Consider the following 144,179-nt stretch of genomic DNA (forward strand, 5'->3'; position numbering starts at 1 on the left):
GGCACGCAGGTTTCCTTACGATATTTTCTTCATCTTTAAATCAAGTCATCTTTAAATCTTATAATGGGTACAAGTAGTTGAAGTATGCCTACTTGTTTAAAAACTGATCTACTTTTGTGGCCTTACCAATCAAAATTTACGCACCGAGTTAATATATCTCATACCTGTAGTTTTAAAGTATGACTTTATGTTTTAAAGTATGAAGTTTTTAAATGTATAAATCCTGCTCGTTATTCTTAGTAGCGACGACGTAGCGTAATTTTTTACAAGACCAAATTATACTGTACGAGGATTTACGTCTGCAAGAGGATGCCTGATGCTGAATAATAATACTTTGTTGGGAACTCAAAGTTCAAGCAGTGGTTTTGCTTTATTGCCACGTGTAGCACGAGTGGCACACGTAATCCCAGCTCACATACGATGTTGTAAAAGTGAACGAGCGCTTCGTATCTTGAGCTACTTTAATAAATTTGTATCTTACCTTAAACTTTTTAAATTAACATACTTGATGTGTAAGTTAGCGGTTAGAGGTACGTGCAAGCTGCTCTATTAGCTGTACTCCTTTTTAGGGATCCGTACCTCAAAAGGAAAAACGGAACCCTTATAGGATCACTTTGTTGTCTGTCTGTCTGTCTGCCCGTCCGTCCGTCGTGTCTGTCAAGAAACCTATAGGGTACTTCCCGTTGACCTAGAATCATGAAATTTGGCAGGTAGGTAGGTCTTATAGTACAAGTACAGGAATAAATCTGAAAACCGTGAATTTGTGGTTACATCATTAAAAAAAATATTAAAATGTGTTTCAATTTTCAAAGTAAGATAACTATACCAAGTGAGGTATCATATGAAAAGGCTTTACCTGTACATTCTAAAACAGATTTTTATTTATTGTTATGCCTAATAATTTTTAATTTATCGTGCAAAATGTTGGAAAAAATATCCGAGTATGGAACCCGCAGTGCGCGAGTCCGACTCGCACTTGGCCGGTTTTTTTTTTTTTGAAAAATTACTTGTTCATATTCTAATGTTTCTTAAATTCTGCGGGGATTTTGTTTTTCCGTGTGGCATTATAACATTTTTTTCGTGAAGTGTATGGCGGAAACCCGTTCGTTTAGGGATAGGGTTTTTCTACAACAAATATAAAGAAGTAAAACTTACTTCGAACTATTTCTATAGTTGACATCATAAAGAGCAGGAAAATGTCTTCATTTATTACCAAGTGTAACATGAAAAACATGACTTAGGTACACGAGGGGTAAGTTACGATGTTGTAAAAGTAAATGAGATCCTCATATCTGCAAGGACTATTCAAGTTTTTTGTTACCTACTTAATTAATATTAGGTACATTTTAGTGCGGTGAAGATAAAAAGTACCATTGCGATAGACTGTAATAGATTATAAAGGCGAAAGTTTGTATATGCGTGTGTGTATGTGTGTGTGTGTGTGTGTTTGTGTGTGTGTGTGTGTGTGTGTGTGTATGTTTGTTACTCCTTCACGCAAAAACTACTTGACGGATTTGGCTGAAATTTGGAATGGAGATAGATAATATCCAGGATTAGCACATAGGCTACTTTTTATCCCGGAAAATCAAAGATTTCCCACAGGATTTCAAAAAACCTAAATCCACGCGGACGAAGTCGCGGGCATCAGCTAGTATTCTATATGGCTATCGGTTGACGATCATGATGATGGGAAGAGGGAACTTTTAGAACTGTGTTTTAGATGAATAAACATCATCTAAACCTGCGCGACCAAAGCGACTACTGAGCGGGAACGTCAATTGCGCCTATTGGCATCCCACGATATTTAATGGCACCATGCACATTACGCGGCTACAACAGTCGCATAGGTGTGCACTTTTCAGTGCACGTAATATAGATACGCGTCGTGGACTGCACTCCCGCGTATCTACTCATGTGCTCCCACACGTTCATGACGCGCAGATGTGGCCGTAGCTTTATCTGTAGGATGCGCTTTAATTTAATAGAAACTTTAGAAAACATGTCATATAAAGGCTACCTTGTGTTGCAATAAACGAATATTTTACTGGCAACTTGAAATGCAATAAATGGTCTTATTTTATTGCCGTGTGTAACAAGTGGGACTCGCAATCTGGAGTCCTAGGTATACGACGCGATGTTATAAAAAATCAACGAGTAGGTACTTCATATGTTTAGGGACTCTTGTAACTTGTATTTATTGCTAGGTAATTTATAGATAGGATTTAGCTCATGTCCGCCACTTCATCGATAAATAATTAATCGATATTTATATCGATCGACTTGTATTTATTGCTACGTAATTTGTAGATAGGCTATATTATTGGACTTTAGCTGATGTCCGCTACTTCATCCGTGCGGATATTAAATATCAATTTTTCGAAATAAAGTGTAGCCTATGCCCCTCGACCATCCATTGATCTGTTGCTAAAATCCATTGCGATCCATTGAGAGTCGTTTAAATGTATATCTTTAAATAGGTACTTACGTACCTACCCAAAAAGACTTCCAAAAGGAAGGATAATGATTTTGGCAGTCTATGTATGTATGTATATAGGTTTGTGAATTTTTGTAGCAAGCTATTATATGTCAAAAGGTGCTTCAAACCTGCGCCAATAACTATCTATGTAGTATGTGTCGGTACATGTATATTGTATAATGCGTCACACACACACACATACAACAACAACTTATGAAATACAACTGTAATACATGAGCCTTGCTTATCTGGAGTTTCATAATATCTTTGCAAAGGGCTTAAAATTAAATGAGAATCGATGTGTTCAGTAAAACTTCGTATCATGTTATGGCTTACCTACTCACTCATACCTTGGCACGTGAGTTTCTACAGGTACCTACCTACGATCTACTTTAGGAATTTATAATGTTAGTTACTAGGTAGTTAGGTACCTACTACTATTATAAATTCTATGTGTTGTGTGCGTTATAATGGGAGTTCTGAAATAACGCAATTTGCCCTTCGTTAGAGCGCTATGTAGAGTGGAGCATTGTGTTGCATATTGAACAAGTTGCGTTGAATATACGAGTAATATCTAGCTGCCTCGTAAATATAAAGTTTAGTTTGTTCATATCTTTACTAGATATGGCGCTGGTGTATGACCTACATTCTGTACCTAGTGATGCATCTTTTAATCTATTAGATATACTGTAAACCAATATTATATACCCTAATAGATTAAAAACTTATCAAGCATAAATTAAAACACTTTTTTTTGTGATGTAACCACAAATTCACGATTTTCGGATTTTTTCCTTTACTTGTGCTTTGCTATAAATAAAGCCTTTATTGCTGAATAAATTTACAATAATTAACTTAAGTCTCGCACTTTGGTTATTTTGCAATCAGCGCGTCCTCCGACGCATAGGCCTGTGCTTTGCTATAAGACCTACTAATCTGCCTGATTTTAGGTCAACGGGAGTACTCTATAGCTTTTCTTGGCAGACACGACAGACGGTCATACAGACAGACAGAGATAGACAACAAAGTGATCCTACGGATGGGCGGACGGACAGATGAACAGATGGACAGACAGACAGACGGAATCTTAAAAAAATTATAAAACATTGTAATTAGATCAAAAATAAATAAAATCATTACAGGTTGGTAGGTATGCTTCTTTACTAGTGAAATGTTTTAAAATATAAGTTCTGAAACCGTGTTAGCCTTAGGGCGTACAAAATAAAAGCGAACATTTACGGTGGACGGGCACAAGCAGTGCAGTTGAGCGGCTTTACAGTCAGTCCACGCGAGCAGCTAATCACTTGTTACAGCACAAAGCCTCCCCTCAGGCTGTTTCATTCTATTGATGTTCAATTTTGACACACCACCATCTATTTAGAGGTTAAAGACCGATAAAATTAATTGAAATAATATTTGAATAAGTAAAAAGCAAGGATAATATTAGTAATGAAGAGTTTTTCTTTATTAATCATAAAGAAAAACTATACAGGTACAATACCATAGAAATATCTATATAAAGCATACCTTACATATTATACAACTAAACTCGTTAAATTAATTATTTAACATTGATTGAGTTATCTTTTCATAAATAAATAACGGTGAATGAAAACATCGGGAGGAACCTCCATAATGTTCTCAATATAATGAAGTTTGCCAATCTCCACTTGGCCAGTGCGGTAGATTATAACAAGGAAATCCGTAGGAGAACCAGACAAAGCCCAAGTTTTAGTCCACAGATTAGCAAACGTAATCTCAATCAGTCTAGCGATTTTTACCGTTAGTACGCGCAAACAAACACCATTTTTTGAAAAATAAGCCTGTTGACTAAAAATAAAAACTGTTTGCACGGTAAACGGTCAAAAGCGACACAGTTGAGCGACTATCAAAGTCAGTCTACGTGAGGAGTTAATCATTGATTAAAAAAGAATGCCTGTCCTCGGGCTATTTGCAGGCATGGCAGTTTTATTGAGACACATCGTTTGCCGCCCGCGAGTTCAGGTTAGTCCCGTTTTTAGAGAGGCTAGGGACCTACAATTTTTATTTCTGCTGGACATTTTTCAAACTGTGTAACAGATTTCTGTAGTGCACAACTCTTAAAACAACTGAATTACTTAGTTATTTTTTTTAATCTCTAGAATAAAGATTTCTATCAAACTAACTGACATGTCCCCGTTTTATTCGAGTGGAATTTCTGGCAAGGAAGAAGTACGAAGAAGAAAATTGAGATGACCGATGAATAGTGTCACTGAGATTAAGCCTTGCCGAGTGCCCAACGTCATAATAATAAATAGTAATCACACATCACTTAATTGTCTGTTAATCTGTGATAGCGCCTAACATCAGAATAAATATTAGTCAGACACAGAGGAGTAAACAATTAAAGTGTCTCTTAAAAGAAACACACCTGCATTGTATTGCTATTGTGTCGCCAGTGTGCGTTAAAACAAAAGCTTATAAGAGTGGCACAAAGTTCTAGTAGAGTTTGAAAGGTCCCGACGGCACTTTGGCTAAGTTCTGCAGTGCGATTGTATATTGAAAGTTCAATACGTGATCTGCATCGCGCCGAGGCAACGAACCCCTCGTGAAAGATTTAATGAATGCTCTTTGTTACCGCCACAATGGCGGCAACTAATTCTAAAGCACAATGTGTGCAAACAATCCAACTTTTATGAAAATAATAACAACTGAGCTTCCATATTGCGGCCTATTAAGCGTTCCTAGAATATAAAGCATATCGAACATAGGGTCGACGTCATACCGTTTATTTAACTTGCCATACCAGCTTTATAAGTTAATATTTAGGTACCTAGCTCTATGTTACAGTTAGAGGGGACAATGGAATATTCGCTTATTATCTACACAGAGGCTTATTTTCATAGCTAGATTAAAAATGACACTCAGTGAGGATTTCAGACAGAAGTGAAATCTTCAAACTATGTATATAAAATAAGAGTGTTTTCTTGGATTTTCAAATTAAAGTTGCAGTATCAATCAACAATTTCAATATTTGTAAATAATCGATGAACCTAACATCAGTTTAGTTTTTACATCTATCAGCACTCCGAGCACTACGCTACTTTGAAGTTTTTACTCATCCCAAAAACGCCCAACAAGCCTAAAGAAGTCACTCTAAAAATCCGTAAAGAGTTGTATGGGCACCTGACAGGTGATTTGTATCAATCATTTGGGCAACAATACGATATGATATACGTTGCGCAGACAATGAGGGGTTTGAAAAAATTATACTAACCGCAACTAAATAATTATATTTAATTACAGATCTAACATTTAAAAAGATACGCAGTACGTTATGAGATAATATGTAGAAGCTCAAAATGAATTATGTTTGCACGTACATTTAAAATTAATTAATTTTAAAATAAACCTCATGAACAAGCTCAGTTCATAATACTCGTACCTACTCGTATGTGCAAAAGTCTTACGAAGCTGTAACAGACAGATTGAAAGCTGTGTTTGACCTGATTTCGTATCTACGTTTTATATTACGTCGACTTATCTTTTTTCATTTCAATAATGCATGCAGAACTGGTGCATTGAAATTTGCATTTCTCGATGAGTTCATAAATTACTTATTTATTTAGTTTTTTGGTGCTTTGAACTTCTATTTGACTAGGCACAATGGCTTAGTGCGGATTGGCAGACTTCACATACCTTTGAGATCATTATTGTAAACTCTCAGGCAGGTTTCCTCACGCGATGTTTTTAATATAATTATTATTTCCGAATATAAGGCGGGGGCGCATTTATTTTGTGTTCTACCCAAATCTAACCTAAGATTTTAGCCGTACCAATAGGTATAATATATGTTATAATAATTTATGTCATAGACCAATTAGTATTTAAGAGAATCAAATACTATATTCCCCTTACGAAATACGAATATTCAAAATCTATTTAGAATGTGATATACGTACTTAATAAATAACACGATAAAAAGTCAGCTTTGCTCACACATGAATGAGGAAAAGGGGAGCGAGCGATTTGCCGTCAGTATTCTAATGCCTCGATATCTCTCTATTGAGCATATTTTTCGATTTGTTTGGGCGTTGGGCGCGTCAGTGATTTATGTATAAAACGGTTTTGCCATACACAACGTATGAGAAAAGATATATTCGGTCATAGAGCTCTGTCGTTACTCATACTGCGTACATCGTTCACATGTCGTTTATTCTGATGGGTTCCAAAACCTAACACTGGAAAAACATGTTTTTGCTGTTTTTTGTCAGTTCTACTCTAAAATCTGCAGTGGATGCTTAATATATTCACTTTGAACATGTATTAATCACAAGGATGATAAATAATTCCATATATTATATCAAATTGAAGTAGGTGAATATCCCATGTATCCACTTACCTAGGACTTTAATTATGTTGTATAATTTGTCAAACATTTGTGCACAGATGGTTAGGGTAAAAAGTTATAGTATCTTATATACCAATACTAATAAACTTCATGACGATCATCCCTAAAATACAGTAAACATTTACAACTCAGTAACCAGCAGCCCTAGATCCTATTTTCTAAGAATGAATAGGTATCTAAATCTTGGATACCAACGGCGGCGGTTCGAGAATGATTGCATCGCATCGGGACAAAATAGATTTTGTGCTATTCGTCTTTGAACTGGAGAATAAATTAATGTCTGAACTAATTTTAATATAAGGCATATAGGTTAAACATTTTATGCTGGCATATAGCTAAAAAGAGTAGGTAGTAGGTAAGTAAAGTCTAAGGTTCTTATCTTAAACCTAAACACTCGACGAATATAGCATGTCGGAAGATACAAAGAGGCTCGTTACATGTGAAATATCTGCATATTAAAGCGCACACCGGTGCTCTTGATTCGTTTAAGTGGCCTGCATGATGTACCCAGCCCCGCCTGAAAGCCTGAACGAGGCTCAAAGGGAGCTGGAATAAGCTGAATGTAGTCTTTTAGAATATTAAAACAAACCATTATGATTACTAGTTACTACCGAAGAGAATTATTTTTTTGCATGATGTAATTTCGTCAGTCGCGTAGGTCTGTACGCCTATCGCGTTAATATAGTACGTAAATCCATGGTTGCGCGTTATTTTCTAACCCCCTACCCAAAAAGAGGGGTGTTATAAGTTTGACGTGTGTATCTGTGTATTTGTGTGTTTGTGTATCTGCCTGTGGCACCGTAGCTCGTAAGTCGCTGGTCGACGCTATAGTAGACATAATAGGCGAATCATTGCGACTCGGCTCGACGGGCCTAGTGGACGCCAGCCTTAAAGTTTTCCCGGCATTCGCGATTTTCGTCCTCTCTGGGCTGGGATTTGGATGCAAGAGTGGTTTTCAAAAATACTGTTAAAACTTGTATCTGCCTAGATACGAAATACTAGTGAATGCTAGCTTCAAAATATTCAACAACATGATAGTCGTAACAATAGCGAGGTTGATCCCCAACCCTGTGTAGGTATTGTTGTCATCACTTTTGTTTGGGAAAGGTTTGGTTTTAGTACAAAGACAAATTTTTGACAACGTTTTTAATGCTTTCATTTCGTAGATCCGTCTATGGCCGAATTTTGTTTACTGAGGTAAATACATATTATGCATAGGTAGTTTACTTTTCAAATAGGTACGTCTTTTGAGAATATCTGCTATTCCAGATAGGTATTCTGCTTAGCATACAATAAACTAATTACAAATTTCTATTGTCTAAATTCGGAAAATTAGAAATTGCACAGTAGGTACCTACTGTATTTTTATAGAAGATATACCTAATAGCTTTATAAGTTATTCATTTTACCTAGTTGTATCGACTGGTTATTTGCCTGATTATAAATAGAGATTTAGATTGTATGACTAGATTTTTATATGATTAACAAAAAAAGTTATGTTATTAATAAAATTCATAATAATTATTTACTATCCCCTCTTTATTTTTTATAAAGTTTTATGCCACATTCAGATCTTATTTATTATTCAGATAATAATTATAACCTTAAGCAAATACATTTTGCATATACATATATATAATATTGCGTATAATCTGATAAAACATTAATCACAGCGTATATAAATTGTATTACCTAGTTTAAACAATTTGCTATGCATGACGCTAATGAACTATAGGTATGCATACAGTGTTACGAATTAACGATATTGTTTGCGTATACATTTTACGTTATTTTAGCAGAACGTTACTGATAAAAAGCTTTACCATATTATATACCTACCACCATATATAAAAGATCTGTTTTGAACAAAGCGTACGAGTAGATTCAACACCAATGGTTTTGAGACATTTGTTTATATATTTTATTTATTTAAACAACTTTATTGTAACAAAATTAGAAAGACAGAATATATGATACACTTAATTAAACAAAGGGCGATCTTATCACTAGAGTGATCTCTCCCACGTAACCCATACTTACTTACGAACCTACAGAACTGTAAGACGGGGAGTCGCCATGCAGCTATATATATATGTATACAATTAGGTATAGATATATTCGTATCTTTTCAAAAATTTACACCCATTTTAAAAATGAATTTTTTGTAGTAAAAATATCTACTGCAAATCCAGAGCCGTGCACACTCGAAGTTAGTTGGTAGGTACTTTTGAAGAATTCAATTTTGTTCAATTTTTCAAGCTATACGAAATATTCATGAATTCATACGGACATTGTAAGAATGATTGTACCAACGGAATTACCTTTACTGTTTTCATAGTGTAACGACCCTAGATTTTACACCAAAGTGTTAAAAAAAAAAAAATTATATAAAAATAGTATTAAAATTTTTGCTTCAATTTTATCAAAATGAGGTCATTGAATACTTGTAGAAATGTACTTACGCATACGAACATAAAATTAATTTCTTTAGACGTTTCAATCTTAATGTGGGCCGTCCGCATTTTCGAAAAGAGGCAAACACCGTTTGGCATGTCGGTGATGCAGCGGCGCGATCGACTGCGGTCGAATTGCGTCGCGAACGATGTGTGCGCGGGCGTTGGCGCTCGAGAGTCGAAATCAAAACGTGAACGACGTAACTCGCACGGCGGGACCGCGTGCGTTTGCATCGGCGGCGGTGTTTGTGTGGACGTCGTAACGCACGGAGATAATCAATTTGTTTAACTTCTGTACTGGGCGATACATAAAGTTTATATTAAAGAATACTGAACACGGACCAAGTTGGTGCTTGGAGAGAAACACTCTAAGCAAATATTCTAATAGAAGGGACCACTTTAATTACACAGATACATTTGTTATATAGAGGCGATACCTCCTAAGATCTAAAAGCGATTTATGTTTGAACTGTTGACGACAGGCTGCTCAGGCGGGGAGAACCGCGTGTCCTCCGGATGTTCGGTGATCCTTGCTTGAGATGGCTTCCGACGGTATTATCTGACATATAACAGAGCGCGTTGGAAGAAACTTATGCGGGGAGGACCCTAGTGCCTTTGATGCTTTGTGAATCCTAACTGAGGAGAGCCCTAGTGTCTTAGGCGCTTTGTGAATCCTTTGCTGAGATGATTCTAATGTGCTTTAATAACAGACTGACCACAGAAGGCAGGTAATGCTGCTGTTCTGTTTGTATTCCGACATTTGTTGGAATGTTTAACCGCCTTGTGGTGGTTACCCAATATTAATAACATACCCATACAAAATTACGCTAATGCATATATACTGAAGGTAGGGTTAAGGCCTGTGGATATTCCCGCAGTGAGTCTGACCCATCCTTGAAACCTATTACAGGTCTGTAGTGGGAGGGCACCACTATAAAAATGCTATTTCAGCTTCGGCTGCAACGTGGGATCATAAGTGGCACGCACCACTTCCTAAAGTATGCTTGCATACGCTGCGCTGTTTATTTGGATGATGACGTGTGTGGGGGGGGGGGAGCTACTGTTCATTGGTATTTTATGTGCCATATTGATCTCTTGATTTATCAAGGGTCCCACTATGACGATGGGATACCAAGGGAAGGCAGAAGCTCACCGTACGTGGCGTGGTGGAGCTACGTACCATCATTCACTCTAAACCCCTTTTACGCCAACTGGAGCGAATGATACCGCACACAACTTCTTCCTTTACGAAGGAAGAAGCACACTCACACACACACGTCTAATAAGTAGGACTCTATATGAAGTGTTGTCTTGTAAGAGCAGTCTCATGATCCTTTCATATTTTAATGCGTTCCTATGCGGAACACATATTTTAATTCTCGAACTAGCATTTGTCTTATCAGACCAAATACTAAATAAGTATTCATACACAAACACACATTTTCAATACTCAAACTCAGTTAGCACTGGCAATAGTCTTGCCGGATCGAACGCTTGGGAGACGTTATACGCAAACACACATTTTCAATACTTGAACTCCGTAAAGTCGTTTAAGTCTGATGAACTCATTATTTCCGCCGCTCTAAAAGTTCTTGGTTTATTATGGACACAACATCACAAGGGGTCTTACCGCTATTCGATACACGTGCCACTTTAAAGAAATTGTTTTAAAATGTAATCTTTAGAAAGATCCGAAGGAAAAATAGGGTAGAGTTTTTTAGGACCCCGTTAGTTCAGTTACAATAGCATTTCCAAGCTTTACATTGTCAAGTGTATTAGACTACAGGCCCATGTTCAAAAATGGATGGGTCATATGAACCACCAGGTGACGTATACAGGACGATATAAGAGCATAAAATAATAAGATTCAGCACTATGCCGTCACTTGTAAGCTGTCCAACAGAGTACTGGTGAGAATTCAAAAGTGCAGGTAGAGTGAGTACATTTTGGTCATATATTTTTGTACGGCATTTTTACCATCGATAGATCCATGAAAAATAATAAGAAAGCGCGCAGTGCCGTAAAAAAATGGTGCGCCACAAAGTCAGTAAATTTTTTGATTTTCTGACAATTTCCGGGGTAAATTTGGTCATTTAATTCTGTACGGCACTAGTTTCATACTGTTTCAATACAGCCTCTAATCCATTATTCCGCAACGCCGTACAAAAATCATGCGACAAGGAGAAAAAATTGAGGGTAGCAACCCCCTTTCTTTCCGTGGTCCGGGGGGTGATTTGAAACAACATAAAATTAATTTATTTTGAAAGTGTTTTATGCATAGATAATATTTTTTTACATGCCGTACATTTTCGTTGGTCCAAAGGTTTGTAGGGGATGTGGATATTATATACACACCCGTTCACTTCAGTTAGACGGCATAGTGATTTTATCATATTATCAATTGTTCTCTTCAAAAATATGTTAATGCCGTACAGTATCAGATGGCCATAAAGTACTACACCCTTAAAATGGTAGCGTCATTTTCATCAGCCTAAAAGATATGGTCTGCATTAAAATGTACGGCATATTTTTTTCCTAATTTATTTATCTTAATACTATTTAAAACAAGGGAAAAGCGTAGAAAATTGCTATATTTTATTAATCTATGAATATTTAAACTTTTGCAATAATTTGAAAAATTTCAGTTTTTGTATTTCTCTATAATTTTTTTTAGAACAGTTTTTTTTTGAACGGCAATACTATACAACAATAGTATTTTACACTATCATGTTAAAAAAAAAGTTGCCGTACAGAGTCAAATGATTTTACAGCTTTAAAAATCAAGTATACCATGAAATTAAGATAATTATTGGTACACATTCAAATGAACACTACTTTTTTGACGGCATTATTTTTAATAGTACTTTTGAGTGCTAGATAATGTTTTGGAATCAAAGCCGTACTTTTTCAAATCACCCCCCGGACCACGGAAAGAGAGGGGGTTGCTACCCTCAATTTTTTCCCCTTGTCGCATGATTTTTGTACGGCGTTGCGGAATAATGGATTAGAGGCTGTATTGAAACAGTATGAAACTAGTGCCGTACAGAATTAAATGACCAAATTTACCCCGGAAAAGGTCAGAAAATCAAACAATTTACTGACTTTGTGGCGCACCATTTTTTTACGGCACTGCGCGCTTTCTTATTATTTTTCATGGATCTATCGATGGTAAAAATGCCGTACAAAAATATATGACCAAAATGTACTCACTCTACCTGCACTTTTGAATTCTCACCAGCACTCTGTTGGACAGCTTACAAGTGACGGCATAGTGCTGAATCTTATTATTTTATGCTCTTATATCGTCCTGTATACGTCACCTGGTGGTTCATATGACCCATCCATTTTTCAACATGGGCCTGTAGTCTATATTTTTTACGTTTAAATAGGTAGTAGTGTTAAAATTGCATTTCTTCATGAAAAAAGAAATTGCCAAAGCTTCCCGCCAGTGTAAAGCTTTCTTTCTCTTATTGTACAAAGAATTATAGAACTTAATACCCGACCACACTGCACCAAAGCCATACATTAACCAAGTTTGCAATAAAGTCACAACATTACACATAGGTAACAGTAACAAATAGGTATAATAGCTAGTTCGCCTTCTGTTTTTCTTTTAAAACTACGATTTATATATTGCACATTTTCTGCTTTTGAAATTTTATTTTATTTTTTAAATTCACACGAAAACCGTAAAGTTACAGATTAAAGAGTCTTAACATGCGCCCGATTGAATTTATTTAATTTAGTTTTTAACCCTTGACCCAAACAGAGGGGTGTTATAAGTTTGACGTGTGTATCTGTGTATCTGTTTGTGGCATTGTAGCTCCTAAACGAATGAACCGATTTTAATTAATTTTTTTTTGTTTTAAAGGTGGCTTGATCGAGAGTTTTCTTAGCTATAATCGAAGAAAATCGGTTCAGCCGTTTGAAAGTTATCAGCTCTTTTCTAGTTTTCTTATAAAGGTTTTTGTGTCGGGGGTTTTTTAAATTTTGAGTTATAAATAACCATTAACTTCCAAAAGTCCCTGACCCAATACCAATTTCCGCGTAAAACTTAAGCAACCAAATGATCCAATCAAAAACTAAAGCTGCAAATCATGTGTTACAGCATAGCGGAAACTCGTTCGTAGTTCACTTTTCGGCTAAATAATGTTCACAATTCGAAACTTTTGCTTCGGTCAAACGCGCATCTGTCTGTAACAGTTCTGGTTGCATGCGGTTAGCTTTTTGCCCGTGCTCCTGCATTTTACTTACCTAATAAAGATACAATTTCAAAGCCCATTTCACTGACTAGGGCAATTATAACTAACTAATCATATTTGAGAAAAGAGGAGATCAGTAGAAAAACCGAAGTTGCCGAATTAGCGCTTTAGACGATGACGATGACAATTGGTAGGAGGACAATTATGGTGCAATCATTTTCACCTACATACGGAAATAATTGCTGTTTATTGTATAAGTGATAACATTACTTACAATAAATTTAGATTTTGCGCGTTTTAATTTACAGTAATAGTATTAGTAATACATATTACGATTTCACCATTCAATAATTACCATAAATAAAACCTATCAAACAAGAAAATAGGCTTACGTCGCATTAAGCTGTGAAATAAATGCCGTTAGCACCTGTAATTTATCACTGTCGCTTGTTTTTTAGAAAAAATATGTGAATTTACGAATATTGGAAGGGCAAAGAACACGAACGTAAAATATAGGCACATAATATTATTATCTGTGTATTTCTTAATGTTATGCCCTTAATGTAAATATTTCCGGCAGATATTAGATCTACCGATCTCTACATTTTTTTAATAAGTTCGCATCACGTAAAACTACTATAATATTACCACCGGACTCGAAGCTTTAATCAAAGTTGGCAAAAATTGTTTAGAAATACGAATTGCCATCTATGGTGAGTGGTGACTACCCACAAGTGGTAATTATGAAAAAGTCGAAAAATACACATTAGCAACGTATTTTCGAACAATATGTGTGACGTCTAAGCAAGCATTAGTCGCGTCTGCCGCGCCGAAGAAATGCTTAAGAAGTCATCAAAGGACCTGATGTTGTCTCTCTTTGATCGTTCATTTTGGCATCAATATGACTTCTAACTTGACTTACTAACCGATTCAACAAAGCCTAGCTCAAACTCTTGGACCTAGAAAGCTGAAAATTTGTTCAGTTTCCCTTTATAATGAGGGCTTAACAAGCACCTTTCTGCTAATAGGTGTCACCGACAGTCCTCTGTGCAGGGCCTGCATGGAGGTCGATGAAACAGCAGCGCACGTGCTCCTAGAGTGCATGGGCGTGGCAGAACAACGAGACTACCATTTGGGATCCCCAAACTCTCTTCAAGAAGCCCTCGGCAAGCTGGGCGGTCAACTCGGCTTCTGGAGCGAGCTTGGATGGCTGAAGTGAAGAATTCAGCGGGGAGAAGTTACGCACGCACAACAGACGGGAACAGTGCGGAAACCAGCCCAGAAAGAAGAAAGAATGCAGACAAGGAATCAAGAATTCCTATGGAATAAAGAGAATTTACATCTTAGATGAGCGAATCGGTGGCGGTCACTAGTTAAATAGTTTGTAATAAATTTACCTGACTAAATACAAAGATAATGAGTATGTGCGTTGTCCGATATAATGATCGAAACCCTAGAATTGATTTGAACCGGGCTTCCATTTCAGCGTATCAAAGTTGGTCCGGTCAAAGCAAATATTTCTCTCTATTCGTCCGCAAGCGCGCTAGAGCCCGGCCGACTGACTCAATTAATTAAAGGGCCGTCTAATTAATCAGCCGAGCCCAATCGACAATCGACATGACACACTAGACGATGGGCGATCTATTGGGAACCTATTATCGTCGATTATGCGCGCAATTTGGTGATTATTATCTAGACTGACCACGCGATATGAACACGTTGAATTATATGCAATCTTCTATTATATAAAGAACTAGCTGATGCCCGCAGCTTCGCCTGCGTGGATTGGTCAGATCCCCTGCAGCATCAGGATTGAGGAGTTGGACTCCAAATTTTTTATGAAACAATGTCGCGAAGTTCCTCTATCGATTAAAAAAGAAATGACGCAAATCGGTTCAGAAATTTCGGAGATTTCGGTGTACATAGGTAGAAAAACACAAGTCCCTTTTTGAAAGTCGGTTAAAAAAGTAGCCTATGTTACTCCCTGGTCAATTCTCTATTTGTCTGTGAAAACCCCGTCAAAATCGGTCCAGCCGTTCCAAAGATTAGCCTTTTCAAACAGACAGACAGACAGACAGACAGACAGACAGACAAAAATTTTAAAAACGTGTGATTCAGTGTTGGTATCGTTCAAATAACCATATGAGCTTAATATGGTTATTTGAACACATTTGACACTCCAATTTTATTTATTAAGTATAGATAGATTCCTTTATTTCATGATAACTTAGCCCGACTGCTTGGCTAAATCAATTAGTGGACTGGACTGTCTTTGCCGGTAGGGAGGTAACTAGACACGTCTGAAGCTACCTGCTAGATCTGACCATGGATTTCAGTTGAAATGTTTTGCATTGATTCGGCTGCCTCAGGTGGATGTCCGCATCAGCCTTAATTGATACTTATAAATTTTCAGATTGCCTCTTCTGGGAATCGAACACCAGGCAGGGTTTCAAAATTGAAATTTTTGAAATTAAAAAATTGATAGAGAGGAGAGTTACGAAGCACCTTGCCGATGAACTTCTTAGTTGAAATGCAGGGTGAACGAAATAATAAGACATGATTTGCTCTTATTCTTATTTGACTCCCCGGCCCCGTCAAGCCACACATACCCGTTTACACATACCGTAAAATCATTAGTAGGTACCCGAATGCAAGACAGAACCCTCATTTCATAATGAGGCAAGTTCGTCATGACGATTTTGATAATTTACCAAAATATCGCTTATTGGGGTAAAAATAAAAACGCTTGATTTCGTACACCCAAGGCTGCTTCTACAAAAGCGCAATACAAAAAATTGTATTACTTTACTCTGCTCTGATGGAAAAAGTTCAACGAACTAAGCCCTGAAAATATCGCAACCCTCGTTGTGAAAAGTCATCAACTTATATAGGCCATATTAGGCGCTGGAAACTATTATTTATATAAAGTTCAGCCCAGCCAAAAAGTTGTGGGTGTAGTTTAGCATAGAAGGGAAGTGGGAACACCTAGGCGAAGTATAACTCGCAGTTGCAAACATTTATTGGACGGAACGGACGGCGACGCGAACTAGTTTTGCACAGCTTACACAGAAGTACCTACTTGTTTGTTACGTCGCAACGCTGGCCGGGCCATTTTCAATGACATTTCGGAGTAAATAACATAAAAATTTCTATGAAACAAGGATGTATTCCACCGTTTGAGTAGCCATTTTACTGTAAAAATGTCATAGTAACTAGGTTCGTTATCTAAAATATTTTTTTTGGTAAAATCTGAAGCAGAGTTAAAGCGCCATTGTAAAGGCTCGCCGTGACGGTGCGGCACGACTAAAACTGCACTGCACAGTGAAGTTCATCACACTGAAAGCGCATGTACTTGTAGTACAAGGAAGGAACTAGTACGAATGACGGGGATTAATCAGCTTATAATACAAGGAACTGGTATGAAGTATGCCCCATTGAAGCGAAAAGCGGAGAAGTCGCACAACTACCACGGAATCGAGGCTTATATACGCTCCCATTGACGTTTGAAAGTTTTCATACATTCCTTATATCTACATTCGTGTTTTAGGAGTCACGCAGTTAGTGTTATATTTTCACGCTTAACTGATGCAATCTAATTCAACTAAAAGTATCTAAGAACCTACTTGAGGAATAAGCAGTGCTCATACAGGCTTTTAAACGCTTATAAGTACTGATAAATAAATTTCCTATGTAACTCCTTGTTTTGAAATAAGTAAATAAAAATATCCAATGAGCCGTGAACAACGAACGCCGGTACAGTGTCAAAATTGTGAGCATCTGCTAGTTTTATATACTTACAAGTGTTTATGTAAACCCCCGACTTTATTACGGAAAAGGGTCCGGTATCGTTGGTGCTTCAAAAAAAGCAGGGACTTTTATAAACATGGGCCCTGGCCATAAACTGTTTCCGCCATCGCACCGTAAACATTTCCTATGTACATAAAAGTATATCACAACTTAAGTGTTCATAAATTTCGTTTGTGTGTCCGCCGAACGGAACAGATTTTTTCAATAGCTCGGTTCACAAGTAAACTGACTAAAGGCGCAATTACAGATGGTGAGATTTAGAAACCTATGGATTTGGGGCTAGCAGTAGCGATCGAGAAGTAATGAACGATGTCAATAGAAGGTCATTTACGACCTATAGGAATAGGATAGGAATGTCGTATAAGGACAAATTCGAGACGCAGGAACCTGAAGGCTTCCAAACAGTAATATAAGTCGCCGGACGTATCTATGTACAAACTTAAGTTATTCGAGTATCTGATTGTGGACTAATAAATAAAATTAGTGAAAAATATGCCTGTAAGGTCTCTGTTTATTTAACTGTAAAATACTAGAGAAGCCTGTACCTGTAAAACTTTCAGGTGACCACAATATATTCGATCCTTGTTGCAGAATTTCAGGCGATGGCTGCTCAACAGTGTAAAATTTAGAGTTTTATGTTTCACATTCTTTTTAGACCCATTGCTTGATGATCGCGGTAAATTATGTCGGTTGGTGTTACCAGAGTGAATTGTGGTGTTACTAAAAAAAGGTGTTTACACAATGTTTAAATACTTTTTGTCACTCTTTTACAATAAGAAAGATACGATAAGAAAAATACAACAACATAGATATTTAAACAGTCTCACGTAAATGAATTAGAATAGTAGGTAGATATGTATTTAGAGATCCGAGCCATCCCATAGATTCCAGGATTGCAGTGTATACCTACAGAATGCAAAATTCTGAATTTTCCATTCCACTCTAGAGACCTTAGAGGCTGTGCGATCGATGCCAAATCACCAAGTTAAAACCAACGTATATCTATTAGTTTAGTTACTCGTAACATGTAACGCAAACAAAGAGGAAACGTGGAAACAAAGATAGAGTGCAAGAACTACAATAAACAGAAATAAAACGTAGGTAAAACTTCACAATACTCTGTAGAACATAAAGTCGTGGTCATTTGTTAGTTCATAATAATAACTCGGAATAAAGCCACTGAATATAAGTTTTCGTAACACAAATAATAACAAGCTCTCAAAGTCGCTCAAGCAGACGGTTACAAAGTTGCACTGAATTTCGTGACAAAGCGACACTAAGTTGAATGTTATTGGACAGTCTGCTGCGATTGTCTTCACCGCAAGGTGTTCTGAAATTGTTGGAGGGAATAACTGAATTGTTTAATTTTAATTCATACCTACTAAGTGCTTCTTTATTTTAAATCATATTTGGATGGAACTTATGACGCAGTTCGGAGCACTATGGTAACGGCGAACAACAGCTGTAGCAGTGTTGCTGTCTATACGCTGTCGATTCGTTGCTCCGTTGCCACGTGATTGAAGAACAAACCAATAAACAAACAAACACTTACGCATTTATAATATCATGATAATGTATAATAGTAATAATGTTTTTGGTTTGGTGATACTGAACAGGATCAACACAACGAAACAACTGGGTCTCATCTAACCGTTAAATTATAGTTAATCCATATACATGTAGAGATAAGCGTAAATAGCGAATTGAACGGCAAACTGATAGATTCGCAGCGCGCTGTGGCGTGCTCCCTAACGAGTTTGATTCCTCGGCACGGAGCAGTAACGCGATTTTGATGAGCTCGCTACTCGCTCCTCGCTGCCGATGCACGAGCATGAGATTTGCAATCATCGATATTCATTCCATCGGAAACCTGATTATATAAAAGTAAGAACAACTTAAGTAGACAGTCTCGATTAAGAGTGCCTTTACACTGAAAATGAGAGTAGTAGAGATGTGCTAAGCTATCACATCATCTCTCGAAAATTGGATTAATCGATTGAACATATCTTTGCTCCACTCCGTTTCAGTTGACAGGCACCCTAAAGCCCAATATCCACCACAGCGCAGATGGGTGGAGAATGAGATGTGTATACCAATGATATTTTTTTAACCCCCGGCCCAAAAAGAGGGGGTGTTATAAGTTTAACGTGTGTATCTGTGTATCTGTCTGTGGCATTGTAGCTCCTAAACTAATGAACCGATTTTAATTTAGTTTTTTTTGTTTGAAAGGTAGCTTGATCGAAAGTATTCTTAGCTATAATCCAAAAAAATCGGTTCAGCCGTTTAAAAGTTATCAGCTCTTTTCTAGTTACTGTAACCTTCACTTGTCGGGGATGTTATAAATTTTTCACGTCATTTATCAATAATCTTATTTGAACGCTGAACACATTTTTCTACACCCCGCTTAAGTCTTCCGACGCTGGAATCCCGGATTGCTACGCAAATACGGAATAGCGTTGCGGGTTTCTGGATATAAGAATATTTCCACGCTCCAAAATTAATTAATGTCACTTATTTGTACATTTCGGAAGGTATAAATTTAATTTCCACTACGTTGAAATGAGTATTTTAATCAAGCTCTCATATCAGCATAATTTATTTTGTGCTCTAAATGGAATGATAATAAATCACGGAACATCATTTAATCATATTACATTTTCAGCAACAATGTCGTTGAAATAAAGTTCATGATAGGTTGAGGCGAACTGTAGGAACCGTATGCGCCGAAGTTTATAATTTTTAGGGTTCCGTACATCAAAAACAAAAATGAAAAACGGAACCCTTATACGATCACTTTGTTGTCTATCTGTCTGTCTGCCTGTCTGTCTATATGTCTGTCCGTCCGTATGTCCGTCCATCTGAAAATATTCAAATGATGTCAGCATAATAAGTAGAATGAATAGGAAGCGGCGATATGACAAAATACATTTTTGTTGGTGACGTAATATGTCAAATATGGCCTTGTCATCCAGATTTCATCACATGTGCGTTTTCCTCTATTGTAGCCAGCTAGCCACTTTTAGATGCGGCTCTTGCTGTAGTGTGCGATCAGCTAATGAATTAATTCAGAAAAAAAATTACTATCATGTGTTTTTTTCTGCTAATTCATGGAATGAATCCATTCTAAACTACACAATAGCTTGGTATAATATGTAGTATCAACGGTTGCAAATTACTAAAGTCATCAATTACCTGCCTCTTGGCAGCTGCACATTTTTGCCTCGGGCCACCTTGGCACTACTCCAGGGTCGTGCATTTCACAGATATCATACCTCATAACTTAGTACTCTGCTGTACAAACAAATTCCTTAGGCAGAAAAGAATTAAATAATCACACTCACTAACTGGACCAAACTCGTATTTGAAATCTAAATAGAACAAAATCTCATGAAATAGTTATATTATTATTTCCATTTTAATTTAGTCCTTATCCATTCACATGTATAATATAACTTTATTAGGTTGACTTAATAATATTAGGTATAAATATGAAAGTTTTCCGAATATAGGCTACTTTTATCCCGGAAAATCAATGAGTTCGCGTGGGGTATTTAAAATTCATCGATTTTCCGGGATACAATAATTGCAAAGTCGTGTATTATCTATAAAACGTGACAAAATTTCCCCTTCTACTAAGCCTAAAGCTTGTTATTCACATACTCATAGTTCAAAACTTGAAACCGTTGAATTTAAACGCAACTACTGTGTCTCTCTTTATACTGCGGTATCACTATATCAATGTGTATCGGTGGGTACATAATGTATATTGAAATCGATATTGCTTGTCATAATATTAGACTTATCTATCTAGCTACGAACGAAAATGGCGACAATTTTGCAAATTATATCATAATAATGATGTAATTAATCCCATGAGGTTTTAGCTTAGCTATTATTGGTCTCGCCCCGTGGTTTCATTGTTTTGAAAACATGTGATTGTTTGTTGTAAACATTGAAATTAATTACTGTCACTAACTAGAACCTTTTGTAATCTTATCATTTTAGCTCGGTTTACCTTGGATTTACCTTTTTATTACTCTTTACTCAGCTTGCCTGGCATGAATGACGAAAGATCAATAAAAAACATAGTTATTAATTTACCTATTGGTTCTGGTTATAAGATGGGCCCACCTAAAGGTTATAGTTACCATCTCAATCCTTTTGGAATTTGGATATTTTGCACTTGCCCGATTTTTAACCTCCAATGATAAAAGAGGGTCTGTGTATGGTACCGTTAATGGATTTTTTATTCGAAGGCAAGATTAACAAGATAGTTTTGGCTATCTATGTTTGATGAAAATCTGTTGAGCTGTTTGCAGAAAAAAAACAACATAGGTACAATCGAATTGAGAACCTCCTCCTTTTTTTGAAGTCGGTTACTAAAATATATTATTACGATTGTTCCTACAGTAGGGATATTAGTCATACGAATGGATATTAATTTTATTTCTACTTAGGTACAAGTAATCAACTCGAAAGGCAGATACCACACTTTTTAAATTCAATGACACAATATCCACACAACCAGCGATTTTAACAAATAGGTTTATGTTTCGAAAATCTAGTTGTAAATGCCTATGGGCATAGGTTGCTTCACAGTTGGCAACTCTGCATTGTTAGCTCGAGGCTTTGGCATGTCTCCAGGACCAGGCTTCACCTATCTACTGGACTATTATCTCTTAATACTTCATATTCTCACATAAATATTGATGAATTTAAATAATAAGCACAGATCTGAGTGTAAAAATAAATTGAATAAAATGCTTAAGTATGTAAGTAGGTATCTATTTGTTTCCACTAAATAAATAAAAATCGAATTCACGATGCAATTATTTTATAATTTATAATCTCAAAAATTACAAATCAGTAAATAAACATTTTTTTAAAACCTTGTTTAAAAAAAGCTTGTTCCAGTTTCGTACGGGTGCGCTTATCTATTCTAAACTGAATGATACTCCTTATACTTAGGTACAATATAGAATACTGTATGAACCTGAATCTAACTGGTGAAACAGGTTTAGGACTGGTTTAAACTATTAAAAAGTTGTAAGTTATTTAAGACAGATATTTTATAAAAACAGGTTTGGTTTTACAGTATTTAGAGTAGGTATGTATGTAATCACTTAGAGAGATACTTGCATAGTTTATAAGTACAGATTTATTTCGTAAACACAACGTTAGCCAAAAAAATATTCTGAAAAATAGAAATTCTATATTTGCAGTACCAGGGCGATGCGATGGAGGCTTTGAAGATGGATTGATCGAGGGCTTTTACCGTCACGACAACTCGTCCTCGTGTGCTAACACGGCCGATACTTCAACTGTTCCATTTTTCATACTCTCCTGTTCTATATACTGCGTGTGTGTTATTGTATAATAGATAGATTTGACGATTCAAAAGTATTTGGACAAAAACTTTTGATGTTTCGTGAGTGATATCCATTATAAAAGTAACTAATAACCAACTATTCGATCGCGACGCGCAGTTGGATTCGCGCCGCGTTGCTTGGTGGCTGGCTTTTCCTGCATGTTTATCAGTGGGAAGGCGGGGGCGGTGCATGTCGCATGCTGCACTTGCACTATACATATTCTACTCGTAGGCTAGATTGTATGTTAGTAAAGTACTGCCGTCAGCAATTTATGATAAAAAAAAACTATAAGTACATATTTGTTTGGTTTAGCTGGTTATAGCAAATTAAGCTTTTTGGTTCCTTGTACGAGTGAATCTAGACGGCTAATAGTTATATTTATAAAAAAACAACAATCAACGGTATCTGTGGCGCTCCCTCATTCCTAGGAAACTCTTTACTTGTGGATCACAGGCACTAATGGGATTAGCGGTCGATTTATTTCGTTAAAACAATAAATAATATCTAATTAATATTGTATGAAGTGATTAGTCGTGGACAGTGCGACGCTTGTGTCCCCATTTAGTCACAAATATATTGACCTACTGTAAGTGTAAAACATTTTGCATAGAAAAGATAATTCAGTTATGTTCTAGGTAGGTCCTACTATTGGACAAACTGATTTCAAAATATTATGTTTTAGGAAAAGTTGTAATTGCACTGTAAAAGTTGTGATTTCGTAGCACAACTTTTAAGAGTAAAAGTTTAAAGAATGCGAGGGATATGCTTAAATTAAAGTTTGATGCAAGCAGATGATTGGTAAAGTTGGTCGACATTCCCCTTTGAGTTTTGGAACGAGATAGGCCACAAACCCTCGTTACCTATGTAGATAGATAAAGTTACAAACTTACCTATCCAAAACCATTTGATGTAGAAAGGTATTAGTAGGGACTATAAAATATAAAGGTCAAAGAGATTCTAGATAGGTACTCTAATCTATTAGTAGAATTAAATGGGAAAAGGTCCCTGATCTCCTTTTTATTGAATATAAATAAAAATAAATAAAATGGATGTATGAACTTAGAACTATCGAAAAATAAAGAACGGCTTCCATAAAACTCTACTTTTCCTGCTTTCACATAATACTGTATAAATTAAATTTTACAGCTTGAAAATAAAAAACCGCAACTTTAACGTGAAGCAGCGGTATTGGCTTGCAAATGTAAATACCTTACCTTACGCCAAGAGAAGCTCTTTGAGTCAAGATATTGGAATTCTAATCGATAGGTAGCATTTTATATATTCTTGCTTTTTGGATGAGTAGGGTAAAATTGGGAGTTGTAGCTCACGTCTCTAGATAAAGCGCGGCGCGTCTAGCGGTGTAGCTGCACCGCGCCGCGCATCGTATAGACGTGAGCTACAACTTCCAATTTCACGATCGATGTTAAATATAATCAGTAACAAGAGAATGATCAGGTTGTCACAAACTCCTCGAAGATGATTCAATGGTGATATTATTCTTGGATAGCCTACTTATCGCTATTGACATCTCATTTTAGCATTATTTGGATTTATATAAGTAATCGTTTATTTTAAATCGTTCAACAAATTACTTTTAATGTGTCAATTTCAGATAAATCCTAATGACTCAGCTTTATAAGGTTATTTATGAAAATCAGACGGTTTTAGTTACACATTAATCAGCTGATGGTATCAAGTCAACATACTTATTATTTATTCTTAATACGCGTGCGGAAACTTTAAGACCTTTATAATAAATGTTGGATTTCTTTGAGATCGTTGATATCAGAATACCATCGTATTCCTTATAGTTTAATATATGTACATCATGCAGCCCACACAAATTCCATTTTACAATAACAACGTCAACTAAATCATTAACTTTTAATATCATTTTTATTTGTTTATAATTATGATGATTACTTTGAGTTTTTGAAAAGGAATGACTTCCTTAGACCATGTACATGAATAAACTAAAGTCGTATTAATCAACAACTAATAAAAATATTGACTATACTTTGCTAGTCATACTTATATTACTAATCAACCCTTAACAAAAGGAAAGTAAATAAAAACTACTAGATATATATATTTTTTTTTTTAGAAAATTTTATTATCGAGACACCATTTTCTTAAAACAAGCACGTTTTTTAATGCACATATTGAAGGATGGTATAAACAACTAAACACATCACTATTCGTTTCGTATTGTTCATACAAACTTAATAAGCTAGGGCAAGATTTATCTTCCAAATTATAAACACTATCGCAACCAAACATTTTCGATATCCACTGCACTTTTTCTACACCTTTAGCATAAACACGTTTATTATTTAAATAATTATTCATGTTTACATAATCTTTGTAGTTTAAGTATGAAATAAAACCTTCTTTCCAATGTATTCCTCTGTTTTTTTCTATCCAACAAACTTGTTTTCTTTCCGTTTTCGTTAAATTATAAAATGGGTATGGTGGCTTGATTAAATAAGTCTGGATATGGTTATTACACAATATAGCTATTTCTTTTACTATAAACTCATTGGAATCCGTCTTGAATCCTTGTACATCAATGATGACACTCATGACAACTTGCGAACAATATTACTTAAGGGTTTATATTCAAAGAGGCGATCGTTTATTATAAGACAATATGCTGATGTTTTATCCGGGATATCTTGCGAACTTTCAATTTCCAAACGTACGTCTACAGGTCCTGTCTTTAAATTCTCGTTTTGTCTTGAACAGTCAATTACAAACAGTGGTGCCTTTTCTTTAAATGTGATCAGATCAAACAACGGGTCAACAGGAAGATTATAATAAGACTGACGAAATTGAGTGTACATTTCGTATAATATACTGTATTTATTTTCATCAAATTTCAAATTAAGTGAATCGTATGGGTAATACTGTGAATTTAAAAACAGTGTTACATTTGTTAATTTGCAATGATCAAATATAGAACTATCATTAGTCTTACTGTTTTTCCTATTAGTTTGTAGACCAAAAATAACATATCGAGGCTTTTCAAGTTGAGAAGTAGTTTTAATTGACCACGAATGTTTTGTAGTTTTAGGAAGTAAAGGATATTCATATAAATCCCAATTTCTGAATGCTATTTGAATAGGTTTGTCTTTTTCTAAATACTTAAGTAGTGAGAGTCTTTCACGATCCGAAACTTTTATATGCGGCACACGCCACTGAATTGTTCGTACTTCTATATCTATATTATCATCCTTGTGAATTGTTACACTATTTAAATTACTATTACTTCTATTCAGAATAAGTTCATGTTTACAGTTTATAATAATTTTATTATAATCCTCAGCAAATCCCATTATTTTATTCAATGGTATAACAGCATTAAAATGTCCCTCTGTCATTTTAAAACCATCCATTTGCCAACCCCACAATGCTGCGACTTTGCTATCCCCCTCATTCATCGATATGTATGATTTTAATGTTGTGGTTATTCCAGGGTTTCTTACGCGATCTATTTCAATACCGTTCATTTCATACCTTATGTCTTGAAATAGAAACATAACAGGGTTATTAGTAAAATTTACAGGTTTCTTTATTTCTTTCCCCGATTGATCTTTTCCAGTCACTGTGGCAAAGCCTTCAACATAAATTGAACTATTACATGGTAATATGTATATGTCTTGCTGATGTATTGGAATGCGAATTTCATCATTTTCTTTAAAGCTGTTATTGTATGGATTGTACGTGTGGATCTCATAACTTTCGATAGAATTATCGAATACTGGGGTGTTATTAATATTTAGAATATTCATACTTTGAATCCGAGTGATCGGAGAAAATCTTTGTTTCTTTTTGTTACAATATTACGATTTGCTTTAATACGTGTACGCGCTTTAGTAGCAGGCAAATGATTGATTCTTTTCACCTCATATCCAAGTGTTTTATTAAACACTATCATTTTGCTCTACGTAAATGAAGTCTCAGTTGGATATTTTCTTCTCTAAAATCAATATTGTTACCGTTTTCGTCAATGATTTTAACAGTTATGGATGATATATTACTCTTATTAACAGGAAGATAAATAATATTTTTTGGAATTTCTATATATCGATATCCTGGAGGAACGTTAGGAATAAATTCATGAATAATATGTGATGCAAACCCATTATTAAATGATCCGAATATAAGATCACATTCGATCCTGATGACAGACAAGGGAAGAATGTTAACTGGATTAACAGACTCATGCCATTTATTTGCTTCAAGTTTTACATTTGGGAAACCAAGTAAGCGTCCTAAACTGTTTTCTACGTCAAAATGTACAGTTTTGGAACAAAAAAGCGAGCATGTTAAAGTATTATTATTTGGTTTTATTTCAATTTCACAGTTGTCTAACTTACTCGCAAGATATTCTCTTATGTCATATAAATCATAAGTACCATATGGAATTTTTAAATATTTACATTCATCACCATATGCAAATATGTTATTGCTATGATTTATGTTTGGTATTGAGTTCAGAGCAGAAAAATATAATAAACCGCATTCATATTCACCATCGAGAATAAGAGGAGGTTGAAAAAATGATTCCAACACAGATTTGTGCCCGGTAATAGTGATTGTTACAGACATGATCGTAAACTAAATATTTACTGATTTCACTGAACTATTTATACATTTTATTTTGTGTATTCCAAAAACTTCTTAAAAACTTTATACATAGATGACCGCAGTTATAAGGATGACTACCTTGAAAATTTTTGTAATTATAACTCATACCAGTTCCTAAATATTGAATTAACTCTTTAGGTGGTTTTAAATTTCCATAGCTGTCAAAGTATTGAATTTCATTATGTACTTTTGCATAGGCTACCCAATGAGAGCCAGGATTATTGGAGCTATCCAAATTAACTATACCACATTCTTTTCGAAAAGGATGTTTTGGCATCTCATCTCTCATAAACACCCCTCGAAAGTAAGGAATGTCTTGCGAATGGTTGATGATGTCGATATTGGTGAGCGCTCGTTTGGGTAGCCTTTCTCTTAGTTTTTTTCATTTGAAATGTAAATTCCTAAACTACCTCTATGCGGTTTGATATGTAAACCTTTGCCTATATGGAGGGTTTCCATTTTTTCATGATGCCTCTTTAATTCTGTAAAACGTTTTTTAGCGTCTTTCAAATCATTTATAACTTTAGCGATTCCTGCAGCACCACCAGCTAAGCTACCCGCAGCAGATAATCCGGCAAAAATAGGTATCAAAGGAAGTACTCCACCAGTTTTTGGAATTGGTATAATTCGAGGAAGTTTTATTGACGAGTCTTTAGTCAATTCTTTAGCCGCTGCTATGGCTAATTCTATAGCCATTTTCTTACATTTGGGTTTCATTTTTTGCACATGCTTTTTTGCATGAGCAACAACATGTTTAAAGTGTTTTTTCAAACCAGTGCCTGAAGCGAATTTTTTTGGCGACACTGTTTTAGAATTGTTGGCTTTACTAGTCAGTCCCGACCCGGTATACAATTTAGCTATCATAGCTTTATTAACTAAATTTGCTGCTATCTTTTCTCCCAAAGTTGCATCAGATGCTAAAGCACGTTGCTTAGCCCTTTTCATCAATATTTTATCAGCCTTATGACGATCACTTAATGAAGTTGACAAGTCGTATGCAATATCGTGTTGTTTACAATATTCATCCAATTTATTTACACCTTGATCTCCCCGTGCAAGCCTTTTATACAATTTTGTACCAGCACCACAGTAATTATATCCAGGTAGATGAAGTTCAAATGGTAAATGATTTATAAACCAATTGAGAATACTGCTCTCTTTCATTACTTTTATTACAATGAATGTAAAATAACTATACTATCACTTAAATAACAATAAATAAATTGGAAACTGGTTAGTTTAAAATATTCGTTCTATCTATCCAACTATTTTCACTCGATGGAAATCCTAACCACTTTACAAATATCTTGTTTCCTTTTCTTTTTAAAACTTTTTCAATAAGATAGACATTAGGATTTTCTGTTTTTTGAAGTTCTTCTGCATAAAATGAGCCCAAAATTGGCTGATGTTTAGCATCTTCTATAAGGTAAGTAACAGGATTCGTTTTCTGTACTTTTTTAATACGGAATATTTCGGTGGACCAATTAGGAGTGTAACCTTTTTCAAAAACACCTTTATACTTACTAATCCGCACAAAATCTCCAACTTTTAAATTTCTCTTCTTAAGGATTTTTAACTGTTTTCCTACATTAAATCTTTGAAGTATAAGTTTCTTATTATTTTCATTAACTGCGTTAGGGGATAAACCGATCGTTCTATGTTTAGAGGTGTTATAATTTTCAACTATTTCTTCTAGCACACCTTTAGTCCAAGTGTAGTTTCCTTGGAAACTGAATTGTTTATACATTTTATTTTTTAAAGTTCTTATAAGTCTTTCAACTATAGAAGCTTTTTTAGTGGAATATGTAGAATAATGATTGATGTTAAACTTTTTGACTATCTTTTTAAAATTTTCGTTGTAAAACTCAGTTCCAAAATCTGTTTGAAGGTTTTTTGGAATACGTCCTTTCTTTAATATAGATTCAAACGCTTTAGAGACCTGATCTTTATTTTTAAACTTTAGTGGAAATGCCCAAGCATATTTTGAGAATGTATCAATTACAACTAAAATATATTTATAACCTGAATTTTGTTTCGAAAGAGATTTCATATCAATCAAGTCAGCTTGCCATAAATCGTCTATATCTCTCATGACAACATGTCGACGAGGGAAGTTTACTCTTGCATTTTTATGTATTTCATTTACGACGCTGTTTTTGCTCATGTTTTACTTTACTAGCCTCGGTGATTTCGATCAAATTACTTACTTTAATATTTATTTCTGTAATAAACTGATTAATTGATGATATTTTTTTTGAAAGATTCTCTGCCAAAACATCAACGTATTCTTTTGTAACACAATCGTTAGAATCTACCGGCTGCGCAAGATTTTTTACTCTTTTATGCTGAGCATCCAAATTATTGTTTGTACACTTCAAAGCGCATTCTAATAACACTCCTTTCATTCTTCGCATCTTATTAACATGATGTCCAAACTTATCAACTTTCATGTTCAACCTGCTTATCAATACTGAACACGCTCCATAAATGTGCTTTCTTTTATTCTTTTATTATACCCGCTTCTTTTAACTCTTCAATAATCGAAAGAATTTCATTATCATGATTAGTGTTGCCAGCGTCTCTGGACGCAATAATCAATCTTAATCTTTCAATTAACTCATTAGGATCATCCCAATAGATGAGATCAGTATCAGTTTTGTATTTCTTTAAAACTGGTAGCCTACCACCGTACTTTAATTTGTTTGTTTCACACATATCCTTTTCATAAAATAATGGTTTGATGATTTGAGAATATTTTTTTCCTTTGTCACCTTTAATTTGATTAGCAGGATTGTAATCCCTTTTATGAGCACTAGTACTAATTAAGATATCTTTATATGTGATTTTATCACTTTCAGTTACTTTATTCAAGTTTGGTTTATTTCTTAATAAAAGTTCTATTAAACCAGCAGTTAGTTCATAACTTTTATCATCAATAGTAATAAAAGTTAATTTGTTTGAAGACATATCATCTACAGTTGAAAATTTGACGGGGGTATTTCCTATCATCAATTTTTTGTTAATGCGACGTATACCAAATGGTATAGATACATTGCTTTGCTCGCCAAACAGATCATTGTCTGCCAGTGTTTCGGAAATGTTGACTTCATCATTTAGAAATTCCAAAGGTTCAGACATTTCCTCTTGTTTTTTCGGATTTTCTTCAAAGTTATTATCGTTGTGAGTAATTTCAATATCACCATCTTGTTTTGAGTTTATATTTGGAATTTCAGGCGATTGATTATTTTCAACACTTGCGTTGTTACAATTAGTTTCGTGATAAGATTTGTTTGTAGCATATTTATTTAGTGTAACAATTGCTTTCAAAGGATCAGACAGTGGTTTAAATATTTTTTTCCGCCTCAGTTCTAACTCTTCATCTTCATCACGTAATCTTTTTACTTTACTTTTAATAGCCTTTACTGATTTAATTAACTCTTTTTTCAAACTTGTTTCCATTTCTTTTTTTAATTATTTTACACAACCATTGAACTATGTAGTAAAAATTAAAATGAAACTAATTTTAAATTACAATCTGTTTAAATAATTTCATTCAAAATTTTACAAAAACGTCGAAAGATTTTCTATATCTACCGTTATTTAATTCACAATCTTTGTTAATTATTAAACATGTGTATGGATCTTTCCATATATCTGAACATAATTTTTTGAAGTCTGACCAAGTCATGTCAGAATTGACATGTTCGTTATAGATGTGTTTCAAATTTATATCATCTTGTTTAAAAATTATTAAAAAATTTACGTTATCTCGAATTAATTGTTTTGGTATCTTAGAATATGTTTGAGTCAAATAAAAACAGTCGATGTTCTTATGTCTACCCATTGAAAAATAATCTCGGATATTTACTTGGTTCTCGCAAGTAACATCATCAAAAATAAATACAGAATTTTTCAAGGCTTCAGTAGGAGGAATAACCTCTTTATCATCTTTGAAGGTAAAGAGCTTAACAGCTGGAACCATGCTTAAAACTTTATTCAAAAAACAATATTTTGGTTGAAATGTTGTTTTAGAATATAGGTAAACATTTTGAAACTTGAGACCATTTTGATGTAGTAATAAGCTTAACATTGTGTTTGTTTTGCCACAATTTGACGGTCCACATATTATACAGCGAATCGTATCGGGCAATAGCAAACTATGCCTTTTTTGGATTGATGACGCTTCTATATTTAAATTGTTAATTTCCAATGTTACTGGTTGTTTGATCAACTTCATTGTGTTTTCTGTTAAAAAAGATAAAATCCTGTTATAAAGTCTTCACATTATATTCTATATAATTTTATAACTAAAATGTAACATAATGTTAATAACCAATTTAAAGAAATGACACCATACACGTGTAAACTCGGAATGCGTTGCTGTGTCACTAAAGATTTGTTTTCACTTTGCTCAAATTACCCATTTGAGAATACAAGATTATATAAGATTTTACTATCGATGCATGTTCATTCCTGTTACAGCTCTCGGGAAAAACTTGGAATGTGATGCTGTGTCACTAAAGCATTATGTTTTCGTTTTGCTCAAATTACATCGTTTTAGATCGCAAGACAGTATTAGATTAATTATTATTTATTAAAGCTTCATTCCTGCTACAGCTCCCGAAGAAAACAGTAGCCGCGCTCATAATTTTATCATAATAAATATCGAGTATTTTACTTGGTAAGTTATTATAATTATTTTATAACAATGTGCTGACTTTTAATAAAGCATGTATTTTTTTTACCGTTATTTATTAATTATTTTTCTTTTTGTTTCAGAATTATGTCGACTCCTATCTTACCCAACGAAAATCTAACAAATCCTTTTTACTACGCACAAGATGTAAACGGGTTCGCGGAAACTGAATTTCAGAGACTTTGCGAGGATTTAGCTCAAAAACAAGCAGCAGAGCCAGTTCAAGCATCTAGTAAGGAGATGAAAAAAAAGAAAAAATGCAGTTTATCACTATTGAAGCCTGTTTCACCCCCGACTTCTACATCAACATCCTATGTTATTCGCAAAGCAACTGGAAGACGGCTTCATTTAATAAAAATAAATATTTATGGACTAAATGGAGGAGAACAAGATGAAAATATAAATGGTGATACTCCTAGTGTTAGTGCACAGTATGTAGTCAAGGATAATTACGATGAAGTTATGGATGCTACAGAAAATTTGATAGGTAAAATAATGTCAAAAATTACTCACTCCATATAAATGTGAACTATTGTTGAAATGTAATTTGCTTATTTTTAAATATCATCATATTTTTTGTTTATAAAAATAGTGTTTTTTAGAGTAAGGAGCTGTAGCATGAATTCATTATTTATGAAATAAACGTAGTTAAAAGAATAAAATTGTTTTTTTAAATTTTAAACTATTAATTGAAAACATTATGATTGTACTAAGTACCTACCTAATAATATTAACGTATTCCATGTAAATATTAGGTAGTACAATCAAGTTTTTTCAAATATTTCAAGGGTTCGATTCCCTTCAATGTAAAGGTTTTTTTTAATTTTGCTTAATGTTTGCTTACTGCATTTTCATTTCTTGACCAAGGTGATAAGGATATAATGTTGAAATTGAAGGTCTATATAAACAAACGTAAAGGTCAGTAAGCAAACATTATCACCTGCTATGATATCACTATAACTCAAGTTATTGATCTCGATAAATATAAAAATAAAAAACTAAAAGGTAAAATAATAAAATGACAGTGATGATGAGTAGTAAATATTTATTTCAATATTTGCATGCATACATGAACAATCAAAATTGCACAGTAATGAATAACATAAAATCTTGTACAAATTAACAACTAAAAAATTGTACTGTAGTGCCCCCACGGCAACGTTTTAAATTGCTTCTTTAAAATTTGTCTTTTATCATCTTCACTATTTAAAACTAACTTATTAATTTTTTGGGTATATACATTATGATTTTTAGATCTAATAACACACATATTCTTTCTGACTGATTGATTGTAGTATAACACATTTTTGTATTTATCTATATCCAACCTTTTGGTAACAGATGTTGTCACTCCTTTTGCCTTTTTAATAGACATTTTTTGTGATTCAATACAATACAATTTTGCTCGTAAGCCAACAAATTCAACAATAACATCTCCACCCATCTCATCTTTAAAAAACCCCGGAATTTTCATATTTGCTTGAGGGATATTGTAAACATTTTTATCGCTAAAATTGCTGGTATCGAAAAACTTAATATTCTTTTTCATGTCTGAATAAAAATCATCAGTATATATGCGATATAGTAAGCTATCAGTATCAGTATAACAAAGTTCAATATTTTCTTTATATAATGGTTTCATTATAGAATAGTGAAAGTTATATAAATGTGTTTTAGCTAACTCTAAAACAGTAAACCCCACATAAATTGGTCTATCCAAAATTAATTTCGTTTGTTCTAATTGGATTGCAACCAAATTATCTGTAAATATCGACAAACATTTAAAGTTAGGCGCACTTACATACTTTTCTGCTCCAATAATCCTGTTGGTCTTATTATTCTTATCTGTCCATGTATTAACAAGTTTTACATTTACTTGTTTTCTTTTATTTTCTATGGTTTTACCAAAAATAGCATTATTTTGTTTTTTGAAAAAGTCTTTTTCAAATTCAGACTCTGCTTTTTGCCTCAAAGAGGTATTCAATTCAATATATGGTTTCAAAAATTCTTTTTGTTCAAATGATAGAATTCTATGAATTTTTAACAATTTTAGACCGTTTTTAAGACATTCTTTTAAATGGATGTAGTGAATAACATAGGAACATTTGTCGTATAAATTTGCAATAAGCTTGGCATTTCTATGACCAAAAGGTGTGAATTTTTCAGCAGCAAATGGTAAATCTGAGTGAGCGTCATGTATTTCAGATGGATAACTAAGATCTACTTCAAGTATATAACCAATGTTACTATCAACAGTAATAGAATCAATTTCAAAAGTCTCAATTTGGTCTTTGTTCAAAAATTTAAAATTACTTGTAGGAAGTTTCATCATCATTGCATAACCATACAGGTTCACACAGTCTAAATATACCAAAAAGCTACTTGATTTGTTGATATCATAGTCAGACATATATTTATTGTTAGCTTTAGCATACCTTAAAGAACACTGAGCTAGACCACCTCGTATACCTTTTTCAATCATTTGATACATCTCCACATCAGTTATAAGGTCTAATTTTACATTGGTATGCAAAAGCATTGCATCCCAACTTAAAGAAGGTGAAGAAACATAATAGCACGGATCTAAGCAATAGGTTGCTAAGCTAATTTTTCTGAATTTTTCAAAACTATCTGCTAGTAATAGTACATCACATTTTAAATATAAATCTGTATATTCGCCTAAATTTTTTATTTTAAAAGTTTTCCAAACTTTCAATGCATGTTTATAATCTTCTTCCGAAATAAGTTCTGAAGTAAGTTTATTAAAAAAATGTTTTCGTTTTGGTAACTCAGTTTCATCGTAACGTTTTAAAGAGTCTATATAATCATAGCAGTACACACCCTTTCTGCAAATCAAATCAAATAAATACTGATCACTGTAATACCTACGCAAGTTTACGAAGTCATCTTGATGTAAAGATCTAGCTAATTTATCTAAGCTACAACTGAGAAAATTAAAAGAATCGATGAATTTCAGCTGAGCAGCAGTTTTTGAATCAATTGATATAAATTTTGTGAAAGATATGTATTTTTCTTTATTTTTTGGAATAATATTTATACGACCATTAATACTCGCTAACTCTTTAATAAAAAGATGGCAATCGTAATTACTTAAATTATGAAATATAATAGGTATAAAAGGACATTTCTTTGCACTCAAGTTGCAAATGTTGTGAGCCGCGCCTCTATATTCCCCTGTAAAATGATCGTGATCTGCTACAATTTTATCTGTGGATGTAAATTTTTGTTTACATATACAGCAAACTTTTGCATTATGAAAACATTTCTTTTCAGTTTCAGTAAGTAGTTTCATGGGATTATTTTCTAACAAAATTGCATGTAATCGTTTGACATCATTTGAAATTGTTTCTACAAATTTTTGAGCACAGTTAGCTCCTATGTATGAAACCAGTTCATTAAGTTCAGGTTTAGATTCACAACAAATATAGTACGCGAAAGATGTGGCTTCATGAACCTGTATGGTTTCAGTATGCCCAGATTTACTTTTATCAGAATATTCTCTTAATAAACTTTCAAAATCACCATAAATCACAATTGGTATTCTTTGAGTTCTTTCATAATTATCAAAATATAATTTACTATTTTTCTCTGGAAGAACAGTTTTAATTCTAGCACAATTATGTTTGCATAATTTTTCTTCTGAATTGAAATAAATGAAGCACTCCTCACATAAAAAAATTTTAGACTTATTTTTAGTAAGTTGACTATGAACCAACCGTTCAAAGTTTCTTATCAAACAAAAATGTCTTTTATTGTTTTTAGTAATGTAAAGCAAATTAACATGAACAAGTTTACGCTTGCTGGTTTTGTACAGAGGTCCGTTAATATCACCATTTTTTTCTAAACTGTATATATTAACACTTATGTCAGAATTATTTTTTTCAAATAATGTGATATCCTCAAAAGATGGTGGAAACGACATACCATCTGTTTTTAAAACTTTTGAATAATGAGGATATGAAGATACTCTATTACAGTTTTTATCGGTGGGATACATATGTGCTAATATACTCCACAGAAAACACTTATCATCACTATTTTTAATATTTACACAAGATCTAGTTTTCAGAATTTTTATTGGTAGTGGAATATAGGAGCCTGTCCTTAAAGGATTATATTTATTAATGTTTACTTCTAAATTATTCAAAGAGTCAAAAGACCAGCCTGATTCTGAATGTTCAAACTCTGATAATTTGTTAAGCAGGCTTTTTACACACTCTAAATATATATTTTTTATGTTTGTGGATTGAAAAATTTGTACATATTTAGTATTAAACGACTTCAAAGATTTTTCATTATTTTTTGGCAAAGTAAAAGTCGCAAATAGTTCAAAATTTATTTTAAGAGCATTATGTTTCTCAAGACTTCTTTTTACTAAATTACATATCGTATTTACAACTTCAGATAAAAATTGCTCAGGTAACAAAAATTTTTTTGATGGACATACACGATAGCTTAGTATTCTGTTCTTAAAAGCAGTTCCAATTATTTGAACATTATCGAATTCTGTGCGAAGTAAACAATTAGACTTATGTATATAACTTTTCTTATGTGAAAAGTATTTTGGCACTGTTATATTACAAATATCACAAAAAGTCATTATGAGATTATACTAAGTAGTTATTATTTGAAGTTAGTAAAATGCAGTTAAAATTTTCATGCTGGGTATAGTGTAGGTTTAACCCCTTTAAAATCTTCCTTAGCAGCAGCGACCAAGCGATTCGTTGCCTGCCAAATTTCTGAGTTGGTATCCATACATGACTTATAAGTAAAAAGGGCGTGACGCCATCGATTACCCGGGCTTATCTTTGATGCTTCAGCAGCGTTATAGATGCGGAGTTCTAAGTAATAATCGCCTTCCGTTATTAATTTCTCTGGTTTTCGCTGGGTAGAATACCCTGATGCTATTTTTTTGGTGATAAAATTTTTAAGTGGTTCAAGCTTTTGCACCACTTCTTCTTCGTACTGAAAAGACAAAAATAATATTTTTAGTTATTAAAAAATATTAACTCAGTTAATAAAATGTTTATTAATAAATAGGTTTCCATCAATAAATTCAACAACCCAGAGTTGAGTTGCGAAACCTCCCCTAAAGCTAACAATTTATTTGATCCAGCTCAAGAATCGAACTTGAGACCTTAGGCTCCATATTCAAACGTGCTAAGCTAATATTAACTAATAATTAAATAATTAAATATAATGAAGTAAAAAAACCATTAATATCTTCTTAAAGGGTTTAGTTGATGCTTATATTCAGTCAGAATTCTAATATTTCTTGAAAACAATTGTAATAATATTATATTTACAGTAAAAATAAAGTGTAATAACTCACCTCAGACTCCCATGAAGGACGTGCAGCCTTGACAGGCTTTTTTTGAAGCGCTTTCTTACGCTTTACAGGTGGTTCCGGTTCAGATTCTGAATCTGACTGCCGCTTTTTCGATTTCTTCAATTTATTGAGTGATTTACTCTTTGAAGTTGAATTTGAAGTTATAGGTAATTCGTCATCCGAATTAAAAGGATTATTACTAAAGTTCGAAGCCCTGTTATAGAAAAATCATTTTTTTAATGTTGTTACATCATACTATTAACTAGTTCTGAAACAATTAAAGATTTTTTGGTGAAATGAAATTTAAACATGTATGTACTTAATGTAACTTTTTAAAATACTATTAGGTAAGAAGTTAATATTAAAAAAAATATTATTTCTCTGTAGATGCAACAACTCTTTCATTAAAATATGTAAAAAATAAAAAAATAAAAAAATACATACATACTGAAGCTAAACAACTGCTTTTTGAATTTAAAAAATGATTTTTTAAGTGAATTAAGTAAACGTTTGCTCGTTGAAGTGCTCACAAAAGAAATGCGTAGTGAAAACAGTGCTTACAGAATTTAGGTTCTTCTAATATATCAATAAAGTCAAAAGTTCATAGTATTTGCATAGAATAATGACTCTTAAACATAAAAGTAAGTAGAATGACATTCAAAGATCTCATTATTACACACATACATAAGATGCCGCATGCATGTTTAGGATTCCCTATTAGGAAGCAAACTGCAAATATGCAATCCTGCAATACGAGTCATTAGACACCGAAAAAGAATCACTTTTAGTTAACACATGATGTATCCCGACTATACCTACTTTGATATTATTTTTTAACACTCATGGCGTCTGTTCTGTATTTCTACATTAGATAAGTATGCATATTATGCACTATGTAGGTAATGTTTACAGCAATTGAAATAGTGTAATGCCAAAATACAATATAATATTTCATTAGTTACTTACCAAAAGCGGATCGATTAATAATAATTTTATAAAAATTATCGCCCATTTAGAGAATAAAAAGTACTTATACTTACTTATATGAAATATGATTTTATCGGCAAAAATAGTTAGGTAGAAAAGTGTTAATGTAAGTATTTTATGGAATAGTAGGTCTATCAACCGAACTCGATCTACTCTATGAGTCATGATAGCATAGTGATTAAGACGTCCGCTGCCTCCGGTTATAAGTCGGGCAGGGGTTCGATCCCGGGCATGCACCTCTGACTCGGACACTTGCTTTAGTGGGATACCATAACACTAGAATGAATGAATGAATTGGATGAACCTTAATACTACAACACTTGAATTTTAACCTTCTATTATAAGAGTGTGGTTAGTAATTATTATTGATACTTATATACCGACATACTTACCTGTTCCGGCATAGCATGCTTTCCATCCTAAACTGACACACCACTTACCATGTTTTGAATACTTGAATAAATGAATGAATGAATGATTGAACGATCGTCTTTGAACCATTATACCGCAACACTTGAATTTTCGGTAAGGGAGTGTGGTTACTAATTATACTTATATTAATAAACTGACAAACGTACCTGTTCCGGTTTAGTATGCTTCCATCTTAAACTGACACACCACTTACCATGAGTTGAATACTTGAATAAATGAATGAATGAATGATTGAATGATTGATCGATTGTCTTTGAACCTTTATACCGCAACACTTGAATGTTCGGTAAGGGAGTGTGGTCACTAATTATACTTATATTAATAAACTGACAAACGTACCTGTTCTGGTTTAGTATGCTTCCATCTTAAACTGACACACCACTTACCATGAGTTGAATACTTGAATAAATGAATAAATGAATGATTGAATAATTGAACGATCGTGTTTGAACCTTTATACCGCAACACTTGAATTTTTACTTTACGATAAAGGAGTGTGGTTACTAATTATTTATATTAATAAACTGACATACCTGTTCCGCTTTAACTTGCTCCCATCATAAACTGAACCTCCGCTTAACATAAATTTGAGATGAGTGCTACATTAATTGCATTAGGTAGGTTCTTGAGGGTTCCAGTACAAAATATAAATTATTCTAAATAATCTAATCGATGCTTAAGAATAGAATTTGTATAAAATATTCCAACTCAGTATCGTAAGTAGTTGCATCAGTTGAGAATGTGCTAAATCAACCATTGAATCATCTTTCTACATGAGTTAGTAACAATAACCTGATCATTCTCTTGTAACTGATATCTATTGTGAAAATATTGTGTGTTCTAGCTTAAGTCTTATAGATCCGGCGCGCGCTGGCGCGCCGCGTCATCTAGAGACTTGAGCTAGAACACACAATATTACCCTACTTGGATGTCTCGAAAGTCTGCTTTAAAAAGCTTTACAAACGCATTTTACTGTAAAACATTCCGGATTTGAGTTCCTATAGAAATTTTTAAAAGCCAAATCACCAAATCCTGAAGAATTGATTAAGAATGATTGTGAAACCAGGCACAACACATTTGCTATTGACCCGATTCGACGCCTGTTGACTCAAACCAATAATTTCGTACAGATCATATTCCTTATAGTTAGTTGATGGACCGCGATACTTACTAGATATATAGTGTATAGACAAATGTTAAATACCTAAATACATGTAAAGGAAAAAGCAATACCTAGTTAAAAGTTGCTGATTTAGCGATAACTTGATTAATTATATTTGAACGTCTGCTAATAGGCAAACTTAAGTTCGCTTACTCGGTAACTTAGCTCGCTAACTTATTTAACTATTGGCTGTGAAAATAGTCATTAAGGTTGTTTCAGACATGCCGCAACCACATCACAGTAGCAAAAATGTCGCCGGGCATAAAATTGTATGAAAACTTGAATGCTAGGTACATTCACATACATGTACGACAATTTGCGTTGCGTTCAACGGCTGTCGCAAAATCGTATCACTATAATTACATATATCGGCGTATGTATATTTTGAATACCCGGCTGAGTTTGCTGTGGGCTCTTCTCAGACTTGGGCGCGTTTGGAACCCTCGTAGCTTTAGTTTTAAGTTGTGTGATAAATTATTACGACTATATCATCTTTCAAATCTAACAAATCGGACAAACAAAAGGTGTACAATAGTACCTATTTTGAATGATTTTGTTTTTTTTTTTTTTTTTTGATTTTTGACGACATCGCCGTTACAAACGCAACCAATAGCGGCACTCGCACGCACGCCACCTGTAATTTATTTGTATACTTTGTGAATATAAGTTAGTCAGAGAAAGGCGGTTTCAATACTCTAGTACCATTAAATGACGATCGAAGATCACCTCGCGACTAAAACAGTTTTTTTGTGGCTAAGACTTCAGGTATTGTTACCATTCATAAATTCATGTACAATTCAGATTGCCTGGCGACATTTTAGCGGCTGCGAAGCAGTTGTGGTGGGGTCCATCTGAATAGACTTTTTTTTTTATAAAGAATATTAGCCATGTGAATCATGACTAACATTCCCCTTTCCCCTCCAACTAAGCGTAAAGCTTGTGCTAGGAGTGGGTACGACAATAGTGCAACGGGTGGGGTTTGAACCGCCGACCTTTTGGATTTCAGTCCGCTCCTATAACCGTTGAGCTATTGAGGCTTTTACTTTAAAATGAATTCTATAGAATATTAGTTCCTAACGTGGCCTATTATGAGGCGTGAAAGGAAATCTGACGTGTCAAACGCAATTATAAGGCCCGAAGAGCGCTTTAATTAGTTTACGACAGCCGGAGCGTAGCTTTACATCCCTCCTATAATATAATATAAGATCTATCCACTCATAGGGTCCTCCCCACAGTGTAAAGTATGGTAAGTGGGTATATTATATCTAGCAAAATTGTCTAAGGGTGTGGTCTAATTAGTTGTATAGTTTGATGTTAACGCTGAGATCTATATCTAGAACTCAATTTCTTGACACAATTAAAACGAGACCGATGTATGTCATCAAACGGTTGTTTGCTTGTTAGGTATATAACAAGCGTATTGATGATTTAGCACCTAATTAATACTTATTCGATTGTGGTTACGCTACGCACGCCTGTACTTTGACTTTAAAGTGCGATTAGCATTACCTTCCTTTCTCCCATTATATAATTTTATCCATCCCTATCATGCCTCCCTTTATACGCAATATGTGCCTATTCAATAATTTAACTTTTCTTGAATGAAGGTTGTTTTCTCCGCCACTAAGAAGCCTTATTAAGCAAACTTATTCGCGTGATATTAAAGTTTTAACACCGAAAAAGTTTTAAATATGTGTTTATGGCTTTATTATGAGTAGGTTTATAGCTTTCTGTGTTTTCTATATTATTGTGTCGATAAGGTTATCCGCATGTTTATCATTAAAACTCGTGTCTGACTCGCACTTGGCCGGTTTTTTTGTGAGATATAACCCTAAATTCACGGTGTTCGATTTTTTCCTTTACTAGTGCTATAAGACCTACTTATCTGCCAAACATGATTCTAGATCAACGGGAAGTACCCAGGAAGTAAGTAGGTTTTCTTGACAAACACAAAAGACGGAAAGACGGACAGACGGGCAGACAGACAGACAGACAACAAAGTGATCCTATAAGGCATCCGTTTTTCCTTTTGAGGTACGGAATCTTAAAAATGAAAATGTGTTCAAGAAAAATTTAATTTACTAAATCACATATAGATGGCGCGGTTCGTTATTAACTTGCAGTGTTCTAAATTAAAGTGTTAGGTATACCTCGTATGATGGTACGGACTACGGAACCCTTCGCGAGTGAGTCCGATTCGCACTTGACCGGTTTGTTAGTATCTAGAGATTTTATCAACATCTAAACAAACTTCCTGTCACGTACACGCTAAAACCACGTAAAACCTTATAAACTAACTCATCGCAAGAACATCCTAATCTTCTTGGCAGGCGTTTCCAAGTCACAGGCAATCAGGACGAGCTTTGCTAATTACTTAAAGCAGATGCACCCGGCGCGCGACTTGCACAAGAGACCTTAAGTTTAAGGAAGTAGTTCGCACATTATATTTTTATACCTATTAGAAAATGGGCTATTGAGCTTGTTGGACTAATAATAATTTGAAAAGAAAAGTTCTAAGTTAATTTATTTATTTCAATATTCAAGAACACTTACAGTTTACTTCGGACTATGCCCATATTATATTTTGAATCGCAAATTATTTATAGGACAAACCAATAGACCGGATAATTTCATAATCATAAAATAATTATAGAAATCTTCTGTCAATAAGCCTTTCCTAAATTGATTTCTCACCTTTGAGTAAAATGTGGTTACCTTACCATTTAATAGCAATTTACCATTTATTAGCAATCTCAGGTTATGATGAGGAAGTATGCTAATTTCTAGTATTTATAATATCTTTATAATGCCACCCTTATAATTTGAGATATAATATATTTCATCATCATATTTTATACTATTTAATAGACCAACTTAAAGAGGATGCATAAAACGGTCGCGGTGAGCAAAAGCAATAAAAAATTAATGTCGTGTGTATAATCTGGGATAAGCCCCTAATTTCACGGCCGGGATTTGCACGTTTGACCGTTTCCCGGTGAAATATTACTAAGGTAAATAATATGAACAATTAAAATAGCTACCTGACCCTTTATTCTACGTTAATGGTCAGCTCATTTTTAATCAGATTCTCGAATGAATAATGTTTGTTTGATTTTATTTGATTGATATCCAGGGCATATTCATTATGTTAAAGTGAAAATCTGATCAATATCTTTGAAGGTATAGGACGGGACTTTTCAACGAACAGCAACTAATTACTAGTAATAATAATAATAATAAATCGATGCAATAAGTTTAGTATACAGTATGAAATAATAATAATATTTTGGTTCAACCAATTACAGTGACTTTGATATAAGTTTAGTTTCTTTTAAACTATAATTATTAAAAACGTAATAACCATTGAAATTTTGAAATAAATGTAGAGATCGTTTGTAATAAAACTAATTCTACTAAATGGTTTTACCGAGCATTTTTTCAAAACCTAAGTAGGTAGATCTTCTTTGAGAAACACCACAGCGTATAACAGATACAAAAGGAATTTCTATTTTCCTTGCCGCTAAGACAACAGTGGAAATAAAACCGCGCTGTTATTTATAGCAAGTACAATGCTAGACGCGTAGATATTGCTACCTCGTTTAGCTTTTCTCGTGAAAGCATTTGCGTGAGTTATTTGATTTCAATTTCTTGAAAGCTAGTCAACCTCATTTCGTATAAATAAAGCATTTTGACCTTTAGCTTTCTTTTCAGTAGTTATATTAACTTATATTCGCATGGATTTAGGTTTTTGAAAATTCCACGGGAACTCTATGACTTTTCGGGATAAAAATTAACATATGCCACTCTCCAGTGCAAAAAATCACGTCGAAGCGGTGCTCCGTTGCAGCCTGATTGAAGCACAAACCAGCAAAAAACACACTTTCCCTTTATAATATGGGTATAAACTAGCATGGGTAGTGCAGATGATTCACCGCAGATCAATGAAGTGAAAACTTGTGGGTATACGTCTATTTTTCCTCAGGTGATTTAAAAAGTGAGAATATTCCTTTGATCTTTCAATGGAGGCTAATCCACTTCGCAGGAGACAGTATAGTGTTTGCAAATACAGGGGTTTCTCTATCCCCTCACTCACAGTCAGATCGGGTCCAATGGTTTGGCAATATGACACAACCGGAGAGAGCTTTAAGGGCTTTCCGAGGCATGGGAATTTTCAAATTCTCCAAAGAAGCTGAAATCAAGCTGGGACCTCCTCCTCCTTGCAGCCGAATACGATAACTACTAGAACAATTAGGCAGTAGTGAGTAAACAAATCGCTGCACGTAAAACGCATGAAGGGCAAAATACAAATAATAACGTAACAGTAACAAGTGAATTTCAAAATAATATAATTAAAACGTCTATAGCGCCGGTGGATAAACATCATACAATATATTCATTGATTTTGGAAGCGCCACCAAATTAGGGGTATATATACTTTGGACTACGACTATGCTACGCCGTAGAAGCTTACAAGCTAAGCTAAAGCTTAAGCTATAACTTAAGTACCTAGGTATATTTTTACGAATACGGTTGTGCTACGTCGTAGTAGCTTATAATATAAAGAAGTAAAAGCTAAAATGAATAGGTATATTTTTTCGAATATAACTATGCTACGTCGTAGAAGCTACCATAAGTAGGTAGGTATATTTTTACGAATACAGTTGTGCTACGAGTAGAAGCTTAATATATTTTACGACTACGACTGTGCTACGTCGTAGAAGGTAACGTTTGGGGGTATATTTTTACGACTCCGACTGTGCTAAGTCGTAGAAGCTAATATAAGTAGAACAGTGATATATTTTACAACTACTACTTTGCTACGTCATAGAAGCTTAAGTAGGTACATTGTAAAAAGATAGTCTGCTATCCATCGTACGTTAGTTCATTTGTTACCTTCCCACAGACTAGTAGATAATGACTAACATAAGGATAGCTTGCATTCCAGAGAAAGACATATTCCAACCCGTGATAGCAAAAAGTTCCTAAACAGCATTTGTAAGGTAGATCTTTTTATAAAGTGCCTACCTTCTATGCGGACAAACCGCGTTTGAAATCGCCAGCAAAAGTTTGCTATTTTACAACATTGAGATTGTAGTCAAGTAAAAATGATCGAATTTTTATTCTAATAAGCAGTTAAATGCAAACCTTTTATCTCTCCCAGCAATCATGACCTCTGGAACATTCTATTTAATTAGCCCGTAAAAAGAAAGTAGGTACGTAAAAAGATCACTAAAGTTGGTAGGTACCTAAGTTGTCTTTATTACGAGTAGGAAACGATTTTTCTCACCCAGGATTTTTTTCGGAGAGACATTGTGCAAGAGTCAACATAAAAAAAAAATCTACTTAAAACTAATTTTATTATTTACTGGCATTTAATTTCTTTACATTTCCAGTTTTCAGGGTCTTGCTGATTTTTAACTGTTACAAATTACAGGTTATACCTACGTTTACAATGGCTTCGAAATTATTATCCAGACCAAAATGTGTAGACATTTTGTGTACGCAAGTAGCAAGTAAGTAAATAGGTATCTACTCAAGTTATTACAAACATTTTCCAATAGTTCTAAATTAGGTACAACGCACTCTTTTTTAAAAGCAAATTAGGTACGTTTAAAATAAATTAAGAAATTAAAAATGTTTTATTGTTAACATTTTTCTCCGGAATATAAAATAGCGAGTAAAATGAAACTAACTTATCTGTTAATTAAGGAACGAAAAGTCCCAGTGTTTGATAAAGTAATAAGCATTAGTAGGAGTGTCGTCTTTTAATTTCAGCCCCATTTGCCGGCTGATTTCTTTTTATTCGGTAATTACATTTAAAATGTCCCGAAGGCGGCCATTAGGAAAGTTTAGAAGTGAAAAGGAATAAAACGTTTAAAGAAGGAAATCGTTTTGTTCTAAGGATAATTGAGGATTTATATTTCCTCTATAGGACCGAGTTTCGAAACGTGTTGGAAAATAACATACATAAATAAATAAAATATACATTCAAAAATCTTCTTTCCTATTTCTTTCTTTTCTAGTTTTTAATTTATTTCCTTGTTTCTAATTAAAAGGTATTTCTAATTAATTAATTAAAAAATAGGTCTGCTATTTTGAGTAAAAATATAACACACTCAAGCCAAGAGCTCGAATGATACAAACACCATGCTACTAGTCAGTCTGTGTCGCCGTATTGCAACAAGATCGCCTCGAATGGTACAAACAAACAGTACAAGTCAGTCTCCAGCTTTACACTTAAATATGACGTTACGATAAATCCACAATAATAAACAATTTTTTTTTTAAAGAAATTAATATAGAACAGGTATGAAACAAAAGTTATACTGTCTCCTGTCTTGATGTTGGTTAACAAAATAAGTAGGCGACGTTGCACACACAAACTTTCCGAGGCATCCAACCATATTCGTTAAGAAAATAAGCTTCAAAAGTTTAAAACCTATAAGACGCTCCCCGTCGCTACACACATTTTCCGCAGACAGGTCGTATTTACTTTGTGGCTTGAGGTGTTCTTCGGCAAATTTACGAGGGCATTTTCGCATAAGAGAATGGCAAAATTGCATACAGATAATGTACCTAAGTGAAAATCTTTCTTAAATTTCTCGTACCTCACTTGATTTTTTTAACAAGTCTCAATAAGCGATTGCTTTAGTGGGCGGGTTGGGGGCGGTATGATAACAATCATAATCACCAGTTGTAGGTTTATATCCCACACATAGGTTAGATACTAATCCCACGTTGTAATTCTACGAGAATAAGCTTTGAGTGCGCTTAGAAGAAACATTGAACACAATGAGAAGGGGGAAAATAAGTTTCTTTTTGATCTTACCCACTCAATCTTGGTAATTATTCTTTTTATTGATATACCTGGATATTTGAATCTGATATTAGCTTTCGAGATAATCGCGAACTTAGGTACATAGTTTACATAATACGGGTCGTATACAGAACCTCCTCTGAAGTCGGTTTAAGTAGATAAACTATAAATAGCTGGAGACTATAACCACATAACCTAATGCTATTAGGATCACACATGTGATCCCAACATTGTTAGATATCGATAATTTGAGGTCATTCGGATCGGACGCGACCGGCCTGGGAGTGCCAACAGCGGTGGCCTCAATTCCTGAGGGTCATCGGAAAGTTATAATACCCAACATTTCTGTACCCTTGATGTCTTTTTAAGTGCGGACCCACTTAACCCTAACACGGACTCAGCGATTGATTCGCCTATGCTTCGCACTAAAGGAAATTGGAAAATGTCTAGATACAATTCTTCTGTTACTGAAATGTTTTCACTTGTTTGCGTGGTTTATATACCTATACTAGATTAATCATGAAAAAAATAATACTATAGGTAAATTTTAGGTAAAAAATATTCCATATCGGCACATAATACAGAATCATGAGTGGTTCTAATTCCCTTGATGAGTAATTTGAATGGTAGTGGGAGGTTTATTAAATACAGAACCAAATTATTAAAACAATTAACTTACTGTGGGAGTGAGCGGAAAGAGCACAAAAATGTAAATTCAGCGAAGAAATTAGGATTCATCAATACGTACGTCTACTCGTATTTCCAGGACCTACTGAAAAACGCATCATTTTTGGTTCGTGCCAAAATAGAAAAAAAACTAGAAGTGTACTTATTTAGTTTTTTTTTTAACTTATCGGTCCTCCCGGAGACTCGTCTTGGTTGCAATAAAAATCCACACCAAGCCACTGCACTGTTATGTATTCTGGAGATCAAGTTAAGATTTTTAATATCATATCTGTTGATCAAACCTTGAATAACATCCGCTCTCTTTTTGAGATTGGCTGAATTCGGTCGTGAAAAATTTGAATCTCTGCTAACTACTCTACTTACCTAGGTATAAAATATCTAATTTCCGCGGGGAACATTGAGAAAAGTATTTTCACCCAAATAAGCAGCAATGTAGTGTTTATTGTCCTGAAATTGTGGCCTCAGAAACATCTTGCCTCTTGTTACAACAAAGCGAGTAGATTGCACAGTTCGGTGAAGTGGTTTCCCTAAACGGCCATCAATAAACTGCGAACTTCAATTTACTGCTAGACTTTGACTCTCCAATTACGAGTCAGCTCTCGACGCTCTTCAACTCTCCGCCCGAAGTCACAATCTGAACCAAGTAGGAAGGTAAATGCACAACAAAATAGGGACTCTACTTACATGTACCTAATGTAATCTTTAGGATTGTAATTAGTTTGTTTTTATAGCAACTTGTTTATACGCAAAAATTACTAAAATCATTTACAGCTGTACCTAGACAGAATTAGGCGCATACTGCACGAAGTTCTGTGATCAAAACGATAGAAATAATAAATCGACATTTGTAGTAAACTTGGCACGTTATATTCTGTGTAAGTATGTAAATATTTGTAATCGGTTGCAAATTTGTAATTCGCTTTGTTAGAAAATAACTAGATGAACCTATCTAATTAAGGTTACAAGCACGAATATAAATGAAACTTAATAGCTATAGGTACCTAAGTTTAGAAAAGTACCTAATCAATTAAGCAATCTATACTTACCTCTGTAATACTTATAAAAGCGAAATATCACTCACTGACTGACTAATCACGAAATCTCAGGGACTTTTAAAGCCTACAAACTTGAAATTTGAAAACCTTCTAGAACGTAGGTGTCCGCTAAGAAACGGTTTTGGGAAAATTGGAAGGTTGTATGAAAGTCCTATTTTTGAAGTAAGCGGTTTCAAAATCGGCAAAAATCCCTAACCACAAGGCAAATTAGAAATTGTACAAAGACGTGGTAAAGATTTCGAGGTTGAGGTCTCTCTTCTTTTTGCACTAACTTGTCGGCGCTATGTGCGTTTTGAGTAGTTAAATATCACTCGCTTACGGCGAAGGAAAACATCGTGAGGCAACCTGTATGACTGAGAGTTCTCCATAATGTTCTCGAATGCGTGTGAAGCCTCTTAATCCACACTGGGCCAGCGTGGTAGACTATGGCCTAAACTTTTCTTGGTCTGAGAAGAGACCCGTAGGTAGGTACTCGGTGTTGTCCATCGATGGGTTGATCATGATGATAACGCGGACGAAGTCGCGGGCATCTGCTAGTAATTACCTATTAAAAAGAAATAGGTAAATAGATAAATGGTTTTGCAAAGGTTTTGTTTTTGTGTGTGTTAGTAAGTGTATATGTATTAGGTAGGCACATGTATTTGTGTGTGTGATGAAATGTTTCGTTTAAGCCATAAGTAGATAAAAGCCATATTATATGACTGAATAGTAAATACTTCAGTAAATAGGTAATCTGGGTATGGCTTTAGACAAAGGCAACAACCGAAATGGAAATTAGTTGTCCAGTAGTAAATAGTAGAGAAAGACAGTTTAATAATCTCAGAAAGCAGTTTAAAGCTCATTTTCATGTGATAGTGCAGTCGACAAACAAACCGAGCGACTGAACAACTAAGTGGAAAGTAATCAAAGGAGAAACTCTTTCCTGCTCTTTTAGTTTAATGGTCGAAATAGCAAATTAACTTTCCAATATTTTACTGAGCATTAGCTGATCCACCTGGATTTGCTCGGGTATTTGAACTTTATAGAAAAAACCTAAACGTGCATTTGACCCAGAGGTTTGAGCAAGTTTATACTTGTACCTAGTTAAATATTTGTTTTTAGGAAATAATTAGATTTAAGTAAAATAAACGGTCTCCTTAATTTTTTTCATATATTATGTTATATGGAGCTAGATCGACGTAGGATCCATATTGATAGTAGATCTTATCAATCCGAATAATAATCCTAATTCTCACTAATGAAATTCTCACTTGATTTGATCTTTCATATCCATCCATCAGCCTGCATGCGGAACATATCGCGATTTTTAAGATTGCGCCTACAATAAAGGTCCTCTGCCTTCATTATGCATTCTTTTCTCGCCAAGCTGAAGTTCTGAAGGAATCAGGAAACTTCTACAGGCCCTAACTCTTTACCCGTATGTGAAGGCCACGTACCGTGTTGTCGGCATCGATGTATATGGATTAGCCTTTCCCATACAATTCCGTCCGCAAAAATACGCTTGAATCGTCATCGTCATTGACAAAGTCAATAGACTTTTGCAAATTCTATTGCCTTTTTGAGCGCGTTTTTTATCTTCGAAGGGCCTATCCATATACATCGATGGTTGTCGGTGTATGTACTGTTGCGAGGAGAAAAGTTATTAGAGCCAAGTGACTCTTCTGTGACAAGTGAAGCTCAAGTGATTAGAACATAATAAAATATATTCCTGTCGTAGTAGGTAGGTATGCGGACTTATTCTAGGTATGTGGATTTTGTCGATTGAGCTCGGTTGACAAATGCGATAGTCCCTTAATTAATTGGAGCAGTCGACCGGAGGTTCGGATACGGGTGCCTAACGGTAATCGAATGTAAGGAAATATTTGCTTAATGATACCTCTAATAGGTTTGGCCGTTTCCGAATTGGTAAAATGGGTGGGCTACAACATAATACTATGTTAACACTTAACACTTGCGACTTCCCCTGCATGGAGTTAGGTTTTATTAAACTTCCGTGGGAACCCTTTGATCTTACGGGATAAAAAGTAGTTAGACCCGTCTTTAAAGTTCCTCATGTAAACTTTTTAAGATCGGTTTCAGTGGTAGAGCCGAGGAAAAAATCTCAAGAACTCACTTTCATTTACCTGCCTATACCATGAGTAGAATATGACTACCTCAGTCTCCACGTAAGTATTTCTATTTAATTTGTCTAACTTCGCGTATATTATTATAACACATATACCTATATAAGGCCTTAGATTAGAAAGGTCCAAAAGTCGTTTGTGAGAATGGGTATTATCTTTTACAACCAAATTCGTCATCAATTTTGGACTTGCCTTTACAGAAGTTTAAAAAATCTATTAAAATTATGCTCCTGAAAAAAGCATACACCTAAAACAATCAAAGATTGCGTAAATGATAAAAGAGCGTGGATTTGACCTGCAGCTCGCTCCAGCAATGCGCGGGACTTTAATTATATTACATAATACATGCATAATGTTGTAAATCAAATCTTTGAAAAGAGTCACGGCCGAGTTACTTGCAGGTACGTTTAAGATGCGAGGTAATTTTAAAATAGACTCGGCGGTAGGGGAATACCTACAAACAACATCAAAGTTAGTGTCGCTTTAGTGTAATATTTGACGAAACTTTGGGAGCCCACGTCTCAAGTTTTAGCGACTTCCCAAGCTTATTAATACTCGTATTTGTATTACGAAACTTCAGTTTTGCTTCAAAGCGGTTATCAGTGTGGAATTTGTAATAGATAAGTATGTTATTTAGTTCACATAAACAAATCTATATCTAACAACTTTTCGAAGTCATCAAAGTTATGTAAGTAGGTAGAACCGTATCTAAGTAACCTAGGACCCAGCTATTACGAACTAAGTGGCTTGGGATTTAATTCTAAGCAACATAGTTTAAACTTGTTTTGGGCGCACCTATATAAAAACCACTCCTGTAATGTTTTTAGTAAGTCTCGTACTAGGTTTAGCACCAGTAGGTACTTATAGGTATTTAAAGTTTAAAACAATAATAATAATAATAATAATAATAATCTTTATTGTTTCCCCATAAAAAATTACAACAAGAAATTAGGTTAAGCCACTGATGCCTAAAATAAGTTGTACACTTGTGTTATAGGCATCAGGGCTCTCCCCTTACAGAATTGAAAATTATGTTATGTGTATTAGGTGAAGTTTAATATATACCTACATATATACATACTAGATGACCTCTCTCGGAAATAGACTAATATAGTACTTATAATGTATGTCTGCTATCTGTGTGTGTATGTGTGTATATGAGAGAGGGTGTGTAAGATACAATAGTGTGAAAAGTTTCGAGGGTATTTAGATGAAATCTATAACTTCAGTTTGTATAAGTTATTTAAAAGTGGTAAGTAAATTTTCGGTGTCTTCATAAGATAATTTATGTAAGTATGAAATTAGTGTTTTTTTGCAATTAGTTCTATTTAGTGGGTAGATATGTGTCAATGCATTAACTTTATTATATATATGAGGCCCCTGGAAGCAGTAAAATTTTTCAATGAAAGCTGTTTTTAATTTATGTGGTATGCTTGCTACTTTATGTATTCTACGATTGTTTAGATGAGAAGCGTCATACGTTAGTTCACTATGCTGTTTCAATAATATACTCAATATGAACAACTTTCTTACTGAAAGAACTTCACAATCTTTATAAAGCAAAAATGTTGGGTACCGAAACGGGCGAAAAGTGGACACCTTTAAAATTGTGCGTTGACCAACTTCAGCTTTCATTAAGATTGTTTTAGACGCTCCTCCCCAAGACGATATACAGTATGTAATTACAGATTGGCACAAGGCTAAATATATAGATTTTAATATTTTAGGTTCAACTACATGCCTAAGATTTTTGAAAATGTAGATCATTTTATTCAGTCTACTCCTTAGTATATTGATATGTTGCTTAAAATTTAAGTGACAGTCTAGGGTCACACCCAAATATTTTATATGCTGAACTTTTTCCAATGTTGGACAACTGCAAGGGAAAATATTAGAATGAGAGCATGAGTGAGCTACTATATGGAGATTATCGGGGAAGTTAACAGTTTGACGTATTGAAAAGGTGATATATTTGGTTTTATTAATGTTTAGGGACAGAATGTTATCATGAAGCCATTTAGTAACAGTGTCAAAACCCTCTTGCGCTGCCTCAAACACCTCCTTCCAAGAGTCCGCAGCAAAGACAAGTGCAGTGTCATCCGCATACGAAACAATTTGCCCCTGTCTCAGTTGCAAGCGAGTAAGGTAATCAATGTAGATAAGAAAAAGAGTAGGTCCCAATATGCTGCCTTGAGGCACCCCATGCGTAACCATCAGGTCAGTACTTGTGTAGGACTCCACTCTAACACATTGTACTCTATCTGCTAGGTAATCTTTAAATAGTTTCAGCTGAAGACCTCTGATACCGATGCATTCAATCTTATCAAGTAAGACTGGGATGGATACGGTATCAAAGGCCTTAGCCAAGTCTAAAAAGATACATATGCATTTTTTACCCTGATCGAGACTGTTAGCTATATAGTTTGTTAAGGTATGTACTGCATCATCCGTTGATTTACCGTGTCTAAAGCCAAATTGATTTTGAGATAAGAGATTATTATTTTCTAAAAATTGCACCAATCTTGTATTTATTATTTTTTCCAAAATTTTAGATAATGATGGCAAAATAGAGATTGGTCGATAGTTGCTAATGTTATTTTTGTCCGCATTTTTAAAAATTGGTCGAACCTCAGACTTTTTTAGGGCTTTTGGAAAAATGCCTTTCTGCAGGCAGCAATTGAAGATGTGAGTTATTGTAGGAATTAAATGATTCTTACAATTTTTAAGTAACTTATTATTGATTTCATCCCATCCTACTGTACATTCATTTTTTAGATTTTTAATAATATTATTTATTTCCGCTTCGTCCGTATCTAGTAGCACAAAAGATTTTAATTTATTTCGGGATGCTCGATCCAATCTGGATGCATTATCACTCACACAGTCAAAACCTTCAGCTAATTTTCTACCAACGTTAATAAAATAGTGATTAATATGTTCAACCGATAACTGTGGGGAGTCTTTAAGCGTTAGTAATTCTTTATTATACCCTGTTTGCTTTGGGGAATTTATCATATTTTTAAGGACATTCCATAGCTTTTTATTGTCATTTTTGGCCATATTCACCTGTTCTTTCTCATAATTTCTTTTAATTTTTTTCAAAAGAGAATTACAGAAATTTCTGTAACGTTTATAAATAAGACTTATTTTTTCGTTTTCTGGAGAGCACTTGGCTTTCTTGTGCAGTTTATCTCTATGTCTTATGCATCTAAGAAGTCCAGGTGTAATCCATGGTTTGATAATTTTTTTCCGCCTTGACAATGTGACTATTTGAGTATTGTTATTAATAGCAGTGCTCAATGTATTTATTAGGTGATTTAAAGCAGAATTTGGGTCCGGATCGTTTAACAGTGGAGTTAAATCACTATTTAATATGTCTGAATATAATTTTTCTGTATTAATTTTTTTAATATGGGTGATGGCATACTGAGTAATAGGCTGTTTTATTTGCATATTTAAAATTACAGGCTTATGATCAGTTATTTGTGTTTGTGGAACTAATGCTGTGGAAGGATTTTTTGTTTTTAGCAACACATGGTCAATACATGATCCACTAACATCTCTCGTTACAAAACTATGAGCAGGTAATAAGCCATGAAATGCAGTAAGGTTGAGATATTTTTCTGAATTAGAGTCCATTCTATCTGCAATGAGATCTATATTAATATCCCCTATAATCACAATGTTATTGCAATTTGAATATTTTTGAAGTAAGCTATCCAAAGAGGCTAAAAAGTTGTCAATATTTTTGTATGATGGAGAACGGTAGATCGCGATTACAACCATGTTTCGAAGTTTTATCACTAGACAGTTTCCATCTTGAAATGAGGGTAGTTCAGTTATAACGTCATGTTGTTCTTTAATATATATTACTATGCCATCATTTTGGTTTTTGTGGTTATTTGATGACATTGAATTGTAGCCAGTAATAGGCGGCAGAGACACTGTGTTCCCGAGCCAACACTCCGTAAGAATTATTAAATCTAGTTCTATATTAAGTCTGGACATTAAGACCTCAAAACCATTAAAATTGCAATTTATGCTACGTATATTTTGTGTGATCATTGTGAAAGTCGAATTTCTTTTAAAATTAATATACCTATAACATTCTTCAACATCACAAATTATGCTCTTTGATACAGACACATTGTCTAGGTCATTTAGTATTTCATTGAGGCTATTTAGCATTAAACGAAAAATAAATGTATTGCCTCAGTAAATTTTGTCGTCTTATGACTTTGTAGAAAACAATTGTAAGGTTTGGCCAAGATGAGTAAAAATTATGGAAAGATGTATGGTAAAATTTGTGATAAAAATTGTAAAATGTAATAAAATGCACGATCTTGTATAATAGTGTAAATAAGTGTACAAGTGTAGAATGTATATTATTTAAGGTTAAATTAATTATAATATATAAGTAGCACTTTTTAAGTCTTAAATCTAGTCATTCTTTCTTTCTAAGTTTTTCGAGGTCCGCTTCCGAACTGATTTTAATCTGCGGGGATTTTTCATCTTTACGTAGATATACAATTCCTCTCGACGTCCAGCAAAAAGTGTAGTTATAATTTTTTTGAAAATTTCTCGCCAAGTAGAAAAGCTTCTGAGTATTGTGTGTCAGAGTTTCGGAAATGAAAATAGGTTTTTTTGATCCAGTGTAGTTTAGATGAGACGTATTTAGTTTCTCATTCTTGGATTTTGATTTGTTAAAAGTCTTGACTTTACTTATTATTCTTTCCTTGAGGATGGCACTGGAAAATTCAGCTATTATAGGGTTTGAGCCATCTTTTGCGTTTATCCTATACACTTCTCGAATATCCGAGACACTCAGGTCCATATTTAATGCCCTACTAAGACATTGAACACTCTCCAAAATATTTTCTTTGGTTTCTCCGCTTTTTTTCGGGATATTTCGTATTTCTAATCCTGTAGCCCTAGATTTTCCCTCCAAGTTTTCAATTTTTTCTTCCAGTTGATGAATAATTTGTTTGTCTTGTTTTCTCTCTGATTCAATGGTGTTAATGCGGGATAAAAACTCATCATACTTGCTTGACATAGTGTCGACACTTTTCTTTAGGTCCTCATTTTGCTCCCTTAAATTGTTAATTGAGCTTTTTAATTCCTGAAAGAGCTTCGCTTGCTGCCGTGAAAAAGAACTAAACATTTCGCTTATGTAAGACATAGTATCTAAGTCAACTCCGTCCATTTTCCTTTTTTTGCGCTCGGTAATATTATACAATCCAAGCGTAGGCAAGTTAGGTGCTGAGTCGCCATGTTGTAACTTCGCACCTATAACAGTGCGTTCAAAAGTCATTTTCGGCTGCGCCTGCGCTTCGTCTGTGGGGGTCTGCGGCAGGGGAGAGGTGGGAGTTGAGCTGAATTCGTCCGACATTATAATAGCGAGCCTTCAGTTACCAGGAGTTTATAAAAACATGTAAATACGTCTTGTCAATATTGGATGCCTTCAGAACAGGTGCAGAGATCTCATTTAAATGGTCAATATCGAGAGATTTCATATAATGAGTGTGTCCGTCCAGTATATGTTGAGCTCAGTTTGTTAGTGTGAAGCGGTAATTGTAGAAATACCTATGTCTCTTTTGTTCCTGTTTTTCTTTAATGACCATTGGAACGTTGTCTCTCTTCAAGCATGCATAGGTAATATTTAGGTAGTGATGATAATACTTGACTCACGTGTTTGTGTGCGCTTGTGAGGACAAAGATCGAATGCGATGCACTTTATGCACTCCTAATATTTCACCACTATTATTTTTGATATAAAATGTTAAATAATTTTTAGATTTAAGCGCGACGCAGAGAACGCGTCTATACACTTCCGTGGTCCGGAGGGGAGAGGACACTGCTGTAAATACTCTTCGGGCACTGTAGCTCTCTCGCCGCGCCGTTTCCATTAAACTTTATAGTCTCGATTCAATTACATTCATTGAATGCAAATCTCCAGAGAATGTTCCCAAATCCCGATGGAATTGATTAACCTTTTACACTTCAGTTTGATATTTCAACGTAGCGTCGTCGGTCCAATCTTTATTAAGATTTTAGACGCTATTTATTACAGTAGGTGTTATTACCTGACTATATTCGGTCGTAAGGAGCATAGGTAGGTATATTATTAAAATAAAACACGACATTTATTTTTTAAATCATTTATTAAAATAAGTGATGTATTAGTTTCTCGTAAAGAACACATTTTAATAGCAGTCATTTGAAAAATTATTGTTAAGTATAATTTATTAAAATGAATAGAAACATAAAGGGGTTTCTTCAGCGGATGAAATTTCTAAACATCAGTATTTTGCCATGCAAGGAAAAAAAAATAGCAATATGAAACTTAATTTTATTATGGTATCTAATAAATGAATACAACCTATATATTATTTAATGAAAATATATTCAGAGCCCTCTAAACAGATCCATAAAAAATTCCAATTTCAAAAATGCGGATTTTTCATAACCATTACTTGAACTAGAAAGATGGAACAGAATTGCTATAGAAAATTTTAAGGCCATTTTCTACGTAACACACCACTTCACATCCATCAAAAACGTCGGAAGTGTAGACATAAAACTCTAACACTATAAAGCTTTGTTTAAAAAACGGAAAAATATAATATTTATACTTAATAATATAATACATAATTATAAAAAACATTATTAATTTACACTTCATTCAATTATTCATTTCATAATTTTACAATATAGTCTATTTACCGTCGGAATAAAAGTTTTTACAAGTCGGAAAGTTTAAGTACCAACATCTATTACATAGTTCTTGTATAACTTCAGACCATATCCGTCGCGAATAAATTTATGCGTATCAAAATATATTCCAAATAAAATGTAATAGCAGTTTGGGTGCGGTTGCTGTGCAGTTGACTAAATCGTTTAGGCGCGCACAACGCCAAAAACGCAAAACGCCAAATATCGTGAAACGGCAAGTACCTACGCATAATACGCGAAATGCTAAATTGCTGTAAAAACAAATAAAAAAAATAAAACCATATAAAGTTTAAACTGTAAAAATATAATAAGGATCTCTTAAATGGGTGGTACCTACTGACCCTTAAAATTTTAGAAGTCGAAATAATAAGAATGCCTTGTATAAATTACGAATTTTTGGGTTTGGTACTTTCCAAGCATTAGAATTTTGGAATTTTGCGTTTTTAGCGGTATGGTTGTTTGGTATTTTGTCTAAATAAGTAATCTTTCATTTAGGCATCACAAAATTAACTTTAGCATTGTGCGTTGTGCGTCTAAACGGACAAACTAGAAAACTAGGTATAGGCATATCCAACTGCCAACCGTTTATTGCACGACATGATGTAATTAGAACTAAAGCAATAGATATAACTACATCGAAACAGTCGGTGTCTCGACGTATTAATGTCAACTGCCCAACAAAAGTAACCGAACTTTTGCAATTGGCTTGCAGCCCATGCATAACATTTGTCCCTAATTCACTGAGGTCATTTCTTATCGCAATTACACTCCTTTATATAAAATCTAGTCCGAATACGGAATGCATTCAAATACTTAGTTGAAACAGAATCGTTTGTGCACCTACTGTAAAGTAATAAAACGACAGGTTCTTATATCTTTCTAGCGATATCAATAGATCTCTGTGTTAAGTATTGATAACACGATATACATTCGACTCTGATTTGTATTCCAATATACACTTTCTATGATATAAGGTAACTTTATGGACAAAGAAATGCATTGCATAAAATAATAAAGAACTTCAAGGAGTCTTTACTTTATTTAGGACAAGGTTTTATTGTTCGGAATTTGCAGGTCGAATGATTTAATTAATTTTTGGGATGATGACCAAGTGTATACAAAACTAACTATTCTAACACGATAATTTAAATTATAATAGGTATAGCTGCCTGTTAGATATTAATGATTTTAGTACTATTGTACCGAAGATAAATAATTTTAAATAAGCTCAATTGACAAAACTGTGAATCAAATCAAGGTGTTCTTTCAACAAACCTACAGCGCATCAAGCCATCAAATATTATTTCTAGAAATCTCAACTGAATACAATACATAATGGCTTATTTTTATTGGGATGCAGCTTTCGGGGTTTAAAGGATGTCTAAAACAAATTTTGTATTGCTTATATGGTATTTTTTATACGTTAATACACCGCATATTTTGTTTCGACAAGGTTATCAACCAATGAAAATGAGCCTTTATGTTGTTATGTTCCTTAGTGCCAGAGGGTCCGTACGAAATTTTGGGAAAGTGCTTGATAAAAGCTAAAAGCTCTTCACTTGAAGGTACTCGTAAACCAGACCTGCCGACAGCCGGTCTAGGACCCTTGAGGTATTATAATGTAAACTTCTAATATTAATATAGTTCTCGTGGCATAATAATAAAATTGATTAATGTTAGCGATGGCACAGAGAGACTATAGTGTTGAAAATAATTACTATCTAGTTATACACAATTGGTAGTCGTAGATATAAAATTAACTATCAAATATATAAATTGTGTCAGGTACGTAAATGTAAAAATACTAAATTAAGCGTTTCCGACGTGCGCGTGGAATGAGATGCATCTGATATCGGCGTTTTATAAACTCTCATCTCGGATTTAACCTATAAAGTAGGCTTATCAAAAGCTGAAGGCCCGGTATCAATCACAAATCAAGGCGACGATGAGTTTATGAGACCACTCAGATTACAGATAGCTGACGTGAAAAAAAAACACGTCATCCATAAATAATCTGATTGGTCTCTTAAACAGATATCCGCTCATCTCCGCTTTGAGTGAATACCGAGTCTATGGTTGAAATGTGTAGAGCGCACTTTGACTTTGCTTAGACTTAAGTTTCAGCTAAAACGAGTAAGATTTATGCTATAATGTATAACGCTATCTCGTTTTAACAATGTCTTAATCCTGAGCAAAGTCAAAGCGCGTTCTATAGATCTGCTTTAGTGACGATACTGTGGTTCTAGTACTGAATTCAACAATGAAATTGTGATAAGCGCAATCAATTGTTACTGGCATAGGTACTCTTCTTCTCAATCGTTCACTCTTGGCAGAGTAGTCGTGACTATTCAGTCTCTTTCATGCGACTTCTGTTGACAACATTACGTGTAGGTACATAGAGACAGCTATAACTAGGTATTTATTAGGGAACGGATCTAGGCTGAAATCTATAGAGCACACTTTGACTTTTTTCAGACTTAAGACACCGTTAAAACGAGACAGCGTTATATAGCATAAATCTGTCTCGTTTTAATAGAAACTTAAGTATGAGCAAAGTCCAAGTATACTCTATAGATTTCAGCCTAAGCCTGTCCTAGTTGGGATACGATCACGTGTACGTGTGCCTTCCACTGTCCCATGAGGTGTATGATGGTACCACTCTTATCCGTTCTATGCCCAAAGAACTTATTTGCATACACTATTGAACTCTTGGCATACACTCTTGGTTAAAATACACGGAAGAGTACCATAAATTCAGCAGATAACAATTGCGATGATCGCAATGTGATTATCAGAAGTTCGGTGCTAGGTGTAATTTTCCACAGAACCAAGACGACGCGAATTTAGGCAAGGTTGCCAAATCCACTTACAAGCTCATTCGACGCTTATCTTTCAGATAACTTGAAGCGCTCCGTTTCGTTCTAGGTGAGCGATTTGCTGACGCGATAAAGAATATTTGCTTAGAAAAGTTCTACGGATGTTTTAAAACTAAGTTTGAGGTATCATTTTGAAACTTGAGGCAAGCTTATAGTAATGATTTTTTTTGTCCAAATTACTACAACAAATATATTACAACTTACGTCTATAGAAACATATAATAAATAATATGTAGTACATTTTAAGACGCTCTACAAACATCTGGTTGGAGTATTTAATATAGAGTACTATATTGAATATTGCAAGGCATTGAATGGAACACAAAAGGTCGCAATAAGGCTTTGTTGTAGCGTACAGTTCGCATAGAAACTTGTCTCGGCGTGCTAAACTTAATGTGAGGTTCGATTACTATAAAATCAGAGCTATCTTAATCACCCCTGACTGGCTGATAAAATGCATTGATGTAGCAAGAACACCCACTACACCTATTCAGCAATGTAGCAATAATCGATGCAGATTTTCGTAATTTTCCGTTATTTTTTCCCGACATCATCTTTGCACAATGTGTCAAAAAAAAGCTGCTTTATTCGGCTTGTGCGGTATGCACCAATACACTAACAAATAGATGATTTCTAAACGCTGAAAACGTATACCGTTATCGGCGCGTAGAGTGCGTGTGTGGAGTATGCGATAAGCATTATACGAGTAGTAACGTAATTTTCTCGTCAAATCACTCACGTAGGACGGAACGTGACAGTTTTAGTAAACTAAAAAATTCTATTGTCCTAAACGGTTACTTACCGTAATAACAAGTAGCACCTAAACCGATACTTTGGGTCTCTTTCGTATACTCTACGTCAAATTTTCGACTGTGGGTTCAAGACATAAGACGAAGGAAGCGAGGACACATCGAGCATTTTTTCACTGCTTTTTCCAAAAGACTACTATGTAAACTTTATCACCACTGACTAAAGTATCCGTATAAACGGACACAGGCGTCTTTTTCATTTAAAATTTGGGTTCACACAAATCTGTACATTACATAATGGAGATAAAGTTTAGTTTATTTTGTAACATGTTGGATAACGCGTCGTTTCGCCTTGTGCCTTGAGCCTATGTGTGCGATATAGACTTAGCCCAATTGCACAAGGACAGCAAACTGATTTATTTAATGGCATTACTGACACTTTTAGGCAAGAGCAGAGTTCACGACAGTTTCTTACAAGTTTCATACTTGTAACAAAAGCTCGAGGTTTCACCTGTCTGTAGCCTATGAAACGACAAGGTGTGACATATGGGTCTAGTGTGGCAAAGCGTTTTAAATATTATAATATTTTTAAATCTTTGATTTCACGTCACCCCTAATGCTCAAATACCTAATATTTGACAGATGTCGATTCAGGATCAAACGGTGAGCTACCTCACTCTAGTTCACTCTGGCAAGAACATAATGCAGTTGCCAAAAAGTGACAGCATTAAAAAAACTAAATCAGTTTAAGTGTCCTTATGCAAGTGCCTAGGATTTGATATTTCGTGGATTTTATTTACGAGACCACAATAGCGCACCGGAAGCGTAATGGCTAAGTATGTAAAAAAATCGGGCAAGCAAAATTAGTATGTACCTACTCGAAACATTGAAATCCATAAGAGTATGAACACTGTATTCTTAAAAACGTTAAAATAAAAATAAAATTACAATATATACTAGAAAACACTTCATTCGTAGGAATGAAATATTTTTTTAAAATTTATAATTAAAACTCTGAAACTTTTTATTTTACAAGATTCGATAGACAGATATATCTCTCAACAATGATACTCTCACATTGAAAACACATTAAAAACAACATTTTACGTATTGCTAGGTCCATAGTTTATAACTTGGACGAATTGTGACGATCGGGACTAAGGCTGAGGCTACACTGGACCACGACGCGATTTTTATTTTTATTCAGACACAAGTTAGACCTTGACTGGAATCTCACCTGGTGGTAAGTGATAATGCAGTCAAAGATGGAAGCGGGCTAACCTGGAAGGGGTATGGCAGTTTTTATTAAACCCATACCCCATTGGTTTCTATGGCATGGCTTTGTCAGTAGGATGGTAACTAGCCACGGCCGAAGCCTCCCACCATATCAAACCAGAGATTTAGAAATTATACGATATTATTAGATTTGCGACACATAAGCGATCAAACAAACATGTCTATTCCTATGATGACAGGGAATATCTCAAGCGATATTTGTTTAGTTTATAGCGATCAAACTAACGTTATACTTTTATATGGTAATAGCTAATGGCTACATCAGCAAAACTGACTCGTATTTTCTTATGAACTTAGTTGTGCGACTAATTCATTCAATCATCATCGTCATTTACTACACTGCTGATAACTTTATAGCCATTCTTATTCTGAGAGGAGACCCTTGTTCAGTAGTGGGCCGATGATCATATGTCGCGGTAGAATTTTATTGTAATATCGCTTTTCGTAGCCACGTTTTATTTTCGTCGTTCACACAGTTAAAACGCTACCGAACGTCCAATGTAGCCTCAGCCTGACGGTCAGGGTATCGCCACGACACAGACTCTGATCAGTCCATGCACTTTTCTATTAAGTTCCAACCTTTTAGGTTGTAAGAAATGCTATCCGTTCGAGAGTTCGTCTTTAAGCCACTGCGGCACGGGTCGGCCGAGCCTCACGAGCAGCTTGGATAGAGCCGTGTTATGTGGCGTGTAGTAGCGCCTTAAGAACTTGCCCGATCTGTCCTCCATTGGCGGGTATATCCGCCCTTTGGACTTGCCGAGGCATTTGGTTTTCTCATTGCTCACCGCTTGGCAGAAGAAACCTTTTTTCGCGTCGTATCTGTAACAAAAATTGCAATTTATATATCGCCAGAACATTCCAGAAACACGCTTGGGCACACCGAACCAGTGGTAAATTGACTTGACGATCCCAAATCAGTTGTAAAATAAAATACATATGTAATATGTATATTTATTTCAAGTAGGACCATAGATTCATATTACGGCCTCGTCGATATGTCTGTAGCCTCGGTTTTGGTAAACTCATCTTCACTTCTGGATCTTTCTTGGAAAACTTCAGTATTCCAAGAATTGACAGTGCAAGATCTCTCCTGATTTCACCAAGCCCCCCCCCCCATCTTTTTACTACCCTGAGAATTAACCAAATTTTTATCACTATATATGTGTATGCGATGCTCACCGAATCATGGGTCACGAGCTGTAGCAATGGGAAATAAGAAGCAAAGAAAGACACTAACATTTTACAGTAGTTCTATCACACACTTTATTACAGTATACTACACTCACTTGAGCAGCTTCTGGTAGTCCAGATGCGGTATCTTGAGGAACTTCTGCAGCGCGTTCATCGCCGTGGCAGGCTCGGCGCGCAACAGAGAGCCGTCCAGCACGTGCAGCTGGTGCGCGCTGTACTCGCCCAGCCAGCGCTCCAGGTAGTGGCTGTACTTGCCCGGGTTCAAGCAACGGTTCCTGATCGAAACAAACATTACCAGTTAACAATTTTTTTTTTCACTATAAGTAAGCATGTTTGAACACATGAAGTGATGTTGAAGTGATGTTGTGGCCTAACATGGGATAAGTTTGCATGGTATTTAAAAGATGCATATTTACTTTTGTTTTAAAGATACCCGGGTCGCAATTGGTAGGAAATACAGGTCTCGGAAAAATATTCCAAATCCTAAACATGCGTAATGCGTAATGGTGGCCCGAAGCGTTTCATGAGTGTAGATGAATGTTGACGATACAAGGTGTTAATAGGGTAAAGAGGGTACAAAATTGAAAAAAAACGTCTCTCAAAAATGCTTATCTAAGTTTTATTTATCAAAAATATTTCTACTCTATTCTATATATAAATGTAAAACCCTGATAAGCCAATGGTCAAGCTTGAATTTTCACCAATAATGGCGAAAATTCAAGCTTGACGCTTATGAAACTCCTAGCTTGACGATCAACAGCATCGAGCGCCGTTTTTTTGGAATATACAATTTATTTGGAATATATATTGAACCTCTTAAAAATTACACCTCAAACTAAAAAATAAACACTTTTATTAGAGATAGAAGATCCTAATTGCTGCTTTTTTAGTACTATCTATACTAATAAATAAAATTGGAGTGTCTGTCTGTAATTTCGAAATAACTACCTCATATTAAGCTCATATGGTTATTTGAACGATACCAACACTGAATCACACGTTTTTTAAATTTTTGTCTGTCTGTCTGTCTGTCTGTCTGTCTGTCTGTCTGTTTGAAAAGGCTAATCTTCGGAACGGCTGGACCGATTTTGACGGAGTTTTCACAGACAAGTAGAGGATTGATCAGGGAGTAACATAGGCTACATTTTTAACCGACTTTCAAAAAGGGAGTTGTGTTTTTCTTCCTATGTACACCGAAATCTCCGAGATTTCTGAACCGATTTGCGTAATTTTTTTTTTAATCGATAGAGGAACTTTGTGACAACTTTTCCACGGGATTTCAGACCCTAAATCCACGCGGGCGAAGCTGCGGGCATCAGCTAGTTTTAAATAAAATACATTGTTATCAATTTTTTACCTGAGGTCCCGAAGAGGTTTCGGTGAAGAGTCGTTGGCCGTGATGACTGTATGGAAGGTGTAATTGTTTGCAACCGGGTCCCCGTGCGATCGTATGTGCTGGTACCACGAGTATGCTCTAAAACAATTCTTTTAATTAACACTAGCGACATTATGAGTTATTATTCAAAATTACGCTCGATTATAATAATGACCGATGGAATGCAATGATGCAGTCTAAGTAGTAACACGCTTGCCTAGAAGATGCCTAATCACTCTCGCTTTTAGGGCACTGAAATTATACAGGAACTAAAACTGCCATACTTTATTTTGTTAAGGATATGGCAAATAAGCAACGATGTAAGTATGGGTATTTTAAAAATCTGTCGTTTTGTTTCGATAAAGCTAATTGCAAATCAATCAGAAAGTTCCGATGCTATATAGTAATCAAAATGTCTCGCAGTAGTTTGGGTAATAAGTTGACTAGATGTGCATCTTTATGGGGTTTGCTAGTTTCTGATATTCAGATATGTTACGACGAAATCTCGCTATTGCAGTATTGGCGATAAATTTCTCTTGTATCTACAAAAATTCCAAACTAAATTAAAATTGATTAGTCTAAATCTAGTGCTTATTCCTTTCCACAAGGAGTATTATGAAAGGGATAATAGTACATTTAGGCTGAGATCTATAGAGCGTACTTTGACTTTGCTCAGACTTAAGACACTGTTAAAACGAGACAGCGCTATCGCTAGCATTTTGTCTCGTTTTAACTGAAACTCAAGTCTTATCAAAGTCAAAGTCCGCGTATAGATTTCAACGTTGGACCTACCATTTCAGTTTAGTTTAGAGATTGTGTAAAACAGAATTAGCCACAATAACTAACATACTAACAACATCAATAACTTGTGAGAGCACTAACTAAATAACACCGGCTGGCGTATGTGTCGATATTTCATTTCGATGTAGTGCAGTGAATTTAATTAATTAAAAGCAACACTGTAAACACTTGTTTTAGTTTTAGTATCGGAAAAAGCTTGTTCGTAAAATTGTGACAATGTTTTGGTGCTGGTACTAACTTGGTACAATGTGTTTATATGTCGTGTTCAAAATGTTAGACTAATATTGTCTTTCGAATATGATTTTAAAATTTTTGTGTGGTATTTTTCGGGATGCGTTAAATAGGCGATATTTTTTTTTTCTATGTGACAAATGACGTCTTGTTCTATATTTATTTCGTGAGCATAATATTTCATCAATAATAACCTTCAGAAAGACCAAAGTTATTTCGTAATTGAATATGAAATAATATTATTCGAATATGCTTCCAATAGTATTAATGGAATGGAGCGCCGAGAGCTCGCAGAACCTATCGAATATCGATACATTCTAACTTCAAAACTAACAAAATTTAATTAATTTGAATCGCACAAATATTTAGAATGGCTTCATATAATAGAAGTTCTTACGTAAATTAATCTAAAGAATTCTTTCTTCATCTAGTTTCTAGTAGATTACATAAACAGATTAAAGACAGATAGGATTAATTAATTATTATTATTAATTTCGGCCGTAAGAGCATTCTAAACGCTGAGTATCAGTTTTTTGAAATTTACGATATTTATCTAAATCGTAAATAACGAAAAGTAAAGTCATTAAGCGTTTGGAACGCTTACCTAAGAGACACTTCAGTACTTAGCCGTGAATCCTTTGCTACGCGTCATCTTCGCACATGCTTAGTGGAAAGGTAAACTTGAACATTAAACTGACACCTGCATAAATTACTAACTACTTCTTACTATATACATCGCAAAAATAACGTAGATACAATAATAGTCTATAACGGGCAAAGTCAGTGAAGTTTTCATATAAACAGACCAAGAAAATAGTCTCAAGAGAAATATGGAGCGAAGCCATTGGTTGGGGCAGCATTAATTGGCTGTTTAGGGAGTGATACAGTAAGACCAAATTAACCTTGCCACGGCACGCTACTAATTTCCTACTGTTTTCCCTCAAATGAGTTTTTTCATACTAGCGCGGTTAGCTCTGATATTTATGTTGCTATTTACTTGAACCTGAATTACCGGAGGAAAACGAGAATTAAGTATTTAAACCGCGTCTTTTGATTTCCAACAGCTTTATGAAAACGGTTTTTCTCTCAGTAGATTTTCATTTTGTGTATGCTTTTGTAGAATGTGGATATCAAAGATTCTGTAGTAATTACTGATTGTTGCTTTAAGATTATAGTTTAATCGTAACCCTTCCTTTTGGCTTTGCCTCAGTTGGTTAAAAAGTCGCGTCAATATTTTTAAATCTCGTAGATAAGTCAGATAGCGGTGAATTAAATGAGAATTTGTTTCAATTTGAAGCAAAGAATTGTGCAAAAAAGATGTTTTTAAGCGAAAATCCTTAGTCAAAAAAGTATGATTGGTGGAAAATTTGAAATTAGAACATTTTAAAAATAGAACAGCCAGTTATAGACAAACATATGGCTAGATCAATCTAGCCATATTATGTTTGTCTATATTAATATATTGTAAATTGATTGTTCGAGATCAAACACTTTATATACCTTTTACAAAATAATTGATTGACTGATGAAAAAGGATTTTAATTTTCAATTGTTATATCTGTCTGGTTTGCGATGTTTGAACACATAATCTGAAACTTAATCATACAAAGAATAAAGACAAGTACTTTGCTTTTACCTTTTGGAGGGAGAGATGAGGATGGCGATGATCTTCGCATTCGGCAGGAGCGCATGTGCGCGTCGCGGTACCAAGTCGCCATCGAAGTACGTTGCCGATTTCTCGAATGTCAACTGTGTGCTGTTGCTTTGCTTAGGCGGGAAGAAGCTCAAGTACCTGTCAGCAAATATATAGTTGTTCAATAAATATAAACCTCAAATCTAAATTTATACATAAGGAAAATATGACTGACTGACTGATCTATCTATCAGGTTAAACTACTGGAAGGACTGGGCTAAAAGACGTGCAGGTAGCTATGACGTAAACATCTGCTAAGGATTTTTGAAAATTCAACACCTAATGGGGTAAAATAAGGGTGCGTCCGTAGTCGCGGGTAGGTATATTAAGTTAGTCAAACATATTTTTAATTAAATACTATATTTTATGCGCAATAGTTTAATAAAGATCTTGGGAAGCCGTTTTTTTTAGATAATCTTCTATCTGCCTGCGAAAGATTAACCTGAAAAGACAGATAGTCGGATATAAAACCTCTGTTTAGATTTTGATAACATTTAAATAACTATCATTACCAACAATTATCACCATTATAAATCCATAGAGGTCTACAGTTGGACATAGGTATCTTGTAAGGTATATAAATAGTCACAGATAAGCACTTTGTTTATTTGTATAGGAAACTTGAATCATGAACATGAACCGCAAAATGCCAAATGCGGTAGGTGTATATTTAGCCGTATGGAAATCGCAAAAGCAAAAGCATTGAACTGGAATAGTCCTGGGGCGTATTTAATATCTCAAAGTAATAATCCAAGTTTCTAGTGTATCAGCATCTGAGGTCCAATTTATCAAACTGTCGAGGACATTTGGATGATTGGTTCAATAAGATGATAGCTTTCGTCAGGGTATTATTTAGACTTTAGAGAATTTCATTCAAAATTTATTTTTTCAAGTGAAATGTTAATTAACATTTTATTCCTTTTATGACGTAGGCTGCAGGCTAAAGGATTTTTGAAAATTCCATCCCTATGTCCCTATTTCCATCCCGAGTTAAATAGAGGATGAAAGTTGTTATTGAACTCCATCATTTTTCTAATTATACTCATGAATATTGGTAATTGAGCTATTTGATAAAAATGAAAAAAACATGTTTCAGTATTTTTGGGAATTCCAGTCGAACGAAGTCGGACCAACTCGGCCAAGTCAGCTAATCACACTAATATTATAAAGGAGAAAGTTTGTATGTGTGTGTGTGTGTGTATGTGTGTGTGTGTGTGTGTGTGTGTGTGTGTGTGTGTGTGTGTGTGTGTGTGTGTGTGTGTGTGTGTGTGTGTGTGTGTGTGTGTGTGTGTGTGTGTGTGTATGTGTGTGTGTGTGTGTATGTTTGTTACTCCTTCACGCAAAAACTACTGGACGGATTGGGCTGAAATTTAGAATGGCAATAGATTATACCCTAGATTAACACATAGGCTACTTTTTATCCCGGAAAATCAAACAGTTCCCACGGGAATTTTAAAAAACCTACATTCACGCGAACGAAGTCGCGGGTATCAGCTAGTTCTAACATAAACATACAAGTATATAAGAGAACATAAAAATTTGAAATGAGTAGCTCGTACTTTGTGAAAATGGGTTTATTATTTACTCTGAAAAATGATAATTCTGGGATGATAACTCTGAAAAACATTACTTTTAATATTCCACAGCACAAACCTACAGTCTATTCCGAATCTCTTTGTAGCTATATTGTAAACCCATCCATCCAGGGAGTGTATACTGTTCTTGCATGTACTCGCATAATAATCAATGGTACGAACTGAAACGAGTTTTAATTCAAAAAGCGAGTAATGAGTTCAGTTTATATTTTCATTGCCGCTCGTACAAAAAGCGACATTCATATTTTCTTTCCTTTTCAAAGTAAAGTCGTTAAATAAAGGGCATAAAAGTCTATTACTGCAGACGGAATATTTTAAAACAAAACTGCTTAAGAACAAAAGCGGTACGAACATTTAGAGGCTTCATCAAACATTCGTCTGGGAAATTCAAAAAGTATTTTAGCGGTAACAATAAAACTGTTTTATGAGCGTCGTTTTATTTACAAGCACTAAGTGTCGTAGCAGCGCGGATCGATGGGGGACATTTGATTCGGGACGCCTGTCACAATGTTGCGTGCAGAAAATACAACCGCTCACTTTGTCCTTGCCAAGCTGGCACCACACGAAGAGAGGTGAGGGAGCTTTAACTACTCGCTATTAAAACATGTAGGTAGAAATTCTTTAATATTTATTAATTGACGAAAAACGAAGGAGAATTCAAGTCGACTCGTATTTTTTAATGTCTGACCAAGCTTAACTTTTTACAGAGTAACTGGACCGATTTTAATAATTCTTTTTTATTGTATAAAAACGTTGAAGTTTTTCTTAATGGGATCATTTATTGACTGGCGCCGACTGAAAATTTGGTACTTACCTACATTTAATTATTACCCAAGGTTATTTTATTTGTTCGCTTTCCCGTCCTTTTGTTTCTTTTTAACCCCCGACCCAAAAAGAGGGGTGTTATAAGTTTGACGTGTGTATCTGTGTGTCTGTGTATCTGTCTGTGGCATCGTAGCGCCTAAACGAATGAACCGATTTTAATTTAGTTTTTTTTGTTTGAAAGGTGGCTTCATCGAGAGTGTTCTTAGCTATAATCTAAAAAAATTGGTTCAGCCGTTTAAGAGTTATCAGCTCTTTTCTAGTTTTCTATAGAAAAGAAGGTTAGATAACCGTTAGGTTCATAATATTATGTCAATTGACAAATGTCAAGCTGTCAAGATGGACGTTGCCTAAATACATAATTATTTATTTGAAAATGATGTTTTGGAAAACTCAAATACTTTGGATCGTCGGGGGTGTTATAAATTTTTAATTTACACTTGTATATATTACCTTGTCTTTGTACCTACTAGCGGTTTTCTTAGTACTAACCACGTTAGTTTTAACCATTGATAAACGTTGCTATAGATATTACACTTTTCTATAACCAACCAAATTCCTCTTAGGTTGCTTGGGTTTTAACTCCTTAAGGGGTCAGACGGACTTGCGACCAACTAAACATCATGTGCCGAATTTTGCGAGATGTCGATGCCCCAGATTTCCATGACCAACTGTGTCGTTTACGTGTACCTAAATTAAATAATAATCTACGAAAGCATAAACTTTTCGTGGTACCACTTCATCTAAATAAAAAATATATATTTATTAATTATATTTATTATTATTATAAAATCAAATAAATAAAAATACTGTTGCCCAATACCGCGTTCATTGGCTTCCTTCAACGCGCTCTTGGATAATAATGGTCAATGGGATTTACTCAATGATGGGTGGATATCATTGGTTCGGGAGTTACTGAGGTACGCGGATAGCTTTGAATGAACATGGTTATTCAGTGCTCTCAAAACATTCAAAATTCAAAATCCTTTATTGTGTCATTTGTTTTACGTTTGTAAAATAATTTATCATTAATCATCTAGTTAGTGTAAGTGGCACTGCCGTTAAAATTAGATATAAAATAAATAAAAATCACACTAATATTATAAAGGCGAAAGTTTGTATGTGTGTGTGTGCGCGTGTGTGTGTGTGTGTATGTGTGTATGTTTGTTACTCCTTCACGCAAAAACTACTGGACTTGGCTGAAATTTGGAATGGAGATAGATAATACCCTGGATTAGCACATAGGCTACTTTTTCTCCCGGAAAATCAAAGAGTTCCCACGAGATTTCAAAAAACCTAAATCCACGCGGGCGAAGTCGCGGGCATCGGCTAGTATAATGATAAAATAAAATTGATATTGGAAGCGCCATCCCTAGTTTTAACCATCGATATGTTTTAACCAATAACCTCGTAGCTTTAGTTTTAAGTTTACTTAATTAAATTATTATGAAAAATTAACTGAGATGTAGCTGCTTATACTTCAGTAATCTACGTCTAAAATTTAAAATATAAGACTTTTTTAAAAAGGGTCTTTATTGAAATGTAATGACTAATTAATAAATATGTAATTGGGGAATGTTAATGAATATACACTACTCTCTAAAGAAATTTATTATACCTCTAGTTTAGAAATAAATAATATAATAATAAACAATTAATCCATACTACTATTATAAATGCGAAAGTGTGTCTGTCTGTCTGTTTGTCTGTCTGCTACGTTTTCACGGTCCAACCTTTGGACCGTGAAAACGTAGTATAGCAACGATAGCATAGCAACGATAGGTTCCAAAATGAACCTATTTTAATGAAAGGTACAGACAGACTTGGGGTACATCCCAGGGAAGGACATAGGCTACTTTTTGTCTCGGAAAATCAAAGAGTTCCTACAGGATTTAAAAAAAAAACCGGGCGAAGCCGCGGACACCCTCCTTTTAATCATATAACACCACTGTGCACTAAAAAGCCACCAAAAGAAAGGTTGTGAAAGTGATAGTAACTTTTGTAATAAATGGCAGGTATGATACCGTGTTCATACATCAATTCGACTGAAACAAATAGAGCCTTGTCATGTCTTTCAGGAGAAGTTAACTCACGAAAGGAAACGTGCAAAATGATATATATGACATCTTCTGTCAAGAAGTTATTACTCGTAGGTGGTGATAAAGTTACAAAGTACGTAAATGTTACGTACTCGTATCTATTCCATACCATATTAATATATTATCGTCTGACATTAATAATAATATTCATATCATTTAAGGATTTTGTGTACAAAATATTTATGGCTTTATAAATAAGACGTGATTTTTGGTCATAAAAATAATAAATCTAGTGAAGTTTGGCTAGAAAATTGTTTCTAGTGCCACTAGGGATAATCTTACAGTGTAACTTATTGATGCAGTAAAATATAAAATCTAGTTGTTGTTTGTATCAATCTCATAATTTAGATCAAATCTCTCATGAAGCCTCTACGTGATGTCCTAATCCGGACTTTGTCCCGTGTGAATACATACGGGTACAATATAATCATTTCGTTGTAAGAGTTAATGGAAACGTGTAGATATATATGCATACAAAGCAAAGATATTATAAATCTCCAGATAGGTTCAGCTCATACATTCATATTTTAAAAAGTGAAGATAAATTCGTACAGTTGATGGGTAACACCCCATGCACGAAGCGTCTCAGGTTGAAATCTATAGAGCGCGCTTTAACTTTGCTTAGACTTAAGTTTTGCTTAGACTTAAGTTTTGCTTAGACTGAAGCGCTATTTCGTTTTAACCGTGTCTTTAGTCTGAGCAAATTCAAAGTGCGCTCTATAGATCTCATGCTCAGACTTTATAGATACAAGCGCGGTATTTACGTACGTTTGGGTAGGCCGACATCTATGAGCATGCTTCAAAATAATATGGCGGTCTGTTATCAGTCTTTAGGAGCCGTTGATACAATTGTTTATTGCAATGAGGACGGGAAGAGCCATTGAACACAGCTATAAGTAGCTTTCACGGGAATTTTTTTATCTAAATCTACGTTATACAAAAAAAAGATACAGTGAATGTGTTCACAGTAAAATCCATTTCATCATAACATTTGTACATTGTTGAAGTAAATGTGTTTTCTAGCGTATTCAGAGCGGAATAGTCAAACAAATAGGTGCCTAAACAATATAGTATAAATAAATACAGCGGGGATTGAATTGGGATCCAACATTTACATTACAATAGTTTCGCTCTTTTACAACTGGCATTCGATTTCGATCACTTCGGAGCCAGATATTCCAGAAGCAGCAAATGAACTTGCACCAAACCTGTTACAGTTTGAAAGTTTGGTAGCGACTGAATTTAATCTATTTTATTTAGGTAGAAAGATCCAGACATTTTATATAATAGAAATACAATAATTGATTTAACTGGATACTTACGAGCAATTAGATATCGTCGGAATTTTATAAATACATATTCAACAGCTTTTGCCAATAATAGAAACGTTTACTCGCGCGGGTTGTGTTTAAATCCAAGTTTAGAGGACTTCACTTACAGTTTCCTTCAATTACTAACACTATTTTTAATATTGTCTTTGCTAGTAAAATTAATAAATATAAAATTAACTAGCTAACAATGTCTTCCTATTAATATTATGACGAGGAAATAGAGATTACATTGTAAATTTTATTGGTACGGAATCTGTGCGATTTATCAGTTGAAAATTTATTATAAAAAACGTAGGTGAAGAAGAATTTAATAGAGATACAAAAATTGAGGGAAAAAGCAAGAAGTAAAAAAAATAATTATATAACTATGTAACCATTCATATCGTTAATACGTGTCAAACAACCAGCTCGTACTAATAAGATTCAAGGCTTTTGTGAAGAAGAATTTAATCAAGAGATATAAAAACTCAGGAAACAACGCGAGAAGTACAATTTTTTTTAACATAAGTATGTAACAATTTTTATCGTCCATACGTGTCAAAGTAGCAGCTTTTACTAATAAGGTTCAAGGCGTGTAGCACCGTGAGAGTACTTGAGAATTTCATATTTTATTCACGACCCTCATAGTCAACCTGCACGTAACATAAATCAGGTTATTTATCTTTATTATGTGTTGAGAAATGGTGGAGAGACTCGGGCGAATTACGGAGCGCGGCGTTTATTGAGGTGCCCCAAACTAGTGTTACGACGGCTACTATGTTACACTATGTTACTTTCTGAAAAAGGATCTGCACCCAATTTTTAATGGTTCCGTAGTAAAACAAAGAACCTTATAGTGTCATCTAATCCATCTGTCCGTCTATACGATAAACTATCGGGCCGCTTGACTTCGCACGGTTTGAACAATTATTACCTATCCCATGTTCATCTGATGTAATTGTACATTACAAATGATGAAAGAGTTTTCAAATAGGTGCTGGCAGTGGTTCCGAAGATTACTCCGGAAAAAAATCCTCCTGAACATGAAAAATGAGTGTCGAGTAAAAAGTTCTGACACATTTAGCTTCAAATAGCAAAGGTTGACTTTTATTTTTCAAAAGCGATCCTGTTTATGTTGACTACGGGAACCTATGGTCTACTGGCGAAGCCATGTGTCAAATTTTTAACAAAGTCACACTAAGACTGTGAAGAAGTGAGGATTAAGTGATTGTACCATGAAACATTCTGTGTTCTAGCTGGCTATGTCGTGAATGTGCAACACTTTTTCACTACAATAATAACAACAGAACACAACAGGCGAACCCGACGACACAAAAATAAACGCAATATAAATAGTATTTGTAAATATAAAACAGCGTTTGCTTGTTTGTTGTTGTGTGTTGTTTGTTTTCAGGAAAATACTTATCTCACGATGCAGTAAAGCAGAAGTGCATAATAAAAACTTACCAGTCCAATCCTTTCAAATAGTTGTTGTTATTGAAGAACTGCAGCTCTTCGTAAGTAGTCGGGCTCGGCAGATTGGGTACCAGATTAGGATGCATGGCCAGAAAGGTGTACAGAGCTGTGCTGCCAGTTTTTTGCGGTCCTATTACGAGGATCTTCGGTAAGGTGTCATATGTGTCGCACCATTTGCTCTTCGACCAAATTTTTCTATGTCGGATGTCGTCGCATGGATTCTGTTCAAAGAAAAAAAAAATTATGTCGTATCGGGTTCACATTCTTTCATTAACATTTCAGTTCCGAGATCCAATCTATCGCAGCATTGCTATTGGAATAATGTAGATGAATGAACAGTTTAATTCCAATCCGTTGCACTATATCTAATCCAGTGTAGTTATATTCTTGTCAAGCACTGGAATAACATTTCTAGAGTAATTTATAGGACATCATGTGACCGAGGCATTCCGCATTATTTTCATATTGGAAGTTACAATATTTAAAAAGTAACAAAATACAAGTAAATTTTTGTTTCGTTAAAAAGTATTCACGCCTTTATAAAAATAATATATTCGTTTGAGTGGATTATTCGTTACATATTCATTCATATAGAATTGAGTAGGCCTTGTATTTTGCACGCTCGGTACGTATATTTATACTAAATATGAGTATGACAGAAGCCAGCATGGGAATCAATTCTGCAAATTGAATCAGCGGGTGGATTAATATATGCTTCGATGAATAAACTAAAATATTATTTATACATTGAGCCCAAAAAAATATTTTCTTTTTACATGAACAGGATAAAATTATTGGATTGGAAGCAGGCGCAGTAAGTACCTACCTATCGCGAACTCCAGGATCATAAACATACGGAAAATTGTTAGGAAAAAAGTAGAAGAGGAAGTACAGGATACAATTAAATGAAAGCAATTCTAGTTGAGGCTAAAACCTACAAAAGTAGTGGTGAAGGAAGTAGTAAGAAGCACAATTCACATAAATAAAAATCATTTTATAGTAAGTAATAAAATCTCCGTTAATTTTTTTCTACTTTCACTAGAAGGCCTGGATTTACCAGTCGAAAAACAGGGGATGATATTTTAAATCTGCTATTCAGTGGACGGTAAAATTCGGTTGATACTTTCAATATTTTATTTCTAACATTTCTCGTGAAAATGATCCGAGCAGGCTTTACACCTGGAACGGTTTATTGTGTCGAAAACAAAACACGGCATTCAGTGTCACTATAAAGACTTATCGAAACGCCCCGCCGCTAGATGCCCCTGAATATTCATTCACAAAGCTCTCGAGCCCGAGGTTCAACAATGGACAAGCGTTCCCATTGTTACCCGCGTCTAGTGCGTGGACATGCTTTGTAGTACAGCTCTGTATAACACAATCCGATATTCTGAAATCTGGAATAGTCTAAAACTATTAAACTGGTGTATGCATTTAAATGATATTGGACTAAGATTTTGCAAAAGTTTTACAATATACAAAAATCAAGAAAACTATAAAAAGTAGGTAAGTAATTCGATATATAATCAGTCTAAATATAAATTCTTATCATTCTATTTGTCATTGGCCATTCCAACAATAATAAATCAAATTATTATAGGTATTATCGTAAAATATGACTATGTGCGAGCGGCGGCGCACTCGCTCATGCCAAGAAGGGTTCGCTGCTAGAGTATGACTTGCTTCATACAGTTTCTTGTACTACAAATCGTGCACGTGCCGTGCCGCTATCATGTCCAAGCCTGTAGGTGTAGACACTTATCAATATGGTATACTCACCCCCCATAGTGGATTCAGCTCATCAGGTCGCAGTTGGAAGTACTTCTCGGCGAGCGCGAGCGGCGGCGCGGACGCCAGGCGCACGTTGGTCCAACATCGCAGGAACTTCACCACGGACTCGAACGTGTACAGCGCCAGGCGGTCGTTGCCGTAGTTTGACATGTGCGTCATGAACACGTTGATCTAGATATAAAAATTAATTTTAGTGAGGGTCCCAATGAGGGTTCATAGAAATGGCGGACGAATGAGACGTCAGGTCCAGACACCAAATCCAGCATCAAATCGTTTATGTATAAAGGAACTTTTATGGGCCGGTGAACCTCTCGCCTAAGTAGTGGTGTAAAATTAGGAACCCTCATTGGAAAGATTCATGGTAGTTTTTTAAAGAATTACTTTCTTGAATGAAATATATTTTGGGTTTAAATTAATCTGATTAATATGCAAAAAATAATCAATTTCAAAACAGTGCAAATAAGAATTTATTTGAATATTTCAGTACAACACTCGTTTACGTCAATTTCCAGTGCAAGCGGTCGGCAGTAAATCCCACTTACAAAGTTATTAACCAGCAACGGACTCACTATAGCATATTACTAGCGGAAACTTAGTTCAATCACCAACTTGCAAGCATAAACTTGTGAACAATAATTGTGACTACAAAACGAGTTTTCAAACGTTCTTATTATATGAATTATGTATTAAAAAAAATTATATTGATACAATTAACATCTCAGTACCATCCAATGTTTTTTTAACCGACTTCCGAAAAAGGAGGAGGTTCTCAATACGTCAGAATCTTTTTTTATTTTTTATGTAGGTATGTTCCCCGATTACTCAAAGACCCCTGGACCGATTTGGATTTTTTTTTCTGTTTGAAAGGGTATACTGTGCAGGTGGTCCCATATAAATTTGGTGAAGATCTGATGAATATCTTCGAAGATGCAGAACAGAAGTCCTCAATGGATAAGATCAAATTGTCAAAGCAAAGAGCTTCACTCGACTTCATACCTAGGTACATTACAAGTGTAGCTAAACAAAAGTTATTTTTTACTTTTTAGTGTTTGTGGTTTTGAAGTCGGTTTTATTTTTCTTTTGAAATTTTTTTTTGAGCACCATGTGCGCACTAATAAAGGATATTAATTAAAATAGCCAAGTAATTTTATGTGAAAGTTCATCAGTTTGCATCAGCAATTTTGTTTCCTATAGAAAATTTCATGCTTCTACATTGATTTAATATTAAGTACATTCACGTTTCCCGTAACCTAGCTAAATGTAAATCTTTTAACAGAAATAGGTACGCCAATAGAATAGTAGATTTGAACATAATAGCTGTTCAGATTTTACTATGCTACCCTTAAACTTTTAAGCCCTTTGGACATGTATAGATTTGAAGTCGCTTCACAGGCAAGGCATTGCTAAAGTGCAGTAACTACCTCAAGCCTTCTATCTATTAAAAGAAACACCTAGACCAGAGCCAATTTGGGAGAGCTCGTTTCCGTAATTGGAATTTCCAGGAAACGGATACGAACTATGTTGCTTTAAAAGCGAGCGAGCTATATAGTTCGTGCAACTCAGTTATTTGTCAAGGAATCGATCATTATTCCATTTCGTACACTAAGAGAAGGTTAGTACAAGTTTGCACAATATCTCCACAACGAAAGAGATACAAAAATGACTTTTTGCACTATATCTTTTTAACATCTGAAAAAAATCGAAAATAGGTTCAAAGTTTTAGGAAATTGAACGAACGTTGGTTTCATTTTATCAACTCAAAATAAGAAGGCCTCATTGACTGGACTATTGGGTCCTTTTTACTTTGATGTGTGTGACGAAACCCATCAACGTTTTTGAGTTTTGTAAGATCGTACTAACCCAACAGATGCCTAGCAAACACTTTATAAAACGCTTGCAGAAATTAGAAACATAGTCCAAGTACCTACACTCCACAGGGTAGTGCAAGCACAAATTCGCTAACCACAATTTCGAGTGCCAATGACCGCAGGATTTAGTGTCATTACTATACCTTGCCACACTGGATGGGTTATGTTATAACGAAGTACTGGATTAGGGTTTCCGCTAACGTGCTAGAATTTAAGCACTATTTTTATGCCTAAATTAAAAAAAAAAACAACTTAAGGCTCTACTTATTATACTATATTACCTAATTGGGCTGTCTTAGCCCAAATTGGATATTAGCCGATATCTAGTAATTATATTTGTATAATTTCAAAAGTAAATCACGTTCCGGATTTTTTTTTGTTCTATAACATCAGTGCAAGTGGCAACGCAAACAGCATTCCTATTCTTCGTTGTCGTCTTCCCCGGCACAGTTAATGTAAATAGCGTTTTAAGGCCTTGACCCAGTCAAAAGAAGCTAGTCGATTGCGAAAAAGCTGCATCTGAATCATTGCTACAATCTCAAATTATAATTGATGCCATTGTTATATTGAGTGTAATTGTCATTTTAACATCAATTTTGGATTTACCTTTACACAAGTTCAAAAAATCTATACAATTGAAAATTATACAAGACATAATATTGTATATCAAATCTTTGAAAAGAGCAACCGCCGAGTTTCTTCTCGGTAGGAAAGGCATTCCGAACCAGTGGTAGATGCATTTGACGATCCAAAAGTGCTTCGAAAAGTCTAATTGAAAAAAATATATTTTTATTTATTTATTTATTCACTGCATTTAACGTACTAGTTCGTATTTAATCTGACTGATCGTGCCCAATTTGTGTTCACATAGTTTTGCGATTGAAACACTTTTTTGGATTAGTCGTATTCTACTTACAGGGTTGTTTATTAGGGTCTGGAACAACTCCCCACCCTGGATGGATCTGTCTAGACGCTGTCGGCCGCCCGGGTACCGCTCCAAAAGCAGAGTGTGAGTGAACAGTCCGCAAGTTTGACGCGGCAGCACCATCACTCCGCGATGACGGAAACCACGGCGTAATCTGATAGAAAAAATAATATTTTTAAGATGGCGGTTCCTTAGTGCATATGAACACAGTACCACATACACATTTTGCCTACAGCCTAACTGCTTAAATGATCTTGATAAGCACAGAGATAGCCTGCTTTCGGGACACGGACCAAGATAAATTACGACGTGAAAATTTCTTAGTCTCGCGGCAAAACACGAATTTCATGCAAACAATATCACAAGCTAGTTATTTACCTAATAATTTAGGTCAATATTCACACATGCTCGAATTTTATATTTCAATTTTAATTTAATTAGGTTTGACATATTCCTTTTAGGCCAACAAAATTAGAAGTACTTAGAACAATTAAGTTTAAAAAAATAAAGGATTAAAATATGCAAAATTTTAATTCGCACAAAGCTTGTCCGGCTAAAACTTGTTCTTCTCCGATTTAAATTCAGCTTGCATTTTCATTCATTTAAATAGCAAAGTAAACAAACAGCACTGGCGTCCCGACTAGAATTTAACAAATGCGTGGACATGTAGGGACATACAAAAACCAGACCACGATATACATATTTACTTTGTGTAATTAACAATTACTTAGGTTTCTTTTTTGCGGTTGTACTTGGACGAAAAAATGGACCATGTATGAGTAGGAGATAGATAGGTTCTGCTGGAGAGATTATTATATTATTACCTACTAGGGAAGCGAACGTCATAAATCAGGCGTAAAAACAGCGCCCCTGTCGTTTGATTAAAAAGACGTAAGTTTGTAACTTAATGTTTACAAGTTAACATATTATATTAAGTTACTCTTATTAGACCTATCCAGAGTTATATTAATATAAAGATCATGTTATACTAGATTATTGCACACCCGAACATACAAAGTCAAAGTATTGCCAGCGCCTATTTACTGATCAATAAAAAGGACTAGTTTCCTTGAATATAGGTACAATATACATTGTACACCAATTAGTCAGTACCAATATTACGAGACTGCACCTTCTAATAATCTGAAACTTTTCTGGATTCTGTCCACGACAATCCCGGTAGTTTTTTAGCAGAAATTTAAAAATTTAAGTAAATAGTATCAAAAATCAATCAAGCATACTTAGGTATTCAGTTAGGCGATTTGGTGGAGCATCTGCAATATCAGGACGGAAATGCGTGTACAATGCATAGTGAGACGTCGCCGCAACGCATCGCTGCGGTCTACAGCAGTTCGGAAACCGCAACACGGTGCCAGTAACAATGCCCAATAATGTGCTGTGCTGCCTATTCGCTCCTGAATAATCTACGACTTTACTTTTGATTTTGCTTACCTAACATCTCTATAATAGAGTGAGAGCCAGCGCGTGCCAGACTTTCGTTATTTTTTAAAAGCTGAAAGTTTATCTGCGTATCAACTTTTATAAAACAACGGCCTGGCACGCGCTGGCTCTTAGTCCATAGGGCGAATCTCTGCCAAAGGTCTATAGTTCTGGTTCTGCATTTCGCACTATGCGTGATGGTCGGATCTCTAATCTCTATTTCTACAGATCGCAAATTGGAAACAAAACTGACTCTGAAATAGCCAATCACGATGCGAAAATTAAGAAACTATTTGAAGGTATTCGTCTTTGATTGGGTAGTTTTGACAGTAAAACGGAACTTCGAAATTCGAACCGTTGGCAAGAGAATTGAAGCAACTAAGTTTAAAACCGGAAAGGAATCTTTAACGATGTTCGAACTGACTATTGTAATATTGAGTAACATAGCCTTTCATCGTATTAAAATTCAATGGAACCTAGCACAAAATTGTCTCAACATTTTTTTCATAAAAACGAGATCGGGTTTCAGCTTTTTCTTATGTGGTCTGAGATCACGAAGATAATTTTGAAAAATGGTCTCGCCAACTCAAACATATTGCTAACCGAAATACCGATGGTCCGATCTAATACTTTAGATTTCCCAAGGCTACATCCCAGACATATAATAATTTTGATGATTTAGGTATTTGCACAAAAAAGTTGAGATAGGTTTCGATATCCCAAATATGTTAGAATACTTGTAAGTATAAATTAATTTCAATAAAATTGTCAATCAGTTTTTCGGTTCGTTTGGGATTTTTGAGCCTTAGGCATCACCAAAATTTGATACTTAATCAGTTATGAAATTTGATTAGATATCTGGAGAGTCCCAAGGTAAATTGCTTGTTTAAATGTTGGGATCATATGCTACAAAAATGAGGTTACAAAATATATAGCCAAACTTACCTCGCTGGTCGCAAATGGGGGTATTTCTCAGTACTCATCCCAAATTTTTATTCAAGGGCGAACTGTTTGTTCAACATCATGTCCTCATAGAGCTGGAATGACCCTAAAGTTGTATAGATGGATGTTACAAAACAGAAAACCAAACTTGCCTCGCTGGCCGCAGGTGGGGGTATTCCTCAGTACTCGTAACTCTGAGATCCCAAACTTTTCTCCAGGCTTCATAGAGCGGTTCGTGTACGGGATATACGCCGGAGTGATGCGGCGATACCGAGTAGCACGAGTTCGTAGGAATGCCGTGTTCAAGGGCGAACTGTTTGTTCAACATCATTTCCGCTTCGAGTTGGGACACGTTGCTGTATAGATGCGGTTGCTGATGGTTCCACATGTGGCAAAACCTACGCAATAAAAAAATAGATTAATTTATTAAAATTGGCTTTACGGCACTATTGCCGGCCTATTAGTGATTACCGGCCAAGTCAATTTGGGAATTTGTTATTTCTAAAACGACTTAGGTTTTGTCTGGTGGGAGACTTGGCCGTAGTAACTAACCTAACACAGGTCACAGATGTGTGTCCGGTTTCTTTAGTTGGCAACGTTTTTGATGTGTAGTACTTCTATAACTATTCTGAATTTCGTAGTTGATTCAAAGAAGACTTTTCGATGTAAACTTGGACAAGGCGCATTCTATCCTAGCATGTGGTATGGCCTAGTTTCGAAAGCAAGGTTGGCCTAAAGGATAAATGGATGACTGACCTACTCACACTGGACGTTAGGTCTGGATATCATCACAAGTCACCACAAATTGAAATTATTTGTGATTTATACCTATTATTTGCTGGTTTATCTCCTAAAAGATTGTAAAGGTCAGAGTTAAGTAATAAGCAGACGGCGATATCGTGAACACTATTAGGTCAAAGATAAGTACGTCCACATTTTGTAATATTTTTCTTTTATTGATACTTACCAGTTAAAATGTTGCCGATTCTTTAGAAGCGCATCGTCGCCTCTGTTCTCTAGGGAGGTGCCGTGGTGGTAGTACTTGGCACTGAAGCCGAGATTGAACCGAAACCCTGGTACAAGGCGCTGCAGAGCAGCCTGTGATGCCATCAAAGCTGAAACATCTTCCTCGTGTAGGCGCGTTCCTGTGTAAACAAATTTTATCGTGAAATACGAAAGATAACCATTTAAAAATAAAGCTAATACTCGGAAGCTATAAAATAAAAAATCTGCACGAAAACGAAAGAAATTATAAAAAAATCTTTTTAAAAAGTTCTTCTCCTCTGGTATTTTGTACTGAAGAATTTACTTTAATAACAGCAGCGGCGATTCCTTAATTTCATTTACGAATACCGAGTTTTATTTTGAAAATAAAAATATAAAACATTGAGACTTTTCTTGCTTCACCCGCTTATAAGCTAGAGCTACGTCCTATAGGAAGATCCGGTTTCCGGAGTTCCAGACATCAAGTATACGGGCAGTAAGCTGTCCTAGTATAGATAAATAGAAAGGGTGGATTATTATTGAAAGGGGTGCGTGTCTGCATCGACATTAGAGTAACAGGTAGGCGTCGATTCAGTTGGCGCAATACAGCATACTTAATGTGGAAGTCTCTATAAAAAAAATTATGTCCAGAAGCAAACCTCTATCGGTTGCCGACGAACGTGTCTAACATTGTTATAATAAACTAGAGGATACCCGCGACTTCGTCCACGTGGTTTTAGGTTTTTAAAGATCCCATGAGAATTGTTGATTTTCCGGGATAAAAAGTTTCCAATGTTGTGTAGGTATGTCAATTACCTGAAGCTACCTCGGTATCTTTCGTACAAATCGGTTAAACGACTAGGTCTTTAGGAATCCCGTGGGAACTCTTCGATTTTCCGAGATAAAAAGTAGCCTATGTCCGTCCCCGGGATATGAGCTAACTCTGTACCTTTCGTGAGAATCGGTTATACTGTTGAAAAGGTAGCAGATAGACAGACAAGACACACTTTCGCATTTATAATATTAGTATGGAATGGATAACTGAATAGTCAACTCAAACATGGTATATAAACATAGCTGCAAAATTCTTTTAGTATTATAAATACGAAAATACACGATTCAAATGGAATTGCATTGCAATTGCATCAATGACTTGTGGTCCATCCAGCAAATGTCATGTTCGGTGAGCACTCATGCGTAACAGTTGAATTACGATACTACAGAGTACCAACAGATTAATACAAATTGAACTCTGTATAGGTACAAAAACAATTGAGTCAAATAAAAATTGGCGCGGGATAAACGAACGGATATAATAAAATCGCTTCACGGAAATTTTCCATGAAATTTTAATTAAGTAAAACAAAATTTTTAATTAACTCATCGAATTGACTTTGGGTGAGTGAATAATCAAAGTGAATTTCTTTCAAAATCTAAAAAGAAAAAGAAAACACTTAGAAAAGTAAAAGAAACACAGTAGGAAAAAAAGATACCCATATAAGAATAATACGGTGTATATTTTCAATAAGTACTATAGTTCTGATCATATTATCAAGGTAATCAAATTTTTTAAAGGCTACAATATTAAAATAGTTAATATCTTCAATGCTCTCCGAAATTTTTATTCTGAAAATGTGACTCTGGCTTTTCTTAATGCTCACTGATCTGATTGCAATGTTTTGATTTTCGTGTACCTCTATTGGATATTGAATAATTTCTGTGTGGTTTACTACTGACAACGCATATCAATCGATTGAGATTGCTAAGCAAGTCGGTAACTGGATAAAGGACTTTAGAGGTTAGAATTTGACCTTTTGGTTTCCTCCGTGGTTATTATTACTAACATCTGACAAAATTGTAAAAATCTAAGAATCGAAATCTACATCTCATAGCCGAGTTATATTTTGAAGGTTCTCAGCGCATTATTATTAAAGAAAATTACGTGATTAATTGAAAAGGGATCTCTCAGCAGAGAGAGATATTGAATGAAAAAAAAATTTCAATACCTCTCTCTGCTTTATATAAAAACTAGCTGATACCCGCAACTTCGTTCGCGTGAATGTAGTTTTTTAAAATTCCCGTGGGAACTCTTTGATTTTCCGGGATAAAAAGTAGCCTATGTGCTAATCCAGGGTATAATCTATGTCCATTCTAAATTTCAGCCCAATCCGTCCAGTAGTTTTTGCGTGAAGGAGTAACAAACATACACACACACACACACACACACACACACACACATACAAACTTTCGCCTTTATAATATTAGTGTGATGATTGCATAAGTAGGTAAAGCATTGTTAAAAAAATAAAATGGTTTCCCTCAGTTGAACAATACGTAGGTGGAGATAAACGATAAAGAGAAATAAGTTGTTCAAACGTTGCGACCATTAACGAGGAGCGCAAAAAGAATTAGATCACTCACCCACCTGATAATGTGGAATAAAACTGATTCAGTCACGTTTCTATAAAAGGCTTAAGCTGGATCTCGTACAGATAGGTTTTACACTTTCCACGCGTGTGCTACTTATCTATATTTAATTTACTATTAAAAACTTTAATTGAAATTATTTTAATGTATAATTCCTATGTATAATTTTTTAAACATCACTTAAACTAGCACATTTTTATTGGTCGATGGAATGAAATGTATCTATTTAATTTATGTAGAACAACTTTTGCTTCTTATGATATGTCAGGACTCTACTACCACACTGTACCGGTTCTAATAGCAGATACTAGGCAAGAAACTCAACAGATACTCTTTTTGAAAGACAAAATTTAACAAGGAATAAGATTACAATACATACGTAATGTGGACGTACCTAAAGGTATATAAGGTATGCGGAGATGCCTGCGAGCGGATAGTGACTAGTGAAATTATGGAGCTAACACTGACAACCAAATAAACCTCATGGGATCAAGAAGTTCATCAAAAAATAATGCGTGTAAGAAGTTTTTGCCCAACGCTTTTCTTTTCCATCAATGAAAGTTAGCTTTGTTAAAATTTGGGTTAGTAAATTGTGACTCAATAGAAAACTATCTAAGAGGAAACAATTGAAATACATTAGTACGATTTTCTGAACGCACATTTTTTGGGGATCATACAGAGAACTGTACTCGTATTTCAAAATAGCCTAGCTATTAACGAAGAGAACAAATATATATTATGGCCGCCGACCCACCTGATTTTATGGGATAAAACTGAGCCGGTCACGTTTCTCTAAAAAGGGGTGAACTCGATCCTGAACAAATAGCTTTTTACACGCATCGCTGTATTGTGTAGCTCTAACAACTATAAAAACATTGTAATAGAAGTAGTATATGTAAATTGAAAGTAGGGAAGTGGATTTTTATTTTTTTGGGTTAAACAGAATTATTTTGAAAAGTCTCCATGTTACCGGGAAGAATAGAACAGAATAGATTTTTTTTATTCAAATAAACTTTTATAAGTACTTTGGAATCACCAATGCATCTACCACTGATTCGGAATGCCTTTCCTACCGAGAAGAACCAGCAAGAAACTCAACACAACAGATATTACACCACATCCCTACCTTCTATAATCCATACGAGGACATAAGCTACTTTTAGTCCTGGAAAAGCAAAGAGTTCCCACGGGATTAAAAAACCTAAATCCACATGGACGAAGTTGAAAGAAAGAAAGAAAGAAAAAAAAATTTTGCGTTGCAAAAAAAAGTTTTGATTATAATCTTCTTGGTAGGTACAGAGATAGCTTGCATTCTGAAGACTGAAAGTTGAGACATGGACAAAGACTACTTTGTAGCCCGCAAAACCAAAGAATTCCAACTGGATTTTTAAGAAACTGAAATCCACATGGATGAAGTTACGTACATTGTCTAGTATAGCATTTTCAACCAGTCACGTTCACCTATGTCGAAAGAGGATGAATTCGATCCGAACAATAACATTTCACACACTCATTCGTGTTATTGAAAATAAAAACCTGAAACGGTGTATACCTACTCCAGAGTAATTTATTAAGGTAAAAAGCGGTCACAAAATTTTCGTATACGGCTTTTCGTAGGTAGGCTTTCTACACATATATTTTTGTGACTTTGTAGGCTTTTATTGTACTTGAACGTATTGTTATTGCTATTTTTGTGAAAAACTAAAAATCCTCTCATTTTATTTGTTAAAAACATTTATACTTAGTTATTATAGTTAATACACAAGTTTTGGTGTCAATTGCCATAGATATAATAATAATATTCTAATTGGAGTAACTGCACGCAGCGATAACCTACTGAAGTCATAATAAACTGTTTTAATCAAATTACTGAACGATAATAGCTTATATTCATTCATGTTGTTCTTGAGAATTATATGTAAATAATAATATATTAATGGGAGATTCACCGGCTGAACCCCGTGGGAGACCCGGTGCGGTATCATAGATTGAGGCTCTTGGTTTCTTTATTTTTGTGGATTTTATAGAGGCCTGGTGAGGGCAAATTTTTATACAAAAATTTTTTAGAAGTTTTGTATAATTAATCCATACTATGTTACAAACGAACAGAAAATATAAAATTTAGTGTTTCGTTTCGAACGAAGCGGGCGCGATTAATTAATTTTGCAGAAATGTTCCTTAGGGGCCTCTAACTACAAATAAACTCATACTTATTGAAGACATCTTCTCAAAGTTTTGATCCCCTTAGATCCAAGAACTAGTTAGGAACGTCCTTAGTCCTGATGAGATCCACTCAGATAAATAATAATTACCTAATTACCAAAAGTATGATAGAAAAAAACTGTATCCTGTCCAGCAATAAAATTGATACCTAAGTATATTGGGACCTAATAGAATATAATAAATCTGGTATTATTAGTATTGACTAGTACAAAGCCCGCCTGTCGCCTATTTTATAATAAGCGGAAAGCTTTCATCAAATTAAATTAATTAGTATTGATGGCTTTCACAAATTGGACTACAATTGCGGTAGGTGGCTACTTTTATAAAACGTTTGGCAACGTATCGAAAATTGCGAATTTCGCGGTCGCCAGTAGACAATGCGGCTCTCCCAAATTTTAAATTTGCATTTAACCGCCGTTATATGTGTTAAAATATTTAATTAATTAATATATTAATTGAACGAAGGCCTTTTGTGCTTTTAACCTAAATTGTACCAAATATTTGAACAAAAGGCAACCAGTAATTTCGATAGATTTTAAAATGATAGTTCTATAATAGTAATGATAGTTCTATAAAAGCAGCTATAGTCTAGTAGTTAAGACATCAGCCTGCTAGTCGGGGGTCCGGGGTTTGATTCCGGACACGCATCTCTAACTTTTCGGAGCTAAGTGCGTTTTAAGCAATTCAAATAAATTCTCAAAGGTGTGTGAAGTCTGCCAATCTGCACTTGTTCAGCATAATAGACTATGACCATACCTCCTGAGGGGATACTCGTGTTCAGTATAGTGAACCATTAATAGATTGATCATGATGATGATAATAATAGTAAATGTAGTGTGTGTGAGTGCTGTTTACGGTTCCAAACGTATCCCATTAGTTTCATCCCATAAATCTTCGGCTTAAGGACTCTTACTTTCAGGCTCAGTTGTAAATCTTACACACATACTTAGACTTTGGTACTTAATTTTGTAATAAATAGTTAATAAAAGAAGCATATTAGGTCTACCTAATGATTTGATGAAGCAATTTGTGTAAGGCTCGGCGCATACGGGCAGTCAAATGACCGGCTGGTCAAACAACCGTCTCGATTTATCATACAAAATTGTACCTAAGCTACGTAATAGTGGCGCATACTTTGAGTATAGAACCATTCACGCGTTGTTTTTACTGCAAAAACGTACACAGTTTTAATGTGCGAACGGTTCTCTATTTAGCCTCTGCACCACTACGTACCTGTTCGTTAAGATTTATCATGTAAAAACCGTGCGGTTTCAATGCCGTCTAAACAGGGTCTCGAGTTAAGGTGCGTACGGGTTAGTACGTGCGGCGTAGTTAAATAACCGGCAGGCGGTCAAATTACTGACTGGATTCATCACGCGGCAATGTATTATGAGAGCGCGTACAAGTGGCAATTATTGTAACGTACAATTTTGTATGATAAATTGAGGCGGTTATTTGACCAACCGATCATTAATTAACCGCCCGTGCCCGCTTAGCCTTATAGTGTAATAAAACTGGTTAAAATATGTGGTTAGTGGCTGAAAAAGCTTATGTTAACCATTTTTTAAATAAAAAGAACGTATTGTTGTACAAAGAACACTACTACTACTTTCCGACCATTTATACAACCATACTGGTCTATTTAAGTCATTTAACAAGTCTAGTACGCTTACCTCGTTCGCCAACAAAGATGTCATCAATATCGACGAGTATCCATCGGTCGAGACTCAAGCTCAACTGGCCGTGGCTGAGGTAGCTTAGTGCGTCCAAAAACAGCAGCCGATGCAGCCAGAACTGAAGCCCGGACCCGAACAGCACTCGTTGGACGCCGTCCAAACGACCATGGTCTTGTACTACGGTCGCTAACGGCAGCCTCTCCTCTGTAAAACAAATTTATTGTTAGTTTACTGCTATTTTCCTAATATTGAGCACGCACTTCGGAGTTATGTGCGTTTAAAAAAATTAAATATCACTTGCTTTAGCTGTGAAGAAAAATAACGTGAGGAAACCTGCATGCCTAAGAGTTCCCCATAAATCTTGTATTGAAATTGATTGTTCTATCAATGCACAGCCTAAACTGCTGGGTTAGAAATTTGAAATTTTGACAGTCGGCTCCTCTTATGGTGTACACACTCATAAAGAAAGACGCTTTGGAAATTCCACCCCTAAGGGTGTTTGTTACATAGGGGATAAAATTTTGGATGAAAATCAGTAATTTTCTTAAGTTATGTATATCGATATGAATATTTGCTCTTTCGATCAAAAATGAAAAAGAGGTACGTGTTTTAGGGTTTTTGGCAATTCCACTCCCTCATCAATTTTAAACAATTCTACTCGAACTAAACCAGGGCGAGCTAGCTATTTATTATAATTTAAAGTATACTTTGAGCAGGCAAACAAAATAAGACTTTCCCCAATAACTAAATTTTTCACGACAGAATCTAAAGGATCATCTAATAATTCTGTACGGGACAAGACTGATTTAAAAAAAAAAAAAAAACACTTTTCGATGCTCTTTTTCCTCGATGTTAGACCTCATTCTGATTAAAACATATTCGGGGCTGCAGAGTTTTGCACTTGGAGAGCCCAAAAGAAGCAATAAAAATATCATAAGTGTTTGTTCGCCGGCTGGCGAACTCATTTTACTACCTACTCTCCGCTTTGGATTATTTTTGAAGATGATAGTGATATGCACGTGGAACAACAATCTCTAGGAAAAAAACATCTTTTTATAGCTTGACTATAGACTTTTGATAATGATGATATGAATAATGATTCATATACTTAGTATATCGCGTAGGTATAGTTTTAGATCTTTTACTTTATTTATTGTATCCTCTACAAGTGTACAGGTTACTCAGTCAAGAGATCACTTATTTAGCGATAAGGCCGCCTTTTGTAAAACTTATTATTTTGCTTTGGTGTATGATGTAAAATAAAGAATATATTACTTTACTATATTAAAGCTTATAATTTTATTTAAAAGCTCAGTTAAAAATTCCTACACAGAATTCTTAAAATACGGCATTTTGGTAAGAGATCCGAGCGTAATTATTTTCTACAAAATCAGCGGACTTGTTAGGAAGTCTTAAAAAACGAGATGCTCAAAACGTTTCTGTTGGCAGAGCTTGTTTGCGGTTCACGGAACCGCACAAAGTACACACCGACCGACGGACGTACAAGTATAACCAAAATTGACTATTTCTGGGAAGATACATTTAAGGAATGGAATAAGTATGTACAAGTTTATGGCGATAATAGGCTTAAAGTGGAATAGGACCCTTTTAGAGGGCCTACATTAATTAGGACGGTACACAATAAGTACTCAAGTGCGAATTATGTATATAGCAATCACATAGTGGTTTAAGGTAGAGCTTCTATTTATAATAAAGGCCCACACACAGACAAACACTTCAAGTTCAAAGCTCTGACGGAAATGTGGACATCCCATGTAGGTATATATTATGTACAAGCAGTTTGTTTTCCATAAGTGAGGTGTGATAACAAACCAGTGCGTACATTGTGACTTAGGTTAAATTGCTTTTTTACGAGGGTTTCTAGTTTTCTACACATTATATTTCAGTACAAGACGGTCAGCCATTTTTCCAGCATCCCAGTTATTGCTAAAAACACAAAATTATTCGGTTAAAATAAATAATAATTATTTATTCAAAGTGGAAAATTATACATGCGTAATGTGCTACTTGTTACGTTAGGCGGAGTCTCAACGAAAAACTTTTAGATCGTTAAATGTAAGGGATCGAGCGAAACCTTTACAAGTAGCTACATGTGTAGAAATAGGTAAATCACCTTTATTTTGACGGTGGTAAAATTTTTTTAAGATACCCGATCGCTCTTCGAAGAGATGGTGAGGTTTTTACCCACTAAACCCCCTCGGTGGTCATCCTCAGCGCATATTAAGAGGCTCCGGGAACTCTTAAGAACATGCGCTAGTGCCTCTTTCGCACAATGCCCATTGGGCACATCCTAGAGGCTGTATTCCACTGGCTCATGCGCTTTACATGTAGGCACGACAGCTTGTACCACAGCAAGCTGCCGTCTTCTCCGTCTTGCCGGCCAGATCCACACTCCAGCCGCTTACGACCTCGAAGTCCCAGCACCCGGTACTATTGGATGCAAGTAATGTACCTACATCAATAAAGAGTGTTGCTGATCTCCTCATATTGGCGTTTTCATCATACAGTTGTCGGGTAGAGCTGCTGTGTTTATGGTATTGGCAAATTTTCCCACAAAAACATGACTCATGATCGTGATTCATGACCCAATGATATGATACATTGATTCTCATAGAATAAAAGATACTTCAAAAGACTTATGGACAAGATATTGCGAAAGGACTGAGAGAGACATTGGCACATATTTATCGACTGCGAGACTCGACTCCCCCAAGGAAAGAACTGTTTTTATTGGGCTGGCTATCAATTTAAATAATTGACTTTCCCACATCGCGGGGCAAAGGCCTCGACGACAATATTTCACACAATAAGTTCGTAATTGTTCTTTATAGTCACAAACGGATGATCGTAAACTCTGCCACTGTACCAAATACGTGAATCACTATCTACTACTACGAGTCTAATTCGGAATTGAATTTTTATAGAAACCCGTTTATGCTGTTTCGTAACTTACTCGTATTGGAATAAAGTTTATTCTCGTTCCGTTGACATGAATATATTTAATTCCAAGACCGGTCAAAGGTCCCCCTAATAGACGAGTCGAGGCAAATTCATTTGACCCGTTAACAAAAGGCTTGAGCCAATGTAGCTTTTATTAGAGAAATTGATTAGCGATGAGTAAGACATAAAACCGCTGGGGCATTTTATTCAGATTGATAGGGTTATTTATACACCACTGTCCACTACCTTTTAATTACTTAAAATAAAAAATTAGGGCGAATAAAGGAAAGGTTTACTGTTTTAAATTTGCCGCACCTCAAAAGGAAAAACAGGCCCCTTATAGGATCACTTTGTTGTCTGTCTGTCTGTCCGTCTATTCGTCTGTCGTGTCTGTCAAGAAAACCTATAAGGTACTTCTCGTTGACCTAGATTCTAGAATCATGAAATTTGGCAGGTAGGTAGGTCTTATAGCACAAGTAAATATATAGCGGGCGATGTGCGGCTGTGCGGGGCGTCCCCATCCCCATTGCTAACTCGGCCTGTCGCGTACTGTACCTAAATGTGTGCGTTAAAATTTGTAGGAGCATAAGGTAAATTTAATAGTCTCCGATATAGGAATGTTTGCGAGAGCAAATAATTTAATAAAATAAACACTATTTCGAACAAGTTTTAGAAAATACTGCAGTAGGTCCTAAAGTCTCAAGTACCTACCTATATTAAATCCTTGACGAGGGCGTAAGCCATTACCCACAAACAACTAAGTGGAGAATAAACTCATAAACTAAACGGAACGATTCAAACAGCACGTAACGGAAACTAACAAAACAATCGATCTAGGCTCACTTAATGACGCGAATCCGGTGGACAAAACATAAACGGACCCCATTAATGAGATTGCTTGATGGCTTTATTCCTGAAAACATCAGGCGCTAGAAAATTAGCATCCATTTTAATTAAGTTACGCAAGAAATTAGTACACAAAATAGAGGAGGACTTTTGGTCAAAGGACACGATGTTTTGATATTTCAGGGGAATATTAATGAATCTAATATTATAAGTGAAGAAGTGACACTGTCTATCCATAAGATTAAGAATAATAAGAATAAGAAGTGTTTATTTGCTTAATTTCACGCCAAAATCGCTGGATCGATTTCGACAAGGCGAGGCGAGGCGTTTATTAATACTTATAGCAAAAATCATGCCATAAGTATGTACTCGTAGATATATACGAATTTGAACTTGAAGTCTTGAACTTAGCTAATATTTTCAGCTTCCTTTATAATTCTCACTCATAAGAATCTTAATAATAAATACCTACTAAATGATGCCCGCGTCCGCGTGAATTTAGGTTTTCAAAAATCCCTTTATGTTTTTAAAAATCCCAAGAGAACTCAGAAAAGTAGCCTATAAAGATTATGTCGCGGCTTCATCAATATGGATTTAAGTTTTTTAAATCCCGTAGGAACTGTTTGATTTTCCGTAACAAAAAGTAGCCTTCATCTTCGGGATCCATCCCCGGGAAGCAAGCTGTCTCTGTATCAAATCCTGGAAAGCTAACAAACAACAGACAGACATACTTTCGCATTTATAATACTGGCATGGATATAGATTGTATGGATATCTAATAGCTAAGTTTGATTTATGATAAGACTAAATAAAGGCTATTGATAGATACATTATGAGGGTATTTAGCTTTCATTGGCGTAGGTTTCGCGGGTCATTAGCGCAGGCCTAATGGCGCCAAGGATTCGTATTCATATCGTGTCACACGCGCGCCGGAATTCCAGTGATGTCATCGAATTCGATATCATACGACTACTGTTGTGTCGCACGTAACCCGTTCCGTGCCATACATTTTTATTTTCGGCTATGATAACGTATTTCACGCATGCATTGTGGAGGAAGAAAACGTTTTCGTTACGTGATTCGGGGACAAAATGTGTACGATAAATCAGTCCAAAAATGCTCGTAACTATAAAAAGTCCATACATCATGCTTCAATTATATTTATTTAGGTTTTAAAATACTGTTAACTAGCATCATTTTTGGGTAATGGTACGCTATCGCTTATTTTCATGCAAACAAAAATAACTATATTATTTGTATAGAATATAGATAATAAACCTACCTACCAAACTATTGCGATTTCATTTCAAGAAACTTATTTTATTATATGTAGAGCTTTATTAAAGAGGTAGATTCTAGTAGGCGCCTATCGTGCATATTTGGTAGAGATTGTTCAGTTGCAATAGTAAAATCATTAATTTTACTATTGCAACTGAACATTTTCTTGAAAATATTCAGCTTGAAAATTTAAAAAAATTGTGTAAGTTTAGTCTGATTAGCGACACGAGAGTTTTGCTGTACCTAGTAAATGGATTGCTAATAACTTTACCAGTGCTTCAGCTTCGATATCATTATCAACAAAATATAACAAGATTCGGGGAAATTCCAAATAAATATTTGGATCGAATATTTATAGTATAAAAATAGAATTGATAAGCTTTTCCTTATATGTACAATGTATTCACGCCATATTTGTTAATATTTAAATAGTTGATGCCTAGCTGCGACCAAGACCGCGTGGATTTAGGTTTTATTTCACGTTGGAAATCAAAATCCTTTCTTAGTGGAGTTTGAGTAACGAATAACCCTGGGCTGCGATTTGTCTGTCACGTCGGCCAGTCTGCCAGTTAGTTAGCCAGTCGACAAATTAGTTATTTTAATAAATGCGTATGAATGATTAAAATTATAGTTTTTAGTAGATAGGTAAACGTGTTGTAACTGTAACATAATGAAAAAGATTAAAATGTGGGTATAATCACCATTGACTCCATAATCGGTCTGCCTCAACGCCCACGCGACCGGCTCGTAAGTGGAGGAGTTGGCCCTGAAGACAGTCCAGTGCTCGCCAGGCAGCGGGCCCCAGGCCGTCTCACCAGCTCGGGCCAACCGCAGCACCGGCGAAGCAGGGTTCAATGCTGCGTCCTAAACGAAAAGAGAACATTTAGCTCGGCCTCATTTTTTAATGTCATAACCGCGGTAATTTTTTTTTTCTATTTACATCGCGTATTTGTTTCGTTTTTTAGAAAAAGATTAGCGGTTTATTAATGTTCACATAATGTCGCTAGTAAAAACCTAATGTTAAGGCACTGCAAAAATACAGAAACGATAACACTTACCAGTTTAATTTATTACTAGGTGACACCCGCGACTTTGTCCGCGTGGATTAAGAATTCTAAAAGTCAAGGGGAAACTCATTGATTTTCCAAGGTAAAAGTAGCCTATGTAGATGCAAATTCAATATCGGTTAAACGGATGGGCCGTGATGGACGTAGTAGACACTGACAGATAAATACACACACACTTTCACATAATATTAGTATGAAATTCTTGATTTTTGAAATATTCTATTACGTTGGTATAAAAGACATTTTCAGAAGATCCTATAACATTATCTAGTAACCAGATAACATTAAGGAGCCATGAATATAAAATAGATCCTAATTCTCAATTCGCAGACGACTATTACTCATAATACGGCGATAAAACGTGAAGATTTATATCTGCAACGATATTATATTAAAGGTAATTTCAGTCTGGAGACGAGAACGATGTTGTGGGCGACAATATGCCACACAATAAATTTCAATTTACCTTAAGCCGCAGATTGGTATGCATGAAGAGTGGGAATCCTTTCAGTTGAGCACCTACAAGGCTCTCTTCGCCTGGCGTTGCGAATCCGACGACCCCTACTGAATATTCTCGACAGTATTTGTCGAGTAGTTCTCGATTCCACTTGTCCATATTGGCGTATTTCGACAGCGATTCGAACACGATTACACCGTATCGCCCCTTGTCCAAGGTAGTAAGCACTGGCAAGCTTTTGCCCGCAACTTCGACCTTGTACCTGAGAAAAAGAAACTTCGTGTAAAAATATGCTCTAAACCTCATTGATTTCTACGTATAAACATATATAACGCACATAGCTAAAAGTTTTCTTTGGCAGGGTAATAAAATAACAACGTTCAATACAAAAGAATTCCTTATTCCTTTGGACGTCGTTGCTTTGCTTTAATTACAAAGAGAGAGAAAGAGAGAAAATACGAATTTACTATCAATTTTTGGAAACTGTCAAAAGTGGCTATTAATTAAAATGGCTCTACATCATCAATCAATTGTAAAATAAGTTACGCTCGTAATAAGAGTCTATAAAGTTGTATCAATTAATAAATTCCTATTGTTCTCAGCATACTTGATACTTATTAAATTTTCCAGTTTACTTTTTGCCACTTTGTACTGCAATTGATAGACGACCTGAACAAAGGAAAACGATTCTTTTTGTTATTCAGTTTCTGCAATTAGTAATAACTCAAATACTATTCAATTACTTGTAGACGTTTTCCTTTGCCATGTTATTTAAATATCTTGCTAGAGAAAAGATTTTTGATGTGATTGGAAAATAGTTCCTGTTATTAATATTTATCATTATTATATCAATTAACATTATTGTGTCTAATGTATTAAATTAAATTAAAGGTATATTATGTAAAATGAAGTAAATATGTTACATAAACTTATAAAGGTCAAATAGGTACATGTAAAGTGTAGAACACTTGGGTTTTAACTAATCTAACGGGTTTTCAAGTAATTCAATATTGACTGCCTAATTGTGATGATTTGAGGAATCCTAAATCTTATGTATTTCTATACAAGTGTAAATTAAAAATTTTCAACACCCCCGACAAATCATTTTCAAATAAATAATTAATAATTATGTATATCTAGGCAACGTCCATCTTGACAGCTTGACATTTGTCAATTGACACTTGAATATTATGAACCTAAGGGTTATCTAACCTTCTTTTCTACAAGAAAACTAGAAAATAGCTGATAACTTTTAAACGGCTGAACCAATTTTTTTGGATTATAGCTAAGAACACTCTCGATCAAGCCACCTTTCAAACAAAAAAAACTAAATTAAAATCGGTTCATTCGTTTAGGCGCTACGATGCCACAGACAGATACACAGATACACAGACACACAGATACACAGATACACAGATACACACGTCAAACTTATAACACCCCTCTTTTTGGGTCGGGGGTTAAAAATAAAATCCTTAACAGGGCTCTCTCCGTCACTCGTTTCATACAATCGTAGTTCCAATTTCATTTGAATATTAAGCAACCAAAGTCAATGAAATTTTGCAGACATATTCTAGAAACTAATATCTGTGCCTGTGGTGTTTTAGATTTTTCTAAAAATATGTAGTTTTAAAATTACAGGGGCTCAAAGATTTGTATGAAATTTTTTAAGACCGCGTAACTTTGAAACCGAATATTTTAAGAGAAATCTGGAAAACCACAGACATAGACATTAGTTTCTAGAATATTTCTGCAAAAATTCATGGACTTTGGTTGCTTAGTATTCAAATGAAATTGGAACTACGATTGTATGAAACGAGTGACGGAGAGAGCCCTCTTAAAATGCCATCGGAAGATAGGACATTATATGCCAATGTTTCCATTCCATTCTATGGGTTATCTGTTTTGTCAAACTCTTCGACGTTTATTTTTCAGGGTCCTAAAATATATAATTAAAATAAGTAAAAGTTGCAATCATATGATTGATTACCTACTTGAATATTTTTAGTATATTTTAGCGAAATTCGTTTTTATGCTATGAGAAGTTATGCGGAGGGTGGACATATTTTTTCTTATACGTAGTATGTATAGTTCAGGCTTTATCGGCTAGAATCTAGCTCTAGAACTTCAGTTAACTGGGCTACTATACCGAAAGGAGATGTAGATATGATTTTATTAATACTTTTCTATTTCTAAATTGCCAATCAAATTTAAATCTACATTATGATGGTGAAAACACTGCGACAATTTTCAATTATCAAGGTATTTTAATCAAAGGAACGCTTCCTCTCTGACCCTCGTCAAGGTTGTACAATTTAAATAATTTAATAGGTAAATAACTCTCCTTTTAGCTTCGCAATGAGTGAATATTTCTAAAGTATAAAATAAAAATAAAATGGAACTGTTTGAATCACTGCAAGACGGTTTTCAATTTTATCAATTTTAGTTCAATAGAGGCAATTTAACCAATACTGATAATACCTGACAAGCCTGTAGAGGTTTTCAAACGTTGAAAGCATAAATATACAAAATCTAGGGTTGCCCCATCATAGACTTAGGTTAGTAATATTATTATGTTCTTAACTTCTGAATTATAGTGAAACTAGCTGGTGCCCGCGACTTCATCCGCGTGGATTTAGGTTTTAAAAATCCCGTAGGAACTCTTTGATTTTCCGGGATAAAAAGTAGCCTATGTCATTCCCCAGGCTTTTAACTATACCCATGCAAAAAAGCACGTCGATCCGTTGTTGCTCCGTGGTGACAAGATTGAAGAACAAACCAACAAACAAACACACTTTCGCATTTATGATATGGGTAGCTGATGCTCGCGACTTCGCCGTGTGGTTTTAGTTTTTTAGAAACCCCGCGGTCTCGGGTTCTCCGATTTTTTCCCGAAGAGATTCAGTTGTTTACGTTTCATTTCAATTGATTAACGTATCTTCGATAACGTATCTTGGATGAGGAAGGCGGAGGACCGTGTTTGGTGGCGCGCTCTTGGAAAGGCCTATGTCCAGCAGTGGACGCTTACAGGCTGATGGATGGATGGATGAACGTATCTTCAGCTAAACTATATTATCAGCTGTTCCCGTCAGAATTTGTTAAGCGGATGGCCGTGAAAGGAAGTACACATACATACACACTTTCGCATTTATAATATTATAAGTAATGGAAGTAAGGATGATTGAAGCTAGACAGATGACTTTAAGAGGGTAGGGGAAACTGAGTGGACGTGGAAGACCAGAGGTGACGTTAGCGATTAGAGTAGACGAGATATTGAAGTCACTTGACTTTGTAACAGAGTTTCGAAAAACATGCAAAGAGCAACACATTTACGGAACGGTAACGAATGCCTACTTTTGTGCTGTGCTAATTTAGTATAACAATTTGGAATTTTCTTAGCTTATCGACAGCCCTTGCGACCCCCAACAGGTAGAGAAATGAAGCGAAATATCGAAAAGCAACCGTTCATTTTGCTCGAGTTGCGGCTCGTTTCAATTTGGCAGTCCGAGTGCACACGGACCGAGGCACCGGCGGACGGTAACTTGCAAATAGCACTTGCCTACCCTTGCCGGTTCACCTTTTCCCTAATGTATACCTACTCGGAGCACTCGTTGCAACTTTGCGATCGTACATTGGTAACGTTACTGAACCGTGCATCGATATTTGCTATTCAGAAAGTTGAGAGCGTAACATTCTTGAGCAGGTAATCTTCTAAGAGTACATAGGAGTATGGCCATACAGATTGCATTACAGAATTTTTGATTTAAACTGGCAACTGACCTGGATCATTTGAACGTAACGTAACATCACTACCCATATTATAAATGCGAAAGTGTGTTTGTTTGCCCTTCAATCACGTCGCGACGGTTCAACGTGATTTCTCACATGGTTGAAAAACTGGAGAGTTACATAGGCTACTTACTCTTTATCCAAGAAAATCAAAGAGTTTCCACGGGATTCTTAAAACCTAAATCCACGCGGACAAAGTCGCGGGCATCAGCTAGTTTACTTCATTTTTCCAATAGATACGTATCATTTAAAGTAACAAGGTCGTTGTAATTGTTATGTTACGATACAATTTTAGGTCAGTTCCGTGTATACAATTTTGATCCGCATAAATAGCAAATTCAAATTCAAATTATTTTTATTCAATTAAACTTTTACAAGTGCTTTTGAATCTTCAAAATAATCTACCACTGGTTCGGAATGCTGTTCCTACCGAGAAGAACCAGCAAGAAACTCGGCGGTTGCTCTTTTCAAATGTACAATTTGAAAGCATGTTACATATTATCTCATGTAATGACGACTTTACACCGGAAATCACGGAGTTGGAAGACACCCCACTAGGTGGACGGACGCCATCAGGCGAGTCGCAGGGAGCCGCTGGATTCAGGTGGCGCAGGACTGTGTGGAAGTCCCTACAAGAGACCTATGTGCAACGGTGGGCGTCTATCGGTTGTTGATGATGATGATGAGGATGTCTCAGTTTTTGTAATTAATAAGTGAACCTAATTTTTGTAAATTAAAATGTGTTATTTGTTGTACGGTGGTACTGAAACCTTCCTGGGCGAATCCGACTCACACTTGACCGATTTTTACCATGTAAGGTATCCTATTAGATATGATCTAATGTCAGTGATACTAACCGCAGTAGTTACATAAATCGTGTATCATTCAGACTGTGACCTCTATCGCAACAGGCGTATATTCTAACCTCTGCTCTAGACGATTGTCGTCACCGAAGCTAACATGTTTTAATTACCTTAATTAGCGTGCTGTTGTTACACAAAATGGTGTTCACTTTAAATTAGAGTACGCGAAATGGTCCAATTTGAGCGTGAACCGAAAGCAACGAGGCTAATTCCGTAATTCGTGATAAGGGAACGGGTTAAATAGCAGGGGAGTGCGCGATTAGGGACTCAGGATCCCAGAGATAATAGGAGTTATCATTGAGAGAGAGCGCCTCGTGTCTCATGTGTATAAGTGTCACAATTGAGCAAGTGAAAAAGCAGTTATCGTAGGTATCATGTCGTTAAGTTATATTACAAACGTTGCATAATATGATTGTGCTATTTTGTGCTTAATAAGATTACTAGTGAGATACGATATTTTTTGCTGTAATGTATTTAAATGTAATTATTTATAGTCTAGAAGTTGATGCCCGGGATTTAGCTATTTAAAAATCCCGTGGGAACTGTCACACTTTACTCTCCAGGCCTTTAACTCTACCCTGTGCAAAAATCACGTCGAGCTGTCGCGACGTAATGGAAGGACAAACAACAAACAAAGCAATTTATAGTAAGGATGGTGATCAAACATCTGAAGTATTATAATTTTGCAAGAAGCTACAAATACCTGACATTTTAAAGATAATTGAACTAAGTTTAAAATTGCGCTCCAATGGTTATATCCATACCAAATTGTATAAGTAGCTTTAGGTTATTTCGAGGCTTTTAGCTAAGCTGATTGTTGATAATGTTTTAAGTGCAGGAAGAATACTTGGCCAATGAAAATGCAAACAAGTAATAATAATGTGAAGTAAAATAGAGCTGTTTCTGCTCAATATGTAGGCGGGTAGTGTTATAAAGTGGAAACTGGGAGTGCGATAACGTCAAATAAGAACGCCTGCGGTCGAGACCGTTTCTAATGGCGGTAGCGAAATGGTTCGAGTTGGCGAACTAACGACCGCACCAACTACCTAATTATTTGCAACTTACTAACTTTATTCTTAGCATCTACTTACTTGCCTACTTATTTGTTTGGTTTTAACAGGCAGACGAGTTACAGTGATGTTACTTGAAGAGAATCTACTCTTGTATCAGATATTAGAAGCAGTGAACTTACCAACTACCGTCCAACTATCTTAATCACACTTGGATATGTAAGGGTAGGTACACACTGTAAAATTTCACCGCGCGATTTTTCCCGCAGAATTCTGTGACATAATGGAAACTGTATAGGTAAAGCCGAACGCACTTAACTTACGTTAGATTAAACACTCGATATAGGAAGTAGAGTCGAGGAGAGTGCCTACTATTATTGATCTATATTTATACTAGATCTATATCTACCAGCGAAGTTAAGCGGCAATAACAAAAAGAGATAAAAAGATTTAATGGGAACGCATCGGTTGGTACCAATACCGACTCCCAACTCCGAAACAATCGTAAAACCAGTAGACGGCTATTATGTAAATGTGAGACGTAAAATTTTCCATTTCCAGATCAGTCTTGAAACAAATCAAGCATAGGGACTGCCACCTTTTATAAGGGAAAGTTTCTACGGAATAAGGGTGGCGTAAATTTCCTTTTCACTAGGTAATTAAGTGATCTTGACAGGAAAGAGGTTCAATCGGCTTGGTTATTTACTCTGTGCATCGGCAATGTGAATGCTATCGTTATTTTGTTAAGATATTTGCATTTTGCACCCATAAACTGCATGGTGGCTATAACAAGCTATATAAATTGATTTTTTTTATTACAGAATAGGCTTGCGCTTGTCGATCGAGCCTTAAGAAAAGCAATGATGAGGTCTTAGGTTGGAGCGTGCTCTTCTAGAAGATACCTACATTCACTCGTGCTTTGAAGGAACTTAAGTTATACGTGGCAGGAAACACGGACGCCGGAAGGGCTTTCCAAATCTTAGCTTTTCGTGTCAGAAACGTAACCAAATAGGGTTTTTCTTAAAACCCTATTTGGTTACGTTTGGTTGGTTTGGTTTGGTATATTTAGAAATCATGCCGTTTAAACTTGTTTGTACAAAATCTGAGTAAATAAAATTAATAACGATTTATGGGGTAGAATCTTGCAATAAAATGCATTTTATACCTACCCGTAATACCTAGTAATGTGGTACCTATTCCTAGCACAAGCATCATGCTTAATTAAGCGTATAAAGGGAGAGAAAGAAGGTGAGTAGTATCTAGTAACGGTTCAAGAAGCGTTGCCATTTACCGAACGTTACCACTAAGTTTGTACCTACTTAAGAGATACTTACATGGTAGTGCAAGCTTCAAATTTAAATTGTACCTACAATCACTGTATATGTATGATATTTTGTAGCTTATCGTTATAGTAGTTTCTTGTTTTACGATGGTATTTAAGAACATCTCGTAGTCACCTTCCAGCCTATATTGTAGTAGGGGGTGAGGCTTCGAGGCGCGATACCGTTTCTAATGAAACTACTAACTGTCACCTCAACGACTTCCACGAGACGGGCGAGAACTTCAGTGCCGTCCCATAATAAGTAACCTCCTAAGTTAACTTATTATGAGACGACACTACACAGCGCGATTTGTAGAATAACAGCTATACTTTATGCCAATCGCATATATACAATACTAGCCGATGCCCGCGACTTTGCCCGCGTGGATTTAGGTTTTTCGAAATCCCGTGGGAACTCTTTGATTTTCCGGGATAAAAAGTAGCCTATGTGCTAATCCAGGGTATAATCTATTTCCATTCTAAATTTCAGCCAAATCCGTCCAGTAGTTTTTGCGTGTAGGAGTAACAAACATGCACACACACACACACACACACACACACACATACAAACTTTCACCTTTATAATATTAGTGTGAAGTGTGATACATGCTCTGAACTAAACGCGTTTTTCAGTATGTAGGTACCTAATGAAAAATATGCTGCGTTGGTTGCTTGTACGATAGTACACCGACAAACACAAATATTGCAGATTTTCAGAGATCTTAATCACCGCAGACTACACCGCTCTCGGTTCTATACACTGGATTTGGATTAAATTTAAGGAAAATTCCAATATTATGCAATAGCGTCTGGTAAGGAAGCTATATCTATTACCTAATAAAACCTAAATGTGATTTACAAGAAACAGCTTTTTATTTCCCGACTTTTAAAAAGGAGGATGTTCTCAACTCGGTGCGTTTTTTGCCGATTCGCTATGTACCTACTTGTAAAGAATTTCGATAGCTTATGTATGAAGATTAGCGTACTGTTCTGCCTTGAGAGTGACCAATAGCACGGTCTTATTTTCATAACTTTATTTACCTTTTACAAAACTTTTTCACCAGAACGGTAAGATAATGCGTTACATCTTAGCTCTGAAGAAAAACGGTTTAAGTGACTGTAATCAGGATTGAGGTCGATTGAATTAACGGGCGCGATTACGGATGATGTACGGTGGACAAAATTGTACCTGACATTGTATAAAGTCACTAAGTGATTCATAGCTTAATGTTCCTAATCGATTAGACCTTGTCCAGAAGAGTCGATTATGTCGCGAATCGTTTCGCGCGAATGAATACGCGCATTGGCGAGGTGCTGAGCGTCAAATGCCACAATACATACATTGCGTCTATAAGCTATGCGCGAATATACAATGCGCGCGTAAATCGCGTGTAGTAAAGGTACGCTAGACTACACTAGCGCAGCGCCAGTCAAAATACTAGAGAATTTTTGGTTGCAACCAGTTTTCGCGCGAATTTTAGAGCGAACTGTGAATATCGAATGGAATTCGTCTTCTATTGCTCGCACGTTGAACGCTCTTTTTGGACGCGCGTATTATAGGCGCCAAATAATACCTAATTTGCCTCTTCTGGCCAAGGCCTTGGACGCATCAAGTGTGCGGATGACGTCATTGGAATGCTCTACATTAATTAATTGCCTTCTTACAGAATGTGAGAATGAGTGTGCAACGACATTATATTGGAAACTTATTCAATTCATTCCACAAAAATAAATACAATTTGAAAACTCCTTAAATGCTAGACTAAAATGTGATTCGTTAGACCATGTAGCTACAAAGGAGTGCTAGAGACTCATACTAAGAAATATGTTATGTTACGACTGTCACCTTCTTCCGTACCATTTAACATACATTATTTTTAGCGTATTATAAGATCGTAATTATAACACGCGAGCCCTGATATATTTCAATAACACTCGAACTCTATTTATAATCAGTACTAGCTGATGTCTGCGACTTCGCTCGCGTGCATTAAGGTTTTAAAAACCCCGCGGGAACTCATTGATTTTCCGGGATGAAAAGTAGCTTATGTTACACGATCAACATCTCGATTAAAATCAAGTCGATTAGGTAGTTGCTTAGTTAGAGTGTGAAGAAAGGACAAACAAACAAACAACACTTTTGAATTCATAATATTAGTATAGAATACAGATAGAAGATACTTCCGCGTTTATTGAGCACAACTTGTAAGTACGTAATGTAATTTAATAATTAGGTCGCATCATGTGCGTGGAATCGGCACGGCTGCTACCAAATTAATAACTAAGGAATGTTACACCTGACATGATAATATGATACTATGTTATATGTATAGGTTCGTTAACCTCAAATGTTCATTTCTGTGTTGATGAATAGGTAATTTAATTAGCATAATAAACACGAAATTATTTATTCATACGCTTAATCATAATTCCACCTTACACTCTCTGTTCAAACAGGTTCAATAAATTTGATTAGGCACCTGTGTATCTAAATAATTCAAAATTTCATTACATACCCACCAAATACAAAATTCAATAGTACATACCTACCTACTAGAAACTAAGTTGGTTATTAGATATAATGCTCTACATCAGAGGATGCCGGATTGGTACCTATACTTGGTAAATCTGAGCCGCATAACATATTATGCCCCCAACGACGGATGTGACGATGACCACGACCACTATGCCAAGAGTGTTACGACGAAGAACCTATAGGTAGGTACATAGGTTTTCCAACAAGTAATAAACCCGTTGGAGCAATTCGATATGGCACACGTGACCTTTCAAACCTTCCCACTTTTCATATTTACGTGACGAAGACAAATCGATAGGCACCCCATTTGATGAAATTGATGTAGAGTTTGATGTTTTGTACGTACCCACACAATAAATGTAAAGCTTCCCGTTCACGTTGGCCCCACGTGTTCGGTAAGAGCGGGCCAAAGTGTTCACGTTTATTGTGAACTAGCCGATGCCCGCGACTTCGCCCGCGTGAATTTAGATTTTTTTTGAAATCCCGTGGGAACTCTTTGATTTTCCGGGATAAAAAGTAGCCTATGTGCTAATCCAGGATATTATCTATCTTCATTCCAAATTTCAGCCAAATCCGTCCAGTAGTTTTTGCGTGAAGGAGTAACAATCATACACACACACACACACACACACACACACACACACACACACTTTCGCCTTTATAATATTAGTGTGATTACGGAAAAATTATTTGATATAAGCATGTAAAACGCAAATATTATTATACGCAAAACATTTAGATTCCTAATTAATATCTGTTGAAAACCGTAAAACTAGAATCAGTTATTTATTATTAACGAAAGTGTTTAACTTATTAATTTGTTCTAAACAAAATACATATGATAACAAATACAACAAGGTGTAATGATTTTGGCATTCCTAATCCATAATCACAAAATTAAGTAAGTCGACTCTAATACAATATAATCCAACATAACATTTGAAACGAGCAACCACCGAGTTTCTTGCTTATTTTGCTGAATTGCATTCTGAACTAGTGGTAAATTCTTTTGACGATATAAAATAACTTGTAAAAGTATAGGTATTTGAATAAAAAAAATTCTATTAGGTATATCCTAATAATATACTATAATTAATTAATTTAATGACTACGATCTAGGTATACCGCCTTTACTTTTTATCCGTCTATTTAAAGTGGAGTGAAACATAAAAAAGTTTCAGGTAAAATCTTTATTAAATACCTACATTTTAAAATACAACACGTCAACTGGCAACTAAAAGGAGGTTAATCATTAGGGTAATTGAGCGTGCGCCGGCGGGGTTGAGTCTGACCCTTCACGTTAATTGGCAAAATTACACCCTAACTGCGTTTTATTAATCTATTTCGAACATCTATGAAATTACGAAATAAAATAAAATTTTAAAAAGTGATGACTTCAACGGAGCTGCATAACCAACGCGATAATATTTCATGTGAGTCTCAATTCTACATAGGACTGTCAATTTTATACAAAATATACGTGATCTCCACTTCAGAATGTCTTTATCAACTATTGGTCAGACATGAACAGCCCACTGCCACTTCAGTCTTTTAATTGAAGTCGATTACTCGGGAAGTCTACTCCAGAATACACCTTCTTCCCCAGCGACTGGCCAAACATGAACTTTCCACAGCAACTTCAGTTTGTTAATCCTTTGAACTCGTCGATTAGGTACCTAAAATCCATATCGCTTTTTAAAAGACAAAATCATTGAGCTGTGTCGAATACCTTTTTAAAATCTATAACGCTTTTAGAAAGTAATCTGGCGTCTGGAAATAGCTAGTAGCTACCCTAATAGCTATACACCGACAATTTTGCACAAAATGTAAGTCTCCACTAGAGAACATTTCATCTCTAGCGGTTACTCAGACTGCCAACAGTCACCTTACCCTGCCTATTCCTTTAAGCTACATCGATTAGTATGTAGAAACCCATTACGCTTTCTAAAAAGTTATCTGGGGTCTGGCTAGCTAATAGCTAGCCAGCCTAATAGCTGTATACTGTCAATTTTGTACAAAATGTACGCAGTCTCCACTCGAGAACATTTCTTCTCTAGCGGTTACTCAGACTGCCAAGTCACTTTAGCTTGCCTAATCCTTTAAGCTACATCGAATACCATTTAAAAACTCATAACGCTTTTCAAAAGGGAATCGTAAACTAGAGTCTGGAAAGTGGAAACCCCTAATAGGAGGTTGATCATCAACGCAATTGAGCGTGCGCCGCCGGGGGACAGTGTGACCCTCCACGTTAATTCGTAAAATTACCTCCACGAACTGATAGACAAAGAGCCTGTGAGGACCAGACCTTTGTTATTTTATAAAAGCTGAAAGTTTCTCTTCGCATTGTTCCCCAACACAGCGAGGAACGATCAGTGACTATGAAGTTTGGATCATGGTGGCTTTGGCTGATAACAGGTAACAAAGACATATAAAATGTTTCGTCAAAGTATAAAGTCAATTTTTTTTAATATTTTCTTCGGAATAGTATTAGAAATCACATCATGCATAGCCAGACACTTAGGTTGAGATCTATAGAGCGCACTCTGACATTTCTTAGACTTAAGACAGAGTTAAAACGAGACAGATGTATATATCTCTGACATAAATCTGTCTGTCTCGTTTTATCTCAATCTTAAGTCTAAGCAAAGTCAAAGTACGCTCTATAAATGTCACACTTAGGCTGAGATCTATAGAGCGCACTTCGATTTTGCCCAAACTTAAGACACTGCTCCAACGAGACAGCGTTATACTGCTGGCATAAATCTGTCTCATTTTAACTGAAACTCAAGTCTAAGCAAAGTCAAAGTGCGCTCTATAGATTTCAACTTTAGTATCTTGGCAACCCCCTATCAGACACTCAAGACAAAGAGCGTCTGGCAGATAAACCTCACGGGCTCTTAGTCCATGAGGCCGGCTTCCCGTTTTATTAATCTTTTGGAGGACGAACTCGGAATATGACATGGAAATTGTCAATTTACTACGCCACTATTTCAATTTACTGGCGGTATATAACGGATAAATCCGACCCGCTGACCTTTGCTGATGTGATTTTGATGCAAAAACATAATATCTACATATCATTCCTTAGGCGACAATATCGTCTGCGGAAAATTAAGGTTTAATATAAATACGACTTCATATTGCCTGTGTGATGTAGCCTAGGGTTACTTATCACATCACACTTCACACTATCACACATTCGCACACACTTCACATTATAAACGCGAAAGTTGTGTGTATGTACATACCTATATGTGTGTGTGTGTGTATGTTTGTTACTCTTTCACGCAAAAGTACTGGACGGAATTGGCTGAAATTTGGAATGGAGATAGATTAAATAAAGTTTTTTTTTTAATTTTTTTGTTTTCATTATACCCTGGATTAACACATAGGCTATTTTTATCCGGGAAAATCAATGAGTTCTCACGGGATTTCGAAACCTAAATCCACGCGAACGAAGTCGCGGGTATCATCTAGTAACCAATAATTTTATTACTCTGACCTCTGATGATGACCGTGACTTCGTTCGCGTGGATTTAGGTTTCTAAAAATCCCGTGGGAACTTTTTGTTTTCTGGTCACAAGGACAAACCAACAAACAAACATACTTGCCTTTAAAATTTGGCTAGTGATAGTAATTTATTGGAAGGAATTAATATGGAGCCTCATCATACCTACACTCATATACGACGTATTAAAGATTACACTTTGATGAAACATATATAGGTATTTTATAGGCACGGGATTTAGTAATTTTTGCTCAATGCAGAATGGTCATGACTTATTGGGTAGTGATTTAAGCAGTCCATATACTGTGTTCGCTATACTTATACTAAAATATGCAAATGAAACTTTTCTACCTTACTTATATTTATTTAAGACAATTTTCTTAAAGAATATTGGTAAGGGTTCAAGAAAGGTTGTCAACTTAATGGTTCAATTCAATAACAAAAGAAAAACCAGCGTTCAAGCAAGAAAAACTTTCAGCGGAGTTGTGTCGACTGGCGACGTAAACTTGCTCCGTCGCGCAAAAAACCTCACAAGAAAAGTAATTCCTAACCCATCAAACATTTCATAAACAAGCGCAGCCTCAACGTCTGTTCACTCAATTTGGAGTGGAGTCGATTTTTATAGTGCGTTCGAGTGACTCGACGTCTGTTCACTCAATTTGGAGTCGGGTCGATTTCATAGTGCGTTCATGTGGCTGGAATATACATACTCGTAGTAAAACAAAGTATGAAGAGGCTGCGAGATGATCGATCGCAATCGTCAATTCTGCGTGATTGACAACATACCGGCACTTCATACAAGCGAACAGATTTAATAATCTACTATATTATGTAAAACCGAGCGGGACAAGGACAGCGTTTCACATAATACTTCTTGGCGTTACTTTACGATGGGAACGCAGGGGGAGTGAGTGTCACTTCTTTAGTTAGTATTTTTGATATACCACTGGCACGACCAACGGATCCGCATTGAAGTGATTGTCAATTGAAAATACGCGATTGAAGGCAATTGACGGCAATAAATTGCACCTCATTGACAATTACCATTGGAGGCGGCAGGCAATCGATCGTGCCGTCGGCAATCGCTTCGGTCAATGGTTAACGGAGTCGCGAGCTTTTCTCGTATACAAAACTGTTTTTGTATAGAAGGACAGGTGACTCTTAAACTTTTAACCTGCTGATCTTTCTACATGACAATAGCAACTGAGAACAAATTGACACATCGATTACAATTTAATAACATTTTACAATAATTGTGATTGTGGTTTTATGTTGTCGGTAAAAGATTTTTTAAGACAACTATATTTATTAGAATAGAAATTATTATAGTCATAGAATATTTGGCTACTTAACCTTCACTTAATCATTTGCTATTATTTAGAAGAATAATAAAATCGCGCTAAAGAAATTTAATAAGTTACTACTCGACAAGACAAGCAAATAAAAACTCAATAGGCAATCATAATATCTAGCACCTATACCTAGCATATTTTAGAATAACAAGTTCTCTTCATCATTATTTTTTAATCCCAACATATATACGAAAAAGCTACCTAAATTTTTAAATATACCCTTGTATATTTAAAGATATAATTCTGTAGAATACAAAATAAACAATCCTTTTCTAACGTACGTATTTTACTTTGTAGCCTAAAGCTAAAACATTTAATTGGAGTACGTTTTTAAACCTTTTTGTTTCGCTGGACTGGTTTGTTGATGACTACGATGTTTGCAGGCTAGTGAGATAGGTACTTTGTCCAAAATGAGGACCGGAAACTTATCTATTCTGTTTGCTTTCTCACAGTCTTCGGCTTTAGTATTTATATTTGAGCAATCCTCAGGCCAATCGGCCTCAACTTAAGGCTATCCTAGGCAGGTTGAGGAAGCGTCAACACCTACTACTACCTTGTGCCTACCCACTAGAAGTAGGATGATGATTCAGATTCACATTACCATTAGAGTTAGTTAGCTCCTCTAATTCATTAATTATTTTATTTAATTTTTTTTTACATTGATTACAAACAGCAAGATTGAGATTGTATGATCATTATCTGGACACGGGTCTCCACTTAGAATGAGAAGGGTGTATACCATAGATCACCACTCTTGAGAGAACCCTCATCATGAGAACATCGTGAGGGAACCTTGCCTGCAGGGTTCCCTCACGATGTTTTCCTTCACCGTCAAAGCAAGTGATATTTGATTGCTTAAAAGCATATCTGCGATAATTTTTTTGCCAATGCAGTAAAATTATAAGAAGATGCACTGATGCACTATCAGTTTATTTCAACTGTATGCAAGCCACATCGAAATCGGAATTTCCTCGTTAAAAGTCTACAAGAGTAGACATTCGTGGTAAACATCGTGTAAGACCAAACCAAGGGACTAGCAGCGAATACTAAGATCGTACGAACAACTTCTGACTTATTGATAATGCGTCTGCGTAGCGTGCAAATAACCTATATAGAGTCGCATCTGGGTTTAGATGCGCGAGCCAATATCCTGCTGCATTCACAATGGGTGTTTTGTGTACATAATTCATTCAGTGCTACATTTGATTACGAGTAAGTTGTTAGCATGACTGCAAATGCAAACGAAATAACTGTCTTCTAGTACCTACTGGTTGGTTTGGTGTACTGCATTCCAGGGTTAAGGTAGCGATGTTACAAGCGGTCCAGAGTTAAGAGTTCTATGTGGTTGACTGTGATTTATGGACTTGGGATTTCAACAGGGACAAAAGTATTTAACGGCTAATAAACATGATTAAATACCAAAATGTGTTAAAAAGAGAATGGCTAACTCAAAACTTAATTAAAAGCCCTTCCATTTAAGTTAAATGAAAATATAGTTTAATATAGTAGGTACATACCTACTCCATTTGTGAGAACTTTTATTAGCTTTTGTATTAACGTAGCTTTCTTTATTTGTAACTGTTTTTCTTAGCGAGAAAAGAACTGGGGTTAAGAATAATATAAAACAGGAATACATTCAGTGGCTTCCGGCCTATTCAGTAAAATGTTTGTTGCTCGCAGTTGGTATTCGGCCAACGCCAGATAGGTACGTGAAGATATAAATTGTGTGCATTTATAGGCTCTTCTATCTGGCGTAGATTGTGGTAGATTTGGGGGAGGGCAAATTACACATCTATTCTAACATCACGTCCTACAAGTTTCTTTGTTTGTTGATTGCATCATTCGCAGTTTGAGCGCTAAACTACAGACGATTAATTGACACCACAAGACAAGTCTTTCATTAGAGTTTAGACGGTAAACAGTCGAAGTTAGTACAACACCACATAAATAATTTATTTTACAGAGCGGGCTACTTCTGAAGCAACTGAACGACCATACGAAAGTTGGCATACATAACTTCATCAGCAACCCATTGCCATCCCACTACTGAGAAGTGAGAACGGATCTCCTCTGAGAATTTGAAGGGTTACGTCTACCACACCCCACACTTGACATAAGAGAACAGATTAACATTGGAATTCATAGATAGGGGATTCGTCCCCTATTTGAACTATGACAAACGCCGTATTGTCAGATTCAACCTTTATGCAATGCATTTAGGTTGTGTATGTCTGAATCGTCCTCTAAAAAAGCCTATCATTACTGAATTTCGGTGTTAATCACAAGTGTTAATGACAAGGATAACGCTTTATATTAATCGAGCAGGACAAGGACACCGCTTTACATAATACTACCTTCTAGGCGTATCTATATGTTACATACTATACGGCGCGTGGGGAGTAAGTGTCACTTCTCTACGTAGCAATAGTTAGTATTCCTTGGTAATACCTAAATAAGTAAAATACACACAAAAAGCAATCTTACCGTATACGGTTGGCGACAAGAAGCTCGGCGATGTCGCGTCCCAGTCGCGAATAGAGCGACTCTGCGATGACCAACACCTTGGCGTCGATACGCAGTCGCGCGTCGGAGCGGTGGTCGCGCGCAGATTGTTGCTGCGACGCCAGCAGCGAACACTGCGACAGCGGCCGCGGTACCCGGTCGCGCCATACTAAACTGTACAAAGACAAAAGTGTTGCAATATAATCCGTACTATCCATACTAATACTATAAAAGCGAAAGTGTGGGTTTGTCTGTCTGCTAATTGTTCAAGGCCCATCCGTTAAAATTATTTGGTGTATTTTGGTACAAAGATAGCTTGCATTTCGGAGATAGACATCGATTAATTTTTATCCGCAAAAATTAAAGTTTCCATGTATTCTCATGTTATCACTTATCAGTTGTAAACAGAGTGATTAATTAAGATAAGTATATTACTTTAATATCTATCTTTGGTTGTGAATTGTAAAACTTCATTAGTTGTAAGTTTAAGAGGAGTTAGCAAGGTGCACATAAACTTATGAAAGTTTCAGGACATAAGCCGATAAAATGTATATTTATAAATACTTAATATAAATATATAAGCTACAGTACTAGGTACGTACTACGGTAGTTACGTATAATTAAGACGGATGAAGGCACAAAAATAAACCTATTTGGACATTTTTCCATAAGTGTTTCATTTATTATTTTGGATGAACTAATGTTCTTGTCCCGTCTGAAGTTACAGCGGCATGTGGGGCAAGTCACATACATTTAGTTAAGCGGATCGTTTATTTGAAACAAACACCATTCGCTCAAACTAAATTCTACGGCGAGAATCATTGGTGTCAAGAATGAAATAAACCGAGGCCATCTGGCGCGAGTATACCTACAAGGACTGAAATCGATCAATGGAATCCACAGGCAAATCTGATCTCAGACGGCGCCACAAGAGGTCCAGCCAATTTCAATGTCAAAATCTTTGTTTGTTTTCTTATTTTCTTGCTGGCTAGAATTGATGATATCGATACGATTGTTTCGTGGATTATTTAAAGATACCTTAAGCTCGTACAATTTAAATACTTATGGCGTTTGACAGCTCATGGTCGGTTCCACAGATTATACTATCTCTATGGCCGGTTCGCTTGTGCGCCACCTGTACCATAAATGGGCAGCGTGGGTACTACTTAATTCAAAATCCTCATACGAATTTAATACCATTTGAATAGTTTGGTAAAAAGCTTTTAGCAGCTTTTTCATAAAGACCTACTTAATGAAAAAGCTGTTCAAAACCTTTGTTGCCAAAGTGCCAATGAAACCCATCAATTATCATATTACGGTCATTTCATTGTCATAGCTGAGCTCAATGAGCTCATAGAGAAAGGGCTCGGTCTACTCTCTAGAGTTTTCGGATGAAAAATCAGTCTAAACTGTTAAAATTTCATAGTAATTACCTTTCTCATTTACCCCACTCGCATCTAATCGTTAACTAATTACCTGTCAATACCTACATCTTGTAGGAGATTACTTTTATCAAAATCTTTCTGTTAAAAAAAGATCAGACTTTTTATTTAAACTTTTTATGGCCGTATTAAATTCAGCTCAGGTAATTAAAACTTTGCAGATTTATTACTTAGTATCTAATCCGCTTACTGGAATTTTGACGAAAATCAATCACAAGCTGCCAAAGTTGGGCCTGCGATCTCAGTTGAAGCCACATCAAAGAACCATTACGGTTTATATCAAACGCGTGAGAATAAATAAAAGACTTTTAGGCAAATATTTATACGTAGGTAGGTACGGCTCCTAAATAGAGTTCCCACTGTATATTTTGATTCCTCAAGATATTTCCTAACAACTATTTTTTTTTGCTTCATATGAAGCAAAAAAAATGCAAAAGCCATTCCTAGACGTAAAAATTACCAAGTATTTGGTAAATTATTATTTAACTACGTAATCCTTTCACGTTGAGTGGTTTCAGTGGTGACACTGCGCAAATGAGAATTTTTTATCTTTAAATACTAACCTAAAGATCGCATATTACAAAGCTTTATAGGAAAGTACTACGTTACAAACAGACAATTTTAAGGCTACGCGCACAGCGGCGGCGGTAACAGGACCAGCGCACAATTAATATACCTAACCGTCTTGATTATCATGACAGCAATGTGAATACGCGTTGAACGGCAATTTCAACGTTAAATTTTGTAATATGATAAATCGACGCAGGTATTTGACCATCGACCAGCCAATCATTTAACCAATGCTATGCCGTTTTTATACCGAATGAAAATTAACTTCAAGGCTCCTAGGCATCATTGAAATTATTGTCAATTTCCGGAACGGTCTCGTAAATCCCGAAAGATATGGTTATCGTGGTCTGAAGCCGTGCTGCTGCCGTAGTTGCCACTTCGCTTTAATGAAAGCTCCGCCCCATCTCCGGAGTGAAACTTTAACGAAGAGCTGAAAAGAATAACTGAGGCAAAGGCACTTTTTATTTGCTATCCGGCGAAAGCAACTACGATGAATAAACCCAATTCATTATTCAGAATTGGCTCTATCCATATTGGAGATTTTCATTTTTAAAATTTACTTTGTGCCTTTAGTGTCTTATTAGAAGTGTATTTCAATTTCTAATATATTATGTGAAAAGGGGATAAGAAGATTACTGTTTTTTGCAGGTTTTTTCCCCCTGACTTTTTTATCGATGGATTAGAATTAATAGAAAGACTAAAGACTTTAAACAGGTGAATCGGTTCAATCGAAAAGTTTTAATGCGCGCGTTTAACAAGCAATTAAAAAGAAAACCTTCGTAAAATTTCCCAATAAACGGCGTTAACACAAAAGCATTTAAAATCATCGGATTTATAAGAACCGAAGTTACCAAAGCAGCTTCCATTAATTAGGCGGAACACAAGTTTCGCTATAAATTCACGGGATCCGGGGAAACTTGCCGCCCTTCCCGCTCATCGTAGCGGTGTAAATTTTAGCCGATAAAATAAAATATTACCGCCCTGGCTACACGACATCCGCCCTAATTACATAAAATCACGTTATAAATTACTCTGAAATATTCGCCTCCTCGTTCTAATTTAGAAGTGAAAAGCTGCCAAACAAAGGGCGACAAGAACGCTCGGCACAAAGTTAAACGCTTTTAATTCTTTTGCGAAGCAATTTCCGGCGACGGCTAATTTTATGCGCAATAAATCTTTTTCGATACTTGAAAATGTGCAGACATACCTATTTAATTTTGATCCATGTGTGACCGACATAAACTATAAATAGCAATCAAACAATCTCTTATTAGACATTATATAAAAGCACAATTCTCTTATTAGACATTAAGGTCCTCTTATTAGACATTATATAAAAGCACAATTTTTCTAAATTTTATGTTTGGTTTTTGAAAAAGTGCCAAAATATTAAACCAAACTAAACAACTTCGTGAGTGACGAACGAAAATTTTTGGTTAGCGATCAAACGAAATGAACATACCAAAGGTTAAAAGGCCATCATCCATTAAGCATGTTATGTACATATGTTACTGTAAAAGTCAGAATTACGGTAAACCCTAAAAGTTTCCAGTTAAACCCAAGATTTGCCCAGTCTTAATGGCGAAAGTCCGAGCTGTTTCGAACCGTTAATTTTGCTAGCATTCACATTAGTAAATCTTAGGTTTTACCTGAGAAATATTTTTCGAACTTTACAGTGCCTCTGAGGTAAGTACCGAAAATTTAAAATTTCCTTTATTATTCTATTTATTATATTAACTATATTAGGTATATTAATTAGTACGAAATCATCTAATGGCTATTTCACAGAATAATTCCGACATTTGCCGCAAGACATGGTAAATCATCATGGTAAATGAATGACTTTTCTATGTCTTTATGAGAATAAATATCTTTAAACCTAAATCGTGTATGTAGTCCGAGCTTTTACAGTAACGTCACATGAAAGTACAATAACAATAGAGACTGGCCTCTTTCCAAAACTGAAAGCAAACATTATATTTATTTAAATGTATAACAAGATTGAAAGGCTTTACCGGCTGTCACGCGATTCAACAATGGAACGAAGGGAAGTCCACAACTGTCAAAGCGGCACTATTCACTAACTTTATACTAAACTGGAGGGATGTTTGAAATTTCGTGGACATTAATCCAACCCCGGGGCGCGGAGGAAATATTCAGTGTGCACGTTTTTTCTTGATTTTAATAAACATAAGTTACTAGAACTGGTTGGCTCATTTTTGCGCATCGGATCAGCTCGGCTGTCCAGCGCAGAAATCCAGCCAGTATTCTTGGCACCATTCCACGGGGGCATGATTTGTATAGTAACTAGATAATGCTAGCTTTAAGTTTTATTGTAATACTAGTAAATCCCCGTGACTCCATCCACGTGGATTTAGGTTTTTTAAAAATTCCGTGGGAACACTTTGATTGGATAAAAAGATGTCTATGTTAGTTTCCGGGATGCAAGTTGCCTCTTTACCGAATATCATGTAAATTGGTTAAACTGATAGGCCTTTGAGAAACCCGTGGGAACGCTTTGATTTTCCGGAATAAAAAGTAGCCTATGTCCGTCCCCGGGTTTCAGCTAACTCTGTACTAAATTTCATTAAAATCGCTTCGTGAAAACGTAGCAGAGACACAGACACACTTTCGCATTTATAATTTAAAATTAATAGTATGAAAGTATGGATTAGTAATTATTATTTACTTAGTTAACGTCGATGCAAGATGACTTGATTATAGTTTGCAAACATTTAAGTTTAAGTTTATCTTCTCTTGGTTAATTTGGATGGTATCGAGTTGCGAGCAAGTTCCAGGAGTTGGCCTGGTTGCGAAACTGCCAAAATTCGCGATATGACGGTATAACTTAAACCATAAAGTTAACAGGAGAGCCTCGCTTTTGTAGGTTAGCAAGGAAATAGCGGGTGTTATTAAAATTCAATAACAATTTTAAACGGTTTGTTAAATAATAACAAAATTAAACAGAATTCAGATAATATTATTGAGCACCTGAAAAAAGTGGCCTCATCTTTCATTAAAAAAACAAAGTTCATGTTCCATTGGAAAGATAAACAAATAATAATAGTAGGTACTTTCAATTTTCAAAGTAAGATATCAAGTGGGGGGTGTCAAAATATGAAAAGGCGTTACCTGTACATTCTAAAACACATTTTTATTTATTTTTATGCATAATAGTTTTTGATTTATTGTGCAAAATCTCGAAAAAAATAAACCCCGGTGCGCGAGTCTGACTCGCAGTTGGCCCGTTTTTTTTGAATATATTTCTAACTATGATACATACCATAACATATACAACACCATGCCACCAACTATGTCATCCTACCAAAAATAATTAATCGAATAATAGTAGGTAGGTACATGACAATAATTAAACTAAAACACTATCAGTATACAGTTTAACTACCGAACTGCATTGACTGCGGTGAGCCCGCATTACTATCTAATGAAGCAAAATTTGAAATAAGCAAGATTAGTTATGACTACCGTAATGCCCAGTGAAATGTATGCTGACTAATGTACTCGACATCGAAACGCCGAACGCATTAAATTGCTGTAATGCGGTTTAAACTAAAATTACATAGTAACACAATGGTAACAATAGCTCACTAATCCCAATACAGAGTGAGGTGACCAAGCGCGATAATTTCATGTTATTATTTTCCCCAACAACACCATGTTTACTCCGGATAGTTAGCAAGGAAATTGGATTTTGTACAAATGGCGCGATATTTCGGCTAGAGTAATTAATTATGTTCGAGCGTGTTTCACGACGTTTTAATTTTAAATTTAATAACGAATGCATGAATTATATTAAAAACGACGCCTGTGTCGATGAAAAATGAAACACACACGCTTCTACTGTAGTAAATTTTCCTCCGTAAAGTCGTCGCATTGAATAGTTTGCAGAAATAGTTCGCGACAAAGCGGTGTACAGAATAATTAATGCATGTCGATATTTGCGGGCGCTGATTCATTATAACAATCTATGTAGTTACTGCATATGTAACTACGTGATCTATTGGGTGAAACCATTAGTTTATGAGTGTGTGTATAACCATAAAATCCACTGTAACCCAAAAATAGCATTCGCTACTTGTCTCTGATGTTTAATGATGATAATGTCCTCCCAACCGAATTAGGCGGCAGTCAATCTTTATACAGATTAGCCATCTGCGCGGGAGATATTATAGTGCACAAGTGTGTGTGAACACAGGTGCATTGTTTATGATTTTTCCCATAGTTTAATGAGATGCAAATCCGACACGACCAGATAGAAATCAGGTGCAGGACGGACGACTTTACGTGGTCTCATGCACGGGGGTGAAACACCGCTAACTTCCTATCTCCGTGCTTAGTACTCCTACTAAAAAAATTGGTTGTCTGTAAAGTCGGTTTACTGACGATAGTTGAACGTGACAACAAAGGCCGATTGTGCTTCTTTGTCGCTCGTTCCGCGCTCTCGCTTGCACTTCAAGCCTTACATGGAACGCCTCAGAGCGAGGTAACGCCGCATGAGTCATTTTTTTTCGTGCGTGCAGCCGGCTCTATCGAATTATAAGACGTTGTCACATCAAAAATATCTTGACAGAAAAACCGGATTTTGCCCGACCGGGAGTCTTTAGGGCCTCTTTAAACCACTAGATCAATGGGGCAGTTTGAACGTATTTGTAGAGTAGGTATAGTTACGTTTGTTCAACTCAAACTCACCTCGTAAGCGGCATCGTCACATAATACGTATAGAAGAATATGGTGAGGACGGACAGCAGCATAACACCAGCTACGCACTTCCTCACGTTGACGTGGCTGGCCAGCCACAGGCAGCAGCGCGGCGTGGCCGACTTGTGCGCGTGCGCGTACTCGCCGCACTCGAGCAGCGGCGTGCGCGACCCGCGACCCTCGGCCATCTCTAACATCTACACACCACTATATTTACACAACACAGTAACACTTAGGCCTCTTAAATTAAATAGTTCACTGTACAATCTCTATCTGGGAACTCTAATGGCCGCGTTAGTCCTCGGTGGTGATTTTTGTCGCCACTTGCCGTGCTTCCACATTTCATAGTGTCGAAGCGGGGTGGAAACGCGTGGATGCGCAGGGAGGCTGAATGCGAGGGCTCCGCTGACGGCCATCTCGCGCCGTCAAACGTGTCCTTTGCCGATTCAAAATGGCCGCCGACGCATCTTGGCGGGTTGTGCTCATCACGGCGACGGCGAGCGCTCCCGTAGTAGAGCTCACGACATCCGGGTACGACACCGGTCAGCCTCTGCCGGTCGCATCGGTTTCAACTGCAACAAAGATAATACAATGTTAGGAAAGTATAACAAATCATCATCATCAGCAACCTTAGCTACACAAGTCTCTTTTCAGAATGAGAAGGATTTAGGACATAGTCCACCACGTTGGCCAAGATTGGTAGACTTCACGCACTTACGAGAGCATTATGGAAACTCTCAGGCATGCAGGTTTCCGTTCACCGTTAAAGCAAGTAACTACCTTAAAAAAGTTGGAAGTGCGTGCCGGCACGGCATTAAGCCTGAGACGCTCCGACTAAAAGGCCGTCGTTTTAACCACTAGGCTATCACCACTTTAAAATTTTGTTTGTGTCTATTTACTTAAACATAACATTTCAATGCTAATTGAACTTACTTCACCGTCAATTCGAAAACGGTAGTAAAGGGGGAAAGTGTGTGGTAGTCAACAATACGAGAGCGGTTAATATTATAATCATTATATTTATCTCTTGAGATTTTCGCACTCATCCAATTGTAAATTCTCCAGTGACGCCAGTAAACCCGACCCTCGCGTTACTTGAATAAAGGCTCACATTGAAATGCATCTTTACAATGCCGAAACGTGGCTATTCAGCCGTGAAATTAAAGGGGCGGGCCTCAAAATTCTGCATGAAGACATGAAATTTGTTAAACTTGTTAAGTATTTATTTTTAAGCTATTTTATTAAATAAAATTGCTTTCAGAAATAATAAAAACCGTGGAGAATGTTCCGTACGATTAATATGTAGGGTTGTATGCATAATATTGAAAGATTTACCATTTATGCTAAACTTTTTTTAAATTTTCTAATTTGCTCCCAAAAGTGACCTACACATTCGAAATTCACGTAATTTTACGTTACACGCTCGTGTTTGGGTTACAGAAATTCATATGTGTAACTAACTTATCGGTTGAGTAGTTAATTGTGTGAAACATGAATGATCCTACCTATAGGGTTCCATTTTTTCATTCGGATGTACGAAACCCTATAATTAAGATAGAAATATGTTTTACAGATTTCTAACTTATATTTTGTCCACGCTCTGCAATAATATTTATCCAACTAAGTAGTTGCATCACACAAAAAATTAAATAGAATCTTCATATCTCTATGTTACCTACATATTTGGGAAATAAACGGTTTTGAGAGCTCGTTCCGATGCGGTGGAAGTGGGACACGCTCGGAATCCGTGATCGTACGACCCTTTGAATATTAACTATCAGATGACCCGTTTGTGAACGGAGCATGCCTACTAAAGGTTAATTTCAACAACCGACTTAACATACATACATATTTTAAATATATTTTTGATACATAATATTTATTACCGCCCATTCGAAGTTCATAATTATTAGATAAGTCCGAAGAACTTCAAAGAGATGCCTTTATCAATAAATTATTGATATTGATATATGCTAGATAAATCTTTACCACTGTAAAGTTTTAACCAAAAAGCGGGACTTTACTGATAAATAGATACTTAAAAAAAATTAAGAATATCCGTCTTATAAAAGGGAATTTAAATTGTAGCTCTAAAAGTTTGATTAATGAAAATTTTAAATTACCTTTCGTGAGGAATGAAAGAAAGGTAGGTAAGATTTAATCCTAAGAATTATTACACGACACGACAGTTGGTAGAGAGAAGCAATTAAAGTTCTTAATTAAACTGAAAAAAGTAGTCTGCTGGTGTCTGTTATGGAGCGGGGCGTGGCGATAAGAGTCTTGAAAAAGGCCCGTCGCGGAAGAGGAAGACACTTTATACAATAGACGCATCTGCCGGTGACATCGCTTAGAACATTGAGCTTACAAATCTTCGTAAAAGATTAAAAGACCGTAAAATTGATGATATACCCAGCCACGGATCATTATTAAAAGTTCCTACTAACAAAATATCCGCTATTTCATTCATTAGTATATATTTTGGGGTAATTTTTTTAAAAAACCCAAAATTCAAAAATACTATTATCCATGCTCAAGAAAATTCAATATGATCATTGTGATATTGTGAATAAGCCATACGAATGTAATAAATGCGCAAGTGTGTCTATCTGTCTGTCTAATATCTTTTCACGGTCCATCCGTTTGAAGTAATTTGGTAGACGGTCCTGAGAACGGCTATAGGCTACTTGCTGTCTCAGAAAATTAAAGAATTCCTACGGAATGGCAGCGGATCGACGTCACTTTTTACACGGATATAGTTAAAGACTTGGAGAGTGGCACAGGCTACATCCCGGAAAATAAAAGAGTTTCCATGGAATTTATAAAAACCTAAATCCACGCGGACGAAGTCGCGGGCATCAGGTAATTTTTATACAGCAAGCTTATTTAAATAAAACTAAAACAAAGTTACTTAGTTACTTATATATGCGAGTATATTACGTGATATTACACTATAATTTCATATCTAAAGACAATACTCCGGTGCGGGTAGCCGCTCTACTTATAACTTTGCCCGCTCACCGCACCTCGTCAGCGACGAAAGGTTCGGAAATCCGTATAATGCGGCCACCGTTAACACGAACTCCCATAAAACGCCAATTGCATGTACCCCTGTCCCCTATACTACATAAGTAGGTACTTGCTTACTTAATAATATTTATAACACTATAAGGTTTTAGTAAAAGCAACCTTCTCAACAAGTGGTGTAAACCTTGACCCCAGGTCCTTGAAAGAAGTGACCGAACAATAATCAAAGTACTATTGCTATAACAAAGAATATAGTACAGAGACCCTTTTATCCTATTCTCTCTAAGGTCTGGTGGGTTTCTCAAATACCAGTTCTTTTAATAAACTAGAATAAAATATACTCCTGTACCTACACAAATACTTACCTAAGAATATACTGCAAGGTTTTAATAAAAGTAACCTTCTAAATATATTACGGTGGAAGACCTTTACCTAAGTCTTTGAAAGAATTGACAAAAAGTTAACCAAAGTAAGCACTCTGGGAATAGCAAAATATATAGGGAAACTTTTTTCCGCTTTTCTCTAAGGTCCGGTTGGTTTCTAAAATACCTACTTATTTCATTATGCTGAACCAGAATCCAGCTTATAACACAGGTTTATCTTTGGAATAGTTTCTTCTCTTTACTATCATAATCATTGGTACCGGGATCACGTCTTACAAGTGGATGTTTTTTAACCCAACATCTCACGTAAGACATCTAAATTAAGTACCCTTCTTGCAATACCCGACATTTCATTTGAAGACTGGTAGGTTACGTATTTTAGGTACTTAAGTGAGCACTGTTGTGTGCAAAAACTATAAAGGCAACATCTTCAACATAGAATTGTTGTTAAGAACCTTTTTTTTCTTGTAGGTGCCCTTTACAGTAAGGTTTAGAAAGACTTAAGTATATTTATTAAATACTAGCGGATGCCCGCGACTTCGTCTGCGTGAGGTTTTTAGAACTCTTTGAGTACCCGTTGGATTTTCCGGGATAAAACGCATCCTGTATCCGTCTCCGGATGCAAGCTTCATCAAGATCAGTTCAGCGGTTGAACCGTGAAAAGTTAACAGATAGATATACATACACTATCGCATTTTGAATAGTAGTAGGTACTTATGTGTGGATAATGGATATATGGAAGTTATTTTAGTATGGATCTGGATTTTGGCTGCAAGTCGTACACCAGTTATATTTTAGATAAAGGATCATTGTAACAAAAGAAAAGGAACTCGTTAGCAACGTCGTCATTAAGGAAACAATTTCGCCCGCATATTTGGTCAAGAAAGATTAATCGCTTCTGGACATCATCTGTCAACTCTTATGACATACTGGGAAAAGTATACTCAGACAAATGACATTTTACACATCCTTAGAATCGTCAACATCGTCATGATCAACCCATCGCCGCGCCGACCCATTACTGAGAACGGGTCTCCTCCAGAATGAGAAGGGTTTAGCCATAGTCTGCCACGCTGGCCAAGTGCGATTGGCAGACTTCAGTCTTCACACACCTTTGAGAACATTATAGAGAACTCTCAGGCATGCAGGTTTCCTCACGAAGTTTTCCTTAACAGGTAACGCAAGTGATACTTATTTAAAACACTCATAACTCCGAAGAGTTAGAGATGCGTGCCCGGGATCGAACCCCCGATTTCCCGAATAGTAGGGGACGTCTAAACCACTAGGCACTAGGATATTACGATCCTTTATCTCACGTCCATAAACTAGATATCCAGTCCAGAGCACACTATCCATACTGCAATTAAGTACTTTGACTTCCATTCCTTACAATAGTCTTGCATCCATTGGCGATTATCGCTGAGTGCATCAAACTGATGCAGGTACTAGCGCATAAGTTCCGGTAATTCAATCCATTGCACAAGACCAGCTTTGTTATGAAGTCATTACCCGTGTTCTAAAACGAGCTTTAGACTTTAGAGGTCCAGTTCCTGTGCCTCAGTAAGAGACATAATATGTGACAAACTGTTTACACAAATAAAGCAAAGCCATAACTTTCAAGAAATGGAAAACCTGAATATTTTTTGAGTAGGTATTCTTTGCTTTTTAACGGACGGAATTAAATAATGAAACTATCTGTAATTTGTCGATTAGTTACTTACAGCAACTTTGTTAATTGACAATAATTACGAGATCTTTCTTACTACATAATATATTATGCAGTATTTTCCTAGATTACATGGATTTAAAATAGATTAGGGTGCTTTTTGATAAATAACAACGTTGTCAAGTAACTTATTGACAAGATTACAGATAGATTGATTATATATAAATGGCCGTAAGTAAGATTGAAGTTTATAATAAAATATTTTGAATAATTCAGAATATAATTTCGATAAAATACAAGAAAGAAAGAAAGTATTAAATAAATAATAATTAATGTCAGTAAGGTGCGTTCCGCGCGTTTTTCCTGTTTTCCCCAATAGCAGAAGATACAGCCCAGGTTGAAAGCGGAGTTATACGATCCGAAATTTATTTGCCGAATCTTTTACCTGGTTGTTCCATTTGTTAAATACGAGCTCCGAGGGTGAATAACAATCAAGCACAAATTGTGATTCCACCCAATTTGCATTTCGTAGAGTTAGTTCTACGAGCTATCGAAGTTGCCTTTGTATATGTAACTACTAACTACAAACGTGACTTGAGCAGATTATAGAAACTCTTGACCTCTTAGCTACAACAGAATGTTATTCAAGTCCCAACCAAGTTTTCCTGCACTACCCGCCGCCAAACTTATTAGAGTAGTTTAAGGTCTTATCGTACTTAACTATTAAATAGCAAAACTCATTCAAGTACCAACCAAGTTCTTTATTTATAGTTATTACTGGTTATTTTGCCTGAAAGATCATTCATTTATTGTGATGTGGCAGAGACCCGGAAAAAGTTCAAATATAATTTTTTTCCCAAAAATAAAGAACTGACTTCAAATGACACTACAAAGCATAATTTTTTATTTGTATGTTGAAGTGGAGACTGGAGTAGGGTTCCGTTTAGGTTTGGTATCTTATATGCTCGCCCGACTAGATACGAATAGTATAAACCAAAATTATTTTTATATTTTTTAGTGACATTTGAAGTCGGTTTTTCTTTTATTTAAATCACTTTTATTTCACACTTTTTGTAGATAAGTTAAAACCAATTCACAGTCAATGCACATTTATCCATAGAATTTCGTAGGTACAAAGAATGATACCTTAATGTGTTACATACTAAAATCATCCTGAAAGTATGTAGATTTCGTTGGTGAAATCATCAAAAAGGTTTCATTAGTTTTGAAATATCGCGATCGGTACCTACTTACCTACCTACATAGTACAGAATCTCCATTTTTGAAGTCGATTAAAAATAACTAAAATTGGACTACAATTTAGAAAGTTGGAATTGATTTGAGAATTCCAAATTAAACTTCCATGTTGCAGCATCGGCCAATTCTCATTTATTAGAAGTTGCATCAAACAGATATCTCCAATTAACGGAACATTAGTGCCGTTATGCCTACTGCAATGTTTGATGTTAAATCACAGCCTCTGTGTTTGGCTCTACATAACAATTTGATACGTAGAAATACAACGTAAACATCGTGGCAAGCTTTTATTTGCCTTCGTTTTATCTTAGTACCTACTGGAAGTTACAGACTAGCTAATGCCCGCGACGTAACGCGCGTGGAAATAGATTTCGAAAAATCCCGTGGGAACTCTTTCGTTTTCCGGGACAGTCATTCTTCAGGTCTGTAATAAATTATATTTATTATATTCATGCAAAAATCGCGCCGATTCGTTATTCCGTTGTGGCTTGATTGAAGGACAAACCAACAAACAAACGCATTTTCGCATTTATAATATGGGTAGTGATGTTCATCTGCAATAATGTACCTTTCAAACGGTGAAAGAATTTTTCAAATAGCTGCATTGACTGAACGCAATGGCTGCGGAGATTAAGTACTCTTCACTTATACGCACTCACCGCAATTTTCCTTTACAATATTACTATTTAGATTACAGCAAGTAATCTGTTAAAGGAGATTCTTTTCATGAAACAAAACTCTTTAAAATACACACTTGTGAACTAAGTCTCTGGTCTTTGTACTGGAATTATTTTTGGTAGCAGTGACTCAACAAGGGAATTCCCGTTTTCAAAGCAGGAATTTCTTTGTATTTATAAAAGCAAAACGCTCGGTTACCTCAAATTACGTTAGCTGTGTTGAGTTAACACGGTAACAGTAAATTTATGCAAGACATTATCCAAGGACAGAGCGAATTGCATAACGCCTTGCGTCCGAGAACCGGCGCCCTGCACCGTCTCCTTTATGAAACCCCTCGGTATGATATATGAGCTTATACTGTCAAGTTATTGCTTCGTAGAACGACTTCGCATTTGCATTGCTTTATCGTATCAGTTTCGTCCTGCATCAATCATGTAAGAAGATATGGATATTTACATAAGAACAAAAGGATTCTCTGTTGGTGTTGAATTTCAAAGGGAATATATAAAACGATCAATTATATTTGCTCCTTCTATTTATTTAACACTATATTTCACTATAAAATCATAATACAACCAAGTAACTTTACATTTATATATAATAGCGCCTTCGCAGCAGTCACAATTCAGTATTCTGGGTGCTTTATGAGATACTATCACACTAACTTAAAGAAAACTTTTGTAAACTATGAACCTGAGTCTGAAATAAAAGATTATTTATTTATTACTTCTTTTCAACTAATTTGTTCCTAGATTCAGACTAATTCAGACAATTTTGACGTCGCGTCAAATGATGTTTTTAATGAAAGAATACACAAATAGACAAAAATCTAAAAACAAAAATATCTCAACAAAGTCAACATCACGAACTTTTCTGAGTTGGAATTTTCCGCATAATTTTAATGAACTCTTTCGGTATGCTATGGTTTCTATGCTACGAAAACTTTGAATAAGCTCTACATCTGAAATTCGTGTTTGTCAAACAAATTGGGTTATATAAGATAATTGAACGAAATTTGTAAAGATTGACCGCGGGCGATATTGACAAAAATGCTTCGTCACCCTTAATTAAGGCGGGCCGTGCCAACACCTTAGAAGGTTTCGATTTGCGTATCAGGTTACGAAGTATTTTTGCTAATGACGGAATACGGTGCTGCGATAATCCTCCCGACCATTAGGCTCGACCAAGCTTGCAAATCGTCCGCATATTTTGGGCCAAGATTAATTGTTCTCGAATATCATCTATCACGGTGCGCTCTCTTGTGACGGTTCCAGTTGAGCGTGCGACGTTTTATTTGAACCACAATGCGCGAGGGGAAACACAAATTCATGAGGATATATTAAAATGCGAAATTCTACAGCCTACATAATTATTTTGACCCTCACCACTGAGTATGGGTTGGAGAATTTAGGTTCGCGTGTTTTATATTTACCTACATATATTACTTGGAATACCTGAATTGTAACAAGTGTAAATTAAAAAATTATAACACCCCCGACAAGAGAAGGTTACAGTAACTAGAAATGAGCTGATAACTTTCAAACGGTTGAACCGATTTTCTTGGATTATAACTAAGAATACTCTCGATCAAACCACCTTTCAAACAAAAAAAAACTAAATTAAAATCGGTTCATTAGTTTAGGAGCTATGATGCCACAGACAGATACACAGATACACACGTCAAACTTATAACACCCCTCTTTTTGGGTTGGGGGTTAAAAAATCGTTTTAAAATAACTTTTATTTCAATCTTTCCATTTTATTTTATGGTGCTCGTAACACAGGCTCTCCTAATAAGAGAATAAAAAAATGGTAAGGAGAAATGTTTATGGAAAACTTTTTTGTTCAATAAATATATTTTCTTTAATCCACAATTACAAACCTACAACGATTAGAATGTTTTCATCAAAGATATGGGAATTCTGCAAAATATATGAAAAGGTAGTTATAACAGGCGTTCTTAATGGTTAAACGGTTAATTTATATAAGATAAGCTTTATTTGTCCTTTTCCTTTATCATTAAGTTTATCACAGTTGCTCTACATTTCATGATTTGAATTATGCTTTTAGAGATTATATCATTTATTAAACTGTTCGTTCTCACTTTGTACCTACCTTCTCCTATCCTTAAGATAAACTAAATCTTACCGAGACTAAACTAAACTATATCTTACATTTACTCTGTAGATACGTTAAGACAAAGGACTATTTCATATGAAGAACGCGGAACACGAATAATAGAAAGTGATCAAGGTATTATGAAATACCGGTACTAAGTAAAGGAAAACTTAAGCCCTCCAGTTAAATAAGTAGGAGTTTTATAATATAACCATGATATAGGGTAAGTACATTTTTTTTTAATAAAGAATATTAACCATGTTAATCATGAGTAATACTTCCCTTTCCCCTCCAATTAAGCGCAAAGCTTGTGTCAGGAGTGGGTGCGACAATAGTGCAACGGGTGGGGTTTGAACCGCCGACCTTTCGGAATTCAGTCCGCTCCTCAAGCCCGTTGAGCTATCAAGGCTCTATTTATATAAGGGAAACTCTGTAGACAGTGATAAATAAAAAGTAAGTAAAAGTAAACTTAAAACACTTTCCATCACTTCATTTTCGCCAATAATTTACCGTTTTAAGTATCCGAAATCCTAATTTCGTTAGGAGGAATTAGGGCGATTACTGACTCCCCAAAAGATAAATCCTTAGTTAAAAACATCCCCCTGCGAGTTTATTGCGCAGCGGACAGGAACAAATGGAGTCAATCTTTTTTTTGCACGAAATGGAAAAACCGAAATTGCTACATTTTCAACGTGTAAAGTTCGATATCAATCAAGTCAACCTTTTTTCAATAAACTCACCACAGGGCTTCCCAAAGCAATTTTTCGCGTAATTTGAGTCTTGAAAAGTCACATACCAAAAAGCTTATGCAGTCGAAGCTTCGTTACACGAGGTTATTCGACGAAATGGTTTGTATCGGCAGTAAATCGCGCATACTTCGTCATGGGAGCGTTAAACTTGATAGTTCTAAGTAATCGGTAAAATAAAAACATGTTTTTATTACAACCAATCCAACAGCTATTGCCATATTCGCCCATTCTGGAGAGGTACTGTCGTCTTATTGGGCCAAAAAGATGCTGCGTGTAGATCTTAGATTAAGGAACATAATGCAGTGTAAATACTCTGCGTTTGAAAACTTTCTAGGCTTTTGTTTCCACCGTTGTAATTCAAAAAATCTTGCTATCTAATAGTCCAATGGAGCCACATTACCCCTATAGCACAGCGTAAATCAAAACAAAAGGTCATGAAATTTTACCGTCCGTATCGCGATTCGTGACTCTATTTCTACAAAGATTTCGTCGCGTGCAAACATCGCGCCATGTTCATAAACTTTTACTCATGCCTCTTGTTTCCGGCTATTGATATAATTCATGAGAAGGGAATGCAAATTAATACAATCATCTTATCGCTTGATTACAAATTGCTATATTGGGAAGCCGTTTTCGTCTTGTCAGCAGTAAATTTCTCTTTGGTATCTAGCAACAGCGAAACGTAATCTAAATCATCCAAGTGTAGTTAAGAACAAAACTAGTTTGCAATAATTGTTTTGAAACGGTATTGCAGCTGTCGTAGTTGCCATTAGCGGCGGAGATTGTACGGCGTCAAAAGCGGGGTTGATTAAAGAGCTCCAGCTTATAGTGCGCGTTGCTACAATGAATATTCAGTGTTTCAGTGCATAAGCATAATGCGGCCGCGGTCTTAGTGCCGCTGTCGCAACCGCAATGCTGCCCATTTCTCATCTTAAATGTCAAGAGCAAGTCGCTTGACTTCCTAACTTGAGGCCTTTTTTTGTCAAATTCGTTTGAATACGAGTACGCTGCAGTACACATAAACAACTCGTTCCCAGCTTTCCGAGATGCAGCTTTTCTGAAAATAAAACTACCCATCTCATCCGAAAATTCAAATGCTTTATTTTATACCAGCTTGGGTTTTTGAAAATCTCGTAGGAACCCTTTGTTTTCCTGTAGTAAAAGGAAGCCTTGATCACTCCTCACATAGTCTTATACCTGTCTGCAAAAGTCCCGTCGAATCGAATTCAACTGTTTCAAAGGTCCGAACAAATAGACGAACAGACCAAATAAAAGTTTTAGTAACGTAGAATGAAGTTATTTCACAACCGCACATGGACTAGCAGTCAGACACATTTTCCCATTTATAATATTAGTAGGGCTTTACATAATATACAGATAAAATGAGCTGTGATAACCTAGTGGTTACGTCGTACGTACGTTACGTGGTGGATAACGTCTGCCTCCTAATCGGAGATCGGAGGTTCGATCCCGGGCACGCATCACTAACTTATCAGTTATGTGCGCTTTATGCAATTAAATATCACTTGCTTTAACGGTGAAGGAAAACGTGAGGAAACCTGCATGCCTGAGAGTTCTCCACGTTCTCAAAGGTGTGTAAAGTGTGCCAATTCGCATAGGGCCAGCGTGGCAGACTATGGTCTTAAACCCTTCTCAATCTGAGAGGAGTTCTCAGTAGTGGGCCGGCAATGGGTAGATTATGATGATGATGATTGACAGATAAAATAAATGTATAGATAGATATAGGTAATAAATATTATTTAGATACCGCTCAGTACGATTACTAATATTGGGATGGAAGTGAAATGAAGGACGATAATGCGATATTTTTTTGTGCTCGGACGTTATGAACACGATTTTCGGAATATCTCGAAGAACTTATTACTCTAGTAAAGCTTTGGCATCTGGCTTTTATGGAATGTGGAATAAAACGACTTTTTCCCCTATTTGATGTGATTGACTTTATTGATTGATGTTATTTATAGCTGAAAATAACTGACTATTTTGTACTAGCTGACGCCCGCCGTTTGGTTCGCGTGGATTCAGATTATTTTCAAAATTATAGCGTGAACTGTTTAATTTTCCGAGATAAAGCCCTTATAATCCGTTTCCAGAATGCAAGCTATGTCTCTGTCAATTCAATCAACAGATAGACATATTTTGCATTTATAATAATAGTATGGATAAGCAACTTTGATCCAAGGCAGTAAATGAAAGTTTAACTGATTTGGATGGTTGGAGGAGACTGCGATCAAGACTATATTATGTCGTACAATGTCGTACATGCAATAATTATCCCCTTTTATCTCGAAGGAGCCCCATTGTTTTTCGGGATACAAAGTATCCTATATTTTAATCTAAAGTGTAACTTCCGATGCTATTTATCTAACTCTTAACCATATTTGTTTCATAATATGTTAATTGAAGCAAGGGTAAACAATATTCTTAAAAGATTATGTTCCAGAAAAAAGACAACAGTAGATACTTTAAATCGGAGTCGGTGCTAGAAAAACAATAAAATTATAAAAATATTTCTTACGAAATTCTAATAAGTTGAGCAAGACATTCGTCTAGATAACCCTGCCTTGAACTGGGGAATAATAAATAAACTAATGAACTATATCATTAAACTTGTAAACATCAAAAAAGTACATTTATTAAGGCCCCATAATAGAAAATTTGCGCCTTTCGGAAGCCCATAATTATCACATTATTAATACAAATACTTTGATAGTTGAATATGTGCTCTTTTGGATGTTTGATCTAAATTCGACCTGAAAGAGAAAAAGTTTGCATCCCGGGGATGGACATAGGCTGTTATATGTCCGGAAGAGTTCTTCCGGGAATCTCAAAAAACCAAAAATCTACATCCACGTTGATAAGTCGCCAGCCATCTGATGCATAATATTTAGCTTCACCTGGGACGGACCTACGATTATTATTATCTTTATTCCGGAAAATCAAAAAGTTTCCACGAGAATCCTTTGAAACCTAAATCCACGCGGACGAAGTCGCGGGCATCATCTAGTTTATAAATAAAATCGAACCGAAGACCTGTTGCTTTGGAAGAGAGAAAGCCGCCGTTGTGCTTGAAAAGGCCTTCAAAAAGTTTTATGTAGGTATGTAGATGATTCCATATACATGTTTACAAGCAGCCCTTCCATGTCTTTATTTTGCCCCTGTCAAGATTTATGTTGCTAGTAAGCTGAAAACTACTGGTCCATTTTTTGTTGCGTATTCGGCAGTAAACGTACATATTATAGGAACTATAGTTATAGGTTTTTATGCTTTTATAAACGGCTTCAAATAGAAGTTTAGTAATTCGTATATTTTTATCTCCTGTACTTTATAACCAAGTACATTCTTCTAAACAACTCTTCTCAACTAATTAAAAAAGAGTAAAAAAAAAGTTAAGAACGCTCTCAAAATTCACATTTGAAAATGGGCGCCATTTTGAAGATTTTCAAAAAAAATTGGCCAGTGTCACTCGGAATGACATACCTAAAGATTCTAACGATACGTTCAAATCTTTTCAGAAGTTATCACTACCCATATTATAAATGCGAAAGTGTGTTTGCTTGTTAGTTTATTGGTTTGTTGGTTGGTCCTTCAACCACGCCGCAATGGAACGGATTGATCTGATTTTTACATGGATATATAGTTGAAGACTTGGATAGTGGTATAGGCTACTCGCAAAATCAAAGCGTATCCACAGTATTTTTGAGATTCTTAATCCATGCGGATAAAGTCACGGACGTTAGCTATAGTAGTGGCATAAAGAAAATCACATACATACCTACATAATATATACATCTTGAAAATATTACACTCCTTTTTGTGGGCAGCCGTGTAAAGAGGAGGCACATTTAATCCATTTTCATTTGATGAATGATAAGATTTTGTGGTATGTAGGTGCATCGCACACGAAAAAGCCTGTGTCCAGTAATGGATACATGCAGATTGCAGACTGACGGGTATATGGACAATAAATGTGCTTCTAAGATGGCAAACAGTTATAGATATATTTCTATCTACTTGTATGTATGTATGTATGTATATACTGTATTGCACCACAAAACACAAATGACAGGCTACAAAAAGAAAACTAAAAATGTAGGTACAAACAGGCAGTCTTATCGCTAAGTAGCGATCTCTTCCAGGCAACCTTCTTTCGCGCTAGGGAGAAAACGAACAAATGAATAGTGGGAGGTAGTGTATATAATAAACCTAAATAAAATAAACCATGTATGAATGGGTATGTAATGTATGTATGAATTTTGTCAAACAAAAATTTAATTTAACAGAACTATCTCTAGAACCAGTTTCTTATGAACACTACTTGGACTACAAAATTATAATATAGAGTAAACTTCACAATTTAATACTTATTTCATTATTGTACTACGTATAGAAAATAATCCATAAATAAATATAGCTTAAACGCTAAAAATCCATAAATATATTACACAAAGTCCTATTTCAAACGAAACATAAACTGAAATCATTACACAAAGATACGTCGAATTAATGTCTTGCGATTTACTTTTACGTTTACATTTAATGGGCAAAAGATCCTCTGTTATTATATTCAATGGGAAAATTATTACCGTGATGTCTGCCTTAATGTCTACAAATAAATTAACAAAATCGTACAAAATTGTGACTTTTGCAGGAAATATAATTATTATAGCGTTATGAATGTTTTTTTTTTAAATCTTTTCAAGCCTCCAATTGGATTCTAAAGTTAACGACAGTGTTCCTATTTTTAACAAATCATGTTTTAAATCTGTACAATATCTCTTTAATTAGGTACGTAGACTAAAAATATGAAAAGGGTATTGTGAGATACCTCTCTGAGTTTCACTGAATAAAAAATCGTAAAACTGACGAGCAAAGCTGAAATAAACTATTTTTATACCGTGATTCGTGACGCATTTGTTATTGACAAACTACTTCATTAATATACCATGTAGTAAAATAGAATAGTAATATAATACTTTTCTCGAATACTGTTTAAAATATATTTTTCAGGAACGCATTACGTCTATCAAGACCAAATTTCGGCTCACGATAAAATTCAAAGAAAACAAAAGCATATTATAAAAGCGTTTCTGTAACTTAGCTAGGAAAGATTGGTCAATATTAATTAACTACACGTTGTGCGCAGAATTTGCTGGCCAACACCCGATAGACCTTTGATTGTTTATTCTAACTACACAATCTTGCCAAGCAGAACAAAATAATATTGGTATACGACATTAAATCTTACCCAGTGTTTGTATGGTGTAGTTTTTGCAATCGCAAACGAACGAAATTGCACTAAATATTAATATAATATGATATAGATATGGTAATCTCTCAAATAGTTATTTAAAATACTTTAAATATCAAAGAGGAAGCAACACTTATTGTCACACATTTCGTACGCGAACAGTCGGTGAAATCGCGGGCCGCGACACGTCAGATCTGTCGTGCGTCTGGGGGCATACTGAAAACAGCGAACCGTGTAGTCAAGCGGGAACAAGACGATATCGTAGGCAAGTTCGTAGGCGTAAAGTTTCAGGCGCTACGAACTCTCCGTATGCCGAAAAATTATTTACCGAGGAAAAATTAGGCGCGTTCCGACCGCGACAGTCCATTCATTCACGAACGACGTTCGGCGTTGCGATACATCGCACAATCCCGATTAATGCTAAGCACGCCAATAAATATTGATGCCGACTCCTTTGTCTTGCTGGGGATTCGTTCCATTTTATTGATGGTAAGGAACACTCACATTTGCTTGACAAATCGTGTGTATCGTGTCATTTTCTGTTGAGCAACCTTACAAGAGCATATGAACAGGGAAATGATCTATTGAACTGTTAGGACTACATTATAAAACATTACTTGCTTTATTGAAATCTGTACAATCTCTCTAATATATTCACAGAGCAAATCTAATTTAAATTGTCCTTGAGACGTTTCGTAATATACTGAAGTATGTTTGGTTAAACATTCGACATCAGTTCTGAAAATGTTTGCTAACAGTTAATAGGATATTATTTCTCTTTCAATACCAAAGTTAGTAGGTACATTTTGCAAGGCTCTACAATAGAAGCACCTAATATATTACAAACTAAGAATACATCAGGTAGAATTTAATGTGTTTCAGAAAATGATTTGACGTAATAAATTTTGTCATGTTTCACTTTTCTATGGGAGACTAAATAAAAGTGTATCAGTGAAACATATCAAAAATTCTGAATCAATATTCTTGTCTAGGTTATAAGGCCTAAACACACGCAAGGGCAGCACACGGCAGAATGTTACAATGATTTGTGTACAAGTTTACTTCACAGCACTTTTAGGATAATTGGAAATCTTGACTGAATAATACGCATCTTCTAGGCAAGCGCGCTCCATTTTAGGAGCATTGCATCATCACTTGCCAGAGGTCTCATTGCAGCCAAGCGCTTGTCAAAATAAATAAACGTAAAAAATAATTATTAGGTAAATATTTTTCCTAAGACAGACACACACAGTGTCGGGAGTTAAAACGAAGCTCGAAGCCCCGACGCAAACGTTTCGATTTAATCGTGTTTTAGGTCTGAGCAAAGAAAGATGCACCACAGCAAGTGTGGTGAGTGTAAAACTCATAGGTACATCTGATAAGACATTATTGGCTACCGGGCATGGTATTCATAATAATTCTATTAATACGTGAGACAAAGACGTATATTGGATACGTCTTTGTCTCATTAAAAAAGTAAATGAAACATAACTCTTTAAAAAAAGAGACGATACAAAATTCGTTAAGATATTCTGTACATGTTTACAGGTACGTTACATTTTCGCTATCACCCAAGCGAGTGTATCGTGTATTATGGCAAACGATATCACGCAATCGCTCACGGCACAGGCATCACGCACGCAACTCTTTACTATCCTTTTCTATCGCATTCAAGCAAATGATTCGTTACAGTTACAGTTATTTAATTTATTGTACCAACTTATTAAGACGAGATTATTCGTAGCACGTAGTTTGGTTTTCATTTAAGGCTATCGTTGTCAACGATCCCCCGTCGATTTCCTACGTATGATATTATTGTTCTTATCTCTATCTGCCCTGGTTCGTGCATTCTCGGTTCCTAGATCGGTACATTTGTGATAACCAATTGAAATTGCTGTGATTGGCTGAATTTACCATGTTCTTGCTGCGACAGTGAGTTTGAGCCACTAGCGGAACAATGTTAGCCGGTCAGAAATGATTGCAATTAGTCAACCTGTTTGACGTCCGTGTTCTGTTTTCGATTACAAAAAAGAAAAAATTGTTGTTGCAATCATCAATTTTAGCAAATAGTGAAAGAGAGTCGGCCAATCAGAGGTCACAACTACCGTCACACTTTCTGTCACACTATGGCAGTAGGCATACCGAGTAATGAAAACAATTTTTAAATTCTGTCTAGGAAGTAGTAGGGTTGCCACCTGCCTCTTTTTGATTTACAGGCTACCACCATCAAAAATACGGGGTTTAGATTTGAAGAAATTTGAAAATTTGAAGTATTTAAAGAAATAGGCGGTGGTTCTCTCTGAAATGCATGGAAAGCCTATTTAGATATTTTAGTTTATTTGTAAGTTTTGTATTTTTTCTCCGTATGTTGCCGTGTCTTGATTGGTGAACTGTGTTTGCAATGTGGTTTTAAATAAAAGATTTATTTATTTAAATAGCTTTTAAAAACTCTTAAGTTTTGTAAAGCAAAATGTTATACATTTCATGCATACAATCTTTTCATTTTAACTTAAAATTACATTTAATTTGTAATTCCACCTTCACAGTATCAATACTATGGCCGTAGCCAGGAATCGATTGCGGGAGAGGTTTTATCAGGGCCGGAACTGAATCCTGTCATGAGGAAAAAAACATTCGCTCAACTTTATGGGCTAATTACCTGGTTAGTGGAATTTCGCCTTTCAATTTGTCAGTGAGATAAAATACAACAATAAAAAAGCGCGAGCGCAGTGAGCGTAAGTGTTTTTGGTTCAATACAGAAAAAATTAAAGTGAAAGGGAAACGAGTTTAGCCATAGCAAGATTATATTTTTAAAGCTTCCTATCCATACTAATATTACGAATACGACAGTATATCTATTTGCCTATCTACCCTTTCACGGCCCATCTTCTTTACCAAAATTTTGGTACTTACTATTCAGAGGTAACTTGCATCCCAGATATTTTTTTTTAGGCGGCTTTTTAGCCCGGAAAATCCCCCACGGAATTTTTTAAAATCTAAATTCATGCAAACGAAATTGCGGAGTTTACACCAAGTAATACAAATTCAAAGCGCGAGTGAAGTGAGCGCGAAATGTTTGATATATTTCCAAAAAAAATTGGTAAGCAAATGCAAGAAATAGTGTAAGTATTATTTTAGGCTTAGGTTTTTGACGGATTCCCAGGCGCAGTCGCCATTTCTAAATTTCTGGTCTGATGGGAGGCTTCGGTCATGGCTAGTTATATGGTTACTATGGCCCTAACGGCCAAGAAATTAGACTGCATCATCACTTACCACTAGAAAAGATTAAAGTCACGGGCTAACTTGTATAAAAAAAGGCTTACATCCTCAAACCAAGCCCCGCTGCCTTGGCTACGACCATGATCAATATCGAGTGGGTTTCGGCTACGCATTGCCGCAAAAGGAAAATATTCTTTCTACTGGACATAACGTCAGTGTTTGATTTCGCCAGCCAGGTTTCTGTATCCCGAAATACGGGGTAACCAGTAAAATACGGGGCCTCTGGCAACCCTATTCGGAAAACACTGTCACATTCAAGTTAATGTCAAATATTTTGTTTTCAATTACAGAAAGCTGCATCAATCATTATTACAATATTTTCTTTGTTGTGATTGGCTGAATTTTTGAGTTTGAGCCAATAAACAGACTGTTTGCCAATTAAACGTCATAACAATATAAATGCCAGAAAGTTTAACCAAATAAAACAAACTTAATGAGAACCTAGTGAGAATGCAAACGGCACACAATTTATAATACATATTATGTTAGTCGTATATAATAGATATTATAGTAGTCGTTCACTTTGGTAATAGTCAGATTGTCATCAGTAAAATTGATATTGGTTGATGTATCGTAAATTATTGTTTCGGTGACAAATATTTTTATTATCTATTTATCTTTGAACAGAATGGAATAGAATGAAATGGAATGGAATACAATGATAAATTTTTATTCCTGTAAACTTTTAGGTAAACTTCAAAGTGTTTTTGGATGGTCAGACAAATTTACCACTGGTTCGGAATGCCGTTCCTACGTTTTCTAGGGTTTCGTACCTCAAAATGAAAAACGGAACTCTTATAGGATCACTTTGTTGTCTATCTGTCTGTCTGTCGTGTGTGTCAAGAAAACCTCTAGGGTACCCGTTGACTCAAAACCATGAAATTTGGCAGGTAACCTAACTGCGTAATTTTGGGTAGTTTTTTTTAATCGATAAAGAAAGTTTGCGACATTGTTCAATAAAAAATTTGGATTCCAACTCCTCAATCCTGATGTTGCAGGGGACCTGAATACTAAAGCTAATGGGATTTAAAAAGTGTCGATTATTAATTGATATTGAAGGTATAGGATGCTGTAAGAAATTGCATTCCTAAATCCTGGTGATCCCTCGGGATTTGAAAAGGATCATCCGTTTAAATATTCTTACGTGATACAGAAACAAGTTGCATCCCGGGGACGGGCTATTACGGAGAGGCAACTTTTGTTCTGGGAAATGAAAGGATCGGGATTTTTAAAAACCTAAATCCACGCGAGCGAAGCTGTGGGCATTAGCTAGTTGTAAATATATTTAAAAGCTACTATAAGATAATAGATAAGGTACTTATTTCCTTATATTTTTATTGTATGGCAGCGCGCGGTTTTAAATTATAAATTGCACGTCCTGTCCTTTTCTGTAATACATTTTTTTTTCAATATCTACCGCTTTATCTCATAGCAAGAGTCCGTAAGACATAATACAGTGAAAATAGGCAAAATATACAATTTTTGCAGTTTCCACGTCAGTACCTGTCGAATTTTTCTAACAGTGTAAGCAGCAGAGCTGAGTTTACCATCAAGTGTTGATATGTGGGTGTTCCATAGAAGCTTTGCATCTAACATTATACCGAGAAACACGGGGTTCTCCTTTATTTTCAACATATGATTATTTATCAATGAACTTATGTCATTTAAGGTCCTGGTATTGGGCAGTGTGAATTCAACACACTTAGATTTCTTTGCATTTGGAAGTAAATTGTTAGCAATAAATCAGAGAGTGACCTGTGATATGGCATTACATATAGTATACATTGTCAAAAATTATAATATTAAAGCTGTGCGTATTGCGTGAGGAATAGGTTGCAAGAGAGTTGCAACTTGCAGGGTTTGATGCATGCGCTATTGCCAGCAAACATGAGACATATTTTTATCTACAGGCAACGTCTGAGTAGGTAACGCATACGTCTAACGCAAGTTGAAATGTACCAGTGTATTTAGTTAGACCTATCGACAAGTTTGGAGTTGGGTGCAGTCTAAATGTGGCCCGTGTGTTTAGACTGTCAGTTTCTGTCAGTTTCACGTGTCGTCCCCCGCACTTCACCACCCCGCTTGCACAAATCGAGACAGCACGAAATTTTCAAGATTTCTGGGTGTAATTTCTGGTTTTCGTAGTTCCCACACAATTATAACAATATAAAATATATAACGATAATTTTTTTACTACATAATATTCATTAAATTTTCTAGGTCTGTGGTTTTTCCAAATTTCATTAAATTGCTCCATTGTCTAGAAAAACGAGCACAAAGTTGGGCCTTTTTTTAAAGAAAAATACAAATCTTTGAGCCCCTGTAATTTTAAAACTACATATTATTAGAAAAATCTAAAACACCACAGACACAGATATTAGTTTCTAGACTATGTCTGCAAAATTTCATGGACTTTGGTTGCTTAATATTCAAATGAAATGGGAACTACGATTGTATGGAGTAAGTGACGGAGAGAGTCCTGTTAAATATGAACCAATCAAACCCAATTAAATTTCGTAGACTTAGAGTTTTAATGTTAGATATTGATATCTGTAGCTGTAGTTCCCAGATTTCTGTACAATGCAATGCTACGAGCTCTAAAATTTACATAGAAATCTTTGATCCCGTTTAACTTTGAAACTACATTTTTACGGAAAGACAAATCAGACAAAGATTTTGTTTCTAGAACGTGTCAAAATTTCATTGAGTTTAATTAGTTTTTAAATGAGATACAAGCTACGTTTGCATGGTAACTTAAGTCTTCTAAATTCTAACTTTCACAGGTGATACACTTTTGGATACTATTTATAAATTCCAAGTCCCAAGTGCTTTAATTTATGAATGACTAGATGATGCCCCTAACTTCATCCACGTATAAGGTTTTATTTCTTTCTTTCTTCGAATTTTCGGGACATAACCTATGTCCTTCCCCGGGATGCAAACTATCTTTGTACTTTTCGTCAAAGTCGGTTAAACGATGGGCCGTAAAAGGCAGAAGAAAGATAGCAGACAAACTCACTTTCGCATTTATAATATTAGTATAGAAGTATGGATTTGGTACGAGTAAAAGTTACAGCAGACAATATTGATCTATAAGTAAAAGACGCGTAAAAATATCTCGAATAAAATAAAGCTAGTGTGAAAGAAACCTTGCTTACTCAAATAACAACAGGCTTTTAGTCACCTTTCATTGAGGTGAGCTACTCTGTTTCGAAAAGCTTTCAGGTTCCGAAGCGATTCTATTCAAATCGTAACCTACGGGGCTCTCTTTACATAAATCAAGTATTGAATAAGATATTTTTATCATCTCGCATAGAGAGAGAGCCAGCGCGTGCCAGACCTTCGTTATTTTATAAAAGCTGAAAGTTTTCCTGCGTATCGTGCGTAACACAGGGAGGAACGATCAGTGACGATGAAGTTAGGATTATGGTGGCTTTGGGAGATAACAGGTAGTAAAAAGGTGTAAGAGAAAAGTTATGTCAAAGTATAAAGTCTAATTTTTTAACCCCCGACCCAAAAAGAGGGGTGTTATAAGTTTAACGTGTGTATCTGTGTATCTGTGTGTCTGTGTATCTGTCTGTGGCATCGTAGCGCCTAAACGAATGAACCGATTTTAATTTAGTTTTTTTTGTTTAAAAGGTGGCTTGATCGAGAGTGTTCTTAGCTATAATCTAAAAAAATTGGTTCAGCCGTTTAAGAGTTATCAGCTCTTTTCTAGTTTTCTTGTAGAAAAGAAGGTTAGATAACCGTTAGGTTCTTAATATTATGTCAATAGACAAATGTCAAGCTGTCAAGATGGACGTTGCCTAAATACATAATTATTTATTTGAAAATGATGTTTTGGAAAACTCAAATACTTTGGATCGTCGGGGGTGTTATAAATTTTTAATTTACACTTGTTTAATATTTTCTTTGGAGTAGTATTAGAAATTGAGTCCTGCATTGCCAGACACTAGTGTCGTAGCAACTCCCTCCCAGAAGGCCTTAAAGTTTAAGGGTGTCTGGCACAATGTGGCAGGGTTGCCACAATACACGAACTGATTAATTGTCTCAGATGTAAAGTGTCCTTTTCTAGTCGTCCATTCAAGCTATGTCTGTGCATTTCGTCAAGATCGGTCCAAAACGGTTGAGCTGTTGAAAAATAATAAAAACACAGTTAGGCATTCGTATTTATAACATTAGTACCTACTTAAGTATGGATAGAGCAGCAAGTTTTAAGTTTCAAAATCATCGCGAATCACGATATCATATTAAAATTCGTACCATAAACAAATACTTTTAGCTGTAAGTAACCTGCATTAATCGTTTCGTGCTTAACGAACGTAAACCCGCGGAACATTGTAATCACGATAAAGTCTACAAGGCTGAATTCCATTCCATTTGCTCGTTTGCATCAGAAAACATCACAATATCTAAAGGTAAGTAAAGAAATGTAAGCCAGTTTGCTAAATTATCGTTGTGAAAATTATGTGGAGACCGGCTGCATTTTTGAAGATAACTACACTACATATTCTAATAAGTCTTTTTTAAAAGAAGCATAGGATAATATTATTAAGCATACAAAATAATATGACCTTATAACTAAAATTATCTCTATGAGGCAACCCACATTGAAGGACTATGAATTGGATGCGTTTTCACTGACCAAAAATTGTATGCACACCAAATATCATCATTATATTTCTCACCTGTGTGTAATAATGATTTCTAAATAAATAAAAAGAAATCATCATAATACAAGTTGCAGCCAATGTATGCACGAAAACGGCAAGTTATAATAAATAAACATTTACAAACATAGAAGTCTATGTATCAAAAGAAATGGCCATACGGTTTAGAGTTACGAGGAAATTCTGGAATAAGCCGCCTGAAACAAAAACAGCTTTAAGCGCGCTTTCCGTAACAGGATTGTGAACCGCCCTGTACAAATAGATAAGTTCAGAGCATCCTGGCTCTGGTCGCGGCCTTAAGCCAGCATGAGACTACAGTAAGCGGTTTAAGCGACTTGATCTTAGGACTTGATGAATCTAGATCGCATGTAACGTGCACATACACACAAGCCTAACACGTAGCAGTCACTTACGTAAGACGCAGTGGGGTGCGCCCTTTATCAGCTCCTACCTTGTAAGGCATTTAAAAAAAACTAAGTTATCAAAAAGTGCATGAAATATGTTAAAAAATACTCTTTAATTTTAATTTAATAATTGTCCTTAACAAATAAAAGTACTACTTACTTTTTCTATTTATTTTTTTATTTTTATTCTTAAAACTCTCCGTGTTACGACGTGTATATTGTACAACGCACGTATATAAAAATCAGTCATCCACAATAATGTTAAAATAATGATAAAATTAGACACAAAGTCAATCAAACATCACTTGCCAGCAGGTCTAATTGCAACCAAACGCTAGTCTATAAAAAAAACTAGTCACTATAGGATAGGCGTAAAATAAAATTCAAAACCAAAAAAGGAACTCTGATTCAATGGTAATCCCAAGGGAGATATTAAAAGGAGCCGCAGGTTTCGCCGCCAGCGTAATACTTGTATGCCTATAAATCTTTGTAGCTCTTACAAAATACTTTTTAAACCAATTTAAAATATGCGAAAGTTCAGCCCCGCCACGAAACGTAATACAAATTCTTGGAAATGCTAACGACTCCCGACTATATGAAATAGGAATGTAATACACTGGATTTTTCAAACGAAGATCAGGGGGCACGGCAGTGCCCCCGCCAAGACGAGCCAAACGGCGGCCGGGGCGCTACGTACCTTTTTCTCGAAGTGTTTCGCCGTATTTTCGACCCGTCATAACTTCGGTCTGGATGACGCTAGAAAGCTGAAATTTTCAGTATAAGGTGTCCTCAGCAAATTTACCAAATATACTAAATATCAAATATCTAGCTTTTATGGTTACAGATTTATTGATACCTAAAATACGCCGATTTCGTCCCTCACTGATGATCATCAAAACCTCTACTCAAAACCTCTAAGGTACTTCCCGAAGTCCTAGAAGACTGAAATTTGGTATGTAGACTAGAAATTGACTACAAACTACAGGAAAATTAAGAAATTGGAAATGCCCCCCCTCTACGCCTCTTACGGGTGAAGCAAATCTGTAAAATCTGTCGCTAGAAAGCTGATATTTTCAGGATAAGATGTCCTGGGCAGATTTATTAAACGCATTGAGTATCAATTGTCTAGCTTTTATAGTTTCAGATTTATTGACAGTCAAAACTTCTAGTCTGTAATTCTAGGGTACTTCCCGAAGTCCTAGAAGACTGAAATTTGGTGTGTACACTAGAAATTGCATACAAACTACAGGAAAATTAAGAAATTTAAAAATTTCCCCCTC

General features: G+C 35.6%; 1 protein-coding gene across 2 annotated transcripts; it reads right to left on the bottom strand.

Moving 5' to 3' along the window:
• Positions 1–46,400: 46,400 nt before the first annotated feature.
• On the bottom strand, positions 46,401–119,737 carry LOC123866565 (bifunctional heparan sulfate N-deacetylase/N-sulfotransferase). 2 transcript variants are annotated; one of them, XM_045908209.1, is made up of 15 exons: positions 119,391–119,737; positions 112,651–112,842; positions 95,797–96,049; positions 94,965–95,127; positions 89,176–89,382; positions 82,836–83,013; positions 82,021–82,266; positions 79,478–79,640; positions 76,682–76,864; positions 74,894–75,123; positions 67,544–67,699; positions 64,858–64,974; positions 63,596–63,775; positions 61,751–63,128; positions 46,401–46,413 (listed from the first exon to the last, which is right to left on the bottom strand). In XM_045908209.1, exons 1-14 carry the CDS (start codon positions 119,594–119,596, stop codon positions 62,909–62,911), a joined length of 2,694 nt encoding a protein of 897 aa, XP_045764165.1. In that variant the 5' UTR covers positions 119,597–119,737; the 3' UTR covers positions 46,401–46,413; positions 61,751–62,908. The 2 variants fall into 2 exon arrangements, with proteins under 2 accessions (XP_045764165.1, XP_045764164.1); XM_045908208.1 differs by lacking the exon at positions 46,401–46,413 and adding an exon at positions 57,380–61,685.
• Positions 119,738–144,179: the final 24,442 nt, after the last annotated feature.

Source organism: Maniola jurtina, chromosome 7, assembly GCF_905333055.1.
Source record: "Maniola jurtina chromosome 7, ilManJurt1.1, whole genome shotgun sequence".
Lineage (NCBI taxonomy): Eukaryota > Metazoa > Arthropoda > Insecta > Lepidoptera > Nymphalidae > Maniola > Maniola jurtina.

Excerpts from the sequence above, each read along its gene's own strand:
- LOC123866565 (XM_045908209.1), bottom strand. The coding sequence starts at position 119,596 with ATGTTAGAGATGGCCGAGGGTCGCGGGTCGCGCACGCCGCTGCTCGAG. Across the intron at positions 67,700-74,893 it reads TATTTGAAAGGATTGGACTG|GTACTTGAGCTTCTTCCCGC; the intron begins GTAAGTTTTTAT and ends ATTTGCTGACAG. Across the intron at positions 63,776-64,857 it reads AAACCTCTTCGGGACCTCAG|GAACCGTTGCTTGAACCCGG; the intron begins GTAAAAAATTGA and ends TGTTTCGATCAG.